We start from the raw sequence: 138,497 nt of genomic DNA on the forward strand, positions 1-138,497 counted from the left end.
AGGTGGCCACCCCTACGGGTCGCCTCTGAGTGCCTTCTATAAGTGCATTTGTTAAGGTCCCTAACGCCGCCAGGCCAACCCAGAGTTTCTCCCTCCATCCTGCAAAAACCCTCAAGAGCCCTAAGTGCCGAAGTTTGTGAACAGGCTCCAGGAAGCGCTCAAGAGGCAGGTAGATAGCCAGGAGGCCCAAACGAAGCTCCCTCATGTTTCTCGCAAAAGAGAACGCTTCCACTGGAGTGCCGCAGGGCTTATCACGGGCTCTGGGCAAAAAAATTCCTGAACTGGCCGACATGCTTAAGCGGCTTGCAAGCAGGGACATCGGGTCCTCCGCCCACCAAGCTAGGCCTCCTCGGCCGCAAGCACTTCTCCACCTGGCGGGAGGCAGCCTCAGGATAACTGCTTTAACTGCGGCAGACCCGACACTTCCAAGGGAGTGGCAGCTCCCGTGGGGGGGCCTATAACCCCGCATGGAGGGAGGGTCCTCCCCCAGGGAGGAGAAGGCCACCAAGACCCGTGCCCACGCTGCTACAGAAAGGCTTCCACTGGAGGAAACGACTGCCCGGCTCGGGAAACTCCCCGCCTCGGGCCTCCCCAGCCCAGGACCAAGTGAGAGGAGAGTACTCAGGAGCAGACCCAAACGCCCAAGGCCCCTCAAGCAAAACCACCCCTTCTCGGGTGGCAATCTCCAGCCTGCATGCACCCAGCCCATCTCCCCTTTAAGTTCCCCCTAACGCAGGTTCTTGTCGCCTCTAACTCCAGGTATGATTCCAGCTTCCTATCCCTACCGACAATTGGGCTAGTGCTGCCAAAGGCTCTCTGCTTCGCTGAAATCAGGGATCTGTTCATCGGCCCCCGAGTGATCGACTCCACGCACTAAGGACCCCATCCATCTCCAGGGTCTGGACAAATTATCTCTACAGGGAGTTTCGCTCGCCGGAGCCAGCTGGGCGCTCAGCTGATTCTCTTCTTGCTCCCCATGCGCTTCGCCCGCTGCTTCGACTCCAATAAAGCGCTACGAGCCCCAGCAGCCGACATGGCGTGGCCTACACCACCGTCGCAGCGGTGGAGGACGCTTCTATCGGGAGCTCCCGCCCATACCTGGGAGCTCAGCCTATAGAAGGATGTAAGTTCAAGGGCTCTGGTGGACACCGGGCGCTGATGTTACCGCCATCAGAGCAGCCGAAAGTGGGCCCACCCAGTGGCTTCGCAACCGCAGGCTTGCCCACATTAATCTGGGGGGTGGTAGACAAACCGCGAGACGGAGCATCCGCTCAGGCCACGGGCCTAACAGCTCCAGGGCTCTCGAAAGGCAGCTCACAGTCCGCCTCCCATCGCTTTAGACATATCCATGTCAATCTCTGGGGAAGGGACTTTCATGCAGTCAGGTTAAAACGACTCTGGTCTGGGATGGGTAAAGCCGTCACAGACCACTGATCCCAATCGTGCCTTCCAAAGACTACTTGCTATTTCCGTAAGAAAACTGTTTCCCTCTCCCCTCCTTTTCTCCTTCTGTTTTTTTCGGGATCTAAAACAGTAGAGGCGGGAGGGCCAATCATTGGACTGACTAGGCTCCCTCCCTGGATTAGGGCAATCTGGGCCCCTCATTCTGGTACCAGCAAGTAGCACTGCGCTGGTGACAGGCCCTAATCTTAAGGGGTTAAGCTGCAAACACAGATCCACTCATGATTTGGTGGGTGGTGGTTTGCCAGAGCGCAGGGCAGCTTGTATGGAATTCAGCTTGCAGGCTCCTGGCGCAAGGCCGGGTCAGCCAGCCCTTTCTTAAGGGAGCGGTCTCGGCGGGACGGCAATTCCCCAAGATAATTCGGTCAAAATTCTAGCACCATCCAGCTTCCTGCGTTAACCACCAAGGTCACGTGTGTAAGTGGCAACTCCCTTGCAAAGAACCCTCTCCCTCCTTTCCTTTGTGTGTGCGAGGAATCTGCCTCTCTAATCGCCTCTTTTTATTGTTTCTCTCATTCCCCGGATGCTTCTATCCCCAAAAGGCGCTCTCTCCCAAAGTCCTCCCCCCTTTGTGTTAGCTGATTAAGCATTTTATACCCACAATCCCCCCCAGGACTCGCCGCCTTCCTCCTCCTCTCTCCTTTGAGGCCTTCGGACTCCTCAGCGACTTGACGCACTTCTGATGACGCTCTGAAGCTTAATTCTACCCAGGGTCAGCCACCTCCTGCCCTCCCTTGTCGGGGCCAACTAAAGAAAGAGGGAGTAGGCGGCTCCCCAGGAGGATTGCATTAAAAGCAACTCTTACAGGCCGCAAAACACGCCTTCTTCCTTCTTATACTAAATTCTACCACTAAACTCTCGATCCCAATCTCCGCCAGCTTCTATCCATTTAAAACTGAGCTCTGGATGGGACTCTCGGCCCCCCCGTGAACTCCTGTGGGGAAAAGGGGGGTGTGTTTCAGTCCCTTCTTCCTACAGGTCCCTGTGGGACTCCTGGGATTCGGCCATGACAGGCCAACCCAGTTTTGGAATGGCGCCAGGAGGGAAACCAACTCCCTATCCCGGAGATGGGAACACATCTCTAGAGGGATCCCGCCTTCTAGCAATCTCACCAGGAACGCCACGCCAGCGCCTAAAGCACCTGAAATGACCTGGGGAGACGCCAAGGCGACCACCAACCAAGCTCCTCCTCCCCTAGGAGCTGCTGCACCAGCAAGCACTCACCCCGAGACACCCGAGAACCTCTGTGCCAGCCTCCTTGCACCACACTTACCGCCAACTCAGCTGTACTCACCATCCTTTGCCTGCTCTCACTGCTCTCCACGTGCCGTATGGCGATCGGCCACCCCCTGACGAAAGCCACCCAGACCAACATCTGGGAGCAGTTTGCCGTCAGCTGCTGCCAACGCCTCAGCCTTCTGCCTGGGCCAGTAATTCTAGGAGTCGGGAGCTGCTAAGCTCCCAAGCCTGCTCCCTCGATCTGCAGTAAGCGCCTCGAGACTTCCTAGCGGGAGTTCTAGCTAAGCCCCTTCAAGTGAATGCCTCTCTATCCATCAGGTGGCACTCTATGAGTTTCGACTGGGGACCTTGTCAGCCCAAACCCTCCCTGCCGGGCGCTTCTCCCCTTGTCACTCAAGACTGTCGCTTAACCATTTATCTAACACCTGGGCGCCTTCGCATCACCTGGGCGCAGCTGCTGGGAACCTACCCGGGCCCATTCATCGGCTCGGCCAATTGGAACTCAGACAGGTAACACACAGAGGACATTCCCCCATGGTTCTGGAAACATCCTACTCCCCCAAGGGCTGGTTCTGGACTCCAAGTGGGAGAGAACGCGAATTATATTCTCGGGCCGGTACTCTCTGGGCAGGAACTCTTTGTTGCCTCAGTCGCCTCACCATCGCCTACCCCAGGCTCCACCCAGGGGAGCTCCGGAAGCCACCGGCGCCGCCTCTGCCTTTCGGGACCCTCTCCTGTCGGAGATTTAATCGCGGTCGCCCTCTCCTGCTGTGGAGTTCGCCTCCCTCGACTTCCCTGCAGTGGGAGTCCCCGGACTCCGGGCTTCTTACAATGCTAAATGGGGCAGACTCATTGGGTCCGGGCTGGCTCTGTGCCCCTCATGGGTCCATCAACTCCACCTCCACCGCCTGGACGCCTGGCCTCCCGAAAGCAGCATGGAGAACCCCGCTTCGGGCTAAGCTGCACCTCTAGACAATCGTGCCGGGCTGCCATTGATTAGCTTGTTGCTGCTTAGCAATCCACTCAAGGTTGCCACACATGTACATAATATGCTGTTTTAATCTTTCTGATAATTCCCAGCTGATTCACATGGAAAGTGGAGCTGCAAGCAGCTTGTATCTAATCTGAAGTATGATGTTTTGCCCCATTGGTGGTCAGCCCTCTGGAGCTGGCTGCCGGGAGGATGGCTTTTCTGAGTGCTATTGTACAGCTCTTGCAAATTGGTTTGGAATTGTGTGCCTCATTATCGGATCTTGTATTCGCTCAATGCCTGTCTAATATTGGCCTGTAACGTGTAAGAAGCCCCTCCCTGAATTTCCTTTACCCCGCAGCCAAGTTCTAATGTTACACAAGCTAGCTTGGCTGGGCCTTGGACTCAGGAAGTGGGCGGAGGGAGAGACAAGCGCCCCTTTAAATCGCCCCTTAGCGCTTCGGCCCCCCTTTTTCTAAAATGTAAAAGGAGGAGATGTAGTAAATGCACTGGCTGGACCCAGCAGGCACCGTGGTAGAACGTTGGGACGCCAACGGGACTCTTAATGGGCCTTGCTGGTCGTGACCAAGCACTCCCCACTACTCATCCCCCCCCATGAGTCACGGGTCAAGTGAACTGCTCTGGCTTCCTAATCACCGGGCGCAGGGACAATGGTCTTGCCCCCAGGTGATGGGATTAGGCTCTAGACGCTTACGCCCTCTCCTCAAGACGTAGCTAGGATGAGAGATCATGCATCACATGATGATCTCCTGACCTCCCGCTCTCCCGGAACTCCCCCCGGTCCTCCCTCCTACACGCCCCCAATAGAATAACAATAAAAGGTGCCAGGAACCGGCAGACGGGAGACTCGCTAGGAACACGGACCTCCGGTCTCCCGCTGCTGGCGATCTCCACCAGATGTTATCTCCGCGTCTCGTCTCGTTCTTACGCTGACCGCGTGGGTCGACTACAAGGCGCTTCTTCTTCTCCCCCCCCCCGTCAGGGTAGGATGGGGCCAGGAGCGAGAAAAGCCCTTCCTGCTGCTTCTTGCAGAGAGACAACGGGCAACCTCTGACAAGTGTAAACAAATATACTGTGTCTAAGTAGGCGGGGATGGAACGGCCCAATCATGCCCGACACAGAAACCCGTGGTGGCGAACCTATGGCACTCCAGAAATTAATGGACTACAATTCCCATCAGCCCCTGCCAGCATGGCCAATTGGCCAATTGGCCAATTGGCCATCCTGGCAGGGGCTGATGGGAATTATAGTTCATGAACATCTGGAGTGACATAGGTCCATGAACATCTGGAGTGACATAGGTTCGCCGCCATGGGTTCGCCACCACAGTGCAGGGGCTGATGGGAATTGTAGTCCATGAACATCTGGAGTGCCATAGGTACATGAACATCTGGAGTGCCATAGGTTCGCCACCACGGGTTCCCCACCACAGCGCAGGGGCTGATGGGAATTGTAGTCCATGAACATCTGGAGTGCCGTAGGTTTGCCACCACTATGGGTTCCCCATAGGTTCCCCACCACGGCGCAATCATCCTCCACACAAACAGCTTCCTACTCCGAGTGACCTTCAGCGGGTTCTTTCAAGTTATTTCTGAAGACGTGCAATTTGGGAATTATGCCTGCAACAGCTTTTCCGCTCTCCCGTTTCCTGGCTGTTGTGGATGTCTAGGGCTGTGTGGCCACAGTCCGCTAGTTTTTCCCCCTAACGCCTGCTAGAATCAACTGCGATTCTACGGGTGCATAACGGCTGCCATTAGGGGAGTAAGTGCTACGGTCAGACTGACGGCCACACAGCCCTGGAAACCCCCAACTTGCAGCTGATTGGTGGGCTGATGAAAACCTTGGACTGGACAGATGCACTGCCTTCGTTGCTGTCCTGTCTTAATATAGGCCAGCCGTGCCGAACTCATTTATTATGAAGGGCGGATATGATGTGAGTGTGACTTGGTTAGGCCAGGCCTGGGGGGAGGGGGACTGCCTTGGTGGACCCCAGAAAGGCACTGGGGGACGGGAGGGCCCAGACCGGCAAACCCGCAGCAGGGTGTGTGGCTGTCGAGAGGGCTTATCAGGCTCGGGAGTCCTCTGAGTTAACCCCTCCCCCTTGCTCCCGTTGTTGATATCCTTATATCCAGATCAGAAGCAAGGGGTGGGGGGAGAGCTGGCTTACAAGCCTGATAAGCCCCCACCCCCCACGGTCTGGATCTGGCCCGTGGGCCACGTGTTTCCCACCCCCGATGAAGACTGCCCGCTTGGTGTAGGAGGTTAAGAGCTCGTGTATCTAATCTGGAGGAACCGGTTTTGATTCCCAGCTCTGCCGCCTGAGCTGTGGAGGCTTATCTGGGGAATTCAGATTAGCCTGTGCACTCCCACACATGCCAGTTGGGTGACCTTGGGCTAGTCACAGCTTCTCGGAGCTCTCTCAGCCCCACCCACCTCACAGGGTGTTTGTTGTGAGGGGGGAAGGGCAAGGAGATTGTCAGCCCCTTTGAGTCTCCTGCAGGTGAGAAAGGGGGGATATAAATCCAGCCGTACGTATTGGTTATCCCATTGGTCCCTATTAGGGAACCAGTGTGGTGTAGTGGTTAAGAGCAGGTGCACTCTAATCTGGAGATCCGGGTTTGATTCTTCGCTCTGCCACTTGAGCTGTGGAGGCTTAGCTGGGGAACTAGATTAGCCTGTACACTCCAGCACATGTCAGCTGGGTTTGTAAACCCCGTTGAGTCTCCTTACAGGAGAGAAAGGCGGTATAAATCCAACTTCTCCTCCTCCTCCTCCTCTTTTTCTTTTTCTCTTTTTCTCTTTCTCTTTCTTCTTCTTCTTCTTCTTCTTCTTCTTCTTCTCCTTCTTCTTCTTCTTCTTCTTCTTCTTCTTCTTCTTCTTCTTGGACGCGAGCTGCTTGCCTCTTGTTTAGTTGATGCAACTCCTTGGCACGGCCCTTGGCCCCGCACAGAAGCAATTCTGCACCTCCAACGGGCTTCGTTCCCAAAGCTGGGGCACCTCTGCAGCGGCGGCAGGAGACAACCCCAAAGCCACGTCGGCATTGGCAAGATGGTATCCTCCGTGGCTATGCTGGTGCCGCTTCTGGCTTTGGAATCCCTGCTGGGTCAGGGGGGGCTCTTGTCAAACCCGCTCGGGCTGGAGCAGCGGAGCTGAGAGTTCAGGAGGCGAGGTTGGGTCATCTGGTTTCTGTTTGTTTGAATTCCCATCTCCTCCAGAGGGGAGGGGGGACGCTGGCAGAATGGAGTGTCCTTTGAACAGAGGCCAAGAGGAACAGGTGGCCCGAGCGGCAGGACGTAACGGGCTCATAACTCCCTGCAACCTGGGGGTAAAAGATACTCCTCTCTCCCCGTGCTTAATCCAGCTCCGTTACACCGAGTATAGAAGGGGGGGACGGTTCTGTCCCACTTTTAATGCAGTGCTGACAGCCCACAGCAGCAGTGAAGGTAAGTAAACGGCTCACGTCCTTTTCTAGGAGGCCTGGTCTCTTTGGCGGTGACTTGGGCCCGGCAGGGTTCCCGGCACCTGGCCCCGCAGCTCTTCTCGGAACCTCTCTGAGGATTGGCCCAACGGGAAAATCTCTGCGCCAAGGACTACCTGCCCAGGTGAACTCCACTTCTGGCACAGGTAACCCCAGGCAGACAGCGGGCGGAGGAGGCCGCCGTCAGGAGACAGTGAGCAGTTTGGGAGATGCTCTCGTGTGGCTTTGCGAGGCTCGTGCAAGGGAACGTCCCTGTGGATCATGCCCCGCACCTTGGTTCCCAGAGGGGGTGGGGAAGGGAGGCCGATTGAATTTTCCAGGTTGCCCAACACCCAGCCCTTTGCGAAGGTGCAGCCTTTGGGAACCCTTCCGGTCTGAGTCAGCTCCACAGATGGGGAACCGTCTGCTGCTAATGGGGGCAGGTGTTGCGTCAAGGTCTTTCTGCCAGGGGCTATTTTTGATCTCTTTCTGGGGGCAGGAGCTTAGCTTGCCTTTTGCTGACTGCAGGGCTTTCTTCGTGGCGGCCCCCAGGAGCGACGCCTCTACAGCAGGGATGGCGAACCTTTTCGAGCCCGAGTGCCCAAATTGCAACCCAAAACCCACTTATTTATTGCAAAGTGCCAACACGGCAATTTTAACCTGATTACTGAGGTTTTACTTTATTATTATTATTATTATTATTATTATTATTATTATTATTATTATTATTATTATTATTATTATTATTATTATTATTATTATTATTTATTTATTTATTTATTTATTATTATTACTATACACACAAAATTTTAATAGAAAAACGGTTGGCTCCGAGGCGTGCGTTACTCAGGAGTAAGCTTGGTGGTAGCCGGAGACTTTGCTTTGAAGCAACCGTGCAACTCTTCCCACGGGTGAATCACGACCCTAGGAGGGTTTGCTCAGAAGCAAGACTCATTGCCAGCAACCGAGCTTACTCCCAGGTAAAGGATTGCACTTTAGTTCTTCGCATGAAAATAAGCGGGGTTTAACAGCACTTAACAGGGTTACCTGCACTGCTTCCCCAAAACTAGGTCTTAGGTTTAATGCTAATAATCGAGCCCAGCGGCCCAGGCCAGCCTAGATGTGGGGTGGGGGGGTGTGGGCAACTCTGTGCGTGCCCACAGAGAGGGCTCTAAGTGCCACCTCTGGCACCTGTGCCATAGGTTCGCCACCACTGCTCTACAGGCTCCTTTCTGCTGTCTGTTGACTTTCCAACCCAGGGGCGTATATGGGGGTGGGTTGGAGGCCCAAACGGTTCTCTCCTTAGCAATCTCCGGTGGCTCTTTGGTTCTAGGACGGCCCCCTGCCTCGTGCAGAAGGAACTTTTCTTACCTGTCTGGCTCACTACTGAAGCCCTAAATGGTAAAAGAACTTAAATGGTAAAAGGAGCAGCAGTGGCGTAGGAGGCTAAGAGCTCATGTATCTAATCTGGAGGAACCGGGTTTGATTCCCAGCTCTGCCGCCTGAGCTGTGGAGGCTTATCTGGGGGATTCAGATCAGCCTGTACACTCCCACACACGCCAAGTCAGCTAAGTGGACTCTGCCTTGGGCTAGTCACAGCTTCTCGGAGCTCTCTCAGCCCCACCTACCTCCCAGGGTGTTTGTTGTGAGGGGGAAAGGGCAAGGAGATTGTCAGCCCCTTTGAGTCTCCTGCAGGAGAGAAAGGGGGGAACTCTTCTTCTTCAACTTCTTATGAGCAACCTCTCAACGAGAGTGTAGGGAGAGCAAAGCATCTTGCAAAAAGTGACGGGAAGCAAGAATTCACAGAGACCTGTGAGCTTCTGGAGAGCTTGGTGCTGGTGGGAGAAAAGAACGTCTCTTTCTTGCAGGGTGGCCAGCTACCGGTTTGCAAAAACCTGGAGATTTGGGGGTAGAGCTTGGAAGGACGACGTTTAGGAAGGGGAGGACCTCAGCAGGATATAATACCACGGAGTCCACCCCCCCCAAACCAGTCATTTTCTCCAGAAGCCAATCAATGTTTTGAATAAATAAATAAGAAATGTGTGTAGCCTGCAGATCAGTTGTCATCAGTGGTGGGATCCCGCCAGTTCGCACCGGTTCGGTAGAACCGGTACCTCATTTTTTGTTGAGTTTGGAGAACCGGTTGTTAAATTGTTAGAATCCCACCGCTGGTTGGGTCATTGGCTCCTAGGGACAGTGGTGTATAACTCCATGAAAATTCCTAGGATGTTCCTCATGGACTCATACTTTATCAGCTCCCCGCCAGCCTGGCCATTTGGGCTGTTGGTAATGGTTGGAATTAGGTCTGATGCTATAGGTTTGCCACCATCATTCTAGGGACAGTGGTGCTGTAAATCCCAGGAAAGACTCCAGATGTTCATGGACTGGGTTCTGTCAGTCTCCTGCCAGCCTGGCCAGGCTCAAGCTGGTTGGCTGGAATTGTAGCTCATGGATCTGAGTGCCATAGGCTCATGCCACCATGGTTCTAGGGACAGTGGCTATGCAACCTTGGCACTCCAGGATGTGTTAGTGGACTACAATTCCTTTTTTTAATTTTTTTTATTGTGTATAGAATATTATTAAGTATTTAGTTACATCTAATATGTTTGTCTCCTAACTATACATTTTTTCCTTTGCACCCCTTTCCATTGATTGTTCTCAAGCCAAGCAGCAGAAGGTTCATTCCTTCTTGTATCTCCTCTTGTTCCATAGTTCTTCAAGTTAAATCTGGCTTCTTCCATCCATTTTCTCTCATACAATGTCCATAGCTCTCCATAATATCTTCTAGTTTCTCTCTGCCATGGTGTATTTTTTTTGCCAGTCTCTCAACAATCTCTAACTGGAATTTGTCTCCAAATATATTCCAACCATTTTGAGACTGTCCATTCTCTTTGTTATCTTTCCAGCCTAACGCCAACACTCAAGCAAGGTGCTGCCTCTAATAACCGCTTATTTTATAAGCATTGGTTCCAAAATTTCTGTCTCACTCTTATATCATCTATTATCCCCACAATTAATAAATCTGGGTTTGTTTAGCACTCAATTTTACTTTTACTTCAACTGTTCTAAGTATATATTACAAAAATATTCTCCCCAAAAAAAACTTTTTTTACCCACTTTTACATTCTATCCACATATATATGAGTATACAGTAATTATAAGCCTCCTATGGATTCATATCTCCTTATCAGCTCCCTCGCCAGCCTGGCCATTTGGCCAAACTGGCAGGGGCTGATGGGAATTGTAGTCCACGAACATCTGGAGTGCCATAGGTTCGCCACCACGGTTCTAGAAGATCTCTAGCATGTACTTGAAAGCTGGCTACTCTGCGAGCGGGTGCCACATGAATGTGGTTGAAATCACAATCCATGCACTCCTCAGAACGCGCACGGTTGCACAGGCCAACCGAGGAGAAAAGGAAGAGCCAGGCTGACTGAAACTGTTGGGGGCCTTAATTAAAACTGCAGATCCTTAACTGACGGGGACCAGTTTTAATTAGTGGGGTGGCAAGATAAGGGACGGATTTGTCAACTGTTTGAAGCTGTTTTGCTTCCGGTGGGATGCAGTAGGGAGAAACGGCGGGGGAAGTTAAGGGTGCCATTTCCTGTCTATACCCGAAAGCTTTTGTTGATGGCGTCGCCTAAAAACACCCCGATCGGTTGGATTTGCTTGCTTCATCAGTTGATTTCATTTAGTTGTGGGTTCAGGGGAAGTGTTGCCAAAGAGGAAGCCCCCATTAGCTTGTTACAGCACAAAGCGGGATGAGCATAGCCAGATTTTGAGCTAGATTAAGGGTTATGGGTGCATTTGTTTGTGAGGTGCCCAAAGACTTCTGCTTGTTTGTGATATTTTTATTTATTTATTAAACTTGTATACCGCCCTCCCCCGAAGGGCTCAGGGCGGTTCACAACATAACTATATAAATACAATTAAATATTGTTGCATTTGCTTGATTGGAGTCCAGTGGCGCCTTTGAGAATAACAAGATTTTCGCCGTGTGAGCTTCCAAGAGTCAAAGCAAATCAGAATAGAGATCTATGAATCCTTATGAGCAGCAGTGGCGTAGGAGGTTAAGAGCTCGGGTATCTAATCGGGAGGAACCGGGTTTGATTCCTGGCTCTGCCGCCTGAGCTGTGGAGGCTTATCTGGGGAATTCAGGTTAGCCTGTGCACTCCCACACCCGCCAGCTGGGTGACCTTGGGCTAGTCACAGCTTCTCGGAGCTCTCTCAGCCCCACCTACCTCACAGGGTGTTTGTTGTGAGGGGGGAAGGGCAAGGAGATTGTAAGCCCCTTTGAGTCTCCTGCAGGAGAGAGAGGGGGGATATAAATCCAAACTCCTCCTCCTCTCTCTCTTCTCTCTTCTCCTCCTCCTCCTCCTCCCTCCCTCCCTCCCTCCTCTCTTCTTCTTCTTCTTCTTCTTCTTCTTCTTCTTCTTCTTCTTCTTCTTCTTCTTCTTCTTCTTCTTCTTCTTCTTCTTCTTCTTCTTCTATGTCCCAGTCAGAAGGTGGGAAGGGTGCAGAATCATAGAATCATAGAGTTGGAAGAGACCATCAAGGGCCATCCAGTCCAACCCCCAGGAACACATAGTTAAAACACTCCTGACAGACAGCCAGATGGCCTCTGTTTAAAAACTTCCAAAGAAGGAGACTCCAAAGAAGGAGACAGCTCTTGCTCTCAGGAAGTTTGGACGGAATCTCTTTTCCGGCATGTTGAATCCATTACTCCTGGTCCCGGTCTCCGGAGCCGCAGAAAACAAGCTTGCTCCCTCTTCAACATGACATCCCTTCCAAAATTGAAATATGGCTATCATGTCCCCCCTTAACCTTCGCTTCTCCAGACTAAACATCCCCAGCTCCCTAAGTCTCTCCTCGAAGGACATGGATTTCAGACCTTTCACCATTTTGGTGTTGAAAGAAGGGAGTCAGGTCAGAAATATAATGCAAAATGTAGTTAGCTTTATAAGAGCCGGGGAAAACGCGCAGGGCACAAAATTGACTTCTTCACATTCTGTGTGCCTTGGGGGGTCAAAATGGGAAGCTGGAGAAAGAGGAAGGTGGGATGGTCTAATTCAGGAGTCTGCAAGAAGAAGAAGAAGAGTTTGGATTTATATCCCCCCTTTCTCTCCTGAAGGAGACTCAAAGGGGCTGACAATCTCCTTGCCCTCCCCCCTCACAACAAACACCCTGTGAGGTGGGTGGGGCTGAGAGAGCTCCGAGAAGCTGTGACTAGCCCAAGGTCACCCAGCTGGCGTGTGTGGGAGCGCACAGGCTAATCTGAATCCCCCAGATAAACCTCCACAGCTCAAGCGGCAGAGCTGGGAATCAAACCCGGTTCCTCCAGATCAGAGTGCACCTGCTCTTAGCCACTACGCCACTGCTGCCCACTGCAACCTGCGGCTCTCCAGATGTTCATGGACTACTATTCCCATCAGCCCCTGCCAGCATGGACAATTGGTCATCTGGTCTAGTTTGATTGGTTGGAGCCAGCAGCCAGATGCTATGTTTCTCATACGATCGGTGTTCACAGGTAGCTTGCAGAGTTCGCAGACTGATCTCTGTCCCCAAGTATGTAGGAGTTTAAATACTACAACAGAGAATTCAATAAGAAGAAGACATCACAACTGGGACCCCCCCCCCCCGCCCCCCCGCAAGATGCCGCCCAAAGCAGCTCCCCATAAAATCAAACGCATTGCTCGTTTTTAAACGTTATTGGTTGTATTTTTATTTTATGGGGGTTTGCTTGTTTTATGGCGCAGCAGGTATCAGGGGCGAGAAATGCAAAAGGCTGCGTAGCAGAAAAAGAAGACCCAATAAAACAACTCAGAATCAGAGCTGTTTAATAAAATTTGATGGATGATCATCCAGTAAATGCAAAGAAAACAGCACGGGCAAATGAAAATGTTTTCACCTGGTGCAAAAAAAGAGAAAGAATTCAAACCAGGAACTGGGCAGTGCTCAGACTGGCAGCTCCGAGTTAGGGAATTCCTGGAGATTTGACAGTGCGACCTAGTGAGGAGAGGGTGTGGGGAGGGGAGGGGAGGGGAGGGGAAGGACCCTCAGGGAGTATCAGGCCACAGACTTTCCTCCAAGGCAGGGGTCTGCAACCTGCGGCTCTCCAGATGTTCATAGACTACAATTGGCCATGCTGGCAGGGGCTGGTGGGATTTGTAGTCCATGAACATCTGGAGAGCCGCAGGTTGCAGACCCCTGCCGTAGAGGAAGAGCCATGCTGGCAGGGGCTGATGGGATTTGTAGTCCATGAACATCTGGAGAGCCGCAGGTTGCAGACCCCTGCCATAGAGGAAGAGCCATGCTGGCAGGGGCTGATGGGATTTGTAGTCCATGAACATCTGGAGAGCCGCAGGTTGCAGACCCCTGCCGTAGAGGAAGAGCCATGCTGGCAGGGGCTGATGGGATTTGTAGTCCATGAACATCTGGAGAGCCGCAGGTTGCAGACCCCTGCCGTAGAGGAAGAGCCATGCTGGCAGGGGCTGATGGGATTTGTAGTCCATGAACATCTGGAGAGCCGCAGGTTGCAGACCCCTGCCGTAGAGGAAGAGCCATGCTGGCAGGGGCTGATGGGATTTGTAGTCCATGAACATCTGGAGAGCCGCAGGTTGCAGACCCCTGCCGTAGAGGAAGAGCCATGCTGGCAGGGGCTGATGGGATTTGTAGTCCATGAACATCTGGAGAGCCGCAGGTTGCAGACCCCTGCTCCAAGGGAACAGTGAGGTAATAGGCCATTTCCTTCCGGGGACCGATCCCAGTCGTCTGGACATCAGTGGTAATTTCCTGAGATCTCCAGGCACCACCTGGAGGTTGGCCACCTTAGGTCAGACCTCGGCAGGGAGGGCATTCTACAATTGAGGAGCCATCACTGGAAAAGCCCCGTTTCTGGAAGGCATTTTCCTCCTATCGGAAGGCGGGGGGCGGGTCGGTCGGTTGGTCTGCGGAGCTAAGTTTGAGAAGCTGATCTCAATTAGCGGGCAAATCAATTTGGAGAGGCAGCTGCTACATTGGCAGACAAGAATTATGGGATGTAATTAATCAAGAGGCATGTCTGGCTCGGTCCAAATAAGGGACATCCGTGCCCATTAGGCGGCCTCGAACATCTCCTGCTTGGCCTCCTGCCAAAAGGGCCAGGGAAACCCAACCGGCCCATCTGCCCGGTGACAGCCCTCGCCTGCCCTTGAGAAGGAGAGTTGTCTTCCTGGGTCTTTTCGACACAAGGGCCAAGTTTTTCTCGCCCAGGCAGTGCCTAAGTGGTCCCTGCATGGGCCGCAAGTTGGCGTGAGTCTTCCTTGGTACCAGCATTTGTTGCTGTGATTATTTCATATCAAAGAGGAATAGGAGCAGTGTATTTTCAAAGGATTTCGTGGCCAGAATCAAGTGGCTATTGTGGGGTTTTCTAAGCTGTTCGGCCGTGGTCTGGTAGGTTTTGCTCCTAACGTTTCGCCTGCATCAATGGCAGGCATTTCCAGAGATACTTTTATCTGCCATAGTTTGTGCACTTTTTGCATTCAATTTGCACGTTCAGCCATTTACGTAGCCTTGATAGAGTGTTGTTTCTATTTTTGTTGATTCTATGCAATATCCCTCGTCTCTCCCTGCTCCCCCTGAAAATTCAACTCTCGAGCACCAGTCAGCCTGCACCAGGGAGCGCCTCTTCACGAACTAAAACCGAGTCCGTGCTGTGCAACACGATCCCGAGCTCACAGCAGCACATTCAGATGTTGTGCAGGGATGCTTTACAACACAAATAGAGCACATAAATATACCTGGTCTTGTGCCCACGCCATGGATTCCCATGGTATCGTTGCACTAACCTGGAGAGCTTTAAAAGGGGCTTGGACAGATTGATGGAGGAGAAGTCGATCTATGGCTACCAATCTTGACCCTCCTTGATCTGAGATTGCAAATGCCTTAGCAGACCAGGTGATCGGGAAAACAGGAAAACGGCAAAACAGCACTTTCACCTCCTGCAGGTGAGCTCCCAAAGGCACCTGGTGGGCCACTGCGAGTAGCAGAATGCTGGACTAGATGGACTCTGGTCTGATCCAGCAGGCTAGTTCTTATGTTCTTATGAATGGCCCCCTGTATCCTGGGGGGGGGGGATCATGAGTAGGGTCCTCAGATTTGGCAATGAAGAGATGACCGATTTTGATAAGAGCAGTTTCAGTGGCGCATGGAAGGCTGAATTTGTATTGCAATGAGCTCAGATTGGATCCAGAGGACGAGAAGTCTGTAGATGTCAGTAGAACACTCCAGGGCATTTGGAGGCAAGAGGTCAAAAGATCAAACAGTGGGTGGGAAAGGATGGGTCAGGGGGGAGCTTTCTGCAAGGTGGGGGAGGGGGGCTGGCATGTCTGAGTGGGAGAACCTTGATCTGAGATTGCAAATGCCTTAGCAGACCAGGTGCTCAGGAGCAGCAGCAGCAGAAGGCCATTGCTTTCACCTCCTGCAGGTGAGCTCCCAAAGGCACCTGGTGGGCCACTGCGAGTAGCAGAGTGCTGGACTAGATGGGCTCTGGTCTGATCCAGCAGGCTAGTTCTTATGTTCTTAAGGCCCTTGCTTTCACCTCCTGCAGGTGAGCTCCCAAAGGCACCTGGTGGGCCACACAGGCATCCATTCTCATCTCCGTTACACAACGCAAAAGTCCCCAGTTTCTCTCCCCTAAAACTGAAGGCAATAAATCAAAGAGGAGTGGTTCATCTCACATTCATAGAAACGCTGCTGTGATCTGGGCTTAGCGTTCCCAACCTCCAGGGAGCAGCTGGAGATCTCCCGCTATCACAACTGATCTCCAGGCGATGAGAAAATGGAGAAAGTGGTCGCGTTGGAAGGTGGAAGTCTATGGCATTATACCCCAAGCCCCACCCTCCTCTAGCTCCGCCCCCAAATAATTTCTCACCTGGAGCAGGCAATCCTGTCTGTTCTTCACAAAGCGGGCCTTTCCGTAGTTGAGCTGATCATGAAAGGGGAAGCGATGGGCTAATTGCTAGAGCGAGGAACCTTTTGTTGCAAGTTTCTGTTGTTCGAGTCTCCAGCTAGGCTTGGAGCTGAAATCAGTTTTGCTGGGCTGGCTGGGTCACTAAACTAGTTAAAGATTTGAAAGTGATCTGATTTGGCAAGTGCCAGTCACACAATCCAGTAATGAAGGAGTTAATTGTTGCATGCTAATTGGTTAGTGAGGTCAGAAGTCAGCGACCAGGTAAGACGTATTGGTTGGGTGGGCTACATGCAGATCTGCACGTAGGCTTTAGATATATCAGTGGTGGTGAACCTATGGCATGGGTGCCAGAGGTGGCACTCAGAGCCCTCTCTGTGGGCACGCACAAACAGAGTCGTTCCCCCACCACACACACATCTAGGCTGGCCTGAGCCACTGGGCTTGATTATTAGCATTAAACCTAAGACCTAGTTTTGGGGAAGTAGTGTAGGTAACCCTGTTAAGCGCTGTTAAGCTCCACTGATTTTCATGCAAAGAACCAAAGCACGATCCTTTACCTGGGAGTAAGCTCAGTTGCTGGCAATGGGGCTTGCATCTGAGTAAACCCTCCTAGGGTCGTGATTCACCTGTTGGAAGAGTTGCACGGTTGCTTCAAAGCAAAGCCACCGACTACCACCAAGCTTACTCCCGAGTAACGCACACCTCGGAGTCAACCGTTTTTTCTAAACTAAAACCTCAGTATTCAGGTTAAATGGCCGTGTTGGCACTGTGCGATAAATCAGTGGGTTTTGGGTTGCAGTTTGGGCACTCGGTCTCGAAAAGGTTCGCCATCACTGAGATATATGTTCTTTGTGTTGCACTCTGCACGTGTTCAGTTCAGTCTCTCCCTAGCTTAGTAGCCATGTAATAGTCTAAGCAGCAAGCTGGCGGTTGGTGCTAGCTAGTAAGAAAGATGCTTATTGTTTCTCTTCCAAGTTTCCCTTCCCTGTAGTAAGTAAACTTTATTTCAGTAAAGCAACTGGTCTCTGCCTCATTATTGCATTAACTCTGCTAATTAAGTATTTGTCCACACGACAGAAAGTTTATCAGAAGAGACACCATGAGCCATAGAAAACCACATTCCCCAAACTACCTTTTTATCACCGTTTTTTCCCTGTTGTTTGTGATGCAGAGGGAGGCCCTGTAGAACTGGCTGGACTGAAGCGTGGCTGTGTGAGCCACAAGCTGTGTTGAAGGCCGGGAGGAGCATTTGGATTTAGACCACAGCTATTGGGGCCAGGGGGCTCTCACAGGACGGCACAAGATGGAGAAGGACGGAGGGTCTTGCAGCGCTCATGATACGGGAGGGGGAGGAGAAGGCCCCGCGGAACGGAAAGAAGAGGCTCAAACTGGTCCTGAACTGGGACACATAGATGCAAAAGGAGTGAAAGAGAGCCCAGGCTACGCTGAAGAGCCAAGCCACGCTGGCGAAGGAAGCTCAGTTGACCCCAAAACAGTGGAGAAGGGCCAAGACCGCACTGAAGAGCCAAGCCACGTTGCGGCAGGAGGAGAGGGCTCAGGCGACGCAGTGGGAGCCGAAGAGAATCAAGGTCCTCTTGATGGCACCCAGAAGAAGCAATCCCAACTTCTCCCAAGCTTGAGCTGCCCAGCAGCCCTACAAAGGTAATTCTCCTGCCCTTTGCAACTCTGTGCTTGGGATGACTTCTGGTTGTTGTGGTAGGTTCACACCCCCATGTTCACATAATCACCACGGAGACCTTCTATTGGGTCTTTTAGCTTTAAAAGGGGCTTGGACAGATTGATGGAGAAGTCGATTTATGGCTCCCAATCTTGATCCTCTTTGATCTGAGATTGCAAATGCCTTAGCAGACCAGGTGCTCGGGAGCAACAGCCACAGAAGGCCCTTGCTTTCACCTCCTGCAGGTGAGCTCCCCAAGGCACCTGGTGGGCCACTGCGAGTAGCAGAGAGCTGGACTAGATGGACTCTGGTCTGATCCAGCTGGCTTGTTCTTATGTTCTTATGGTCTGAGTTATGGGTACAACCCCAGCAGCTGCAAAGTCAGTGGGCAGTCCTAGCTTAGGGATGCTTTACAGATGACCACACACACACAGTTCAGTGTAGCAATCTGGTTGGAGCTTGCTTGAGGATCGAGAGGCGTATCTAGGGTGGGGCAGCCAAAGCATGTGCCCCGGGTTTGCCCTCCTTGCCACAAACCCCGACTCCGTATGTAACCTAAGAAAAACAGCACCTAGGGCAAGCACTGAACACCCCACTTCCTCCCCTATGGCCTAGCTGGGTCCAGCATTAAACTGTGTGTGCTGCCCTCGAAGTTCCTCTGCTAGAATTGCAGGCCCAGCTTGATCCTGCCGGCTCCGCCTCCGAAGTACACCTGACTTTGAGGGTGGAGCTTTGGGAGCAGCGCTAGCACTTTAAAACTGGACCTTGACCCTTCTCTGACCTGGATAGCTCAGGCAAGCCAGGTGTCCTAAAATCTTGGAAACTAAGAAGGGTCAGCCCTAGATGTGAGTTCAAGAAGAAAGTCCAAGGTTGCTATTCAGAGGAAGGCAATGGCAAACCACCTCTGTTTGTCTCCGCCCTGACCTGAAGGGCCCAGGCTAGGCTGATCTCATCTGATCTCAGAAGCTAAGCAAAGTCAGCCCTGGTTAGCACTTGGATGGGAGACCACCAAAGGAGCCCAGGGTTGTTGCTTAGAGGCAGGCAATGACAAACCACCTCTGCTTGTAGGCCCTGACATGCATGGTCCAGGATAGCCTAGTCTCATCAGGTTTTGGAAGCAAAGCCAGATTGGCCCTGGTTAGCCCTTGGAGAGGAAACTACCAGGGAAGTCCAAGGTCGCTACACAGAGGCAGGCAATGGCAAACCACCTCTAAACATCTCTTGCATTCACCTGGATGTCTCAGGCTAGCCCAGTTATGTCAGATCTTGTAAGCTAAGCATGGTGAGCCCAGGTTTGTATTTGGATGGGAGACCACAAGGAATCCCAGGGTTATTAAACAGAGGCAGGCAACGGCAAACCACCTCAGTTTATCTCTTGCCTTGAAAACCCTGCAGGGTTACTGGAAATCAACCTGACAAGACTTTCCAACACTCCCGCCGTCACCCTGACCCCACTTCTCTGAGCACTGAGAATTTCCAGGGGCAATATTCACCTGCAGAGTTCCCTTTTGAGGGAGAGATATGTGGCATTTTGTAATCTTTCAGATATAGAACAAAGGCAGAAACAAAAAAAAAAGCTTCTACAGTAAGGTGACCAGACGTCCCGCTTTTGGCGGGACAGTCCTGCCTTAAACCAATCTGTCCCCTGTCCCGCAGGGTTTTTAATTGTCCCGATTTTGCCTTCTGGAGCGCTCCCCTTTTCCCATCGTGTCACAGGGCGGGAAACAGGGGAGCGCCCCAGAAGGCAGTGCGGTAGCCTCCCGCGCACGCGGCCGCAGGGGAGCGCCCCAAAAGGCAGTGCGCTCCTGCGGCTGCACGCATGTGCGCGTCCCCCCGTCCCGGTTTTAAAAGGTGGCAATCTGGTCACCTTATTCTACAGGGTAGCAGATCTGCAATCCCTCTTCGGATATCCCGAGAGAAATAGATTCTGCATCTCCCGAGATACTTCTGCAAACGCAGAGTAGCCTACATTCCATTTTTGTTAGCAAAATCCAAAGCAGAATTCCACTTTACAGCCCAGAAACCCCACAACACTCCAGAATTCCAATTTCCTAACCCCTTTGACTCCGCTGGTTTTAGATCCCTTCCGCACATGCAGAATAATGCACTTTGAATCCACTTTCACAATTGTTTGCAAGTGGATTTGGCTATTTTGCACAGTAAAATCTAGCTGCAAAGTGCACTGAAAGTGGATTGAAAGGAGCAGCAGTGGCGTAGGAGGTTAAGAGCTCATGTATCTAATCTGGAGGAACCGGGTTTGATTCCCAGCTCTGCCGCCTGAGCTTTGGAGGCTTCTCTGGGGAATTCAGATTAGCCTGTGCACTCCCACACACGGCAGCTGGGTGACCTTGGGCTAGCCACAGCTTCTCGGAGCTCTCTCAGCCCCACCTACCTCACAGGAGATTGTCAGCCCCTTTGAGTCTCCTGCAGGAGAGAAAGGGGGGTTTATAAATCCAAAACCACTCTTCTTCTTCTTCTTCTTCTTCTTCTTCTTCTTCTTCTTCTTCTTCTTCTTCTTCTTCTTCTTCTTCTTCTTCTTCTTCTTCTTCTTCTTCTTCTTCTTCTTCTTCATTCCTCGTGTGCGGAAGGGGCTTTAGAAGGCCATTACTCTGTTTAGGATTGTGCTGTATGTCTCTTCCAGGATCTAAAACTGCTGTTAGTGTGAAGAAACACACTCATCCTTCTCTTTAGCTGTGTGTGTGTGGGGGGGGTGTCACCTCCTCCTTGCCCTGATGGGCGCTTGGATGGAGTAATTTCCTAGTATCTTAATAGTACAGAGGTAAGTCAAACAATCATGAAGGATTACCATTCTTTTTTGCCATGGGCTCAGCCTGAAAGTTGTGATAGCCTTTGGAGCTGAAATGAAATTTCACACAAACTTATGGCCTCAACGGCAGAATTTGATGGCAAAGATTTTTGCATCTGAGATTCCATCTTTTTGAAGGTTGGCTCGAAAGAGGGAGCTCAGGGAAAGCAGAGAAGTGAGGGAGAATTCTTAAAGCGATCGCACAGGCAAATGGAAGCCATTTTGAAAACGTTTCAACTAAAGAAGCATGTCAAAAGAGCATACACTTAAAATGCTTTGAGGCTGCAATCGAAACGTTTTGGGAAACAAAGAGGGTAAAAAAAATGCAGAACTCAATGGAGGAAACATTTGATTTCCTGCCTCAAAATGTTTTAAAAGGTTTGTGCGGAAAGGACCACACACAATTCTCTCCCGCCAAAATAAATCAACAAATAAGCGCCACAGATAACACCTGCTAGGACCGGGTGGCCAAATTCACTTACTGCAAGAGCCGCATGGAATAAACCCCAGATGTTTGAGAGCTGCAAGAACAAATATCACACACCCATTTTGTTACCAACCTTTTAATATAAATATTTCTCATACGTAAAAATTAGTCACGTACCTAAAGCAGATATCGCAGATATTGCTAATGATAATTCTTTGGCTAAGACCAGAGGTGGGATCCAGCAGGTTCTCACAGGTTCCCGAGAGTAGGTTACTAATTATTTGTGCGTGCCGAGAGGGGGTTACTAATGGGTGATTTTGCCACGTGATTTTTGCCTGAGTGACGCCCCTCCTCTCAGCAGTAGCGCGCAGAAGTTGAAGCAGTCTAGCAGGAGGTGCACCGGCGGGCGTGGCAGCCTGCGCCTGCGTGCATTCGTTTCCTGCCCAAGGACCGGCGCAGCAGCTGCGTCCTTGCCACAGCCCCGCCCAGGAATGCCCCGCCCCCGGAATGGCCGGCCACGCCCCCATCGTGCCCCGCCCAGCCCCATTGGCGCTACGCCACAGTTTGAATCCCACCACCATGGGAACCTGTTACTAAAATTTTTGGATCCCACCACTGGCTAAGACTCTATATATCTGGAGAAATATATGTAAATTAGAGGTAGTTACTGGCTGTTACTGCTAGTAGAAATACTGTTGTTATTGTTGTTATTATTGTTGTTACTATTTTGATTTATTCCTTGTTCCTTACAATAGTCTCAGATGTTGCGAGTCTCCGTCTTTGCAGTGAGCATGGCTTCCAATTGACTATTGGAGATTTAATCATCTATGTCAGTGGTGGTGAACCTTTGGCCCTCCAGATGTTATGGACTACAATTCCCATCAGCCCCTGCCAGCAATTGGCCATGCTGGCAGGGGCTGATGGGAATTGTAGTCCATAACATCTGGAGTGCCAAAGGTTCACCACCACGGATCTATGTGGATTTTTTATGCTCTGCTTTCACGCATCCTTTTGGTGGTCCTGGCCAGAGGTGGGATCCAGCAGGTTCTCACAGGTTCCCGAGAGTAGGTTACTCATTATTTGTGTGTGCCAAGAGGGGGTTACTAATGGGTGATTCTGCCACGTGACTTTTGCCTTAGTGACGCCCCTCCTCTCCGCAGTAGCGCGCAGAACTTGAAGCAGTCTAGCAGGAGGTGCACCGGCGTGCGTGGCAGCCTGCGCCTGCGTGCATTCGTTTCCTGCCCAAGGACTGGTGCAGCCCCGCCCAGGAATGCCCCGCCCCGTCGTGGCCCGCCCAGCCCCATTGGCGCTACGCCACAGTTTGAATCCCGCCACCATGGGAACCTGTTACTAAAATTTTTGGATCCCGCCACTGAGAGGTGGCCTTATTTTTCTATGTAATTTTGCTCTGTTGGTCAATGAGACCGGGGGCCTCTTGCCCCCACTGGGGGCGGGGCAGCCCTGAGCCCCGCCCACTTTCTATAAACACTTAACAGGCATTAGGAAAGGTGTCAGCAGGCACTGAGGAACCTGTGGACACCACATTGGGGACCCCTGTTTTAAACACGCAGGGTGTTTTTGTATGTCTTGCAACAGCCCTGCAAGGTAGCCTAGTATTATACCCATATTGCAGCAGGGAAACTGAGGCTATGAGGGAAAGGAATCTGTCCAAATTTGCCTAATATACTAATGTTAACCCTGGGATTTGAAGTGTGTGTGTGTGTGGGGGGGGTGCTTAGCAGCTCATAGGAACCAGTCTTAAAAGCCAGGACAGGGCAGAGGACAGCTGAATCAAGGTAGGGGGTACTTGAGGTCATGAGGAAGTGCCCTTTCCCTCGGGGGCTTCTTTGACTCTGTTGGGCCGGCGTGTCTTTGAGAGGTCTCAGTTCTGTGTCCACCTTTCAGGCCCGAAGACGTTCCTGAGGAAGCTCCGTCCCTTCTTGGACCTGCTGACCTTCCCGAGGCAGCGGTTCCTCCTGCCGCGGAGGGCCATGCTCCGGGAGAACCCGAGCCAGCAAGAGTCCCAAACTTGACGGAGGGACCAGCGGAAGAGCAGCCAAAGCAAGCCGATAAGGAGGCAGGCAGGACTTTGGCTCCAGAGGACTCCAGCGCGGAGGCCCAGACTCCCACCTCCTCCGAGGAGCCCAGTCCGGCCACTCAGCCGTTGTGCAAAACAAGCGAGGAGGACACGGCGGCCCCAGTCGAAGCCGGGTCTCCTGTGGCGGCGGCCCCCACCAGCCCCTACCTCATGCCGGACTTTGCCAAAGAAGACCCGTCCCTTGTCCTGGGTAAGCCACGAAGCCACCGGCCTCTGTAGGCAGCGGCCAGATCGGGCAGCCAGCCGAGTTCGAGCGGGGCCACGAGGAGGAAGGGAAGGCTGATTCTGGGCACGGGTCCTGATCTCTGTGGAAGCCCTGCTTTTGGGAATTACCTGGAGATTTGGGGGGCAGAGCCTGAACAGGGGAGGGAATTCTGTGGGTTATTATGCCATAGAGTCAGGGGTGAAGGTAGGAATACCTTTGTGTTTATTGAGCATTATTTAAGGAAATGGTATTTGTTCACAGTATTTGTGCCTCAAAGTTACAGAATGTTCTTTTTGATAACCACTTAGAGCTGTGGTGGTGAACCTTTGGCACCCCAGATGTTATGGACTACAATTCCCATCAGCCCCTGCCAGGACGGCCAATTTGCCATGCTGGCAGGGGATGATGGGAACTGTAGTCCACAACATCTGGAGGGCCGTGAGTTTGACACCTATGCTCTAAGTCAGTGGTTGTCATTCTAGGACAGTGGTGGCGAACCTATGGCACTCCAGATGTTCATGGACTACAATTCCCATCAGCCCCTGCCAGCATGGCCAATTGGCCATGCTGGCAGGGACTGATGGGAAATGCAGTCCGTGAACATCTGGAGTGGCCAATTGGCCATGCTGGCAGGGACTGATGGGAAATGTACTCCATGAACATCTGGAGTGGCCAATTGGCCATGCTGGCAGGGACTGATGGGAATTGTAATCCTTGAACATCTGGAGTGGCCAATTGGCCATGCTGACAGGGGCTGATGGGAATTGTAGTCCATGAACATTTGGAGTGCCATAAGTTTGCCACCACTGAGTCTAGGTGATTGCTGGAGATCTCCCACTATCACAACTGATCTCTGAGTGACAGAGACCAGCTCACCTGGGGAAAATGGCCGCTTTGGAAAAGTGCATTCTCTGGCACTGTACCCGGTTGAAAGCTCTTCCCTTCCCTGCCCCAAACCCTCCCCTCCTGAGTCTACCTCCAGATTCTCCAGGTATTTTCCAACCCGGACCTTGGCAACTGTTGGGAAGGGGTTTACTGGCATCTCCTGGATGGAAAGATTCCCAGTTGGTGTATCTGCCTGAGGGACAGGGGGGGTTCAATTGACCCAGGGTGCTCCCCACTGGATCACATGGGGGCCGTCCCTTGACCCGGCCCGCGGCAGGGCCCCTGGTAAGTGGGGCACGCGCGGTGTGTGTGTGAGTACCTGGAGCAAGTGTTGCCCCCGGCGCCACTTTCCTCCCATACACCTCTGGACTCTATTCCACCGGTGCAGGGGCTCCGGACCGATTCCCTGAAATAACTTCCTTATAGTCTCTTTCTCTGTCTAATATATATTGTAAGCACATCTAATTTGCACCATAAAGAAGATAAAGAATAAAAAAAACCAACAGAAAAACACTAATACGGTATCTTAAAAAAGAGAAAAAAACATAATAAATATCCACACTTCATCCTAAAACTTAAACCCAGCTGAGGGTAAATCTGAGCCATGTTCTTTCATGAATTCTAACCAGGGAGACCGTATTCTCTCACATTTTTCTAACAGGCTTTCTTTCAACATTTTTGTTTATCGGATTTCGCATACTCTCATATTTTATGCAGCCATTCCCAGGGGCGTAATGCCCATTGGGCAAGGTGGGCAGCTGCCCAGGGCATCACCTTGTGGGGGGGCATCAAAACGCAGGGTTCGTTTTGGGGTATTTTTAGTGGTTTTCCATTTTTGGCCTGCAGGGGGCGCACTTTTTAGGCTAGCGGCACCAAAACGTCAGCGTATCATCAGGAGACTGTCCTTATGCTACACCCCCCCCCCCAAGTTTGGTGAGGTTTGGTTCAGGAAGTCAAAAGTTATGGACTCCCAAAGGGGGTGCCCCCACCCCCCATTGTTTCCAATGGGAGCTAATAGGAGATGGGGGCTACAGTTTTGAGGGTCCATAACTTTGGCCCCCCTGAACCAAACTGCACCAAACCTGGGGGGGTATCATTAGGGCAGTCCCCTGATGAGACCATGAAAGCTTTGAGACTGTGCCTTCAGAAATGTGCCCCCCCCCCCCAGCCTGCAACCCCCATTGACAGCAATGCAGAAAACTCAAGGCAGAACAAAGATTCTTGGGCAAATTTCTGGGATGTTCCTGCAGGGGGTGCATTTTTGGACGTACCGGCACCAAAATTTCAGGGTATCATCTGGAGACTGTCGTGATGGCACCGGGGGCGGGGGGGGGGGGGCATCCAACTCAGGTTTTGCCCAGGGCTACAGTTTGCCTCGTTACACCCCTCCTCTGTCGAAGTCTTCAACGTTTTCCAGCTTTTCGCGAAAGTAATTTTTGCTACTGCGATCATATGAAGGCAAGCAAGATTGCAGGAGCCCCCCCCCCCCCACCCCCACAACACCAGACAACCCACTGAGCAGCTGGTGCCTTCAGCCTGGGTTTTGCTAGTCCAGGGCTGAGAGATTTGACAGCAAGGGGCTTTCTGTGGTAGGGAGGGTCAGGGTGGTGGTGTTGGGGTTTCCGTCCACCCTGCATTTGACTTTCCTTTGCTGTTCCAGCCACCAGAGCGACATTCTTTTCCATGTGCGAGCTCGCAAGTACGGCCAGGCGCCAGGCCACCAGGCATCAAGTTTGCTCTGATCTTTCTACCAGCTGTGCTTGTTGGAACAGATTGTCTTGTCACCGGGTGACCTTGTGTTGCTTGGGGGCGGGGGGGGGGGGGGGGAATGCTGACTATGCTGAAGTGCAGGGAACGCAGGAAAGGAAGACGGGTTGTATGTGCGTTTGTGTGTGTGTATGTATGGGGTGTGTGCGTGTAACCTCTTTCTGTGGGTTCTGTGGGGCAGTACTTGGAAGGAGTTGCAAAGAACTAAGTTTAAACAAAAACAGTTTACTTTTTTAACACATAACACATAACATCAACATTTAACATCACACTTCAAGGTCCTGTTCAGGTTGCATTTTCAAGTCCTTCTAGTTACAGTCTACTGATACTGCCAAGTCCAATTCTTCTTTGCACGTGGGTTGGCTCCTGAAGACTCCAAGGGCTTGGTGAACAGGATTCAACATGATGAAGGTTTCCAGGAGAACACCCACCCATTACAACCACAAAAGAAACCCTGAAACAATAAACTCCAACATTTACAACATAGCAAAAACAAACAACTACCTTCCCAGTAGTTCTCAACAACATTGCAGTTACCTTAACAAGGTGTTAAAGGCTTATACAAATCGAGGTCCGAGTCTGGTAGCCTCGTCCCCTCCAAACTACATGAGCTCTGCTGCAGCCTCTTGCTGCTTTGAGTCTCCACCCCTTACTGGGTCAACCCATTCTGAACATGGGGGTTACATGCGCATTCACTTGGTGTAGTTCTTTGTGATAAGCCCGTGCAATTTCCTGGCCCGGAGATGGTATCTTCCCTAATCCAAGATTTTAAGATTTTCTAGATTTCAGCTTCTTTTTTTCCCCGTTTCCAGTTTTTCTTTTTAACAGATACAAACAAAACAGAATGAGAGAGAAGGAAAGAAAGAAACGTATTTTTTAAAGTTTAGTTGCATTCCAAGGCAAAGAAAAAAGGAATATGAACATATCGCATATTAAACAGTGATATAATAAGCAGTGGACTATAAACGAAGACAGCTGTAAATGAACAGTAAATGGTAATATAATAATGGACGCACTATCAGCTTTTTAATAGCTGAACTGTCATATTCTTTGTGGAAAGAGAACAGCTTTGAGGGCGTCTAGGGGAGTCTCTGAGGAAACTGGAGGGGCTTGGAGAATATGGCATCATAATGTGCCTTAATAAAATGGACACAAACGACAGTGTGGCAGAGTAGCAGTTTTCTACTTCCAGAATTTATTGTAGTGCGCCAGCTGCTCCAGAGGATGTGGAAGGGATGGGCTAGACAGGCAGGATGGGAAAGGGGGGAAATGGTTCAGTGTTTGGGGTATTGTGGGGTTTCTGGGCTGTATGGCCGTGTTCCAGTAGCATTTTCTCCTGACGTTTCACCAGCATCTGTGGCTGGCATCAGCCACAGATGCAGGCAAAACATCAGGAGAAATTGCTACTGGAACATGGCCATACAGCCCAGAAACCCCACAATACCCCAGTGATTCCAGCCGTGAAAGCCTTCGACAATACAGTGAACACTTTTACGGGGAAAAATTGGTTCAGAGTTTGTTTGTTTATTATTTGATTTATATGCTTCTCTTCTCCGTGATGAGCTCAGGGAGGCTTACAGGAAAATCCAATTTAAATCCCCAAATATAGCTTATCAGCTTCTCAGTAGCATCCTGAAATCAGTTCCAAATAAGGGGAATGAAGGAAAATAGGAAGAGAAAGGAAATAAGGGAAAGGGGAGAAGGAAGGAAAGGAACAGGGGCAGAAACGGGTGGCCAGTTACGTCGGAAAATGCCGTCGTTGTCCTCAACCATAGACCTGGCAGAATAGTTCCATTTTCCAGGCCCCGTGGATCTGAGATAAGAAGAGAAGAAGAAGAAGAAGAAGAGTTTGGATTTATATCCCCCCCTTTCTCTCCTGCAGGAGACTCAAAGGGGCTGACAATCTCCTTGCCCTTCCCCCCTCACAACAAACACCCTGTGAGGTAGGAGGGGCTGAGAGAGCTCCGAGAAGCTGTGACTAGCCCAAGGTCACCCAGCTGGCGTGTGTGGGAGTGCCCAGGCTAATCTGAATTCCCCAGAGAAGCCTCCACAGCTCAGGCGGCAGAGCGGGGAATCAAACCCGGTTCTTCCAGATTAGATACACGAGCTCTTAACCTCCTAGGCCACTGCTGCTCTCCTGTAGGGCCTGTAGGTCCTACTTGACAGAGTCCTGTAGGGCCCAGTCCTACTTGACAGAGTATTCCATTAGGCAGGGGCCACAACAAAGAAGGCTTACCACAAGCGTGACGGAGACAGAGGGGACCCCACCAAGAAATATTATGAGGTGGTTGCCTCAGGTAATAATTAGGGTCGCCAACCTCTGGGCAAGGCCTGGAGGTTTCCCAGAATTATAACTGGTCTCCAGAGATTAGTTTGCCTGGAGAAAAATGGCAGTTTAGGAGGTCACACTCTATGGTATACCATAGACTCTAGGTGAAATCCCTCCCCACACTTCTCCTTTGGCAGGTGCTCCCCCCCCCCCCCAAACGTCCAGGAATTTCCCAGGCCAGCATTGGCAACCCGGTCTGATCCCCAGGCCAAATTCGGCCCGAGGTTCTTTTGCACCAGGCCTTGTGTGGATTCATTTCAGTGAGGTTCTTGGATTTTCTAACGCATTATGCCCAATGATAATTATTGCGCATTCAGTGAGTGTTTGTATGTGTATGTGTGCAGGGGTTACATCAGTGGTGGGATCCAAACATTTTAGTAACAGGTTCCCATGGGGGTGGGATTCAAACTGTGGTGTAGCGCCAATGGGGCTGGGCGGGGCACAACGGGGCGTGGCCGGGCATTCCGGGGGTGGGGCATTCCTGGGCAGGGCTGTGGCAAGGACGCAGCTGCTGCGCCGGTTTTTGGGTGGGAAACGAATGCACGCAGGCGCAGGCTGCCACGCACGCCGGTGCCCCTCCTGCTAGACTGCTTCCAGTTCTGCGCGCTACTGCGGAGAGGAGGGGTGTAACTAAGGCAAAAATCACGTGGCAAAATCACCCATTAGTAACCCCCTCTCGGCACACACAAATAATGAGTAACCTACTCTCGGGAACCTGTGAGAACCTGCTGGATCCCACCTCTAGGTGACATGTGGATTTTATTTCTTAGACACTGAAATGTCTCTGGCTGAACTCGGAGGGAGCACAGCGTTGCACAAAATATCCCAGAATATATCCCCCCAAAAAGGCCCGTTGCGTTTTGATCCCACTGGATTTTTTTTTCAGAGATCAGTAAACAGTTCGTGCACGCATAGAACTAATCTCCGCACATAAAATCGTATTTACAGCCCAGTATGTTAAATGTAAGTCCAAAAAAAAAAAAAAACCACCAAAGAAAAAAAAGCAAAATGTTAAAAACAATAAATTTAAAGAAACCTTTCAATTTGATATGTTAAAAATAACAAAAATAATAGTACTAGTTCCTTACAATAGTTTAACGGTGTTCACATAAATAGTACAGATTTTGTACTGCGAATTCTGCAAAGTTCACGTTCACCAAGTACACCTCTGGGTTGTATCCGAGGCCTCGGCTTGTCCAACTCAGTTACTTGGAGCCAAATTAGTTTATTTCCTTTTATGTGGATTGTTGAATTGATGGATTTTGTTTGTCGGGGAAATTGCTTTATGCCACTTTGGGTCCCTTCGGCAAGAGCAGCAGCATAGAAATGACCAAATGAAATGGGGGGGAAAATCTAATAACCAATAACTGAAAAAGAAATAAACTGGGGCTATAGCAGGAGGCCATCTTCACTGGCGATCCAGAAAACGGGCCACTCGCAAAAGGGACTCGTGATCATTCGGTGGGTGACGAAGGAGGCCGTAGCGTTGCCAACCGCAAGCTAGGAAATTCCTGGAGAATCTGGCGAGCAGAAGGACGTCTGTGAGCTACAAGGCCATGAAGGCCACTCTCGGAAGAAGCCGTTTTGCCCCCAGTGAACTGAGCTCTGGATGCTGGAGATCAATTGTAATTTCAGGAGCTCTCCAGCCCACACCTGGAGGTTGGCAACTCTAGGAGGTTGTCTGGCTAGCCTGCTTCAGCAGTGAGCAGCAGTGGCGTAGGAGGTTAAGAGCTCGTGTATCTAATCTGAAGGAACCGGGTTTGATTCCCAGCTCTGCCGCTTGAACTGTGGAGGCTTATCTGGGGAATTCAGATTAGCCTGTGCACTCCCACACACGCCAGCTGGGTGACCTTGGGCTAGTCACAGCTTCTTGGAGCTCTCTCAGCCCCACCTACCTCACAGGTGTTTGTTGTGAGGGGGGAAGGGCAAGGAGATTGTCAGCCCCTTTGAGTCTCCTGCAGGAGAGAAAGGGGGGATATCAATCAAAACTCCTCCTCCTCCTCTTCCTCTTCCTCTTCCTCTTCTTCTTCTTCTTCTTCTGGCCTGGAGTCTTCTCAGTCTCCCAGGCTTCCTGCCCTCTTTCCCCACCTCCAGTACTAACTTTGGCCCCAGTTTGCGGCCTGTTGTGAACAGGGGCCAGAATGACCGGACAGCAGAAATCCAAAGCTAAACATGGTTCAATTGCCAGCATGGTGTAGTGGTTAAAAGCAGAGGGATTCTAATCTGGAGAACCGGGTTTGATTCCCCGCTCCTCCACCTGAGTGGCAGAGGCTTATCTGGTGAACCAGATGTGTTTTCCCACTTCTACATTCCTGCAGGGTGACCTTGGGACAGTCACAGTTCTCTCTGGACTCTCTCAGCCCCACCTACCTCACGAGGTGTTTGTTGTGGGGAAAGGAAAGGAACGGAGCTTGCAAGCCACCTGGAGTCTCCTTACCGGAGAGAAAGGTGGGGTAGAAATCCAAACTCTTCTTCTTGTCTTCTTCAACCACAGCCTCACAATTCTGAGTCTTGAACTGACGGCTGTGGTGTGATTTCTTTATTTCTTTAACTCTATTTGCAGGCCGCTCTTCCCCTTCCAGACCCTCGGTGGCTTCCAGCCCACAATGAATACAATAAAATTGGATATGCGAAAAGCAACAAACTACGTTAACTGTAGGATAGGCCACAATGGGGACCGAAAAACTCTCATACATTAAAATACAATAAATTGCTATTGTGGTGTGCAGAAAAATATAGGGGGGCGGGGAGAGTGGGAGCCGTAAATCTAGAGTCCCGCAGGGCCTAGATGTCATCTGACAGAGCGTTCCACAAAGCTGGAGCCGGGGCCAAAAACGCCCTGGCCCCAGTTGAGGCCAACGGGACATCTTTCCGGCCAGTCACTCTCTGGTAAAGCCAGTGTGCATTGATGAAGTTGCACAACTGCATAGCTCAGCTTGCCCGCTGTCGGATCATGGCCTCAGCAGTGGCGTTAGGAGGTTAAGAGCTCGTGTATCTAATCTGGAGGGACCAGGTTTGATTCCCAGCTCTGCCGCCTGAGTTGTGGAGGCTTATCTGGGGAATTCAGATTAGCCCGTGCACTCCCACACACGCCAGCTGACCTTGGGCTAGTCACAGTTTCTCGGAGCTCCCTCAGCCCCACCTACCTCACAGGGTGTTTGTTGTGAGGGGGGAAGGGCAAGGAGATTGTCAGCCCCTTTGAGTCTCCTGCAGGAGAGAAAGGGGGGATATGAATCCAAACTCCTCCTCCTCCTCTTCTTCTTCTTCTTCTTCTTCTTCTTCTTCTTCTTCTTCTTCTTCTTCTTCTTCTTCTTCTTCTTCTTCTTCTTCTTCAAGTGTTGAGGCCTCCAACCGATGCTTGGGTCACTTCAGTCATTAAGCTGACCATGGTCTGGATTTTGGCCAAGGCAGGACCCAGAGAGCTAACAAGCACAGTGCTGTTGCCATGCACTTCACCATGTTGCCAGTAGGTGGCAGCCTCTGAACGTGCCTTGGAGATGCCCGGCTTCTTGGCGCTCCGCCATCTCCTGGGATGCCCGCTGTAGCCGGAACAGCATCCTTCAACGTGTGTAATATTTCTGACACTGTCACAGGCCTTTCTTACCCATGTGGACATAATGAACTGGAGAGCCAGTGTGGTGAAGTGGTTAAGAGCAGGTGAATTCTAATCTGGAGAACCGGGTCTGATTCCCCACTCCTCCACCCGAGTGGCAGAGGCTTATCTGGTGAACCAGATGCGTTTCCGCACTCCTACGCATGAAGCCTGCTGGGTGACTTTGGGCCAGTCACAGTTCTCTCAGAACTCTCTCAGCCCCACCTGCCTCACAAGGTGTCTGTTGTGGGGAGAGGAAGGGAAAGGAGCTTGTCAGCCACCTTGAGTCTAATGTATTGTCGAAGGCTTTCACGGCCGGAATCGCTTGGGTGCTGTGTGGTTTCCGGGCGGTATGGCCGTGTTCAGGAGAGAATGCTGCTAGAACACGGCCATACAGCCCGGAAACCACACAGCACCCACCTTGAGTCTCCTTACAGGAGAGAAAGGGGGGACATAAATCAAACTCCTCCTCCTCCTCCTCCTCCTCCTCCTCTAAACAACCCTTCAGTGATTTTTCTTACACTCCATTTCAGAATAATACTGTCTTAAGCTGAAAACTCAACATTGGCGTTGATTTCGGTATTGATTTTGGCCTTCTAGGACAGTGGTGGCGAACCTTTGGCACTCCAGAAGTTATGGACTACAATTCCCATCAGCCCCTGCCAGCATGGCCAATTGGCTCTAGGTTCTAGGACTTCACTGAAATTCACTCACTCCAGGACTTCGCTCAACTTCACCTATTCTTTCCTTCCAGGACTTTGTGACTCCCATGTTGTGGACTCCCCTCTTCCTCGAGCTGTGAGGGTGGGGGGTTGGGAGGGGCCTCACCAGTGGAATAGCCCAGGGCCCTTCTTCATCTAGATCCTGAACAGCCCCAAACTTATTCTACCCTCCCCCCCGTTCCCTTCCAGACGACACGCCTCCCCCACCTGCGCCGTTCACCCACCGCATCGTCACCCTGAGGACGGCAGACATCAAGGAGAACTACACCATCAACACTAAAGAGACCCTTGGAGGGTAAGAGCGGGGAGGGAGCTGGAATCTTCCAGCTGGGGGTCAACTCACTGCCCTTGATGAACAAGGAACCCAGTGAACATGTGCACTCCCACACACGCCAGCTGGGTGACCTTGGGCTAGTCACAGCTTCTCGGAGCTCTCTCAGCCCCACCCACCTCACAGGGTGTTTGTTGTGAGGGAGCAAGGGCAAGGAGATTGTGAGCCCCTTTGAGTCTCCTGCAGGAGAGAAAGGGGGGATATAAATCCAAATTCTTCTTCTTCTTCTAAACTGAGGACCTCAGATTCTCCCTTTAAATCCATGCCCAAGGGGGTGGATTTAAAAGGAGAATCTGGGGAAATTTGGCGGGTGCCTGCTGTCAGGGGTGCAATTGTTAAGCTAGCAGCACCAAGCTTTTAGGGTATCTTTAGGAGACTCTCCTAATGATACCACCCAGGTTTGGTGAACTTGGGTTCAGGGGGTCCAAAGTTATGGACCCTCAAAGGTGTAACCCCATCTCCTATTAGCTCCCATTGTAAACAATGGGGGATGGGGCACCCCCTTTGGAAGTCCACAGCTTTGGACCCCCTGGACCAAACTTCACAAAAACCGGGTGGTATCAGTAAGAGACTCTCTTGATGATACCTGCCAGGTTTGGTGAAGTTTGGTTTAGGAGGTCCAACGTTATGGACCCTCAAAGGTGTAGCCCCCATCTTCTATTAGCTCCCATTGGAAACAATGGAGGATAGGGGCACCCCCTTTGGGGCACCCCCTTTGGGAGTCCATAACTTTGGACCCCCTGAACCAACCCTCACCATGGCCAACGTCCACTGATAGTCCTCTGCTCCATGAATCTGTCTCAAGCCCCTTTAAAAGTCATCTATGCCTGTGGCTATCACTACATCCTTGGGCAGCAAATGCCAAATGCGAATCACTCACGGGAGAGCCAGCGTGGTGTAGTGGTTACGAGCAGGTGCAGTCCAATCTGGAGAACTGGGCTTGATTCCCAGCTTTGCTACTTGAGCTGTGGAGGCTTATCTGGGGAACCAGATTAGTTTGTACACTCCAACACACTCCAGCTGGGTGACCTTGGGCTAGTCACAGTTCTTCAGAGTTCTCTCAGCCCCACCTACCTCACAGGGTGTTTGTTGTGAGGGGGGGAAGGGCAAGGAGATTGTCAGCCCCTTTCAGTATTCTTATAGGAGAGAAAGAGGGGGTATAAATCCAAACTCTTCTTCTTCTTCTTCTTCTAGATATGAGAGGCTGAGGCTTGTATTAAATGAGGTTACAGGTGCTTCAAGCTTTTCACAGCTAAGAATATCAATCCAAATCCAAATCCCTCTGGAAAGGGCAGGTTGGAAGAGAACTTCGGAACTGTTCTTCACCGCTCTCTTTTCTCCCTTTCTCGCTGCAGGGGAAAGTTTGGGGAAGTCCGTATGTGCTCAGTGAAGGAGACAGGACTCAAGCTTGCCGTGAAAAGTATCAAGAAGCAGGGGCCGAAGGACAGGGTACGTTCCCAGGCTGGTTCCGGGAGTGTGGGGCTCTGGGCGGATGTGGCGCCAAGTGCCGGGGCACACCCAGTGGTGGGATCCAAAAATTTTAGTAACAGGTTCCCTCGCCAGCCCCCCCTCAGCAAAGGGGGAAGAGGCGTACTTAGGCAAACCTGAGCCCTGGGCAAAACCTGGGCCACCCCACCATGACCCCCCAATTTTTTTTTTGCACCAGGTCATTTCTAAATCATCATCACATTATAGAAAAGGCCCCAAACCTGAACACAGCCATGGTGAAACACACAGGTTCTTTGATAGAGACTGGTGAGATAAAAGGTCCGAAAGGCTGAGAATCCATGAATTGCAGTACCTGAAAGGGATTCACCCAGTTCAGGGAGTGACATTATTAGTCGCAATTGCTATATGGGACCTTCCCGTTCAAAGGCAGGATGCCTCTCGGGGAGGCGAGGGCGTGGAGACGGAAAAGCGGACCCAATGAGTAACCCCCTCTCGGCACACACAAATAATTAGTCACCCACTCTCGGGAACTGGTGAGAACCGGCTGGATCCCACCTCTGGGCACACCTCTGGCGCTGGGCCACACATTCCGCTGTGTCTTTCTTGCCGAAGTCTTGTTTGGCTGTTGAAATAGGATGTGTGTAGATCGAGGGATGTGATAGCACCACTCTCTTCTACGTTGGTCCAACCCCACCTGGAATCCTGTGTTCTGAGCACCACAATTCAGGAAGGATATTGACAAGCTGGAACGGGTCCAGAGGAGGGTGGCCAAAATGGGGAAAGCTCTGGAATCCTTGCCCTACGACAGTGGTGGCGAACCTTTTGCACTCCAGATGTTTTGGACTACAATTCCCATCAGCCCCTGCCAGCATGGCCAATTGGCCATGCTGGCAGGGGCTCATGGGAATTGTAGTCCAAAACATCTGGAGTGCAAAAGGTTCGCCACCACGGCCCTACGAGGAACGACTAAGAGAGTTGAATATGTTTAGTCTAAGGAAGAGAAGATGAAGGGGTGACACGATAGCTGTGTTTAAATATCTGAAGGGATGTCGTGTTGGTGAGGGAGCAAGCTTGTTTTCTGCGGCTCCAGAGACTCAGACCAGGAGTCGCGGGTTCAAGGTGCAGGAAAAGAAATTCCACCTGAACATCAGGAAGAACTTCCTGACAGTCAGGGCTGTTCGATAGTGGAATGCACTACCTCGGAGTGTGGCGGAGTCTCCTCCTTTGGAGGTTTTTAAAGAGAGGCTGGATCGTCATCTGACAGGAGTGCTTTGATGTTGTGTTCCTGCATGGCAGGGGGTTGGACTGGATGGCCCTTGGGGGTCTCTTCCAACTCTATGATTCTGTGACCTCCCAATTTATGCTGGGTCAGGATGGGAGAGGGAGGGTTTTTTTAAACCCCTTCTAGCTCTGTTGGTGCTGCTGGGCCTTACGAGGGTTGTGAAAAAGTCATGCTCTGTTCCCTCCTTAAAAAGGCACCCTTTGTGGCCACGGGCACAAAGAGGGCACAGTATTGATGGGGAGGCCACTGAAGGGCATCTTATTCAGCCCCCCCAAAAAAACCCTGGAACTGACTGTGATGCTCTATTCCCTGTCCTGAGAGGTACAGAATGGATAAGAAAGGAGAGCAGGGAAGACTTGGGGGGCCGGCAAAATATGCCCCACTTTTCATCAGGGCTAACCCCCAACCAAGTGGATTCCTCAGGAGCCCCATAGAATGTGACACTGACTTTGCCCCAGTGGTGGGATCCAAAAACTTTAGTAACAGGTTCCCATGGTGGTGGGATTCAAACAGTGGCGTAGCGCCCATGGGGCTGGGCGGGGCACGACGGGGGCGTGGCCGGGCATTCCGGGGGCGGGGCATTAATAATTTCTCTGTTACTGTAAAAAAACTCTTACTGTAAAAAAAAGTTCCTAATTTCCAGCTGGTATCTTTCTGTCCATAATTCAAACTCGTTCTAGCAAGTCCTATGGTCTGCTGCCAACAGAAACAACGACTTCTCCTCTAATTGACTGCCTGTCAAATACTTAATACTTTCAAATACTTAATTTTGTTTCTAGAAATCAAAAGAAGGACACTTTCCTTAAACAAGGAACTTGACCATATTTCTAAAACATGTTTTTAAAACAGCCCAGCAGGGAGAATGATCCCGTTTTCTACCTTTGCTAACCAGCCACAAAGGAAACAACAGGACTTGATGATTTTTGGACCTAATGGAATTTCTAACGGAAAAGCAGACCCAATTAGTAACCCCCTCTCGGCACACACAAATAATTAGTAACCCGCTCTCGGGAACTGGTGAGAACCTGCTGGATCCAACCTCTGCTTTGCCCCACAGGAGATGGCGGAAGTGGAAATCGACGTGATGAATCAGTTGAATCACAGGAATTTGATCCAGCTGTACGACGCCATTGAGACGCCCAGAGATATCATGCTCTTCATGGAGTTGTGAGTTGCGAGGGTGGGCACCCAATTAACCATCTGCCCCTGATCTTTCCTGCTGTCTGTGAACGGGGGGAGGGGGGGTCGGTGAACTGGGAGGGACTCACCAGAGGCATAGCGAGGGAAAATGGTGCCTGAGGCAACACCTGCTCCGTGACCCCAACGGCGTCCACCCGGGGCACCTGTCCCCAACCCGCCCATGGTAGCTATGTCACTGTGTCGCACTTAGTTCAGGAAGTGGATAATGGGAGAGGAAGAATAAAAGTTGCCAAATACCAGAGGCAATTAAAAAAATCTACGAAAGGGAAGAGACATGAAGAGACTAGAAGACAGGAGAATGAATGATGAAAAAGATAAGCAAAAATTATTTCCAGGGACCTCCAGTGTGGCACCTGCCAAATGTTTTAGAAAGTGGGCGGAGCCAGATGGGGCTTTGCCCAGCGTTGCTTCCAATTGGCCACTTGAAACTTGATTGGCAGTGCACTGTGTGTCTGAAGGTTAGCCGTGGCGCCCCTTGTGTTACTGGCTGTGGTTCCTGTGGCCACTATCTCGTGGCCACACTGTGTCAGAATTCCAAAAATGCCCACAGGCGACGCATTTTACGACAATTTATTTAGGGGAAGGGAGTCAAAATGCAATAAAAAGAGCCCGGCCCGGTTAAGCTGACACCCCCTGTGATGTCGTAGCGTAGGAGGTTAAGAGCTCGTGTATCTAATCTGGAGGAACCGGGTTTGATTCCCAGCTCTGCCACCTAGGCTGCGGAGGCTTATCTGGGGAATTCAAATTAGCCTGTGCACTCCCACACACGCCAGCTGGGTGACCTTGGGCTAGTCACAGCTTCTCGGAGCTCTCTCAGCCCCACCTACCTCCCAGGGTGTTTGTTGTGAGGGGGGAAGGGCAAGGAGATTGTCAGCCCCTTTGAGTCTCCTGCAGGAGAGAAAGGGGGGATATAAACCCAAACTCTTCTTCTTCTCTCTTCTCTGCCCAGCGTGGAAGGCGGGGAGCTCTTTGAGCGAATCATCGACGAGGATTACCAGCTGACCGAAGTGGACTGCATGGTCTTCGTGCGGCAGATCTGCGATGGGATCCTCTTCATGCACCAAATGGGGGTGCTGCATTTGGACCTCAAGGTATGGAAGCCTTGGCGGGGGAGGCACCTGCTCACGGGCAGCGGGGATGTAAGTTGTCCTGGGCTGCCGGTTTGATACTCCTGCTCTATGGCGTCATGTCCTGCTGTTTATCCCTGCCTTTGACCTGGGTGACCAAGGCGAGCCCCATCTCCTCAGATCTCACCATAAGCATAAGCATTTTATTGTCATTGTGCAGGCACAACGAAATTCACAGCAGCATTCCTCAATGCACACAATTTCAGACTCATACCCCATCCTCACTTTCCCCTTCCTCCACCCATCCCTACACAGCCCCAAACACATCAACACGAAGCCGCGGAGTTCAGCATCGCCACAGCTCTAGAGCAGAAGCTGTCTCTAAGCCTCTTGGTTCTAGTTTTGATAGACCTGTATCATCTGGCGGATGGTCACAGTTCAAAAAGAGAGTGTGCCGGATGAGGCGGGCCTCTCAGAATATTTTGGGCTTTCTTTAGGCTTTGGGAATCATAGAGTTCTTCCGAGGAGGGGAGAGGGCAGCCGATAATCCTCTGTGCAGTAGTGATCCCCCTTTGGAGCGCCTTCCTATCTGCCACTGTGCAACTGGAGAACCATACACAGATGCAGTAGGTTAAGACACTCTCTATAGCACAGCGGTAAAAGGACACCAGGAGTTTTCCGTTCAGTTGTTGTTTCCTTAACAGTCTCAGATAGTACAGTCTTTGCTGGGCCTTCTTAACCACCGTGCCAGTCTGTACGCCCCAGGTCAAGTCCTCTTTAATTGTAATGCCCAGAAGCAAGGGCAACCCTGACTGGTGTCGAGATGGGAGAACATCCAGGAAATCCAGGGTTGCAATACAGAGGCAGGCGATGGCAAACCACCTCTGTTCATCTCTTGCCATGAGTTGGCTGCTGTTTTGGGATCTGCAAGTCTTAGCAGACCACAAACTGAACATGAGTCAGCAGTGTGATGCGGCGGCCAAGAAAGCCAATGTGATTCTGGCCTGTATTAATAGGAGTGCAGCGTCAAGATCGAGGGATGTAATAGTATCTCTCTATTCTGCATTGGTTAGACCTCACCTGGAATATTGTGTGCAGTTCTGGGCACTGCAATTCAAGAAGGATATTAAGCTGGAACGGGTCCAGAGGAGGGCAACCAAAATGGTCAAAAGAATCCATACCCTACGATATAGGTGTCAAACTCGCGGCCCTCCAGATGTTATGGACTACAGTTCCCATCACCCCCTGCCAGCATCATGCTGGCAGGGGATGATGGGAACTGTAGTCCATAACATCTGGAGGGCCGCGAGTTTGACACCTGTGCCCTACGAGGAGAGACTTAGGGAGCTGGGGATGTTTGGTCTGGAGAAGAGAAGGTTAAGAGATGACTTGATAGCCCTGTTTAGATATTTGAAGGGATGTCATGTTGGTGAGGGAGCAAGCTTGTTTTCTGCTGCTCCAGAGACTAAGACCAGGAGTCATGGGTTCAAGGTGAAGGAAGACAGAGTTCATTTAAACATCAGGAAAAACTTCCTGAGAGTCAGGGCTGTTCAACAGTGCACTACCTTGGAGTGTGGTGGAGTCTCCTTCCTTGGAGGTTTTTAAGTAGAGACTGGATGTTCATCTGTCAGGAGTGCTTTGATTGTGTGTTCCTGCATGGCAGGTGGATTGGACTTGATGGCCCTTGGGGTCTCTTCCCACTTTACGGTTGCATGATTCAATGAAGGCGCTGTTTCTCTCCCTCTGCAGCCGGAAAACATCCTTTGTGTGACAGCCACTGGTCACATGGTGAAGATCATCGATTTTGGACTCGCCCGAAGGTAACGCCCTGCGCCTCGCCCTCCTGGACCAGCCTCTGCCCGTTGCCCTCTGCTCCTTTTCTGCCTCTGTTCAATGCCGGGCCTCGCTCCTCCCAGGCGAAAGAGAAGGGTTAGAAAGTGGTTTGCAGCCTGGACGTTTTCAAGGGGGATCAGCAAGAAGGTCTAAGCTTGCGCTCCTCTGCCCGACGGCTCTGCAAATTCAATCCTCACCTTCAGATTCATTGGTGGTCACAGTTTTGGGGAAAGCACTTATGATATATGCTTGATGCGTGTTTGTTCTCTGAACACCCTGTGTAGGGTGGGAGAACCTCAGCCTTTGCATAGAGCACATCCCAGGTTTGAGGAGAGAAAAAGGGGATATAAATCCAAACTCCTCCTCCTGCTCCTCCTCCTCTTCCTCCTCCTCCTCCTCCTCCACCACCACCTCCTCCTCCTCCTCCTCCTCCTCCTCCACCTCCTCCTCCTCTTCCTCCTCCTCCTCCTCCTCCACCACCACCACCACCACCTCCTCCTCCTCCTCCTCTTCCTCCTCCTCCTCCACCACCACCTCCTCCTCCTCCTCCTCCTCCTCCTCCTCCTCTTCCACCTCCTCCTCTTCCTCTTCCTCTTCCTCTTCCTCCTCCTCTTCCTCCTCCTCCTGCTCCTCCTCTTCCTCTTCCTCTTCCTCTTCCTCTTCTTCCTCCTCCTCCTCCTCCTCCTCCTCCTCTTCTTCTTCTTCTTCTTCTTCTTCTTCTTCTTCTTCTTCTTCTTCTTCTTCTTCTTCTTCTTCTTCTTCTTCTTCTTCTTCTTCTTCTTCTGTGGCGTAGGAGGTTAAGAGCTCCTGTATCTAATCTGGAGGAACCGGGTTTGATTCCCAGCTCTGCCACCTGAGCTGTGGAGGCTTATCTGGGGAATTCAGATTAGCCTGTACACTCCCACACACACCAGCTGGGGGACCTTGGGCTAGGCACAGCTTCTCGGAGCTCTCTCAGCCCCACCTACCTCACAGGGTGTTTGTTGTGAGGGGGGAAGGGCAAGGAGATTGTCAGCCCCTTTGAGTCTCCTGCAGAAGAGAAAGGGGGGATATAAATCCAAACTCCTCCTCCTCCTCCTCCTCCTCCTCCTCCTCTTCTTCTTCTATCAAAAAAAGAACTAAGATTAGTCTGGCATGAGTTGACTCTGAGAATCCCATGTTGACTTTTAGCGATCACGGCATTCCCTTATAAGTGCTCACAGACTGTCTGTTTAGTGATCTGCTCTGTCTACTCTCCCCAGGTTCGATCCCGATGAGAAACTGAAGGTGAACTTTGGCACCCCGGAATTCCTGTCGCCCGAAGTGGTCAGCTACGAGCAGGTCTCCTATACCACTGACATGTGGAGCATGGGGGTGATCGCATACATGCTGTGAGTGACCCTCCCACCTCGGAACATTTTCAGTTCGGGTCTCACGCGGTGGTGGGATTCCAATAATTTAACAACTGGTTGTTTACAAGCACCATTTTAACAACCGGTTCTGCCGAAGTGGTGCGAACCGGCTGAATCCCACCACTAGTCTCACTTCTTGTGGGTTATGACATGGGAAAGACTTCCAAGAAGGAGAGCTCTACCAGTGGCTAATGGCTGGGGGAGGGGGGACTGTTGGGAACCTCCATAATCGGAGCCAAAGAATCATAAGCCCCTTCCGCACATGCAAAATAATGCGTTTTCAAACCACTTTCACAACTGTTTGCAAGTGGATTTTGCCATTCCGCACAGCTTCAAAGAGCACTGAAAGCAGTTTGAAAGTGCATTATTCTGCATGTGCGGAATGAGCCATAGAGTTGGAAGAGACCCCAAGGGCCATCAAGTCCAACGCAAGAAGACATAATCAAAGCACTCCTAACAGATGGCCATCCAGTCTGTCTTTAAAAACCTCCACAGAAGGAGACTCCACCACACACACACGGAGGCAGTGCATTCCACTGTCGAACAGCCCTGACGGTCAGGAAGTTCTTCCTGATGTTTAGGTGGACTCTCTTTTCCTTCACCTCGAACCCGTGACTCCTGGTCCTAGTCTCTGCAGCAGCAGAAAACAAGCTTGCTCCCTCACCAACATGACATCCCTTCAAATATCATGTCACCTCTTAACCTTCTTAAAATGGCTATCATCAGTGGTGGGATCCAAAAATTTTAGTAACCGTTTCCCATGGTGGTGGGATTCAAACTGTGGCGTAGCACCAATGGGGATGGGCGGGGCACGACGGGGGCGTGGCCGGGCATTCCGGGGGCGGGGCATTCCTGAGCGGGGCTGTGGCAAGGATGCAGCCGCTACACCGGTCGTTGGGCGGGAAACGAATGCACGCAGGCGCAGGCTGCCACGCACGCCGGTGCACCTCCTGCTAGACTGCTTAAAGTTCTGCGTGCTACTGCTGAGAGGAAAAATGAGGCAAAACTGAGGCAAAAATCACATGGCAAAATCACCCATTAGTAACCCCCTCTCGGCACACACAAATAATTAGTAACCTACTCTCGGGAACCTGTGAGAACCTGCTGGATCCCACCTCTGGCTATCATGTCACCTCTTAACCTTCTCTTCTCCAGACTAAACATCCCCAGCTCCCTAAGTCAGCCTTTGAATCCCAGTGCCAGGAGGCAAGGGGAAGGCCTTGGCCTCTGTGCCCTGTTGTTGGCCCACTGGAGTAACTGGTTAGCCACTGTGTGAGGCAGGATGCTGGACTCGATGGGCCACTGCGCAAGGATTTTGAGGCCTAGATGCCGTGATTCACTGGGGTTTTTCAGTGGTGACTCGTGTCGTCAGGGTGCTGGTTCTGAAGAAACTGGGTTTTGCACGTGAAATGGGGCTGCGGTGACTAACTGGCTTTCCTTCATGTTCCCACCCTCTCCCCCTCCTTTTCCACCCGTCTTCTCTCTCAGGCTGAGTGGGCTGTCCCCTTTCTTGGGTGACAACGACACAGAAACTCTGAACAACGTCCTCGCGGCCAACTGGTATTTCGACGAGGAAGCCTTCGAGGGCATCTCGGAGGAAGCCAAGGACTTTGTCTCCAACTTGATCATCAAGGACAAAAGGTTTGGGCCGAGCCAAGGAACGTGAGCTCAGATAGTGGCAGACCCGGGGACCAGAAGGTCGCCAGCCTCCAGGAAGTGCCTGGAGATCTCCCAGACTTACAACTGATCTTCAGGCACCAGAAACCAGTTGTGCATGCCTCCGTAGACATGCAAGGTTGGGAAGTAATTTTTTCAAAAATAAGACACGTGTCTGTGCGAAGGCATGACAACAACCCGGATTGTTTCCAGGGGCTCCAATCGCTGCCTGCATGGATGCATGCGAACACAAAAACAGGAAAACTGGTTTTTTTATCCTGACTGCCACCCCCGGAAACTTATTATTATTATTATTATTATTATTATTATTATTATTATTATTATTATTATTATTATTATTATTATTATTATTATTATTATTATTATTATTAAGGCATTTGCAATCTCAATCTTGATCCTCGTTGATCTGAAATTGCAAATGCCTTAACAGTCCAGGTGCTCAGGAGCAACAGCCGCAGAAGGCCCTTGCTTTCACCTCCTGCAGGTGAGCTCCCAAAGGCACCTGGTGGGCCACTGCGAGTAGCAGAGTGCTGGACTAGATGGACTCTGGTCTGATCCAGCTGGCTTCTTCTTATGTTCTTGTTCTTGTTCTTGTTCTTCTTTTTATCTATCTATCTATCTATCTATCTATCTATCTATCTATCTATCTATCTATCTATCTATCTATCTATCTATCTATCTATCTATCTATCTATCTATCTATCTATCTATCTATCTATCGTAATCTCAAATATAAATACGGCTCTATAACATTAAAAGAACTAAACCCATTTAAAATACAGCATACAATATACAGCGTCCAACAGTTTAAAAACCCCATTCTCTGTGTGGAAGGGGCCTGTAGTTCCCTCCCCTGCTGCAGTTTGTAGAAATATGGAGGGGGGGGGGGGTTGGGTTACACAAAGAACCTGTTTGTTTCCTGCCTCCTTTTTTTAACCTGGAATTTTAGGCTGAAGGGAAGTGTTTATTTGGTTTTCGGTATCAGGACGAGTTGAAATTCGGCGCCGTCTTACTCAGACGTAAGGCCTGCGGAGCACAAACCAAACAGTAAGATGCAGCCAAGGTTAAGCCCAGGTTAAGACTTTAATGGGAGAGGTCAGGAAGTTTAGATTAGCAGGCCAACAACTGCTTAGCTGGACTAGGTCATGCACGTTTGTTTGCAGAGAAGCCGCTGAGGAACTTTCTCTGAACTTTCTCTGAACTTTCTCTTAAAATTTTATCTTTTCATTCATTCATTCATTCATTCATTCATTCATTCATTCATTCATTCATTCATTCATTCATTCATTCATTCATTCATTCATTCATTCATTGTATTTATACCCTGCCTTTCTATAGTCATAGTCAAGGTAGCTAACGAAAAGTGCTGAGAGAAATGTAGGGAAAGTCAGGGGAGCGGCAAAGGGAGCTCCTCGTCACATCCTGACATCCAAGGAACCAAATACACGCAAAACCCTCCCTTCACACCTTTGTTTTATTGTAGGAGCAGCAGTGGCGCAGGAGGTTAAGAGCTCGTGTATCTAATCTGGAGGAACCAGGTTTGATTCCCCGCTCTGCCGCCTGAGCTGTGGAGGCTTATCTGGGGAATTCAGATTGGCCTGTGCACTCCCACACATGCCAGCTGTAGTTCTTCTTCTTCTTCTTCTTCTTCTTCTTCTTCTTCTTCTTCTTCTTCTTCTTCTTCTTCTTCTTCTTCTTCTTCTTCTTCTTCTTCTTCTTCTTCTTCTTCTTCTTCTTCTTCTTCTTCTTCTTCTTCTTCTTCTTCTTCTTCTTCTTCTTCTTCTTCTTCTTCTTCTTCTTCTTCTTCTCAGCCCCACCTACCTCCCAGGGTGTTTGTTGTGAGGGGGGAAGGGCAAGGAGATTGTCAGCCCCTTTGAGTCTCCTGCAGGAGAGAAAGGGGGATATAAATCCAAACTCTTCTTCTTCTTCTAGTTTGTGATCCTTATAACAACCCTGCAGGGTGGGACAATATTGTTATGCTTCTGATAGGAAGCTGAGGGCATGAGATGAGCATGTGAGCTCAGGGCAGAGGTGCAACTGAAGAAGAAGAAGACTTTATTTACAGTCAATGACCAGATATATTACAAATCTCCAAAATATCTACAACCATACAAGAATGCAGATCTCTCTCCCGTATTCCAGCACTATCCATCTATATATCATTATACTTTGTAATCACACCAAACAGCATAAAAATACTAAACAAAACAAAAATATCTAAGGGGGATGCCATATTCAGATCATTTTTTCTTTTTCATAATGAATAGACAGAATTTTGCTACCCATTTAGTAATATTCTCCTTCTTATCTTGTAATAGTTTTTCACAACAAACTTTATCAGAACAATATGTCGTTTTGTGTAGTAGATGTGACAGGGCAGAGGTGAGATTCAAATCAGGGGCATTCAAGTTTGCAGCGAAGCCTTTGGGTCAACAGCATCGCAGCGAAGAGCTAAGTCAGGAGTCGGGCAAAACAAAGTGCAGAGGATGCTGGGAGGGAAGGGCTCAAGGCCAGGTGATGTGTCAAGGTGTATCAGCTGGGGGTTCAGGAGCACAGCATCTGCCAGGCGTGGCTCCCTCATAATTTCTCTTTCGCCCTCCCCGTAGCCGTCGCTTGAATGCCGGAGAGTGCCTTCAGCACCCCTGGCTCAATAACCTGGCGGACAAGGCCAAACGGGTCAACCGGCGCTTAAAATCCCAGATCCTGCTCCGGAAGTACGTCATGCGGAGGCGCTGGAAGGTAACAGAAGGGATCTGCTGGTTCTGAGATTGGGGGGAAGATGGGGGTTTATTGATTGATTGATTGATTGATTGATTGATTGATTGATTGATTGATTGATTGATTGATTGATTGATTTCGTATACCGCCCTATCCCCAAAGGGCTCAGGGCGGTGAACAATATAAAAGCATATATAAACATAAATATATAAAAGTTTAAAATTTTCATTCTAAAACAGTATCCCACGAACCCATATGCAACCCTCCCAAGAAGAGTGATGGGTCCCGATGATGTTAGGGACCCTATACAGCAGGGGGGAGGATGAAAGCAGGGCACCCTCAGCGGCTGGTCTCTCCAAAGGCCCGGTGGAACAATTCGGTCTTGCAGGCCCTATGGAACTCTCCAAGGTCCCGCAGGGCCCGGACAGCTGGTGGCAGAGTGTTCCACCAGGCAGGGGCCAGAGCCGTGAAGGCCCTGGCCCGAGTGGAGGCCAGCCGCGTCATTGAGGGGCCAGGGATCTCCAGTAAATTGGCCTCTGCTGAGCGCAGAGGTCGACTCGGGACATATGGGGTAATGCGGTCCCGAAGGTACGAGGGTCCCAGGCTGCGTAAGGCCTTGAAGGTCAACACCAACACCTTGAAGATGATTCGGAACTCCACTGGGAGCCAATGTCTTGGTTGGCATCTGGGGCCTCCCGTGTGTCCCGGTTCCCGTGAGCGAGTCGTGCAAAGCTCCCGGCTCTGCTGCCTGCTTTCTGAAGCTGTGCTTGCTTTCTCTCTGGGGCCGCCCTCTCCAGGGGAGGTGAGTGGGGAAAGGGGGCTTGACGGGCGCAACGAGCAGCCAGTCGGAATCAGTTCTCTGTGGCCCCTTCCGAGGCGACTCAGGTTCGACTCGTGTTGGCGGAATCGTTACCTGAGCTCGAGTCCTCCCGTTTCTCCGCACAGAAGCCGACTCGTGTCTCCGGAGCCGAGCTCAGAGGGCGGGACCACCTCCCCGCGTTGCGTTCTGATTGGGATGAGTCTCCCTTTCTGCGCATGCCCAAAGCTTCTCACCGCCGCCACGAGTCTCCTGTTCTGCACATGGGCAAAATACTGAGCTGTGATTGGCTGGCTGGCAGAGTCGAGGCGACGGAGATTCCGCACTCGGCCGGCTTCGGCTCGAGCGCAACCCGAGTTCGCCAGTCGACTTGACTCCCCAGTCGAGCTCGGAAATTCAACGGCGAGAGGGGGGTGAGTCGAGTCAGACACGAGTCCGACGCTACGTCTGTGCGGAGGACTCGGATCAGACCCAAGTCGATCTAAGGTCGACTCCTACAATGCGGAAGGGGCCTGCGTCGCCTTCTGCCACGGGCATTCTCAGAGCTCAGTGTTGTAAAATAATGCTTCGGTGTGGTGAGGACTCCAGATCAATCTCCACTGTAATATCTATGCTGAGCCATAGTTTTTGGATTCCAGCGTGGCATAGTGGTTAAGAGCAGGTGGATTCTAATCTGGAGAACCGGGTTTGATTCCCCACTCCTCCACCTGAGTGGCGGAGGCTTATCTGGTGAACCAGATGTGTTTCCGCACTCCTGCATGCCTGCTGGGTGACCTTGGGCTAGTTACAGTTTTCTCTGAACTCTCTCAGCCCCACCCGCCTCACAAGGTGTCTGTTGTGGGGAGAGGAAGGGAAAGGAGCTTGTAAGGAGCAGCAGTGGCGTAGGAGGTTAAGAGCTCGTGTATCTAATCTGGAGGAACCGGGTTTGATTCCCAGCTCTGCCACCTGAGCTGTGGAGGCTTATCTGGGGAATTCAGATTAGCCTGTGCACTCCCACACACGCCAGCTGGGTGACCTTGGGCTAGTCACAGCTTCTCGGAGCTCTCTCAGCCCCACCCACCTCACAGGGTGTTTGTTGTGAGGGGGGAAGGGCAAGGAGATTGTCAGCCCCTTTGAGTCTCCTGCAGGAGAGAAAGGGGAGATATAAATTCAACTCTTCTTCTTCTTCTTCTTCTTCTTCTTCTTCTTCTTCTTCTTCTTCTTCTTCTTCTTCTTCTTCTTCTTCTTCTTCTTCTTCTTCTTCTTCTTCTTCTTCTTCTTCTTCTTCTTCTTTGCCACCTTGGGTCTCCTTATAGGAGAGAAAGGTAGGGATGTAAATCCAAACTAAATCCAAACTCCCCTCCTCCTTGTCTTCTCCTCCTCCTCCTCCTCCTCCTCCTCCTCCTCCTCCTCTTGGTGGGGGGGCATAATGGGAGAGATGGTCCCGCAAATTGGCAGAACTGACCCATTTTGCCGAATTCCACTTTTCCTTCATGCAGAACGTTCGGGGTTTCTAAAGGAAATGCCGAATGCTCCCAGGCTCACTTATGAGCATTCCGTATTGACACCTCATTCCATTTTGGGTAACTTTCTAAAAAAAAACACACAACTGTTTCCCCTGCAGAAAAACTTCATTGGCGTCTGTGCTGCTAACCGTTTCAAGAAAATCACCAGCTCGGGGGCCCTGACCGCCCTGGGAGTCTGAGCACAGGAGTGCCGGGAACTGAGCGGAAATTGAGCCACGCGCAAACGGAGGGGAGGCGACCCGAGAGGTGAAGCTCGAACTGTGTACAACGCCCCACATCGTGGGAAGTTCCTCTCCGAGAGGAATGGAGTGCATCGTGGATGTCGGCCTGGTTTCTGTGGCTTCCCAGAGAACTGGGGTGGGGGCAGGGGAGGGGGGAGGGAGGGAGGGAGCTGGTGGACGTCAGCTTAGGATTGTCCCAGGCCGGTTGCAACTATTATCGACTGCTTGTTACCTCTCTGCTGATATGAGCCTTCTTTTGCCGACTGAACCGCGTTTGGGACACTCACTGCTGATCGAGTCCGCCTTCGGGACTTTTCTCTCTGCACGAGCCAGCCGCCGAGAGCGGTTCCCACATTACTTTGGCATACCTCACTGAGCGGCGGCTGGGGAGGGGTTTTCCTGCCGGAACCCCATCTGGACTGGCTTCGTCTCCATTTCGTCTCTGGCCCCGGGTTCGAAAGCACCCCCGGGGACTTCCTCGCTCTGCATTTCCCCCTGTGACCAGTCCGTCCCATTAGATCTCCAGCTGACGCCAACTGGGACTTGTCCTGCATTGCTGTCTTCCTCCAAACTGTCAACTCGGTTCTGCTGGGGAGATTGGACTCGAGCCCGGGGGGGGGTGTTTGCTTCTCTCTGATTGAATAAGTTGTTGCCAAAAGTTGTCCAGATTTTATCCTCGGTATTTGACTACTAGAGATTTTATCCTCAGTATTTGACTACTAGAGCAGGGGTCTGCAACCTGTGGCTCTCCAGATGTTCATAGACTACAATTCCCATCAGCCCCTGCCAGCATGACAATACTAGAACCAGGGGGCATTCATTGAAAATGCTGGGGGGAAGAATTAGGACTAATAAAAGGAAACGCTTCTTCACGCAACGTGTGATTGGTGTTTGGAATAGGCTGCCACAGGAGGTAGTGATGGCCACTCACCTGGATAGCTTTAAAAAGGGCTTGGACAGATTGATGGAGGAGAAGTCCATCTATGGCTACCAATCTTGATCCTCCTTGATCTGAGGTTGCAAATGCCTGAGCAGACCAGGTGCTCGGGAGCAGCAGCAGCAGAAGGCCATTGCTTTCACCTCCTGCATGGGAGCTCCCAAAGGCACCTGGTGGGCCACTGCGAGTAGCAGAGTGCTGGACTAGATGGACTCTGGTCTGATCCAGCAGGCTAGTTCTGATGTTCTTATGACCAATTGGCCATGCTGGCAGGGGCTGATGGGAATTATAGTCCACGAACATCTGGAGAGCCGCAAGTTGCAGATTCCTGGACTAGAGAATCCCCTGCCCCCTCTTTCCTCTGTGGGGCAGCTTCTTTGCTTAACCTGTGGTTTGAAATGGGCCTTTGGGAAACTGGGGCGGGGTGGGGGGAGCATTTAACCCTGTGGCAGAACCCGCAGTGTTTACTTAACAAAGACCCCCAGGCTTGCTGCTGACTTCAAACGACGTTGCTTTCCACAACAGGGAGGACAGGTATCCTTCGGCCCAGCCTTCCAGCAAGCACAAACTTCAATCGAACCATTGCTGTCAGACCCTCTTTTAGTGTAAAGCATTATCCCCGCCCCCTCGCCGTCCGAAGCAGCCTCCGAAACTGGAGGCTTGACCTGGTGGATGGCCATGCAGAACTGAGGAGATAGAAAAGTACAGAGAAGGATGATTGAGGGACTGGAGCACCTTCCTTATGAGGAGAGGCTGCAGCGTTTGGGACTCTTCAGATTGGAGAGGAGATGGCTGAGGGGGGATAGGATTGAAGTCTATAAAATTATGCCTGGGGTAGGAAATATTGACAGAGAGACATTTTCCTCTCTTTCTCACAATACTAGAACCAGGGGGCATCCATTGAAAATGCTGGGGGGAAGAATTAGGACTAATAAAAGGAAACACTTCTTCACGCCACGTGTGATGGGTGTTTGGAATATGCTGCCACAGGAGGTGGTGATGGCCACTCACCTGGATAGCTTTAAAAGGGGCTTGGACAGATTTATGGAGGAGAAGTCGATCTGTGGCTCCCAATCTTGATCCTCTTTGATCTGAGATCGCAAATGCCTTAACAGACCAGGTGCTCGGGAGCAACAGCTGCAGAAGGCCCTTGCTTTCACCTCCTGCAGGTGAGCTCCCAAAGGCACCTGGTGGGCCACTGCGAGTAGCAGAGAGCTGGACTAGATGGACTCTGGTCTGACCCAGCTGGCTTCTTCTTATGTTCTTCTTCTTATGTTCTTAACTGGACCGTGGCAGGAAGCCGATCTTCGGGCTCTCTTCCTGCCTGAGCAAAAGCTCTGCTCCAAAGTTCCTCTCAGCTCTGGGTGGGCTCGGGCGGACAGGAAGCAAACGCCCCTCATCCCGGGAGCATCCCCAGATGGGCAGGCCGTGTGGAAAGAACACGGCATTGTGTAAACCTCTTTGGGCTAACCTCCGTGCCCTTCTGAGCCGCCGAAGGGAGAGTCTGGAAGAGAAAGGGCCGAGGAGGGGGCGGCTGTTCACACACCCCGGCCCGGCTTAATGGAGACCAGCTGGGCTCTCTGCTCCCCCCGGCGCAGCTGAAAGGGTCACTTCAGAGCCGACCACCAACAGGCAGGAACTGCCGAGAGCCCGCAAAGGTTCACGTCTTGCTGGGTCATCCCCTGTTGGGAAAAGAGCCCGGGAAACCGGCTTCAAAGCTGAGCAGAGTAGCGCGGTGCCATTGAACAGAGGTCTTCTTCTTCTTGGGCCGTTTTCCCCTTGAGGGGGTTAGCGCTGACATTTTCTTCTCCAAATAGCTCAATTTGGGGCATTTTCGAGGGGTACGGTTAACAGCACACATGTCTTCAGTAATGGTGTCCATCCACCCAGTGGTGGGATCCAAACATTTTAGTAACAGGTTCCCATGGTGGTGGGATTCAAACTGTGGCGTAACGCCAATGGGGCTGGGCGGGGCACGACGGGGGCATGGCCGGGCATTCCGGGGGCGGGGCATTCCTGAGCGGGGCTGTGGCAAGGACGCAGCCACTGCGCCGGTCCTTGGGCGGGAAACGAATGCACGCAGGCGCAGGCTGCCACGCACGCCGGTGCTCCTCCTGCTAGACTGCTTCAAGTTCTGCGCGCTGCTGCTGAGAGGAGGGGTGCAACTAAGGCAAAAATCACGTGGCAAAATCACCAATCACCTCTCGGCACACACAAATAATTAGTAACCTAATCTCGGGAACCTGTGAGAACCTGCTGGATCCCACCTCTGCATCCACCGTTTCTTTGGCCTTCCACGTGGGCGGCGGCCTCCAGGGTCAAAGTTCAGGGCCGTTTTCGCAACAGGTCTCCTCCAGGTGCATAACGTGCCCGGACCACCGGAGTCGTGTTTCCCTCATTTTCTTCGTAATTGGTGTGATTCCAAGTCGACTTCGTTTTTAATACAATCAGAAACAGTCAGGCCACGCGTCCACGGGAGCCTCTTCATTTCCATCCCATGAAGAGTCTGTTCATGTTTCCAAGCTGTCGGCTAACATTCTGTTCCATATAGGGCAGGGGTGTGCCACCTGCGGCTCTCCAGATGTTCATGAACTACGATTCCCATCAGCCCCTGCCAGCATGGGAATTGTAGTTCATGAACATCTGGAGAGCCGCAGGTTGCAGAAGAAGAAGAACAAGAGTTTCGATTTATGTACCCCCTTTCTCTCCTGCAGGAGACTCAAAGGGGCTGACAATCTCCTTGCCCTCCCCCTCACAACAAGCACCCTGTGAGGTGGGTGGGGCTGAGAGAGCTCCGAGAAGCTGTGACTAGCCCAAGGTCACCCAGCTGACGCATGTGGGAGTGCACAGGCTAATCTGAATTCCCCAGATAAGCCTCCACAGCTCAAGTGGCAGAGCGGGGAATCAAACCCGGTTCCTCCAGATAAGAGTGCGCCTGCTCTTAGCCACTACGCCACTGCTGCTCCTGATATAGGGCCACAGCGTGAATAACTGTGGTGCACACTTTTGCCCGCAGATGTTCAGGTATACCTGTGTCACAAAGAACTCCTGTGGTTTGCCACCACTTCATCCATGCTGCATTAACTCTAGATCGAGCATCTAGTAGGGTATCCCCTTCTGGTGAGACCAGGGATCCGAGATATTCAAATTGAGCGGTCTTCTTCAAGTCTTGGCCGTCAATTTGGGTCGTTCCATCTGTTTGAGGGCCACATTCGAGGTATTCTGTTTTTCGTAAATTAGCCGTAATCCATAACCAGCTAACCCAGTGGTGGCGAACCTATGGCACGGGTGCCAGAGGTGGCACTCAGAGCCCACTCTGTGGGCACGCACAAATAGAGTCCCCCCCCCCCCACATCTAGGCTGGCCTGGGCTGCTGGGCTCAATTATTAGCATTAAACCTAAGACCTAGTTTTGGGGACGCAGTGTAGGTAACCCTGTTAAGTGCTGTGAAACCCCACTGATTTTCATGTGAAGAACTAAAATGTGATCCTTTACCTGGGAGTAAGCTCAGTTGCTGGCAATGGGGCTTGCTTCTGAGTAAACCCTCCTTGGGTCGTGATTCACCCGTTGGAAGAGTTGCACAGTTGCTTCAAAGCCAAGCCACCGACTACCACCAAGCTTACTCCCGAGTAACGCACGCCTCGGAGCCAACCGTTTTTTCTAAACTAAAACCTCCGTATTCAGGTTAAATTGCCGTGTTGGCACTTGGCGATAAATAAGTGGGTTTTGGGTCGCAGTTTGGGCACTCGGTCTCAAAAAGGTTCGCCATCGCTGAGCTAACCTGTTGTTCCACTCATGCGATTGTTGTTGAAGAGCTGCGCGTGATTGGTTAGCAAGAGGTGAACACCGGATTCGCGGTCGAGGGGGCCAGTTCATTATTGCATGACCCCCTCCATATAAAATGCGTTGGGGTTCCTTCTCTTGTACGTTGTTTCACAGCTCTGGATTTTTTCGGGTGGAGAACTGGGCTGCCCAAATGCCCCCGGAAGGGAAGACTTTGTGTCTTTTCTTCTGCCCTCTCTCAGTTACACACTGTGTCCAACTGTGACATTGTAATAGACTTAGGCGTCTTAGTTGATAGTTCCATGGGAATGTCAACTCAATGCATGGCAGCTGTAAAAAAGGCAAACTCTATGCTGGGGATCATTAGGAAAGGAGTTGATAATAAAACTGCAAGGATTGTCATGTCCTTACATAAAGCAGTGGTGCGACCGCACTTGGAGTCCTGTGTCCAGTTCTGGTCGCCACATCTCAAAAAGGATATTGAGGAGATAGAAAAAGTGCAGAGAAGGGCAACAAGGATGATTGAGGGACTGGAGCACCTTCCCTATGAGGGAGAGGGGCTGCAGCGTTTGGGACCTCCTTTTTTTAGTTTGGAGAGGAGACGGCTGAGGGGGGATATGATTGAAGTCTACAAAATTATGCATGGGGTAGAAAATGTGGACAGAGAGACATTTTTCTCTCTTTCTCACAATACTAGAACCAGGGGGCATACATTGAAAATGCTGGAGGGAAGAATTAGAACTAATAAAAGGAAACACTTCTTCACGCAACGTGTGATTGGTGTTTGGAATATGCTGCCACAGGAGGTGGTGATGGCCACTCACCTGGATAGCTTTAAAAGGGGCTTGGACAGATTTATGGAGGAGAAGTCGATTTATGGCTACCAATCTTGATCCTCCTTGATCTGAGATTGCAAATGCCTTAACAGACCAGGTGATCGGGAGCAACAGCTGCAGAAGGCCATTGTGTTCACATCCTACATGTGAGCTCCCAAAGGCACCTGGTGGGCCACTGCGAGTAGCAGAGAGCTGGACTAGATGGACTTTGGTCTGATCCAGCTGGCTTGTTCTTATGTTCTTATGTTCTTATGACTTCTCTCTGTGATACACCTCTGAAGATGCCAGCCACAGATGCAGGCAAAACGTTAGGAACGAGATCTACCAGACCACAGCCACACAGCCCGGAAAACCCACAACAACCAATTGAATCCGGCTGTGAAACCCTTCGACAATCCAGAAAACTTGTTCCTTCATAATGAGTTCAACCCGTTATACATTTGCTGCGTGAAATTGACCCATATTGGATATAGGGAACTTTCACGCTTCCAGCATTCCCTATCAAACAAGGACTTAGAGCACAGGTTGTATTCTTGGGTAGATCTTTGCTGATGATTGATAATGAGGATTTGAAGGCTCACGAGAATCAGATTCCACTCTGTTAATCCTAAATCAATTATCTTTGCTATTAATAATCTCCGGGTGCTGCTTCTATCAAGCATGGTCAGGATTCCCAAAATATTCTGCTAGCTCTTTATCTTAGACTGCGAGGCCGCTAATCCCCATCGTGTATGTTCCCCTCAGTCTGTGGAAATAAGGCTGGGAATTCAAGCTGCGATACGTGCGAGATGATCACTATCAGATTGTGTAGCAATCTCAAACGATTCAATAAATCAAGAAAGATTTCCTGACGCCATCCTGTCATCTTCTAGGCTCTCTATTTTCCTTGCTCCCAAAGTCAATTCTGTTGGATCGCTACTTGGATACGAACCATGTAAAATACGCAAACTGAGGCGATTGGATATCTGTGGCAAATAAAACCAAGCAAGACTAGAGTTGACTTTACAGAAAAGAATATGACTTTCATTATCAAGCGGGCAGCTCTTACACTTGAAATATAACGTATTATCCTCTGGACTGAGCTTAGCATTAAAATCTCTGCCTACAATGACATCAGCGGAAGGAAAGGCTGTTGTTAATTCGTTAATGTTAATTCCCATTCATAACTTTCCAGTCCAGACCACATCACCGTTATCTGCAATTTGTGCCTACCAGTGTTAGGTCTCGATCCCTTGAATCAATAAACAGACTGAGGCTCACCTCCTCCCTGATGAAATCAATAATCTAGACTGGACTCTGTAGGCTAATGGCTACTCCACAACAGAAATCAGAAGAAGAAGAGTTTGGATTTATATCCCCCCCTTTCTCTCCTGCAGGAGACTCAAAGGGGCTTACAATCTCCTTGCCCTTCCCCCCTCACAACAAACACCCTGTGAGGTAGGTGGGGCTGAGAGAGCTCCGAGAAGCTGTGACTAGCCCAAGGTCACCCAGCTGGCGTGTGTGGGAGTGCACAGGCTAATCTGAATTCCCCAGATAAGCCTCCACAGCTCAGGCGGCAGAGCTGGGAATCAAACCCGGTTCCTCCAGATTAGATACACGAGCTCTTAACCTCCTACGCCACTGCTGCTTTAGAGAAGAGCTTTAAGACCAAGAGAAACCCGGAGGACTGAGGAGAAACAGCCCACAACAGGAAAAATATTTTGACCGTACATCAAGGGAATCACTGATCAAATGGGAACGTTGATGAAGAAACATAACCTACAACCCATCTTCAAACCTACCAGGAAAATACAGCAGATGCTATGCTCAAAAAAGGACAAGAGAGACCCCCTCACTTCTGCAGGAGTCTATCGTACATGCAGCTGTGGAAAGGTCCACATAGGAACCACAAAACGCAGCATTCAGACTCGTATTAAGGAGCACGAAAGACACTGTCGGCTTAACCATCCTGAAACATCTGCAATTGCAGAACACGTCTTAGACAAAACTGGACATAACATTTTATTTGAAAACACTGAAATTCTGGACAATTCAGAAGGTTACTTTGTCAGACTGCACAGGGAGACCATTGAAGTTCACAAACACCAAGACAACCTCAACAGGAAAGAAGAGACTCTGAGAATTAGCAAGGCTTGGCTACCAGTACTTCAAAACACCAAAAGCAAACCCCAAGGGCATGCTAAGATCATGAACAATGGACTCTACCCAAACACAGGATTTGCATTCACCAATACTGCTACTGCTGCAGGGCATGAAAAGGTGAATCACTCACTGGACTGATCAGCCCCACCCCCGATACAATACTATCGACCACATCTTTGCATAACAAGTTCCACTCAAACACTTACTGGGCCGTTCCCCACTTACCTTCTCTACAAGTGCTGCTACGCTTTTACTTCGGGCCAAGTATGGGCAATCCCACAGCATCTCCCCTACTTACAGGGGCGGCATAATTGTGGAAGCCAATTCCCTCGGACGCTTCGGCTGTCGCTGGTTTCCCCTCAGTGCGCGTCATTCCTGGCGCTGGAGAAAACAGAAGCCTGGTGCGCGCCAGAAATGACGCACACAGTGAGTAGCGCACAGCGACGGTGGTAGAGGGAAAAGTGGGGAAAGGCCCACTGATTTGTTGGACATGGACAATATATACCCCACTAAACATTCCCTTCTCACTGTCACAGTGTGTAACAGACTTCCCTCTGTGATACACCTCTGAAGATGCCAGCCACAGATGCAGGCGGAACGTGAGGAACAAGATCCACCAGACCACGGCCACGCAGCCTGGAAAACCCACCACAACCAATGGAAACATCCCACTTCCCATGGGAGTAGGATGTGTCAGAGACAAGCCTAGTTATCTACCAAGCGCGAGAAATCAGGAAAGGAAGATCAAGGAAAGATGGAACATTCCCCCAATTGTCAGAGATGGCGCCTAGTTGATTGGGGTGCTTTCCTCACTTGAGACTGTATGATGGCGAACCTTTTCGAGACCAAGTGCCCAAACTGCAACCCAAAACCCACTTATTTATTGCAAAGTGCCAATGCGGCAATTTAACCAGAATACTGAGGTTTTAGTTTAGAAAAAACAACTCATATATTACCATCTTTTGTCTTAAAAGAAAAACACAACAACAGAGCATTCAATTATACAGATAACTTTCTATTGAAAGGTTTCATCTTTTTCAAGCCATTCCATCTCACACACACACTGGGAAGGAGTTCTCCATTATCACATTGTGCGAATAGGACTGGGCCAAAGACGCACGTGCCCACAGAGAGGGCTCTGAGTGCCACCTCTGGCACCCGTGCCATAGGTTCACCACCATGGGTATAGACCAGTGGTGGTGAACCTTTGGCACTCCAGATGTTATGGACTACAATTCCCATCAGCCCCAATTGGCCATGCTGGCAGGGGCTGATGGGAATTGTAGTCCATAACATCTGGAGTGCCAAAGGTTCGCCCCCACTGGTATAGACTATAGATCAGTGATGGCGAACCTTTTTGAGACCGAGTGCCCAAATTGCAACCCAAAACCCACTCATTTATCGCAAAGTGCCAACACGGCAATTTCACCTCAATACTGAGGTTTTAGTTTAGAAAAAACGGTTGGCTCTGAGGCACACGTTACTCGGGAGTAAGCTCGGTGAAGCAACCGTGCAATGCTTCAAATGGGTGAATCACGACCCTAGGAGGGTTTACTCAGAAGCAAGCCCCATTGCCAGCAACCGAGCTTACTCCCAGGTAAAGGATCGTGCCCAGGCTAGCCTAGATGTGTGTGTGTGGGGTGGGTGGGTGATGAGCTCGTGTGCCCACAGAAAGGGCTCTGAGTGCCACCTCTGGCACCCGTGCCATAGGTTCGCCACCGCTGCTATAGATGGTGATTGTATCTAGGTGATTGAGATACAACCCTGTCAATGTACTTTAGATGTATGTACTCTGCCTGTTCAATGTAACTATTGTGTTCCATTAACCACTGCCATAGTCTCAATCAACGAGGTGCCCTCCCTGACAACCGGGAGGGTTGATAAACACCAATAATTAGCCAGGTAATTTGCTAATAAATAGGCAACTCCCTCCCTCGCATTGTTAAATTCTGACCTGTGAGCCAGTGGGCTTGTCTTAAAGGAACCGGGGGAGTTTATGAACAATAAGGGAATTCAATGCAGGTCTCCTGGGGTCATGACCGAGCTCTTAGCCCACGGTAAACAAAGAAGGAGATTTCCGATCTAGTTTCACTCTCTGTGTCCGGAGGCCCTTGCTCAGGACCATGGAGCAGAAAGAATATTTGTTAGCAGCAGTGGCGTAGGAGGTTAAGAGCTGGTGTATCTAATCAGGAGGAACCGGGTTTGATTCCCCGCTCTGCCGCCTGAGCTGCGGAGGCTTCTCTGGGAATTCAGATTAGCCTGGGCACTCCCACACACGCCAGCTGGGTGACCTTGGGCTAGTCACAGCTTCTCGGAGCTCTCTCAACCCCACCTACCTCACAGGGTGTTTGTTGTGAGGGGGGAAGGGCAAGGAGATTGTCAGCCCCTTTGAGTCTCCTGCAGGAGAGAAAGGGGGGATATAAATCCAAACTCTTCTTCTTCTTAGTGGCAAAGGATTACGTGGGTGTGTTTTGCTAGAACTGGGCTCATTGGAGTTTGGCAGGAGGGCTGGAAATAGGCGTGGACAAGTGCTGGATTAAAGACACGCTGAGGCTCTAAGCCAGGCGTCTTCAAACCATGGCCCTCCAGATTGTCATGGACTACAATTCCCATCAGCCCCTGCCAGCATGGCCAAGTGGCAGGGCTGATGGGAATTGTAGTTCATGAACATCTGGGTGGCCATAGTTTGAAGACCCCTGCTCTAAGCTATCGGAAAGTCTCCCAAACACAACCAGAAACAGTAACTTTCTGTATTTACAGACCCCTCATAATCCGAGGCCTTTTGATGTAGCTTTCTTAGCTCATGCAGAAATCCAGCCCTGGTCTTTGGGATGTCCTTTGGCACCAACAGCTGCTCCGCACAGTAGCGTAGTCAACTTTTTTTTAATTTTTAAGCCTATGTTCTTCCACGTATCCCAAGGGCAGCACCATCCCAACATTGCGTGGCCGTGGGCTAGTCGAACACCCTCAGCGTGGTGCAGTGGTTAAGACCAGCAGACTCTAATCTGGAGAACCGGGTTTGATTCCCCGCCCCCCCGCATTTGAGCAGGGGAGTCTTATCTGGTGAACTGGATTTGTTTTCCCGCTCCTGCACATGAAGCCTGCCAGGTGACCTTATTACGCACACTGCGCATAATTGATAAACATTTCAGTGATCAGCCTTCCCAGACAGGTGCATAATTTTTTTTGGTTAATGTCAATGTTCATTTTAAAAGCGCAGCTCAAACACACTCCTAGAGGCTGGTACCTTAGGACAGAAAGAGAATGCGTAACTCCTGCCTAGCTCCGGGGCTGCGGCATCTCTTAAGGGGACGGCTGTTTGGAGTTTGCTATGGCCTCTCACCATTCAGAAGCAGCAGTGGTGTAGGAGGTTAAGAGCTTGTGTATCTAATCTGGAGGAACCGGGTTTGATTCCCAGCTCTGCCGCCTGAGCTGTGGAGGCTTCTCTGGGGAATTCAGATTAGCCTGGGCACTCCCACACACGCCAGCTGGAGGACCTTGGGCTAGTCACAGCTTCTCGGAGCTCTCTCAGCCCCACCTACCTCACAGGGTGTTTGTTGTGAGGGGGGAAGGGCAAGGAGACTGTCAGCCCCTTTGAGTCTCCTGCAGGAGAGAAAGGGGGGATATAAATAAATAAAAACGCACTGAGCAGACTTGGCATTTGCGAACGGGCTGATTTCTCTCCCGGGCTGCATCTTGCGGCAAGATTTCCTTCCTGCCACCGCACAGAAGTGCATTCTTCTCTACCCAATTGGTTTTCGGCAGAGTTCCTTACTGCTCCTTCCCTTCCCTCGGAGTTAAACTAACCCCCGTCATCTTCCGGATGCCTCTGCAGACTGATCCTTAATTCCTGATAGCTGACACGGGGGGACTGACCTTTGGCTTTACCACACACAGATATGCGCACATATGGAAGGCCTTTTCGGGTTTTAGAGTACGTCCACAAGGGTAACCGCAGCAGCGGCAAAGCTGGGATAAAGTGCTCATTTCCGACTTGTTGTTTCCCAAGAGTCCTCTAATATGGCTCTCCCTCCGCAGTTCGTGAGCTCGTTCTTCCAGAAATGACTGGAGACTTCTTTTTCCTTTCCGCCTCCAATCCTTCTGGTTATTGCTGCTCCTCCTTCTCTGCTGTGGTTTTGGTAGAGACCCAGAGAAGAGTTTGAGGAAGAGTTTGGATTTATATCTCCCCTTTCTGTCCTGTGAGGAGACTCAAAGGGGCTGACAATCTCCTTTCCTTCCCCCCTCACAACAAACACCCTTGCGAGGTGGGTGGAGCTGAGAAGAAGAAGAAGAAGAAGAAGAAGAAGAAGAAGAAGAAGAAGAAGAAGAAGAAGAAGAAGAAGAAGAAGAAGAAGAAGAAGAAGAAGAAGAAGAAGAAGAAGAAGAAGAAGAAGAAGAAGAGGAGGAGGAGGAGTTGATTTATATCCCCCCCCTGCAGGAGACCTCCGGCTTTACAATTTCCTTGCCCTTCCCCTCTCACGACAAACACCCTGTGAGGTAGGTGGGGCTGAGAGAACTCCGAGAAGCTGTGACTAGTCCAAGGTCACCCAGCTGGCGTGTGTGGGAGTGCACAGGCTAATCTGAATTCCCCAGATAAGCCTCCACAGCTAATAAGAACATAAGGACTAGCCTGCTGGATCAGAGCAGAGTCCATCTAGTCCAGCTCTCTGCTACTCGCAGTGGCCCACCAGGTGCCTTTGGGAGCTCACATGCAGGAGGTGAAAGCAATGGCCTTCTGCGGCTGTTGCTCCCGAGCACCTGGACTGTTAAGGCATTGCACCTCAGATCAAAGAGGACTTAAGATTGGTAGCCATAAATTCCGACTTCTCCTCCATAAATCTCTCTCTCCTCATGCGGCAGAGCTTTGGGAATCAAACCCGGTTCCTCTAGATTAGATACATGAGCTCTTAACCTCCTACGCCACTGCTGAGAGAGCTCCAAAGAGCAGCTGTGGACTAGCCCCAGGTCACTCAGCTGGCGCATGCTGAGTGTACAGGCTAATCTGGTTCCACCTCAGGATAAGCCCCCACTGCTCAAGTGGCAGAGCGGGGATTCAAACCTGATTCTCCAGATTAGGGTGCACCTGCTCTTAAGCACTACGCCACTGCAACAAAGCTTTCGCTGTTACCACCGTCTATTGGAGTCATGTCTTTTCAGTCCAAGGTTATAGTGATGCTCCCCCACCCCTCTCGCATTGGACGGTTTGAAACAGGGATCTGGGGCAACAGATTCATGGAGGAGAGGGATTTTCAGTGTGGTCATAGTAGTTAAGGGGAAACTCCACCCTTCAGAGGCAGCCAACCTTTCAAATGCCAGGGCCAGGACGCAGAGGGTGGGATCCAGCAGGTTCTCACCAGGTTCCCAGAGTAGGTTACCCATGGCTATTTGTGTGTGCCGAGAGGGGTTGGCCTAATGGGTGATTTTGCTAATGCGATTTTGCCTGCTGAGTTACGCCTACCTCTCAGCAGTAGCAGAACTGGAAGCAGTCTAGCAGGAGGTGCACTGGCGCAGCGTGGCAGTGCTCCGTTTCGCCTGCTGCATGCGGTATCTATTTCCCGGCCTAAGGGACTTACGCAGCGGCTGCCCTTGCCACAAAGCCCCAGGCCTAGCCCCACTTCGAAATTGCCACGCCTCGCTCTGCCCCTCCGGCCCAGCCCCAGCATTGGCGCTATCAGCCACAGTTTGAATCCCACCACCATGGGAACCTGTTGTTACTAAAATTTTTGGATCCCACCCACTGGCTGTGGGAGCATCAGGAAAGTCTTTGCATTGTTTGTTGGCCCATCAGCACAACCGGTTGACCACTATAAAAGACAAGATGCTGGACTAGATGGGCCACTGGCCTGATCCAGCAGGGCTTTTTGGATGTTCTTATGGTGGCCAAGGCCTCCGTGCCCTGTTTATTTGACCCTCCAGAGGGGCTGGTTGGTCACTCTGCGAGAAGGGATGCTGGACTACATGGACCAGTTGTCTGATCCAGTAAGGCTTATCTTATGTTCTTATGAAGGCCGTGAACCTCTAGGCCCTATTGTTGGCCCTCCAGAGGAACTGGTTGGCCACTGTGTGAGGCAGGATGCTGGACTGGATGAACCACTGGTCTGCAGGGCTCTTCTGATGCTCTACTGAAGGCATCGGCCTCTATGCCCTGCTATTGAACCCCCGGAAGAAACGTTTGGCCACTGTCTGACAGGATGCTGGACTAGATGGACCACTGGTCTGATCCAGTAGGCCTCCTCTTATGGTCTAATGAAGGCCTTGGCCTCTGTGCCCTGTTGGTGGCTCTCCAAAGGAACTAGCTGGCCACTGTGTGAGACCACTGGCCTGATCCAGCAGGGCTCTTCTGATGTTCTTATGGAGAGCTCATTTTCTATGCCATGTTGGTGGCCTTCCAGAGGAACTGGTTGGCCACCATGTGAGACAGCATGCTAGACTAGATGGACCACTGGTCTGATCCAGCAGAGCTCTTCTGATGTTCTTATGAAGGCCCCTGTTGTTAGATCTCCAGAGGAACTGGTTGGCCACCATGTGAGACAGCATGCTAGACGAGATGGACCACTGGTCTGATCCAGCAGAGCTCTTCTGATGTTCTTATGAAGGCCCCTGTTGTTAGATCTCCAGAGGAACTGGTTGGCCACCATGTGAGACAGCATGCTAGACGAGATGGACCACTGGTCTGATCCAGCAGAGCTCTTCTGATGTTCTTATGAAGGCCCCTGTTGTTAGATCTCCAGAGGAACTGGTTGGCCACCATGTGAGACAGCATGCTAGACTAGATGGACCACTGGTCTGATCCAGCAGAGCTCTTCTGGATGCCTTATGCCAGCCCCTGGTTGTTAGATCTCCAGCGGAACTGGTTGGCCACCATGTGAGACAGCATGCTAGACTGCAGATGGACCACTGGTCTGATCCAGCAGAGCCTCTCTCTGATGTTCTTAAGTGAAGGCCCCCCTACAGCAGATCTCCAGATGGAACTGGTTGGCCACCATGTGGAGACAGCATGCTAGACGCAGATGGGACCACTGGTCTGGATCCAGCAGAGCTCTTCTGATGTTCTTATGAAGGCCCCCCCCTTGTTGTTAGGATCTCCAGAGGAACTGGTTGGCCACCATGTGAGACACAGCATGCTAGGACTAGATGGGACTTCACTGGTCTGATCCAGCAGACTTCTTCTGATGTTCTTATGAAGGCCGTGAACCTCTATGCCCTGTTGTTGGCCCTCCAGAGGAACTGGCTGGCCACTGTGTGAGGCAGGATACTGGACTGGATGGATCACTGGTCTGATCCAGTAGGCCTCTTCTTATGGCCTCACATGAAGATCTTTCACCTCCCCTATGTTCTCTACAGGTGGCTCCTCCAGAGGAACTGGTTGGCCACCACGTGAGGCAGGATGCTTGAACAGATGGACCCTCACTGGTCTGATCCAGCAGAGCTCTTCCGATGTCCCAATGAACGCCTCGGCCTGCACATGCTGTTTCTCTGACCCTTCAGGAGAACGGCTTGGCCTGCGTCCTGATGTAAGGCAGATCCAGGGCACCAGCCAAGGTCCCGGAGAAGAGGCCAAAGAGTTGCAACACCCTCCTCTGCAAGGATCACATCACTTCCCACTCCAGGGTTATCTTGGTGTACGGCCCAGTAGTGTCCTGGGAGGCTTGGGACTTTGCCTTGGTGTGGGTGTCAGGGATCTCGGCTAAGTGAAAGGTCTTTCTAGTCTCCCAATCTCTCCCCTTTCTCCCCTTTCCAACCCTTGTGACTCAAATGTCTTTCTAGAGAAGCTAGGAGGAAAAAATTTTAAAAAAGCCCTCCGAAGTTCCTCTTCCCCTTTCTAGACAAAGGCCACATATTGAATCTCTGAAAGGGTTGGGACGCTGTAGTCAGCTAGACTCGGAGGTCTGCTAGACTCAAGCCACTTTCCTGGCACATCTCTGTGACTCCTCTCAGTGATGATGCATGGTGGGCTTAGGGAGGGAGGAGGAGGAAGAGCGACTCTTGACCCCGTTCCAGCCAGAGGAGGAGAGTGAGTCAGAGACCAACCTGGCTTCTTTCCCGAGGAGGAGGGAGCGTCCCAGAATGAGAGCCAGCCCGGCACCCCAAGAGGCCTGCTGGCTCCACACGCTGGGAAGAGTTGCTCATGCCAGAACCCCCCCCCCCTCCGGGAGCTGCGGTGGTACAGAAGGGGCTTTGAGAAAGCTCTGGCTGGAGGCTGGCTGGACGCGGAGAGCTACATAGCAGCCTGGAGCACACTTTCACGTCGGCCTTTTTTTAGTAAGACGTGGAAAAACCCAAAAATTCAAGCTATTCCTCATACTGTTCTGAACCCAGTCAGGATAGACATCTCGATAGGTGCGCTAATCGAGGACCAGTTTCCAAACGTCTTTGGCTCTTCCGCAGATGCAGGATAATGCCCTTTCAATCCACTTTCATAAGAACGTAAGGACTAGCCTGCTGGATCAGACCAGAGTCCATCTAGTCCAGCACTCTGCTTACTCAAAGCGTATGAGTGGCTCCTACCAGGTGCCTTTGGGAGCTCACGGGCAGGGAGGTGAAAGCAATGGCCTGCTGCTGCTGCTGCTCCCGAGCACCTGGTCTGCTAAGAAGAAGAAGAGTTTGGATTTATATCCCCCCTTTCTCTCCTGTAGGAGACTCAAAGGGGCTGACAATCTCCTTGCCCTTCCCCCCTCACAACAAACACCCTGTGAGGTAGGTGGGGGCTGAGAGAGCTCCAAGAAGCTGTGACTAGCTAAGGGTCACCCTAGCCATGCAGGTGGGAGTGTACAGGCTAACCTGAATTCTCTAGATAAGCTCTCCACAGCTCAGGCGGCAGAGAGCTGGGAATCAAACCCGTTCCTCCAGATTAGGATACACGAGTTCTTAGAACCTCCCACGCCACGGCTGCATTTGCCATCTCAGATCAAGGAGGATCAAGATTGCAGCTATAGATCGGCGCAGAGTCCCCCCCCCCATCTAGGGCTGGCCTGGGCCGCTGGGCCTCGACATTATTAGCACAAACCCAAGACCTAGTTTTGGGGAAGCAGTGTAGTGTAACCCCACAGCGCTGTTAAACCCCACTGATTTTCATGCTAAGAATTAAAGCTTGATGTTTTACCTGGGAGTAAGCTTGGTTAAGCTGGCAATGGGGCTTACTTCTGTGTCGTGATTCACCCGTTGGAAGAGAGTTGCACGGGCTGCTTCAGCAAAGCCACCCGACTACCACTCCTGAGCTTTACTCCCCGAGTAACGCATGCCCCAGAGCCAACTGTTTTTTCTAAAACTAAAGTCCTCAGTATTCAGGTTAAATTGCCGTGTTGGCACTTTGCGATAAATAAGTGGGTTTTGGGTTGCAATTTGGGCGCTCGGTCTCGAAAAGGTTCGCCCTCACTGGCCGAGATGGCCCTTTGACAGCAACGCTGATTCCAGGAGCTTAGGCAGGAAGGGGTGAGTCACTGCTTGGCTCTTGCAGTCCTTTCGTACATGCCCAGGGACAGGAAGCAGCTTGTGCCTATCTCAGAATAGATTTGTTTGGATTCGCTGCGGAGCCCCCGTCTGCAAAAGGATGCCCTTCCACTTGCGTCTGGGGAGGGGGAGGTGCGAAGAAACGGCTTTTGCCACTTGAGGTGTGAAGGGAACTGTAAACAATTGATTTTTTTTTCTGGACAGGAGGAAAGGAGGGAGTTTTTTCAGCCTCACCTCTGACACCTTTTAAAAGAAATGCTAAGAGATGTCGTGAGAGGTCACGGGATAGGGCCACTTCCCCCCTTCCCCTTCCAAGCAGGGATTTGGAGGTTCCAAACAAGGTACAAACTCCTGGAGTTTGGAGGAGGAGGAGGAGGAGGAGGAGGAGGAGGCGGCGGAGGAGGAGGAAGAGTTTGGATTTATACCCCCCACCTTTCTTTCTCTCCTGTAAGTGAGACTCTGTGGCTTACAAGCTCCCTTTCCTCTCCCCTCACCCCCACAACAGGGTTCTGATTCCCAGCTCTGTCAGCTTCTGAGATGTGGGAGGTTTATCTGGGGGAATTCAGATTGGGGCCTGTGCACTCCCACACACACCCAGCTGGGACCTTGGCTAAGGTCACAGCTGGAGTTTCTCTCAGTCTCTACCCACCTCAGTTAGGTGTGCTTGTGAGGGAAGGGTAAGGAGATTGTCAGTCTCCCTTTGGAATTTCCCTGCAGGAGAGAAATGGCGGATATGAATCCAAACTCGTCCTCTTCTTCTATGGGGTGGGAAACTCCAAGAATTTGGGGTGGAGCCTGGGATGCCAGAGAGGTCGTTTCAAGCCACAGGGAGCACCTTATATCTAGATACAGGATTATGGACTACACCAGCCCCCTGCCAGGCCATGCTGGCAGGGGCTGATGGGAATTGTAGTCCATAACATCTGGGGTGCCAAAGGTTCGCCACCACGGCTCTAAAGCAATTGGCCACGCTGGCAAGGACTGATGGGAATCATAGTCCATGAACATCTGGGGCGCCAGAGTTGGACACCCCTGCTCTAAAGCATCAATTTTCCCCAGGGGAACGGATCCCTGTAGTCGGGAGACAAATTGTAATCTGGGGGGGATCCCCAAGTTCCCCTTCCCACCTGGAGGGTGGCTTCCCTACCTCCAGCCCTCCCTTTCCTCACTCAGCTGCCTCCAGACTTTTTTTTTTGTGGCAGCTTTGAGCAGGTGCACTCTAATCTGGGGAACTGGGTTTGATTCCCCGCTCTGCCACTTGAGTTGTGGAGGCTTATCTGGTGAACCAGATTAGCGTGTTCAGTCCAACACATGCCAGCTGGGTGACCTCAGTCTTTTTTAAAAAAAAATTAATTGGTTTTCAGCCAATATAAAAACATTCATTCTTACATAGTATACATATTATGGTATATGGAGGAGAAGTTATACAGAAGAATATCATAAAAAAAAAGAAAAATACAAAGGTTCCTCTCTTTTTCTTAAGGGGAGGTGTACAGTATATTAGGACGAAAACATTGTTATACAGTATCATTAACTACGATAACACCCCATTTTTAAATCCTCTATTTCCCACTAAACTGTCCCCTCTCCTGTAAAATTGTTGTCGAGGAACAAAGTACAAAACAAAACATAATTTTAGAATACTTTCTATAGATCCTTTCTGTGGGTGTACAACATACCTCCTTCTACCCTCCTTTTCATCTAGAAGAAGAAGAAGAGGAGTTTGATGCATATCCCCTCTCTCTCCTGTGGAGGACTCAAAGGCACATTAGTCTCTGCCCTTCAAGGCAAACACCCCAAAGAGGTGGGAGGGCCTGAGAGAGCCTGAGAAGCTGTGACTAGCCCAAGGTCACCCAGCTGGAGCGCGGTAGGTGGGAGTGGCAACAGGCTAATCTGAATTCCCAGAGAGAAGCCTCCCACAGGTCAGGGCGGCAGAGCAGGGAATCAAACCCGGGTTTCTTCCAGATTTCAGAGTGTGCCATGGGAAAGTGCAAGAAGAAGAAGAAGAGGAGGAGGGAGGAGGAGGGAGGGAGGAGGAGGAGGAGGAGGAGGAGGAATTTGGATTTATATCCTTCTGTATGGAGACCCAAAGGGCTTACAATCTCTCCTCCTACCTAATCCAAAGAATCCATGACTAGCCTGAGGTCACCCAGCTGGCATGTGTTGGACTGGAACACGCTAATCTGTCTCCCCAGATAAGCCTCCCTACAACTCAGTGGGTAGAGCTGGGAATCAAACCCAGTTCCCCAGATTAGAGTGCACCTGTTTCCAATCCACCACATAACACACTGGCTCTTTAATCGAACAAGGGTCACGTAAGTGGAGGGGGAGGTATTAAGAATTGCCTGCTTTGTGGGGTCTCTTCCAGCCTCTCACATCTCTATGCGTTTCCAAACCAACTTGCTGCGTAACGGCTAACAAGGAACTGTCATTCGATCCAAATACAAATACACACTCCTTTAATGGCATATAAAAAAGTGGTAAAATGCAAATTATGTTAAAACCAATTGGACTAAAAAATTTACACAAAGTTGTTTCACCCTTGATCCAAGTGCCTTTGTTAAAAAACCTGGCAAACTGATTCAGTAGTGTTGGGATGATGGTCACTAAGCAAGTATGAAACTATTTCCTTGTCTGATCTCACCTGAAAATTTCTTCAAGATGGCCTCTGAGAAAAAAGCAACCGATAGACTGCTGCAAATCTACAAATGAAGGAGCACGTGGTTCAGTTGTTTCAGGCCTCGCTTAAGCAGGGAACAAGTCCTGTTCTCCTGTGGGATGCCGCGACATTCGCCTCTTGTTTGGGCAGTCGGTAGCACATTAAGCCGAGCAAGCATAAAATATCTACCGGAGATGTGGGATTGACGCTAAATTACCTAGATATTGTTTAGCCATAAAACCCGGCAATGGTGGTGAAATGCCATAAAATGTGGGAGAACAAGGTCCTGCAGGCCTCTACTATAACATCCCATTTTTAAAATCATCTATTTCCCCACTAACCTGTCCCCTCTCCTGTAAAATTGTTTGTCGAGGAACAAAGTACAAACAAAACAAATTTTAAAATACTTTATAGATCTTTCTGCAGGGTGTACAAATACTTCCCTCCTTTCTGCCCCTTCATCTACCCCCCTGCACCTGACCCCTCCCTCCCTCGCGGACTTCCCAACAGCTGATCACCTTTAAAAAAAAAGAAATTGTGTGCATAAAAATTCCAAACTCTTTATTATGTCAGAGTTCATTAAATCCTTAACGCCATGTTTACGCCAGCATTTAAAAATCAAGCTGTCAATGTTCTCTTTGGATTGTAGCTACATCATCTCTGCAAGTTGATTCTACGAAAGCAGTTGGTGCCCTGGCAGGGACACTTCGGGCCCTCTCTGCTCAAAAGCGCAGTTCCCCTGGTGTAAGTGGGAAGGAAGGCTCAGCTGGGCTCCCCATTCGAGGCCCGTCAACCGGGCCATTTTTTAGCCTGGAGCCAGCCTGCTAGCTAGGACTCACCGCACGAGACATGAATCATTAGCTCCAAAGCCATTTGAGATGGTTGGAACTCTCCGGGGAAGCGACTCTGGGAGGGAGGCTGAAGCAAAGCAAACTCGCACGGCAGGGCAGGCTGCCAACGTCGCCATTTATCTGCCGGGCCACCCTCCGGCCAGGTAATGCCAGTTGCTCAAAATCCTCCCTGTCCCCAAACCCCAAACTCCAGCCTCTCCTTTCCCCACCCTGTCATCTCCGTCCGCTCCCCAAGGTGGGCTTTACACAGCATGCTCGGCAGAGAGCCAGACAGGAAAGAGAGACGTCAGCCAGCTTTGGCAGCTTAACTGGAACCAGATGAGGCTGCTGCTCTCTCACTTTCTGTTAGCTCACAGGGTGGTCACCGGCAGGAACTGGTCAAGGGGCCGTCAGCAGGAAACGGTCTAGGAGGAAACCGAGACGGGAACAAGTTTGCTGGCAGACTGGAGCTGCTGTTGCTCCCTCTCCCCGGCCTCACCTCGGCAATTTCAGGCTAATTCGGCTTCTGCTCTGTCTCGGCACACCTGGCTAGACAAACTGAGGTGTTGCTTCTCGTGAGCCGTAGGCTGGTAAAGATTTCTGAGCAGTGAAGTCACATTTGCTCCTGCTACCTGGATGGCCAACGCTAGCCTGGTCTCATCGGCTCTTTGGAAACTTCTTCTTCAAGCAGGACTGCTAATACCTGCACAGGCATTGCAGTGGGTAGAAAGCGTATAACAACAGCTAAACAAGAATCCAACAGGTAACAAACAGCTATTAATTATTAGGTAAACACAAGGCTTCATATCTAGATGTTAGAGGTGACCATAGCATCCCCTGCCAGCATGATGTCGGCAGGGGATTATGGAACTCGTAGTCCATAACATCTGGAGGGGCAATGCATCTCCCACACCTATACTACAGTGTTGCTTACAGTGTAACAACAGCAGCAGAATCCAGCAGAAGTAGGGCTGAAAAACAACAGCTGCCAAGAATCCAACAGGTGGGGGGGCGAACCAACACTCACGCTGCTCTCTGCTTCTTTGCATCGTGGCCCCAGAACCCAGGGAGCTGGTTTCGATCTGAGCGCCTCACCCCCCCCCGGCCTGCTGCCTGACTGGGGATATTCTCCCTTGCCCCAGTTCTGCCTTACCCGCTTCAGCACTGTGCGCACAACCAGCCTCATGGACAGTGGGGATTCGCGACTCTGACAGTTCCTTGCTGGTGGGAATGGAAAAGGGTTAATTCCTTATAATTAAAAAAAACAAGACAGTGCACCATATAACGCATGTGCATTGAAAAGGGAAAGAGGGGATTCCATCGACCACCCCCCAAAAGTGCTATGCTGGGGATCATTGGACCTGCATGGACATCTGTGTGGGTTATGTGATGTGATGAGAAGGGTAATTACCACAGCAACGCTAAAGTATCGGGTCAACCGGCATAATGTTATAAACCCTCTTCCCAGGGTTTGATATGGAGTCCCCGATCCATCAATTAACGTCCCTACCAAAAGCAGACATTCTTATAGTGATGGGTAAATGACCAACTTGTCTAATTACATTCTCGAAGGTTTTCCCAGCCAGAAGCAACTGTTTAATCCCTTCATTCTGGGTTGACGCCAAGATGGCCTCCCAAGAGGTTCTGGACTTTAAAAAACCTGGTAGGCTCCAGGGAGCGAGAGGTCAGCGATCCTCCCCGGGTGGAACGAAGCCTGCGTTTTAGGAACAACGGCTCCTGCCGGCCGCCTGAAGCTCTGGGGGGCATGAAGAAATGCATCCGGGCTGAGGACCAGTACCCCAGTCGGGCCGGGATTTTTGGTCAGCCAGAGCGCCCCGGCTGGTCTGGGCAATGCCCCTTCCTGGGGAGGTTTCCGGCTGAAATCTACTCCCCTGCTGAGTCCAGGGCTGCGCCTGTCGCTGGCTCACGCTGCGAGCTTCCCTTCCCTGGGACCGGCGAGAGGCAGGCAGCTGTGTTCTCCAGAGGGCTGCCCCAGCCCCAGTTCGCTCGGGCGACTGAGGCCCAGCCTGGGTCTGTGGGAACCAGACAGCTGCGCGGCCAGTTCAACCGCTGGCTTCCTTCCGTGCCCCAGAGACTGCGGGGAAGGAGGGAGACTCAGGCCAAACTTTCCGAGCAGACGGACGATTTCAGACCTTGCAGCATGATGGTCCCAAAATATTGCTTTTCACTGAAGGGTCCAAAGGGGAGGGGAATGTGGAAGGAGGGTTCGAAGGGACTGATAGCAGCATTTGGATGCAAGCGCTTTGTAAGGTTAACTCTAACTGTTCCTGGGAGAACTAGGAATGAAAACCTGGGGATAAAGAGGAGAAGAGATGTTTCTTTATACCCTGCTTCTGTAAGGAGTCTCGAGGTGGCTACAAACTCAGCCATCTCCCATAACAGACGCCAGGGAGGTAGGTGGGGCTGAGAGAGTTCTCCAGGAAAGAACTGTGACCAGCCCAAATGAAGTTGAAGAGGGAAACAAATCCAGTCACTAGATAAGAGTCCGCTGCCTCATGTGGGAAAGCACTCCAAACCTAGTTCTCCACATTACAGTCTGCTGCTCTGCAAAGCTTATGTTCCAAGGGTGCTTGGACTCAAATCTAACTGTTCTACTGCATTCCAACATGAAGAAGAAGCTGGACGCTGACGCTTCTACACCAACGCCTAATTTTAGGAGGAGGAGGAGGGGAAGGATGAGGGGGAGGAGGAGGAGAAGAAAGAGGAGGAGGAGTGTGGGAGAGAGAGGAGAAGGAGAAGGGAGGAGAAGAAGTGGAGAGGAGAAGAAGAAGGAGAAGAAGGAGAAGGAGAAGAAGAAGGAGGAGGAGAAGAAGAAGGAGACGAAGGAGGAGGAGGAGAAGAAGAAGAAGAAGGAGGAGGAGGAGGAGGAGGAGGAGGAAGAGGAGGAGAAGGAGAAGAAGGAGAAGAAATATAATAGCCGTGATAAAGGCCAAGAAAGGAGCAGGCGTGGAGAATGATGCAGCTAGCTGAGGAGGAGGAGGAGGGCCGACATGGGAGAAGAAGGAGGAGGAGAAGAAAGAGAAGAAGAGGAGGAGGAGACGGAGAGGAGGAGGAGGAGTTTGGATTTATACCCCACCTTCCTCTCCTGTAAGGAGACCAAGGTGGCTTACAAGCTCCTTTCCCTTCCTCTCCCACAACAGTGCCGAGCAGGGCTACTAATGGGGTCTGCTTTTTCCGCGAAAACTCCATTAGGTCCAAAATCAACAAGTCCTGTTGTTTCCTACTGGCTGATTAGCTTAAGGTAGAAAACGATCATTCTCCTCTGTTGGGTTGTTTTAAAACGTTTTAGTATTATGGTCGTTCCTTGTTTAAGGAAAAGCTCTTCTTGATTTCTAGAAAACAAAATTAAGTATTTGAAAGTATTAAGCATTTGACAGGCAGTCAATTAGAGGAGAAGTCGCTTGTTTCTGTTGGCAGGAGACGTAGGACTTTGCTATAATGAGTCTAAATTATGGACAGAAAGATACCAGCTGAAATTAGGAACTTTTTTTTTTTACAGTAAGTTTTTTCTCCCAGTAACAGAGAAATGATAATGCCCCCCCGCTCGAATGCCTGGCCAACTCGTCAGGCTCCACCCATTCCATTACGCTTACCACTGTTTGAATCCCCACCACCATGGGAACTCTGTTACTAAATTTTGATCCCACCACTGGGTACAATGTGCTGATCAGGAAGATGCAATGGCTGAGGGGATCGAACAAATCCCTTCCTTGGGCCTTTCATACCGCCTCAACCTAACCTACATCAAGGGTCGCCGTATAAAGTGCTGTCCCCTCTCCTGTAAAATTGTTGTCGAGGAACAAAGTACAAAACAAAACATAATTTTAGAATACTTATAGATCTTTCTGCAGGGTGTACAAATACTTCCCTCCTTCTACCCTCATCTAGAAGAAGAAGAAGAGGAGTTTGGATGTATATCCCCCCTTTCTCTCCTGCAGGAGACTCAAAGGGGCTGACAATCTCCTTGCCCTTCCCCCCTCACAGCAAACACCCTGTGAGGTGGGTGGGGCTGAGAGAGCTCCGAGAAGCTGTGACTAGCCCAAGGTCACCCAGCTGGCGTGTGTGGGAGTGCACAAGCTAATCTGAATTCCCCAGAGAAGCCTCCACAGGTCAGGCGGCAGAGCAGGGAATCAAACCCGGTTTCTCCAGATTAGAGTGTGCCAGGGAAAAAGAAGAAGAAGAGGAGGAGGAGGAGGAGGAGGAGGAGGAGGAGGAGGAATTTGGATTTATATCCCCCCCTTTCTCTTCTGTAAGGAGACTCAAAGGGGCTTACAATCTCCTCCTCCGCCCCATCCAAAGAACTGTGACTAGCCTGAGGTCACCCAGCTGGCATGTGTTGGACTGAACACGCTAATCTGGTTCCCCAGATAAGCCTCCACAACTCAAGTGGCAGAGCGGGGAATCAAACCCAGTTCCCCAGATTAGAGTGCACCTGCTCTTAACCACCACAACACACTGGCTCTTAACGAACAAGGGTCATTGTGTGGGTGGAGGGGGAGGTATTAAGAATTGCCTGCTTTGTGGGGTCTCTTCCAGCTCTACATCTCTATGCTTCCAACCAACTTGCTGCAACGTCAACAAGGAACTGTCATTCGATCCAAATACAAATACAATACCTTTAATGGCATATAAAAAGTGGTAAAATGCAAATTATGTTAAAACCAATTGACTAAAATTTACACAAAGGTTTCACCCTTGATCCAAGTGCCTTTGTTAAAAACCTGGCAACTGATTCAGTAGTGTTGGGATGATGGTCACTAAGCAAGTATGAAACTATTTCCTTGTCTGATCTCACTGAAAATTTCTTCAAGATGGCCTCGAGAAAAAGCAACCGATAGACTGCCAAATCTTTACAATGAAGGAGCACGTGTTCAGTTGTTTCGGGTAGGCCCGCTGCGCAGGAACAAGTCCTGTTCTCCTGTGGGATGCCATGATATCTGCCTCTTGTTTGGGCAGTCGGTAGCACATTAAGCCGAGCAAGCATAAAATATCTACGGAGATGTGGATTGATTAAATTACTCAGATATTTAGCCATAAAACCCGGCAATGGTGGTGAAATGCCATAAAATGTGGGAGAACAAGTTCTGCAGGCTCTACTATAACATCCCATTTTTAAATCATCTATTTCCCACTAAACTGTCCCCTCTCCTGTAAAATTGTTGTCGAGGAACAAAGTACAAAACAAAACAAATTTTAAAATACTTATAGATCTTTCTGCAGGGTGTACAAATACTTCCCTCCTTCTGCCCTCATCTACCCCCTGCACCTGACCCCTCCCTCCCTCGTGACTTCCCCAACAGCTGATCACCTTTTTTAAAAAAAGAAATTGTGTGTATAAAAATTCCAAACTTTATTATGTCGAGTTCATTAAATCCTTAACGCTATGTTTACGTCGTATTTAAAATCAAGCGGTCAATGTTCTCTTTCTTTGGATTGTAGCTACATCATCTCTGCAAGTTGATTCTACGAGCAGTTAAGTCTTGGCAGGACACTCGGCCCTCTCTGCTCAAAGCGAGTTCCCCTGGGTGGGTGGGAAGGAAGGCTCAGCCGCGGGGCCTCATTCGAGGCCTGTCCGGGGCCATTTTTAGCCTGGAGCCAGCCTGCTAGCTAGACTCACCGCACGAGACATGAATCAATAGCCCAAAGCCATTTGAGATGGCTGGGAAACTCCCCCGGGGAAGCGACTCGGGAGGGAGGCGAAGCAAAGCAAACTGCACGGCAGGGCAGGCTGCCAACGTCGCCATTTATCTGCCGGGCCACCCTCCGCTGTGGGCCAGTTGCTCAAATCCTCCCTGTCCCCAAACCCCAAACCCAGCCTCCTTTCCCACCCTTGTCTCCCGTCCGGCTCCCAAGGTGGGCGACAGCGTTTCGGGCAGAGCCAGACAGGAAAGAGACGTCAGCCGCGCTTGGCGTAACTGGAACCAGATGAGGCTGCGCTGCTCTCATTTTCTTGCTAGGGCCACAGGGTGGTCACCGGCAGGAACTGGTCAAGGGGCCGTCAGCAGGAAACGGTCTAGGAGGAAACCGAGATGGAACAAGTTTGCTGGCAGACTGGAGCGCGTTGCTCCCTCCCCGGCCACCGGCAATTAGGCCAATTCCCGCTTCTTGTTTGTCTCGGCACAATCTGGCCAGACAACCGAGGTGCCGCTTCTCGTGAGCCGCAGGCTGGTGAAGATTTCTGAGCAGTGAAGTCACATTTGCCCTTACCTGGATGGCCAACGCTAGCCTGGTCTCATCGGCTCTTGGAAACTAAGCAGGATCGGGTTAATACCTGCACAGGTATTGCAGTGGTAGGGTACAGTATAACAACAGCTACCAAGAATCCAACAGGTAACAACAGCTTACAACACAGGTGTCAAATTCGCGCCCCTCCAGATGTTATGCACTACAGTTCCCATAATCCCCTGCCAGCATGATGCTGGCAGGGGATTATGGGAACTGTAGTCCATAACATCTGGAGGGGCACGAATTTGACACCTATGGCTTACAGTGTTACAGTGTAACAACAGCAAGAATCCAGCAGGTAGGGTACAGTGTAACAACAGCTGCCAAGAATCCAACAGGTGGGGGGGCGAACCAACACTACTGCCTCTGCTTCTTTTGCACGTGGCCCTTTAAGAACCCAGGGAGCCGGCCTCGATCTGAGCGCCTCACCCCCCCGCCTCTGCTGCCTGACTGGGATAGCCTCCTTGCCCCAGTTCTGCCTTACCCAAGCCAGCACTGTGCGTGTCAACCAGCCTCATGGACAGTGGGATTCGCACTCTGGACAGTTCCGTTGTGGAATGGAAAGGGTTACCTTATACTAAAAAAACAAGACAGCACCATATAACGATGTGCATTGAAAAGGGAAAGAGGGATTCCATTTGACCACCCCAAAAGGCTATGCTGGGGATCATTGGACCTGCATGGACATCTGTGTGGGTTGCGGATGTGATGAGAAGGGCAATTGCCACAGCAACGCGTGGCCGGGCCCGCTAGCAATGTTATAAACCTCTTCCCAGGGTTTGATATGGAAACCCCTGATCCATCACTAACGTCCTACAAAAAGGCATTTTAGAGTGATGGGTAAATGACCAACTTGTCTAATTACATTCTCGAAGGCTTTCCCAGCCAGAAGCAACTGTTTAATCCTTCATTCTCTGGGTTGACGCTCAAGATGGCCTCCCAAGAGGTTCTGGACTTTAAAACCCTGGCAGGCCTGTGAGCGCAGAGGTCAGCGATCCTCCCGTGGAACGAAGCCTGTTTTAGGAACAACGGCCCCAAGCCGGCCGCTCGAAGCTCTGGGGGCATGAAGAAATGCATCCGGGCTGAGGACCAGTACCCCAGTCGGCCGGGATTTTTGGTCAGCCAGAGCGTCCCGCTGGTCTCAAGCAATGCCCCCTTCCTGGGGAGGTTTCCCTGCCAGCTGAAATCTACTCCCCAAGGAGTCCAGGGGCTGCGCTCTGTCGCTGGCTCACGCTGCGAGCTTCCCTTCCCTGGGACCGGCGAGGCAGGCAGCTGTGTTCCAGAGGGTCAGTTCCCAGCCCCAGTTCGGGCTCGGGCGACTGAGGCCCAGCCTGGGTCTGTGGGAACCAGACAGCCGCGGGCACAGTTCATCCGGGCTGGCTTCCTTCCGTGCCCCCAGAGACTGCGGGGAAGAGGGAGACTGTGGCCAAACTTTCCCTGAGCAGACGGACGCATTTCAGACTCCAGCATGATGTATGTCCCAAAATATTGTTTTTCACTGAAGGGTCCAGTGGGGGGGGGGGGGGGGGGGGAATGTGGAAGGAGGGTTCGAAGGGACTGATAGCAGCAGCATTTGGATGCAAGTGCTCGCTTTGGTGGTTGCCAACTCTGGACCAGGAAATTCCTGGAGAACTAGGAATGAAACCTGGGGATGAAGAGGAGAAGAGATGTTTTTTATACCCTGCTTCTGTAAGGAGTCTCGAGGTGGCTTACAAACTCTTTAGCGTCATCTCCCCATAACAGACGCTGTGTGAGGTAGGTGGGGCTGAGAGAGTTCAGAAAGAACTGTGACCAGCCCAAATGAAGGAAGAGGGAAACAAATCCAGCTCACCAGATAAGAGTCCGCTGCCTCATGTGGAAAAGCGGGGAATCAAACCCAGTTCTCCACATTACAGTCTGCTGCTCTGCAAAGCTTATGTTCCAAGGGTGCTTCTGGACTCAAATCTAACTGTTCTACTGCATTCCAACATGAAGAAGAAGAAGCTGACGCCGACGCCGACACCAACGCCGACGAGGAGGAGGAGGAGGAGGAGGAGGAGGAGGAGGAGGAGGAGAATAAAGAGGAGGAGGAGGAGAAGGAGAAGGAGGAGAAGAAGGAGGAGGAGAAGAAGAAGGAGGAGGAGGAGAAGGAGAAGAAGGAGGAGAAGAAGAAGGAGGAGGAGAAGAAGAAGGAGAAGAAGGAGGAGGAGGAGGAGAAGGAGAAGAAGAAGAAGAAGGAGGAGGAGGAGGAGGAGGAGGAAGAGGAGGAGAAGGAGAAGAAGAAGGAGAAGAAGGAGAAGAAGAAGAAGGAGAAGGAGAAGGAGAAGAAGGAGGAGGAGGAGAAGGAGAAGGAGAAGAAGGAGGAGGAGAAGAAAGAGAAGAAGGAGGAGGAGGAGAAGGAGAAGGAGAAGGAGGAGGAGGAGAAGGAGTAGGAGTAGGAGGAGTTTGGATTTATACCCCACCTCTCTCTCCTGTAAGGAGACTCAAGGTGGCTTACAAGCTCCTTTCCCTTCCTCTCCCCACAACAGTGCCGAGCAGGGGTTACTAATGGGGTCTGCTTTTCCGTTAGAAATTCCATTAGGTCCAAAAATCATCAAGTCCTGTTGTTTCCTACGTGGCTGATTAGCGAAGGTAGAAAACGGGATCATTCTCCCTGTTGGGTTGTTTTAAAAACGTGTTTTAGTAATATGGTCAAGTTCCTTGTTTAAGGAAAGTCTCCTTCTCTTGATTTCTAGAAACAAAATTAAGTATTTGAAAGTATTAAGTATTTGACAGGCAGTCAATTAGAGGAGAAGTCGTTGTTTCTGTTGGCAGGAGACGGTAGGACTTGCTATAATGAGTCTAAATTATGGACAGAAAGATACCAGCTGGAAATTAGGAACTTTTTTTTACAGTAAGTTTTTTTCCCCAGTAACAGAGAAATTATTAATGCCCCGCCCCCGGAATGCCTGGCCACACCCCCGTCGTGCCCCACCCAGCCCCATTGGCGCTACGCCACTGTTTGAATCCCACCACCATGGGAACCTGTTACTAAAATTTTTGGATCCCACCACTGGGTACAATGTGCTGATCAGGAAGATGCAATGGAAGGAGGGGAGCTCGGAACAAATCCCTTCCTTGGGCCTTTCATACCGTCTCAACCTAACCTACATCGAAGGGTCGTCGTGTTAAAAAGTGGAGGAACGGAAAACCGTATCGCCAGCAAGGTTTGTCAGACTAGGATCTGGGAGACCCGTGTTGGAATCCCGACTCCACCATGGAAGTGAGCTGGGTGACCTCGAGCCAGCTGCATACTCTCAGCCAAGCCCACCTCACAAGGGTTCAATTCCCCTCTCCTCCACATGAAGCCTGCTGGGTGACCTTGGGCCTGTTACAGTGAGAACTCTCTCAGCCCCACCTCCCTGACAAGATGTCTGTTGTGGGGAGAGGGAAGGAGGGAAAGGGGTTTCTAATCCACTTTGGTCGAATCCCCACTTGAAGTTTGCACGCAGATCCAAACCTGTTCGTGGTGAAACCGTGTCCTCTTCATCGGAGTTTCTCCCTCCCCACCGCAGCGAGCACACAGCAGACACACCCGGTGGCAGAACTCTTAGCAATCCCCACTACCAGGCGAGCTCGCTTCGCCGGTCTCCCCTGATTGGCTGGCGTGCCTTGATGGGGCGGGACCTTTTCCCACTGCGGGGAAGCACGTGCATTGTAGCCAGGTGTGATCAAAGCCAGTGTGTAAAGGATTTTAACGTTGAACTACATTCAACTGTGCAAACAGTTGAAATAGATTACCTGTGTAAGAAGCCGTGAGAGCGATTCAAAATTCTGCAGCGTTTGACTGTTTAATGTTTGCATCCCCTTCTGCTGGCCGATTGCAGACGCGGAAATGAAACCAAGGAAAGGCTGCGTGCGCATCGCAGCGCTGATTGGTTGCCCAAATTCCGCGTCACACTCCAGGGCGGGAAACGAGTCAGGAGTTTCAACCCTCATCCCTCCCCTGGGATCAGCCCTGAACCGTGTTAATGGGAGTCTATTACCACTTGCAACCAGGTCCTGCCGGAACGCGGATTAATGGGGAGAACGAGCGCCAGAAACGGAATCTGCCACGCAAGCCATGGGGAGGTCGTCCCTCAAACCTGGTTAGTTTGTGTTCTGAAACCTGGCTAAGACGGCAGTGGGGATTCGACCAGTGAGAACTCTCTCAGCCCCACCTACCTGACAAGCTGTCTGTTGTGGGGAGAGGGAGGGAAAGGAGTTTCTAATCCACTTTGAGACTCCTTAAAGGTAGGGAAAAGTGGCGTTCAAAAACGAAATTCTCCTCCTCCTTCCTCCACTGGGGTGATGGGTGGAATATAAATAAATGCAAATGCTTGCATTCCCCCCCGAGCCCCTTGCAAGTTGGGCGGCATAAAAAAGTGAACAAAACCAAACCAATAAATGAAACATGTAAAGTGTGCGTGTGCGAGTGCGCGCACACGTGTGTGTGCGCGTGTGAAGGCTGCATGCCTGCATTTGGGAACGCCAGTTTTCAAAATCCCCAATGGGAGTACGAGAGCCTTTGGCAGACCCTCGTGGCTGATCGGACAGAAGGAAGCGGTCGTTCTGGTGGTCTCGCCTGCCCTCTCAACCCTCTGACAGCAGCAGCGTTTGGACGCAAGTGCTCACAGTGGCGTAGTGGCTAAGAGCAGTGGCTAAGAGCAGGTGCACTCTGATCTGGAGGAACCGGGTTTGATTCCCAGCTCTGCCGCTTGAGTTGTGGAGGCTTATCTGGAGAAATCAGATTAGCCTGGGCACTCCCACACACGCCAGCTGGGTGACCTTGGGCTAGTCACAGCTTCTCGGAGCTCTCTCAGCCCCACCTACCTCACAGGGTGTTTGTTGTGAGGGGGGAAGGGCAAGGAGATTGTCAGCCCCTTTGAGTCTCCTGCAGGAGAGAAAGGGAGGATATAAATCCAAACTCCTCCTCCTCCTCCTCCTCCTCCTCCTCTTCCTCTTCCTCTTCCTCTTCCTCTTCTTCTTCACCTCCTACACCACTGCTGCGTAGAAGGGAGCCCTGGGCCATCTGGTCTAAGCCTCTGCACCCTGCAAAATGGATCCCACCACGGAGCTGAAACTACCAGACCACGGCCATGTACCCTGGAAAACTGACAACAGCCAGTTGATTCTGGCTGAGAAAGCCTTTAGCAGTTCGCAGAAGAAATGTGTGGGGGCAGACAATTAGCATCTGTAGAGGAAGAAGAAGAGGAGTTTGGATTTATAACTCACCTTCCTCTCCTGTAAGGAGACTCAATGTGGCTTACGAGCTCCTTTCCCTTCTCACAACAGACACAACAGATTAGAATTTACCTGCTCATAACCACTACACCACCCTGTCATGTGATAAGGATCCTCTATCCTTAGCCCCAGTGGCTCCATTGTCCTGAATTCACAAATTCAGGCTCAGATGCAGCAGTTCTATTACTGACCAACACAGCTAGCTTCTGCAACGACCTTCAAGGTGCCTCCATGTTTGGAAGCAGTGTACCTTTCAATGCTAATGCTAAGGCAAGGGGAAGGCGACATTCCCTGTAAGAAGGCCTTCCCTTCCAAGGCATCCCATTAGCCTCGGTGCAAATCAGGGGCTGGAAGAAGGGGGTTATTGGTCCGATCCCGAGTAACTGATCCTGTGTGAGATCAATTAATTGAAACAGGAACGGTTGGCCAAAGTCACCCAGTGAAGAAGAAGAAGAAGAAGAAGAAGAAGAAGGAGGAGGAGGAGGAGGAGGAGGAGGAGGAGGAGGAGTTTTGATTTATACCCCACCTTCCTCTCCTGTAGGAAGACTCAAGGTGGTTTGCAAGCTCCTTTCCCTTCCTCTCCCCACAACTGACACCTTGTGAGGAAGGTGGGGCTGAGAGAGTTCCAAGACAACTGCGACTAGCCCATGGTCACCCAGCAGGAATGTCGGAGTGCGGAAACGCCATCTGGTTCACCAGATAAGCCTCCAACACTCAGGTGGAGGAGTGGGGGGATCGAACCTGGTTCTCCAGATTAGAATTAACTTGCTGTTAACCACTACGCCGCACTGTAGTCTGTCGCTGAGTAGGGGTTGCTGCCCCATCCCTTCAATCGACGTCTGGCACGCACATTTATACCCCACTGTTGAGGCCTCCTCTTGCTTCCACTCGCAACAATATCCATGTGAGGTAGACCAAGATGAGAGTTTGGGCCAGGCCCGAGGTGACCCAGTGAGTTTCCACACTGGAATGCAGATTCGAGTCCACGTGGCCCTAACCCGTGGTGGCGAACCTTTGGCACTCCAGATGTTATGGACTACAATTCCCATCAGCCCCTGCCAGCATGGCCAATTGGCCCTTCGGGGATCGGGCGGTATATAAATTTAAGAAATAAATAAAATAAATAAATGCTGACAGGGGCTGATGGGAATTGTAGTCCATAACATCTGGAGTGCCAAAGGTTCGCCACCACTGCAAGCCCACTGCTCTACGTACGGCAACATGCCGCCAGAGTCCTGCTGGGAGTTTTGTGTCCTCCGCTGCAGGCGGGTGGGCTCTTGCAATGCAAAAGGTTGCAGACCCCCCGACCTCCCGTGAGTGAAGCCCGAGGGCTGGCTTACACAATAGCTTCCTTTCACCCACCCACAAGAGCCTACCTCTGAGCAGGCCGTCAAAAGCCGGTACCGTTGAGCAAACGGGACAAGGAAATGGAGAGTGGGGGAGGGAACTTCCTGCCGCTTGCTCCCGGCAGCTGGCAGTCCAGATGTTGAGCGGCATCGAGGGCCAGGCCCGGCATCTCCCAGTTGTCTCAGCCATCTTCAGCCTTGCTGTGCCTGACCTCAGGACCGTCACCATCATTTGACCGTCAGAATCAAAGCATTAAAAGAAGAAGAAGAAGAGTTTGGATTTATATCCCCCCTTTCTCTCCTGCAGGAGACTCAAAGGGGCTGACAATCTCCTTGCCCTTCCCCCCTCACAACAAACACCCTGTGAGGTGGGTGGGGCTGAGAGAGCTCCGAGAAGCTGTGACTAGCCCGAGGTCACCCAGCTGGCGTGTGTGGGAGTGCCCAGGCTAATCTGAATTCCCCAGATGAGCCTCCGCAGCTCAGGCGGCAGAGCTGGGAATCAAACCCGGTTCCTCCAGATTAGATACACGAGCTCTTAACGTCCTACCCCACTCAACAGCCGGACTGCCTTTTCTGCAGTAAGACCGGGGTCATTTTGCACGGTTTGGTAATAATCTCTCTGCATCGTTTGAGGCTTTCGTGGCTGGAATCAACTGGCTGTTGTGGGTTTTCTGGGCCATGGGGCCGTTGTCTAAAAGGTTTTGCTTCCAGAATTTTACCCGCATTTACGGCTGGCATCTTCAGAGGCATGTCACAGTAAGATGCGTTTCTCTGTGTGGCTCTGAAGATGGCAGCCATAGATGCCGGAAAATATCAGGAGCAAAAACCAACCTGGCCGTGGCGACACAGTCTGGAAAATCCAAGACAGTCAATAATCTCTCTCCCTTTGGTCACCAAGTCCACTCACTGGAGAGCCAGTGTAGTGTATGGTAGGATCTGGAAGCCCCGGGTTCAAATCTCTGCTCTGCCCCAGATGGTCACTGGGGCAGTCACCCTCCCTCAGCTTAAACTACCTCACAGGGCTGTTGCAAAGATAAAATGGAAGACTGGGTGAGATAAGCTACTGGGGAGAAAGGCGGGGTTTCACTTAAACCAGGAAGTAAAATAAAGAAGCAGAAGAGTTTGGATTTATATTCCCCCTTTCTCTCCTGTAAGGAGACTCAAAGGGGCTTACAAACTCCTTTCCCTTCCCCCACCCCCAACGAACACCCTGTGAGGTAGGTGGGGCTGAGAGAGCGCCAAAGAACTGTGACTAGCCCAAGGTCACCCAGCTGGCGTGTGTTGGAGTGCACAAGCTAATCTAGTTCCCCAGGTAAGCCTCCACAGCTCAAGTGGCAGAACAGGGAATCAAACCCGGTTCCCCAGATTAGAGTGCACCTGCTCTTAACCACTATGCCGTGCTGGCTCTCAGATGGGTGTGAGCTATAGGGGAAAACAATGGCTATGACTGGGGGCGTGAACTTTTGCTTTTAAAAGTTCTGACCCTGTGAGCTAAATGCATCTGAACACAGGAAGTGTTTTTCCCCTCTAAGGACTGCTTTAATCAAGGACATAAATGGTATTTCAAAAAGCAAACTAAGGAAGTGTTTAAAAAAGCAAGTTATGGATGACATGTTACTATCTTTCCCCACTGACCAAAAGCCGCTTTTAAAATACATTGATGTAAAACTGGCATGTTTCTGAGCATACACAAAGCGCCTCCTTCTTAAGCCAGAGGAAGAAGAATTGGTTGCTATGATTGTCTCTACCTTTGAGGAGTTTCAAAGGGGCTTACAAACTCTTTTTCCCTTCCTCCCCCAACATCCTGTGAGGCAGGTGGGGCTGAGAGAGTTCTGAGAGAACTGTGACTGGCCCAAGGTCACCCAGCAGGCTTCATGTGGAGAAGCGGGGAATTGAACCCAGCTCTCCAGATGGAGTCTGCAGCTCTTAACCACTCCACCGCCGTAACCTTGAATAAAGTAGAGGGAATACTGAAACCAGTGAGGACACCGCTCCAGTTAGCAGAGCAGCAGTGGCGTAGGAGGTTAAGAGCTCGTGTATCTAATCTGGAGGAACCGGGTTTGATTCCCAGCTCTGCCGCCTGAGCTGTGGAGGCTTCTCTGGGGAATTCAGATTAGCCTGTGCATTGTGCACTCCCGCACATGCCAGCTGGGTGACCTTGGGCTAGTCACAGCTTCTCGGAGCTCTCTCAGCTCCACCCACCTCACAGGGTGTTTGTTGTGAGGGGGGAAGGGAGTTTGTCAGCCCCTTTGAGTCTCCTGCTGGAGAGAAAGGGGGGATATAAATCCAAAACTCTTCTTCTTCTTCTAACCAGAAGGACCTTCTGACTAGCCTGGTAGAAAGCTGACAGCTCCCCCCCACACACACACACACACTGGCCCGCCCCACAAGGAAGCGGGGCAAAGGGGCTTGCCCCCAAACCTCATTGAGACCTTGGCTCACCCCATCTTCAAGGGAACCTCCGACAAAACAGGCCGCCCACGGTGAAGCGTGACCTCTCAAGACGAAACGCAGGCCGATCAGGCCCAGGACGACTAACCCAGCGGCAGTCTGACAGACCCCTCCCCAAGTGGAATCTCTGGCTATGTCCCCCCATAAGAACATAAGAACTAGCCTGCTGGATCAGACCAGAGTCCATCTAGTCCCGTGGTGGCGAACCTTTGGCACTCCAGATGTTATGGACTACAATTCCCATCAGCCCCTGCCAGCATGGTCCATTGGCCATGCTGGCAGGGAAAACAGTGGAAGTGTATCCATAACATCTAGGTAAAGTCCCTCCCTGCGATCAACACTCTGCTACTCGCAGTGGCCCACCAGGTGCCTTTGGGAGCTCACGTGCAGGAGGTGAAAGCAATGGCTGCCTGCTGCTGCTGCTCCCGAGCACCTGGTCTGCTAAGGCATTTGCAATCTCAGATCAAGGAGGATCAAGATTGGGAGCCAGAGATCGACTTCTCCTCCATCAATCTGCCCAAGCCCCTTTGAAAGCTATCCAGGTGAGTGGCCCTCACCACCTCCTGTGGCAGCATATTCCAAACACCAATCACACGTTGCGTGAAGAAGTGTTTCCTTTTATTAGTCCTCATTCTTCCCCCCAGCATTTTCAATGGATGCCCCCACCCATTCACACGCACCCCCCCAGGCGCTCTGCTCAGCGCCCCCAGGTAGAAAAACAGGGTCTGTAATGAGGAATGAAACATACATTTATTCCGCTGGCTAAGAACCAAAAAGTGAAGGAGTTCCATCCCTCGGGTGGGAGGTTTTTGCTCGGGTGCAAACAGGGTCCTCGGTCTTCTTGTAGTCCTTCTCAGCTCTGCTGGGCAGGAGTCAATAACTTACATGGGACGTGGGCGGGGGGGGGTCCTCAGGGGTCCATCCTACGGGGGCTGCCGGTGAAGCAGGATCGGAGCATGGATCCCCCCTCCCGTCACTCAAAAAAGAGCATTCCGGGTGTCCTGTAGAGACAGTGTGGGAGTCCCAGCTGGTAGCCATTTCCTCCTTGGCAGGAGAAAGGGGTCCCCCCCCAGGGCTCCTGCTCCCCTTGAAGCTGCACAAAGGGGGTGGGCGGAAGGGGGGCCGTGGAGGCGGGTGCCACGGGGCTCGCCAAGAGGTGCTCCAGCGCCGTGCTGCACCCGTGGTCGTTGACGCAGAAGTTCAAGGCCTGCAGGCGGCACTGGTAGTTCCCGCTCAGAGAATCGGGGCCGGAGTACCCCAAGGAACCGAACACCGGCAGCACCGGCGGCTTGGCGTAGCTCTCACCGTCGAAGGCGGGGAGGCGGCTGAAGGGAGGCTGCCCGCCGCACCCCTGAGCGGCCTTGGCGGGCCCCAGCAGGGTCGCAAAAGATGGGGTCGGCTGGCACAAGGCCTGGGACGCCTCCTTGCCGTCTCGAGCCGCCTTGGGGGTCAGTTTCGGGGCGCTGGGGAAGCTCTCCTTGAGGTGCGGTTGGCTCGGCCGCGGGGTGGCCCTCTCGCCAAGGTCGGCACCCGGTCCCAGGTGCGGAGTCTGCATATCACCGGCGACGGCTGCTTTTGCCTGAGAGCTCTCCGTCAAGGGAGAAAAGCGCAGCTCTTTTCCAAAGAGGTGAGGCTGGGCCCCCGGCAGATCCTTTGGGTGCAGGCAAGGCTGCTGAGATCTTGGCATGCCCAGCTTGGCACAGGCCAAGTTTCCAGGGCTAGGCTGCTCTTGGCAAGAGAGGCCCGCCATGGGCACCTCCAAGGGGGAAGGTCTGTCCGGCTCTGGCATCTCTGGGCAGGAGCTGTGGCTAGCAGGAACCGGGGAAGACCGACCCCCTTCTACCTTGATCATCGTGGCCGGGAGAGCCTGGCCAGGTGGGCATTTGGGCAGAGCTTTCCCGGCCTGGCTGCCCCCCGCGGGCCGGGCCGGGCCCCTTTTGCGGGTGAAGCGCCTCCTGCGCCGCAGGAAGCTGCCGTTCTCGAACATGTTGTGGCACTCCGGGTCCAGTGTCCAGAAGTTCCCCTTGCCTGGCTTCTGGTCGTCGCGGGGCACCTTGACGAAACACTCGTTGAGGGACAGGTTGTGGCGGATGCTGTTCTGCCACCCTTGCTTGTTGTCCCGGTAGTAGGCGAAGCGGCCCGCGATGTACCGGTAGATGCCGCTCAAGGTGATCCTCTGCTCCGGGGTGCTCTGGATGGCCATGGTGATCAGGGCGATGTAGCTGTACGGTGGCTTGGTGCCGTCGCTGGCGTGGACCCGCGGGCCCTGGAAGGCCTCCAGGCTGGAGTAGAGGCTCATCCCGGGCGGCTGGGGCAGGCCAGCCCGGGAAGACGTTGCCGGGGGATATCCCAGCTGCATCCTCTTCTCAGCGGCACGGCAATCCGGCGTGAACTGTGTCCCACCACTTGGTTTGAACTGCGGCGGCCCAGCCTCCTGTCTCTGGAAAAGGCAACCGAAGGGGCTGACCCCTCTCCACCTCCTGGCCGCTGGAGCCCAGAGGAGGGGCCTGCAGCTCTCAGCTTCTTTTCCCAGGCTCACAGGGCAGAGGAAACACCTCCGCACCACCAGGACGGAGCTGCTCCCAGATGGGGGGGGGGGGGAGGTGAGCGGCGGACAGAGAATCCACAACAGGGAATCTTGTGCGCTTCAGGGAAACATCTGGGAACCAGGCCGGGCGAGCGACTGGCGCTTCTGGGTCGCTCCAAAGGCCTTTCCGGGAGGCTGGCTCAGGTTCATGAAGTCTTCCTTGGAAGCCTTCCCTAGAGTAAGGCGCCAGTTGGGGGAAACTCCTTCCTCGCTGCTCAAGAGCTCAGCCATAGAGGAGGAGGAGGAGGAGGAGGAGGAGGAGGAGGAGGAGGAGGAGGGGGGGGGTGGGGGGGGGGGGGGTGGGGGGGGGGGGGGGGGGGGGGGGGGGGGGGGGGGGGGGGGGGGGGGGGGGGGGTGGGGGGGGTGGGGGTGGTGGTGGGGGGGGGGGGGGGGGTGGGGGGGGGGGGGGGGGGGGGGGGGGGGGGGGGGGGGGGGGGGGGGGTGGGGGGGGGGGGGGTTTTGGGGGGAGGGGGATGTTGGGTTTTTGTTGGGGGGGGGGGGGGGGGGGTGCAGGGGGAGGGTGGGGGGGGGGGGGGGTGGGGGGGGGGGGGGGTGGGGGGGGGGGGGGGTGGGGGGGGGGGGGGGTGGGGGGGGGGGGGGGTGGGGGGGGGGGGGGGTGGGGGGGGGGGGGGGTGGGGGGGGGGGGGGGTGGGGGGGGGGGGGGGTGGGGGGGGGGGGGGGTGGGGGGGGGGGGGGGTGGGGGGGGGGGGGGGTGGGGGGGGGGGGGGGTGGGGGGGGGGGGGGGTGGGGGGGGGGGGGGGTGGGGGGGGGGGGGGGTGGGGGGGGGGGGGGGTGGGGGGGGGGGGGGGTGGGGGGGGGGGGGGGTGGGGGGGGGGGGGGGTGGGGGGGGGGGGGGGTGGGGGGGGGGGGGGGTGGGGGGGGGGGGGGGTGGGGGGGGGGGGGGGTGGGGGGGGGGGGGGGTGGGGGGGGGGGGGGGTGGGGGGGGGGGGGGGTGGGGGGGGGGGGGGGTGGGGGGGGGGGGGGGTGGGGGGGGGGGGGGGTGGGGGGGGGGGGGGGTGGGGGGGGGGGGGGGTGGGGGGGGGGGGGGGTGGGGGGGGGGGGGGGTGGGGGGGGGGGGGGGTGGGGGGGGGGGGGGGTGGGGGGGGGGGGGGGTGGGGGGGGGGGGGGGTGGGGGGGGGGGGGGGTGGGGGGGGGGGGGGGTGGGGGGGGGGGGGGGTGGGGGGGGGGGGGGGTGGGGGGGGGGGGGGGTGGGGGGGGGGGGGGGTGGGGGGGGGGGGGGGTGGGGGGGGGGGGGGGTGGGGGGGGGGGGGGGTGGGGGGGGGGGGGGGTGGGGGGGGGGGGGGGTGGGGGGGGGGGGGGGTGGGGGGGGGGGGGGGTGGGGGGGGGGGGGGGTGGGGGGGGGGGGGGGTGGGGGGGGGGGGGGGTGGGGGGGGGGGGGGGTGGGGGGGGGGGGGGGTGGGGGGGGGGGGGGGTGGGGGGGGGGGGGGGTGGGGGGGGGGGGGGGTGGGGGGGGGGGGGGGTGGGGGGGGGGGGGGGTGGGGGGGGGGGGGGGTGGGGGGGGGGGGGGGTGGGGGGGGGGGGGGGTGGGGGGGGGGGGGGGTGGGGGGGGGGGGGGGTGGGGGGGGGGGGGGGTGGGGGGGGGGGGGGGTGGGGGGGGGGGGGGGTGGGGGGGGGGGGGGGTGGGGGGGGGGGGGGGTGGGGGGGGGGGGGGGTGGGGGGGGGGGGGGGTGGGGGGGGGGGGGGGTGGGGGGGGGGGGGGGTGGGGGGGGGGGGGGGTGGGGGGGGGGGGGGGTGGGGGGGGGGGGGGGTGGGGGGGGGGGGGGGTGGGGGGGGGGGGGGGTGGGGGGGGGGGGGGGTGGGGGGGGGGGGGGGTGGGGGGGGGGGGGGGTGGGGGGGGGGGGGGGTGGGGGGGGGGGGGGGTGGGGGGGGGGGGGGGTGGGGGGGGGGGGGGGTGGGGGGGGGGGGGGGTGGGGGGGGGGGGGGGTGGGGGGGGGGGGGGGTGGGGGGGGGGGGGGGTGGGGGGGGGGGGGGGTGGGGGGGGGGGGGGGTGGGGGGGGGGGGGGGTGGGGGGGGGGGGGGGTGGGGGGGGGGGGGGGTGGGGGGGGGGGGGGGTGGGGGGGGGGGGGGGTGGGGGGGGGGGGGGGTGGGGGGGGGGGGGGGTGGGGGGGGGGGGGGGTGGGGGGGGGGGGGGGTGGGGGGGGGGGGGGGTGGGGGGGGGGGGGGGTGGGGGGGGGGGGGGGTGGGGGGGGGGGGGGGTGGGGGGGGGGGGGGGTGGGGGGGGGGGGGGGTGGGGGGGGGGGGGGGTGGGGGGGGGGGGGGGTGGGGGGGGGGGGGGGTGGGGGGGGGGGGGGGTGGGGGGGGGGGGGGGTGGGGGGGGGGGGGGGTGGGGGGGGGGGGGGGTGGGGGGGGGGGGGGGTGGGGGGGGGGGGGGGTGGGGGGGGGGGGGGGTGGGGGGGGGGGGGGGTGGGGGGGGGGGGGGGTGGGGGGGGGGGGGGGTGGGGGGGGGGGGGGGTGGGGGGGGGGGGGGGTGGGGGGGGGGGGGGGTGGGGGGGGGGGGGGGTGGGGGGGGGGGGGGGTGGGGGGGGGGGGGGGTGGGGGGGGGGGGGGGTGGGGGGGGGGGGGGGTGGGGGGGGGGGGGGGTGGGGGGGGGGGGGGGTGGGGGGGGGGGGGGGTGGGGGGGGGGGGGGGTGGGGGGGGGGGGGGGTGGGGGGGGGGGGGGGTGGGGGGGGGGGGGGGTGGGGGGGGGGGGGGGTGGGGGGGGGGGGGGGTGGGGGGGGGGGGGGGTGGGGGGGGGGGGGGGTGGGGGGGGGGGGGGGTGGGGGGGGGGGGGGGTGGGGGGGGGGGGGGGTGGGGGGGGGGGGGGGTGGGGGGGGGGGGGGGTGGGGGGGGGGGGGGGTGGGGGGGGGGGGGGGTGGGGGGGGGGGGGGGTGGGGGGGGGGGGGGGTGGGGGGGGGGGGGGGTGGGGGGGGGGGGGGGTGGGGGGGGGGGGGGGTGGGGGGGGGGGGGGGTGGGGGGGGGGGGGGGTGGGGGGGGGGGGGGGTGGGGGGGGGGGGGGGTGGGGGGGGGGGGGGGTGGGGGGGGGGGGGGGTGGGGGGGGGGGGGGGTGGGGGGGGGGGGGGGTGGGGGGGGGGGGGGGTGGGGGGGGGGGGGGGTGGGGGGGGGGGGGGGTGGGGGGGGGGGGGGGTGGGGGGGGGGGGGGGTGGGGGGGGGGGGGGGTGGGGGGGGGGGGGGGTGGGGGGGGGGGGGGGTGGGGGGGGGGGGGGGTGGGGGGGGGGGGGGGTGGGGGGGGGGGGGGGTGGGGGGGGGGGGGGGTGGGGGGGGGGGGGGGTGGGGGGGGGGGGGGGTGGGGGGGGGGGGGGGTGGGGGGGGGGGGGGGTGGGGGGGGGGGGGGGTGGGGGGGGGGGGGGGTGGGGGGGGGGGGGGGTGGGGGGGGGGGGGGGTGGGGGGGGGGGGGGGTGGGGGGGGGGGGGGGTGGGGGGGGGGGGGGGTGGGGGGGGGGGGGGGTGGGGGGGGGGGGGGGTGGGGGGGGGGGGGGGTGGGGGGGGGGGGGGGTGGGGGGGGGGGGGGGTGGGGGGGGGGGGGGGTGGGGGGGGGGGGGGGTGGGGGGGGGGGGGGGTGGGGGGGGGGGGGGGTGGGGGGGGGGGGGGGTGGGGGGGGGGGGGGGTGGGGGGGGGGGGGGGTGGGGGGGGGGGGGGGTGGGGGGGGGGGGGGGTGGGGGGGGGGGGGGGTGGGGGGGGGGGGGGGTGGGGGGGGGGGGGGGTGGGGGGGGGGGGGGGTGGGGGGGGGGGGGGGTGGGGGGGGGGGGGGGTGGGGGGGGGGGGGGGTGGGGGGGGGGGGGGGTGGGGGGGGGGGGGGGTGGGGGGGGGGGGGGGTGGGGGGGGGGGGGGGTGGGGGGGGGGGGGGGTGGGGGGGGGGGGGGGTGGGGGGGGGGGGGGGTGGGGGGGGGGGGGGGTGGGGGGGGGGGGGGGTGGGGGGGGGGGGGGGTGGGGGGGGGGGGGGGTGGGGGGGGGGGGGGGTGGGGGGGGGGGGGGGTGGGGGGGGGGGGGGGTGGGGGGGGGGGGGGGTGGGGGGGGGGGGGGGTGGGGGGGGGGGGGGGTGGGGGGGGGGGGGGGTGGGGGGGGGGGGGGGTGGGGGGGGGGGGGGGTGGGGGGGGGGGGGGGTGGGGGGGGGGGGGGGTGGGGGGGGGGGGGGGTGGGGGGGGGGGGGGGTGGGGGGGGGGGGGGGTGGGGGGGGGGGGGGGTGGGGGGGGGGGGGGGTGGGGGGGGGGGGGGGTGGGGGGGGGGGGGGGTGGGGGGGGGGGGGGGTGGGGGGGGGGGGGGGTGGGGGGGGGGGGGGGTGGGGGGGGGGGGGGGTGGGGGGGGGGGGGGGTGGGGGGGGGGGGGGGTGGGGGGGGGGGGGGGTGGGGGGGGGGGGGGGTGGGGGGGGGGGGGGGTGGGGGGGGGGGGGGGTGGGGGGGGGGGGGGGTGGGGGGGGGGGGGGGTGGGGGGGGGGGGGGGTGGGGGGGGGGGGGGGTGGGGGGGGGGGGGGGTGGGGGGGGGGGGGGGTGGGGGGGGGGGGGGGTGGGGGGGGGGGGGGGTGGGGGGGGGGGGGGGTGGGGGGGGGGGGGGGTGGGGGGGGGGGGGGGTGGGGGGGGGGGGGGGTGGGGGGGGGGGGGGGTGGGGGGGGGGGGGGGTGGGGGGGGGGGGGGGTGGGGGGGGGGGGGGGTGGGGGGGGGGGGGGGTGGGGGGGGGGGGGGGTGGGGGGGGGGGGGGGTGGGGGGGGGGGGGGGTGGGGGGGGGGGGGGGTGGGGGGGGGGGGGGGTGGGGGGGGGGGGGGGTGGGGGGGGGGGGGGGTGGGGGGGGGGGGGGGTGGGGGGGGGGGGGGGTGGGGGGGGGGGGGGGTGGGGGGGGGGGGGGGTGGGGGGGGGGGGGGGTGGGGGGGGGGGGGGGTGGGGGGGGGGGGGGGTGGGGGGGGGGGGGGGTGGGGGGGGGGGGGGGTGGGGGGGGGGGGGGGTGGGGGGGGGGGGGGGTGGGGGGGGGGGGGGGTGGGGGGGGGGGGGGGTGGGGGGGGGGGGGGGTGGGGGGGGGGGGGGGTGGGGGGGGGGGGGGGTGGGGGGGGGGGGGGGTGGGGGGGGGGGGGGGTGGGGGGGGGGGGGGGTGGGGGGGGGGGGGGGTGGGGGGGGGGGGGGGTGGGGGGGGGGGGGGGTGGGGGGGGGGGGGGGTGGGGGGGGGGGGGGGTGGGGGGGGGGGGGGGTGGGGGGGGGGGGGGGTGGGGGGGGGGGGGGGTGGGGGGGGGGGGGGGTGGGGGGGGGGGGGGGTGGGGGGGGGGGGGGGTGGGGGGGGGGGGGGGTGGGGGGGGGGGGGGGTGGGGGGGGGGGGGGGTGGGGGGGGGGGGGGGTGGGGGGGGGGGGGGGTGGGGGGGGGGGGGGGTGGGGGGGGGGGGGGGTGGGGGGGGGGGGGGGTGGGGGGGGGGGGGGGTGGGGGGGGGGGGGGGTGGGGGGGGGGGGGGGTGGGGGGGGGGGGGGGTGGGGGGGGGGGGGGGTGGGGGGGGGGGGGGGTGGGGGGGGGGGGGGGTGGGGGGGGGGGGGGGTGGGGGGGGGGGGGGGTGGGGGGGGGGGGGGGTGGGGGGGGGGGGGGGTGGGGGGGGGGGGGGGTGGGGGGGGGGGGGGGTGGGGGGGGGGGGGGGTGGGGGGGGGGGGGGGTGGGGGGGGGGGGGGGTGGGGGGGGGGGGGGGTGGGGGGGGGGGGGGGTGGGGGGGGGGGGGGGTGGGGGGGGGGGGGGGTGGGGGGGGGGGGGGGTGGGGGGGGGGGGGGGTGGGGGGGGGGGGGGGTGGGGGGGGGGGGGGGTGGGGGGGGGGGGGGGTGGGGGGGGGGGGGGGTGGGGGGGGGGGGGGGTGGGGGGGGGGGGGGGTGGGGGGGGGGGGGGGTGGGGGGGGGGGGGGGTGGGGGGGGGGGGGGGTGGGGGGGGGGGGGGGTGGGGGGGGGGGGGGGTGGGGGGGGGGGGGGGTGGGGGGGGGGGGGGGTGGGGGGGGGGGGGGGTGGGGGGGGGGGGGGGTGGGGGGGGGGGGGGGTGGGGGGGGGGGGGGGTGGGGGGGGGGGGGGGTGGGGGGGGGGGGGGGTGGGGGGGGGGGGGGGTGGGGGGGGGGGGGGGTGGGGGGGGGGGGGGGTGGGGGGGGGGGGGGGTGGGGGGGGGGGGGGGTGGGGGGGGGGGGGGGTGGGGGGGGGGGGGGGTGGGGGGGGGGGGGGGTGGGGGGGGGGGGGGGTGGGGGGGGGGGGGGGTGGGGGGGGGGGGGGGTGGGGGGGGGGGGGGGTGGGGGGGGGGGGGGGTGGGGGGGGGGGGGGGTGGGGGGGGGGGGGGGTGGGGGGGGGGGGGGGTGGGGGGGGGGGGGGGTGGGGGGGGGGGGGGGTGGGGGGGGGGGGGGGTGGGGGGGGGGGGGGGTGGGGGGGGGGGGGGGTGGGGGGGGGGGGGGGTGGGGGGGGGGGGGGGTGGGGGGGGGGGGGGGTGGGGGGGGGGGGGGGTGGGGGGGGGGGGGGGTGGGGGGGGGGGGGGGTGGGGGGGGGGGGGGGTGGGGGGGGGGGGGGGTGGGGGGGGGGGGGGGTGGGGGGGGGGGGGGGTGGGGGGGGGGGGGGGTGGGGGGGGGGGGGGGTGGGGGGGGGGGGGGGTGGGGGGGGGGGGGGGTGGGGGGGGGGGGGGGTGGGGGGGGGGGGGGGTGGGGGGGGGGGGGGGTGGGGGGGGGGGGGGGTGGGGGGGGGGGGGGGTGGGGGGGGGGGGGGGTGGGGGGGGGGGGGGGTGGGGGGGGGGGGGGGTGGGGGGGGGGGGGGGTGGGGGGGGGGGGGGGTGGGGGGGGGGGGGGGTGGGGGGGGGGGGGGGTGGGGGGGGGGGGGGGTGGGGGGGGGGGGGGGTGGGGGGGGGGGGGGGTGGGGGGGGGGGGGGGTGGGGGGGGGGGGGGGTGGGGGGGGGGGGGGGTGGGGGGGGGGGGGGGTGGGGGGGGGGGGGGGTGGGGGGGGGGGGGGGTGGGGGGGGGGGGGGGTGGGGGGGGGGGGGGGTGGGGGGGGGGGGGGGTGGGGGGGGGGGGGGGTGGGGGGGGGGGGGGGTGGGGGGGGGGGGGGGTGGGGGGGGGGGGGGGTGGGGGGGGGGGGGGGTGGGGGGGGGGGGGGGTGGGGGGGGGGGGGGGTGGGGGGGGGGGGGGGTGGGGGGGGGGGGGGGTGGGGGGGGGGGGGGGTGGGGGGGGGGGGGGGTGGGGGGGGGGGGGGGTGGGGGGGGGGGGGGGTGGGGGGGGGGGGGGGTGGGGGGGGGGGGGGGTGGGGGGGGGGGGGGGTGGGGGGGGGGGGGGGTGGGGGGGGGGGGGGGTGGGGGGGGGGGGGGGTGGGGGGGGGGGGGGGTGGGGGGGGGGGGGGGTGGGGGGGGGGGGGGGTGGGGGGGGGGGGGGGTGGGGGGGGGGGGGGGTGGGGGGGGGGGGGGGTGGGGGGGGGGGGGGGTGGGGGGGGGGGGGGGTGGGGGGGGGGGGGGGTGGGGGGGGGGGGGGGTGGGGGGGGGGGGGGGTGGGGGGGGGGGGGGGTGGGGGGGGGGGGGGGTGGGGGGGGGGGGGGGTGGGGGGGGGGGGGGGTGGGGGGGGGGGGGGGTGGGGGGGGGGGGGGGTGGGGGGGGGGGGGGGTGGGGGGGGGGGGGGGTGGGGGGGGGGGGGGGTGGGGGGGGGGGGGGGTGGGGGGGGGGGGGGGTGGGGGGGGGGGGGGGTGGGGGGGGGGGGGGGTGGGGGGGGGGGGGGGTGGGGGGGGGGGGGGGTGGGGGGGGGGGGGGGTGGGGGGGGGGGGGGGTGGGGGGGGGGGGGGGTGGGGGGGGGGGGGGGTGGGGGGGGGGGGGGGTGGGGGGGGGGGGGGGTGGGGGGGGGGGGGGGTGGGGGGGGGGGGGGGTGGGGGGGGGGGGGGGTGGGGGGGGGGGGGGGTGGGGGGGGGGGGGGGTGGGGGGGGGGGGGGGTGGGGGGGGGGGGGGGTGGGGGGGGGGGGGGGTGGGGGGGGGGGGGGGTGGGGGGGGGGGGGGGTGGGGGGGGGGGGGGGTGGGGGGGGGGGGGGGTGGGGGGGGGGGGGGGTGGGGGGGGGGGGGGGTGGGGGGGGGGGGGGGTGGGGGGGGGGGGGGGTGGGGGGGGGGGGGGGTGGGGGGGGGGGGGGGTGGGGGGGGGGGGGGGTGGGGGGGGGGGGGGGTGGGGGGGGGGGGGGGTGGGGGGGGGGGGGGGTGGGGGGGGGGGGGGGTGGGGGGGGGGGGGGGTGGGGGGGGGGGGGGGTGGGGGGGGGGGGGGGTGGGGGGGGGGGGGGGTGGGGGGGGGGGGGGGTGGGGGGGGGGGGGGGTGGGGGGGGGGGGGGGTGGGGGGGGGGGGGGGTGGGGGGGGGGGGGGGTGGGGGGGGGGGGGGGTGGGGGGGGGGGGGGGTGGGGGGGGGGGGGGGTGGGGGGGGGGGGGGGTGGGGGGGGGGGGGGGTGGGGGGGGGGGGGGGTGGGGGGGGGGGGGGGTGGGGGGGGGGGGGGGTGGGGGGGGGGGGGGGTGGGGGGGGGGGGGGGTGGGGGGGGGGGGGGGTGGGGGGGGGGGGGGGTGGGGGGGGGGGGGGGTGGGGGGGGGGGGGGGTGGGGGGGGGGGGGGGTGGGGGGGGGGGGGGGTGGGGGGGGGGGGGGGTGGGGGGGGGGGGGGGTGGGGGGGGGGGGGGGTGGGGGGGGGGGGGGGTGGGGGGGGGGGGGGGTGGGGGGGGGGGGGGGTGGGGGGGGGGGGGGGTGGGGGGGGGGGGGGGTGGGGGGGGGGGGGGGTGGGGGGGGGGGGGGGTGGGGGGGGGGGGGGGTGGGGGGGGGGGGGGGTGGGGGGGGGGGGGGGTGGGGGGGGGGGGGGGTGGGGGGGGGGGGGGGTGGGGGGGGGGGGGGGTGGGGGGGGGGGGGGGTGGGGGGGGGGGGGGGTGGGGGGGGGGGGGGGTGGGGGGGGGGGGGGGTGGGGGGGGGGGGGGGTGGGGGGGGGGGGGGGTGGGGGGGGGGGGGGGTGGGGGGGGGGGGGGGTGGGGGGGGGGGGGGGTGGGGGGGGGGGGGGGTGGGGGGGGGGGGGGGTGGGGGGGGGGGGGGGTGGGGGGGGGGGGGGGTGGGGGGGGGGGGGGGTGGGGGGGGGGGGGGGTGGGGGGGGGGGGGGGTGGGGGGGGGGGGGGGTGGGGGGGGGGGGGGGTGGGGGGGGGGGGGGGTGGGGGGGGGGGGGGGTGGGGGGGGGGGGGGGTGGGGGGGGGGGGGGGTGGGGGGGGGGGGGGGTGGGGGGGGGGGGGGGTGGGGGGGGGGGGGGGTGGGGGGGGGGGGGGGTGGGGGGGGGGGGGGGTGGGGGGGGGGGGGGGTGGGGGGGGGGGGGGGTGGGGGGGGGGGGGGGTGGGGGGGGGGGGGGGTGGGGGGGGGGGGGGGTGGGGGGGGGGGGGGGTGGGGGGGGGGGGGGGTGGGGGGGGGGGGGGGTGGGGGGGGGGGGGGGTGGGGGGGGGGGGGGGTGGGGGGGGGGGGGGGTGGGGGGGGGGGGGGGTGGGGGGGGGGGGGGGTGGGGGGGGGGGGGGGTGGGGGGGGGGGGGGGTGGGGGGGGGGGGGGGTGGGGGGGGGGGGGGGTGGGGGGGGGGGGGGGTGGGGGGGGGGGGGGGTGGGGGGGGGGGGGGGTGGGGGGGGGGGGGGGTGGGGGGGGGGGGGGGTGGGGGGGGGGGGGGGTGGGGGGGGGGGGGGGTGGGGGGGGGGGGGGGTGGGGGGGGGGGGGGGTGGGGGGGGGGGGGGGTGGGGGGGGGGGGGGGTGGGGGGGGGGGGGGGTGGGGGGGGGGGGGGGTGGGGGGGGGGGGGGGTGGGGGGGGGGGGGGGTGGGGGGGGGGGGGGGTGGGGGGGGGGGGGGGTGGGGGGGGGGGGGGGTGGGGGGGGGGGGGGGTGGGGGGGGGGGGGGGTGGGGGGGGGGGGGGGTGGGGGGGGGGGGGGGTGGGGGGGGGGGGGGGTGGGGGGGGGGGGGGGTGGGGGGGGGGGGGGGTGGGGGGGGGGGGGGGTGGGGGGGGGGGGGGGTGGGGGGGGGGGGGGGTGGGGGGGGGGGGGGGTGGGGGGGGGGGGGGGTGGGGGGGGGGGGGGGTGGGGGGGGGGGGGGGTGGGGGGGGGGGGGGGTGGGGGGGGGGGGGGGTGGGGGGGGGGGGGGGTGGGGGGGGGGGGGGGTGGGGGGGGGGGGGGGTGGGGGGGGGGGGGGGTGGGGGGGGGGGGGGGTGGGGGGGGGGGGGGGTGGGGGGGGGGGGGGGTGGGGGGGGGGGGGGGTGGGGGGGGGGGGGGGTGGGGGGGGGGGGGGGTGGGGGGGGGGGGGGGTGGGGGGGGGGGGGGGTGGGGGGGGGGGGGGGTGGGGGGGGGGGGGGGTGGGGGGGGGGGGGGGTGGGGGGGGGGGGGGGTGGGGGGGGGGGGGGGTGGGGGGGGGGGGGGGTGGGGGGGGGGGGGGGTGGGGGGGGGGGGGGGTGGGGGGGGGGGGGGGTGGGGGGGGGGGGGGGTGGGGGGGGGGGGGGGTGGGGGGGGGGGGGGGTGGGGGGGGGGGGGGGTGGGGGGGGGGGGGGGTGGGGGGGGGGGGGGGTGGGGGGGGGGGGGGGTGGGGGGGGGGGGGGGTGGGGGGGGGGGGGGGTGGGGGGGGGGGGGGGTGGGGGGGGGGGGGGGTGGGGGGGGGGGGGGGTGGGGGGGGGGGGGGGTGGGGGGGGGGGGGGGTGGGGGGGGGGGGGGGTGGGGGGGGGGGGGGGTGGGGGGGGGGGGGGGTGGGGGGGGGGGGGGGTGGGGGGGGGGGGGGGTGGGGGGGGGGGGGGGTGGGGGGGGGGGGGGGTGGGGGGGGGGGGGGGTGGGGGGGGGGGGGGGTGGGGGGGGGGGGGGGTGGGGGGGGGGGGGGGTGGGGGGGGGGGGGGGTGGGGGGGGGGGGGGGTGGGGGGGGGGGGGGGTGGGGGGGGGGGGGGGTGGGGGGGGGGGGGGGTGGGGGGGGGGGGGGGTGGGGGGGGGGGGGGGTGGGGGGGGGGGGGGGTGGGGGGGGGGGGGGGTGGGGGGGGGGGGGGGTGGGGGGGGGGGGGGGTGGGGGGGGGGGGGGGTGGGGGGGGGGGGGGGTGGGGGGGGGGGGGGGTGGGGGGGGGGGGGGGTGGGGGGGGGGGGGGGTGGGGGGGGGGGGGGGTGGGGGGGGGGGGGGGTGGGGGGGGGGGGGGGTGGGGGGGGGGGGGGGTGGGGGGGGGGGGGGGTGGGGGGGGGGGGGGGTGGGGGGGGGGGGGGGTGGGGGGGGGGGGGGGTGGGGGGGGGGGGGGGTGGGGGGGGGGGGGGGTGGGGGGGGGGGGGGGTGGGGGGGGGGGGGGGTGGGGGGGGGGGGGGGTGGGGGGGGGGGGGGGTGGGGGGGGGGGGGGGTGGGGGGGGGGGGGGGTGGGGGGGGGGGGGGGTGGGGGGGGGGGGGGGTGGGGGGGGGGGGGGGTGGGGGGGGGGGGGGGTGGGGGGGGGGGGGGGTGGGGGGGGGGGGGGGTGGGGGGGGGGGGGGGTGGGGGGGGGGGGGGGTGGGGGGGGGGGGGGGTGGGGGGGGGGGGGGGTGGGGGGGGGGGGGGGTGGGGGGGGGGGGGGGTGGGGGGGGGGGGGGGTGGGGGGGGGGGGGGGTGGGGGGGGGGGGGGGTGGGGGGGGGGGGGGGTGGGGGGGGGGGGGGGTGGGGGGGGGGGGGGGTGGGGGGGGGGGGGGGTGGGGGGGGGGGGGGGTGGGGGGGGGGGGGGGTGGGGGGGGGGGGGGGTGGGGGGGGGGGGGGGTGGGGGGGGGGGGGGGTGGGGGGGGGGGGGGGTGGGGGGGGGGGGGGGTGGGGGGGGGGGGGGGTGGGGGGGGGGGGGGGTGGGGGGGGGGGGGGGTGGGGGGGGGGGGGGGTGGGGGGGGGGGGGGGTGGGGGGGGGGGGGGGTGGGGGGGGGGGGGGGTGGGGGGGGGGGGGGGTGGGGGGGGGGGGGGGTGGGGGGGGGGGGGGGTGGGGGGGGGGGGGGGTGGGGGGGGGGGGGGGTGGGGGGGGGGGGGGGTGGGGGGGGGGGGGGGTGGGGGGGGGGGGGGGTGGGGGGGGGGGGGGGTGGGGGGGGGGGGGGGTGGGGGGGGGGGGGGGTGGGGGGGGGGGGGGGTGGGGGGGGGGGGGGGTGGGGGGGGGGGGGGGTGGGGGGGGGGGGGGGTGGGGGGGGGGGGGGGTGGGGGGGGGGGGGGGTGGGGGGGGGGGGGGGTGGGGGGGGGGGGGGGTGGGGGGGGGGGGGGGTGGGGGGGGGGGGGGGTGGGGGGGGGGGGGGGTGGGGGGGGGGGGGGGTGGGGGGGGGGGGGGGTGGGGGGGGGGGGGGGTGGGGGGGGGGGGGGGTGGGGGGGGGGGGGGGTGGGGGGGGGGGGGGGTGGGGGGGGGGGGGGGTGGGGGGGGGGGGGGGTGGGGGGGGGGGGGGGTGGGGGGGGGGGGGGGTGGGGGGGGGGGGGGGTGGGGGGGGGGGGGGGTGGGGGGGGGGGGGGGTGGGGGGGGGGGGGGGTGGGGGGGGGGGGGGGTGGGGGGGGGGGGGGGTGGGGGGGGGGGGGGGTGGGGGGGGGGGGGGGTGGGGGGGGGGGGGGGTGGGGGGGGGGGGGGGTGGGGGGGGGGGGGGGTGGGGGGGGGGGGGGGTGGGGGGGGGGGGGGGTGGGGGGGGGGGGGGGTGGGGGGGGGGGGGGGTGGGGGGGGGGGGGGGTGGGGGGGGGGGGGGGTGGGGGGGGGGGGGGGTGGGGGGGGGGGGGGGTGGGGGGGGGGGGGGGTGGGGGGGGGGGGGGGTGGGGGGGGGGGGGGGTGGGGGGGGGGGGGGGTGGGGGGGGGGGGGGGTGGGGGGGGGGGGGGGTGGGGGGGGGGGGGGGTGGGGGGGGGGGGGGGTGGGGGGGGGGGGGGGTGGGGGGGGGGGGGGGTGGGGGGGGGGGGGGGTGGGGGGGGGGGGGGGTGGGGGGGGGGGGGGGTGGGGGGGGGGGGGGGTGGGGGGGGGGGGGGGTGGGGGGGGGGGGGGGTGGGGGGGGGGGGGGGTGGGGGGGGGGGGGGGTGGGGGGGGGGGGGGGTGGGGGGGGGGGGGGGTGGGGGGGGGGGGGGGTGGGGGGGGGGGGGGGTGGGGGGGGGGGGGGGTGGGGGGGGGGGGGGGTGGGGGGGGGGGGGGGTGGGGGGGGGGGGGGGTGGGGGGGGGGGGGGGTGGGGGGGGGGGGGGGTGGGGGGGGGGGGGGGTGGGGGGGGGGGGGGGTGGGGGGGGGGGGGGGTGGGGGGGGGGGGGGGTGGGGGGGGGGGGGGGTGGGGGGGGGGGGGGGTGGGGGGGGGGGGGGGTGGGGGGGGGGGGGGGTGGGGGGGGGGGGGGGTGGGGGGGGGGGGGGGTGGGGGGGGGGGGGGGTGGGGGGGGGGGGGGGTGGGGGGGGGGGGGGGTGGGGGGGGGGGGGGGTGGGGGGGGGGGGGGGTGGGGGGGGGGGGGGGTGGGGGGGGGGGGGGGTGGGGGGGGGGGGGGGTGGGGGGGGGGGGGGGTGGGGGGGGGGGGGGGTGGGGGGGGGGGGGGGTGGGGGGGGGGGGGGGTGGGGGGGGGGGGGGGTGGGGGGGGGGGGGGGTGGGGGGGGGGGGGGGTGGGGGGGGGGGGGGGTGGGGGGGGGGGGGGGTGGGGGGGGGGGGGGGTGGGGGGGGGGGGGGGTGGGGGGGGGGGGGGGTGGGGGGGGGGGGGGGTGGGGGGGGGGGGGGGTGGGGGGGGGGGGGGGTGGGGGGGGGGGGGGGTGGGGGGGGGGGGGGGTGGGGGGGGGGGGGGGTGGGGGGGGGGGGGGGTGGGGGGGGGGGGGGGTGGGGGGGGGGGGGGGTGGGGGGGGGGGGGGGTGGGGGGGGGGGGGGGTGGGGGGGGGGGGGGGTGGGGGGGGGGGGGGGTGGGGGGGGGGGGGGGTGGGGGGGGGGGGGGGTGGGGGGGGGGGGGGGTGGGGGGGGGGGGGGGTGGGGGGGGGGGGGGGTGGGGGGGGGGGGGGGTGGGGGGGGGGGGGGGTGGGGGGGGGGGGGGGTGGGGGGGGGGGGGGGTGGGGGGGGGGGGGGGTGGGGGGGGGGGGGGGTGGGGGGGGGGGGGGGTGGGGGGGGGGGGGGGTGGGGGGGGGGGGGGGTGGGGGGGGGGGGGGGTGGGGGGGGGGGGGGGTGGGGGGGGGGGGGGGTGGGGGGGGGGGGGGGTGGGGGGGGGGGGGGGTGGGGGGGGGGGGGGGTGGGGGGGGGGGGGGGTGGGGGGGGGGGGGGGTGGGGGGGGGGGGGGGTGGGGGGGGGGGGGGGTGGGGGGGGGGGGGGGTGGGGGGGGGGGGGGGTGGGGGGGGGGGGGGGTGGGGGGGGGGGGGGGTGGGGGGGGGGGGGGGTGGGGGGGGGGGGGGGTGGGGGGGGGGGGGGGTGGGGGGGGGGGGGGGTGGGGGGGGGGGGGGGTGGGGGGGGGGGGGGGTGGGGGGGGGGGGGGGTGGGGGGGGGGGGGGGTGGGGGGGGGGGGGGGTGGGGGGGGGGGGGGGTGGGGGGGGGGGGGGGTGGGGGGGGGGGGGGGTGGGGGGGGGGGGGGGTGGGGGGGGGGGGGGGTGGGGGGGGGGGGGGGTGGGGGGGGGGGGGGGTGGGGGGGGGGGGGGGTGGGGGGGGGGGGGGGTGGGGGGGGGGGGGGGTGGGGGGGGGGGGGGGTGGGGGGGGGGGGGGGTGGGGGGGGGGGGGGGTGGGGGGGGGGGGGGGTGGGGGGGGGGGGGGGTGGGGGGGGGGGGGGGTGGGGGGGGGGGGGGGTGGGGGGGGGGGGGGGTGGGGGGGGGGGGGGGTGGGGGGGGGGGGGGGTGGGGGGGGGGGGGGGTGGGGGGGGGGGGGGGTGGGGGGGGGGGGGGGTGGGGGGGGGGGGGGGTGGGGGGGGGGGGGGGTGGGGGGGGGGGGGGGTGGGGGGGGGGGGGGGTGGGGGGGGGGGGGGGTGGGGGGGGGGGGGGGTGGGGGGGGGGGGGGGTGGGGGGGGGGGGGGGTGGGGGGGGGGGGGGGTGGGGGGGGGGGGGGGTGGGGGGGGGGGGGGGTGGGGGGGGGGGGGGGTGGGGGGGGGGGGGGGTGGGGGGGGGGGGGGGTGGGGGGGGGGGGGGGTGGGGGGGGGGGGGGGTGGGGGGGGGGGGGGGTGGGGGGGGGGGGGGGTGGGGGGGGGGGGGGGTGGGGGGGGGGGGGGGTGGGGGGGGGGGGGGGTGGGGGGGGGGGGGGGTGGGGGGGGGGGGGGGTGGGGGGGGGGGGGGGTGGGGGGGGGGGGGGGTGGGGGGGGGGGGGGGTGGGGGGGGGGGGGGGTGGGGGGGGGGGGGGGTGGGGGGGGGGGGGGGTGGGGGGGGGGGGGGGTGGGGGGGGGGGGGGGTGGGGGGGGGGGGGGGTGGGGGGGGGGGGGGGTGGGGGGGGGGGGGGGTGGGGGGGGGGGGGGGTGGGGGGGGGGGGGGGTGGGGGGGGGGGGGGGTGGGGGGGGGGGGGGGTGGGGGGGGGGGGGGGTGGGGGGGGGGGGGGGTGGGGGGGGGGGGGGGTGGGGGGGGGGGGGGGTGGGGGGGGGGGGGGGTGGGGGGGGGGGGGGGTGGGGGGGGGGGGGGGTGGGGGGGGGGGGGGGTGGGGGGGGGGGGGGGTGGGGGGGGGGGGGGGTGGGGGGGGGGGGGGGTGGGGGGGGGGGGGGGTGGGGGGGGGGGGGGGTGGGGGGGGGGGGGGGTGGGGGGGGGGGGGGGTGGGGGGGGGGGGGGGTGGGGGGGGGGGGGGGTGGGGGGGGGGGGGGGTGGGGGGGGGGGGGGGTGGGGGGGGGGGGGGGTGGGGGGGGGGGGGGGTGGGGGGGGGGGGGGGTGGGGGGGGGGGGGGGTGGGGGGGGGGGGGGGTGGGGGGGGGGGGGGGTGGGGGGGGGGGGGGGTGGGGGGGGGGGGGGGTGGGGGGGGGGGGGGGTGGGGGGGGGGGGGGGTGGGGGGGGGGGGGGGTGGGGGGGGGGGGGGGTGGGGGGGGGGGGGGGTGGGGGGGGGGGGGGGTGGGGGGGGGGGGGGGTGGGGGGGGGGGGGGGTGGGGGGGGGGGGGGGTGGGGGGGGGGGGGGGTGGGGGGGGGGGGGGGTGGGGGGGGGGGGGGGTGGGGGGGGGGGGGGGTGGGGGGGGGGGGGGGTGGGGGGGGGGGGGGGTGGGGGGGGGGGGGGGTGGGGGGGGGGGGGGGTGGGGGGGGGGGGGGGTGGGGGGGGGGGGGGGTGGGGGGGGGGGGGGGTGGGGGGGGGGGGGGGTGGGGGGGGGGGGGGGTGGGGGGGGGGGGGGGTGGGGGGGGGGGGGGGTGGGGGGGGGGGGGGGTGGGGGGGGGGGGGGGTGGGGGGGGGGGGGGGTGGGGGGGGGGGGGGGTGGGGGGGGGGGGGGGTGGGGGGGGGGGGGGGTGGGGGGGGGGGGGGGTGGGGGGGGGGGGGGGTGGGGGGGGGGGGGGGTGGGGGGGGGGGGGGGTGGGGGGGGGGGGGGGTGGGGGGGGGGGGGGGTGGGGGGGGGGGGGGGTGGGGGGGGGGGGGGGTGGGGGGGGGGGGGGGTGGGGGGGGGGGGGGGTGGGGGGGGGGGGGGGTGGGGGGGGGGGGGGGTGGGGGGGGGGGGGGGTGGGGGGGGGGGGGGGTGGGGGGGGGGGGGGGTGGGGGGGGGGGGGGGTGGGGGGGGGGGGGGGTGGGGGGGGGGGGGGGTGGGGGGGGGGGGGGGTGGGGGGGGGGGGGGGTGGGGGGGGGGGGGGGTGGGGGGGGGGGGGGGTGGGGGGGGGGGGGGGTGGGGGGGGGGGGGGGTGGGGGGGGGGGGGGGTGGGGGGGGGGGGGGGTGGGGGGGGGGGGGGGTGGGGGGGGGGGGGGGTGGGGGGGGGGGGGGGTGGGGGGGGGGGGGGGTGGGGGGGGGGGGGGGTGGGGGGGGGGGGGGGTGGGGGGGGGGGGGGGTGGGGGGGGGGGGGGGTGGGGGGGGGGGGGGGTGGGGGGGGGGGGGGGTGGGGGGGGGGGGGGGTGGGGGGGGGGGGGGGTGGGGGGGGGGGGGGGTGGGGGGGGGGGGGGGTGGGGGGGGGGGGGGGTGGGGGGGGGGGGGGGTGGGGGGGGGGGGGGGTGGGGGGGGGGGGGGGTGGGGGGGGGGGGGGGTGGGGGGGGGGGGGGGTGGGGGGGGGGGGGGGTGGGGGGGGGGGGGGGTGGGGGGGGGGGGGGGTGGGGGGGGGGGGGGGTGGGGGGGGGGGGGGGTGGGGGGGGGGGGGGGTGGGGGGGGGGGGGGGTGGGGGGGGGGGGGGGTGGGGGGGGGGGGGGGTGGGGGGGGGGGGGGGTGGGGGGGGGGGGGGGTGGGGGGGGGGGGGGGTGGGGGGGGGGGGGGGTGGGGGGGGGGGGGGGTGGGGGGGGGGGGGGGTGGGGGGGGGGGGGGGTGGGGGGGGGGGGGGGTGGGGGGGGGGGGGGGTGGGGGGGGGGGGGGGTGGGGGGGGGGGGGGGTGGGGGGGGGGGGGGGTGGGGGGGGGGGGGGGTGGGGGGGGGGGGGGGTGGGGGGGGGGGGGGGTGGGGGGGGGGGGGGGTGGGGGGGGGGGGGGGTGGGGGGGGGGGGGGGTGGGGGGGGGGGGGGGTGGGGGGGGGGGGGGGTGGGGGGGGGGGGGGGTGGGGGGGGGGGGGGGTGGGGGGGGGGGGGGGTGGGGGGGGGGGGGGGTGGGGGGGGGGGGGGGTGGGGGGGGGGGGGGGTGGGGGGGGGGGGGGGTGGGGGGGGGGGGGGGTGGGGGGGGGGGGGGGTGGGGGGGGGGGGGGGTGGGGGGGGGGGGGGGTGGGGGGGGGGGGGGGTGGGGGGGGGGGGGGGTGGGGGGGGGGGGGGGTGGGGGGGGGGGGGGGTGGGGGGGGGGGGGGGTGGGGGGGGGGGGGGGTGGGGGGGGGGGGGGGTGGGGGGGGGGGGGGGTGGGGGGGGGGGGGGGTGGGGGGGGGGGGGGGTGGGGGGGGGGGGGGGTGGGGGGGGGGGGGGGTGGGGGGGGGGGGGGGTGGGGGGGGGGGGGGGTGGGGGGGGGGGGGGGTGGGGGGGGGGGGGGGTGGGGGGGGGGGGGGGTGGGGGGGGGGGGGGGTGGGGGGGGGGGGGGGTGGGGGGGGGGGGGGGTGGGGGGGGGGGGGGGTGGGGGGGGGGGGGGGTGGGGGGGGGGGGGGGTGGGGGGGGGGGGGGGTGGGGGGGGGGGGGGGTGGGGGGGGGGGGGGGTGGGGGGGGGGGGGGGTGGGGGGGGGGGGGGGTGGGGGGGGGGGGGGGTGGGGGGGGGGGGGGGTGGGGGGGGGGGGGGGTGGGGGGGGGGGGGGGTGGGGGGGGGGGGGGGTGGGGGGGGGGGGGGGTGGGGGGGGGGGGGGGTGGGGGGGGGGGGGGGTGGGGGGGGGGGGGGGTGGGGGGGGGGGGGGGTGGGGGGGGGGGGGGGTGGGGGGGGGGGGGGGTGGGGGGGGGGGGGGGTGGGGGGGGGGGGGGGTGGGGGGGGGGGGGGGTGGGGGGGGGGGGGGGTGGGGGGGGGGGGGGGTGGGGGGGGGGGGGGGTGGGGGGGGGGGGGGGTGGGGGGGGGGGGGGGTGGGGGGGGGGGGGGGTGGGGGGGGGGGGGGGTGGGGGGGGGGGGGGGTGGGGGGGGGGGGGGGTGGGGGGGGGGGGGGGTGGGGGGGGGGGGGGGTGGGGGGGGGGGGGGGTGGGGGGGGGGGGGGGTGGGGGGGGGGGGGGGTGGGGGGGGGGGGGGGTGGGGGGGGGGGGGGGTGGGGGGGGGGGGGGGTGGGGGGGGGGGGGGGTGGGGGGGGGGGGGGGTGGGGGGGGGGGGGGGTGGGGGGGGGGGGGGGTGGGGGGGGGGGGGGGTGGGGGGGGGGGGGGGTGGGGGGGGGGGGGGGTGGGGGGGGGGGGGGGTGGGGGGGGGGGGGGGTGGGGGGGGGGGGGGGTGGGGGGGGGGGGGGGTGGGGGGGGGGGGGGGTGGGGGGGGGGGGGGGTGGGGGGGGGGGGGGGTGGGGGGGGGGGGGGGTGGGGGGGGGGGGGGGTGGGGGGGGGGGGGGGTGGGGGGGGGGGGGGGTGGGGGGGGGGGGGGGTGGGGGGGGGGGGGGGTGGGGGGGGGGGGGGGTGGGGGGGGGGGGGGGTGGGGGGGGGGGGGGGTGGGGGGGGGGGGGGGTGGGGGGGGGGGGGGGTGGGGGGGGGGGGGGGTGGGGGGGGGGGGGGGTGGGGGGGGGGGGGGGTGGGGGGGGGGGGGGGTGGGGGGGGGGGGGGGTGGGGGGGGGGGGGGGTGGGGGGGGGGGGGGGTGGGGGGGGGGGGGGGTGGGGGGGGGGGGGGGTGGGGGGGGGGGGGGGTGGGGGGGGGGGGGGGTGGGGGGGGGGGGGGGTGGGGGGGGGGGGGGGTGGGGGGGGGGGGGGGTGGGGGGGGGGGGGGGTGGGGGGGGGGGGGGGTGGGGGGGGGGGGGGGTGGGGGGGGGGGGGGGTGGGGGGGGGGGGGGGTGGGGGGGGGGGGGGGTGGGGGGGGGGGGGGGTGGGGGGGGGGGGGGGTGGGGGGGGGGGGGGGTGGGGGGGGGGGGGGGTGGGGGGGGGGGGGGGTGGGGGGGGGGGGGGGTGGGGGGGGGGGGGGGTGGGGGGGGGGGGGGGTGGGGGGGGGGGGGGGTGGGGGGGGGGGGGGGTGGGGGGGGGGGGGGGTGGGGGGGGGGGGGGGTGGGGGGGGGGGGGGGTGGGGGGGGGGGGGGGTGGGGGGGGGGGGGGGTGGGGGGGGGGGGGGGTGGGGGGGGGGGGGGGTGGGGGGGGGGGGGGGTGGGGGGGGGGGGGGGTGGGGGGGGGGGGGGGTGGGGGGGGGGGGGGGTGGGGGGGGGGGGGGGTGGGGGGGGGGGGGGGTGGGGGGGGGGGGGGGTGGGGGGGGGGGGGGGTGGGGGGGGGGGGGGGTGGGGGGGGGGGGGGGTGGGGGGGGGGGGGGGTGGGGGGGGGGGGGGGTGGGGGGGGGGGGGGGTGGGGGGGGGGGGGGGTGGGGGGGGGGGGGGGTGGGGGGGGGGGGGGGTGGGGGGGGGGGGGGGTGGGGGGGGGGGGGGGTGGGGGGGGGGGGGGGTGGGGGGGGGGGGGGGGGGGGGGGGGGGGGGGTGGAGGGGGGGAGAGGGGGTGGGGGGGGGGGGGGGTTTGGGGGGGGGGGGTGGGTGGGGGGGGGGGGGGGGGGGGGGGGGGGGGTGGGGGGGGGGGGTGGGGGGGGGGGGGGGTGGGGGGGGGGGGGGGTGGGGGGAGGGGGGGGTGGGGTGGGGGGGGGGGGGGGGGGGGGGGGGGGGGGGGGGGGGGTGGGCGGGGGGGGGGGTGGGGGGGGGAGGGGGGGGGGGGGGGGGGGGGGGGGGGGGGGGGGGGGGGAGGGGGGGGGGGGGGGGGGAGGGGGGGGGGGGGGGGGGGGGGGGGGGTGGGGGGGGGGGGGGGGGGGAGGGGGGAGATGAGGAGGGATGAGGAGGAGGAGGAGGGGTGGGTGGGTGAGGAGGAGGGTGATGAGGAGGGGGGAGGGGGTGATGAGGAGGGGGGTGATGAGGAGTCCGGCTTCTGGGCGTCCCCTTGTGCCCCGGCTCCCCCTCCCTCCCTGCCCGCCCACCCACCCACCCACCTTGAAGAGCGCGGCGTCGCGGGGCGGCCGGTAGTCCTGCTTGGCGGCGTGCTTCCAGGGGATGCGGAAGAGGCGCTGCGGGCGGCTCTCCCAGCGCAGGCCCCGGTAGCGGCCGCTCTCCACCTGCGCCACCAGCCACTCCTTCAGCCGCAGCGGCGCCTCCGCCTCCGCCGCCCTCCCGGGATCCGCGCGCGGGGGGTCCGGGGCCCCGTCGAGGGGCGCGGGGGCGGGCATCGCCCCCCTCCCAGCAGCGCCTTCTCTTGCCCCCCCCCCACCACTCCACCCCCGGGAGGTGCGGTGCCCCCAGCCGGGCCCCCTCGGGGACGTCTCCCTCGTGCGCCAAAGCGAAAGAGCCGCCGGCCGTTTCGGTTTCGGTTTCGCTCCGCCGCCGCCGCCGCCCTTTTCCTCTCGGCGGCGCCGGAGAGCCGAGGACCAGCCCCGCGCGCCGCGCTGCGAACCGGGGCCGAAACGAAGCCGCCCCCCCGACGGGGCCAGGGCTGGCGGCCGGGGGGGAACTGGAGCGCGGAGGGAAGGAAACGGCCCGGGGAATCGCCGCCTCCTGGGCAGGCGCCATCAGCGCCGTTGCCAGCTCCCGCCCGGGAGGAGGGGGACTGGGGAGATAACCAGGGGTGGGGGCAGGGGGGGGATCTTGCTGCACGCTCGACCAAAAGGCTGCCCCCCCCCCCCAAGAAAGTCAGCGAAGGCTGGATGATGGACGGCAGATTATGAATAGTGATACTGTCGAGACGGCAAAGAGGATCTCAGATCAAGGCAGAGGGGCTGGGGTGGGGTGGGTGGGTGGGTGGGAAGGGTCGTCCAGCCAGTCACAGCCGGCTTACGGAGACCCCCGCAGGGTTTTCAAGGCAGGGGATGGGATGGATGGAAGTGGTTGGCCAATGCCTGCCAATGCTGAACGAGTTCGGAGAAAACAGTGGCTGGTCAGTCACCCCAGCAGGCTTCATGTGCAAGAGCGGGGAATCAAACCTGCTGCTCATATGGAGGAGGAGGGAGTCGAACTCGGTTCTCCAGTTTAGAGTCTGTCACTCCTGTGGAGGAGTGGGGAGTCAGTATGGTATAGCGCCGTGGTGGCGAACCTTTGGCACTCCAGATGTTATGGACTACAATTCCCATCAGCCCCTGCCAGCATGGAGTGCCAAAGGTTTGCCACCACTGCATAGCGGGTAGACGAATCGGGAGAGCTCTGTTCAATTCCGTCTTATCTGGTTAATCAGGTCTGTTTCCCTACTCCTACATTCCTGCTCGGTGAGTTTGGGCTACTCACAGCTCGCTCTGAACTCTCTCAGCCTCACCTGCTTCACAAGGTGTCTGTTGGTGGGAGAGGAAGGGAAAAGGAGTTTGTAAACTGCCTTGAGACTCCTCACAGGTGAGAAAAAATGGGGTATAAATCCAAACTTCTCTTCCAGATTAGCTTGCTTCTCACGTGGAAGAGCGTGGAGCCAGCGTGGCGTAGCGATTTAGAGCAGGTGGACTCGAATCCAGAGGTCCTGGTTTGATTCCCCGCTCCTCTCCAAGACCGGTGGAGTCATATCTGATGAACTGGATTTGTTTCCCGCTCCACCACATGAAGCCTGCTGGGTGACCTTGGGCCGGTCACAGTTCTCTCAGGACTCTCTCAGCCCCACCTGCCTCACAAGGTGTCCGTTGTAGGGAGAGGAAGGGAAAAGGAGTTTATATGCCCCTTTGAATGTCCTTACAGGAGAGAAAGGCAGGGGATAAATCCAGACTCTTCTTCCAGATTCGTGGCGTAGGAGGTTAAGAGCTCGTGTATCTAATCTGGAGGAACCGGGTTTGATTCCCCGCTCTGCCGCCTGAGCTATGGAGGCTTCTCTGGGGAATTCAGATTAGCCTGGGCACTCCCACACACGCCAGCTGGTGACCTTGGGCTAGTCACAGCTTCTCGGAGCTCTCTCAGCCCCACCTACCTCACAGGGTGTTTGTTGTGAGGGGGGAAGGGCAAGGAGATTGTCAGCCCCTTTGAGTCTCCTGCAGGAGAGAAAGGGGGGATATCAATCCAAACTCCTCCTCCTCCTCCTCCTCCTCCTCCTCCTCTTCTTCTTCTTCTTCTTCTTCTTGTGGAAGAGTGGAGGATCGAACCCAATTCTCTCCCCCCTCCCCAAAGAGCGAATGAGCAGCCCCAGGTGGCTGATTTGAAAATCCAGGAAGGATTACCTGGGGAGGGCACATTTTCACGTTTTTCTCCTCAATTTAAATAATGTACCACAAAGCTGCAGTTTGCACCACGGGGGAAAAACAGTCCGCCGACATCCCATTTACTCCTTTATTGGACAAATCGCACAAAATAACCCGTCTGGCAGTCGCCAAGACAGTGAAACATTTTCCTGTTATCTGGAGACCAACCAGCCAAAGAAAGTGAAAGCAATTTGCCCGGCTTCTTTCTACAGTGGGGCAGGAAATAAAATCATTACGCTTTTGGCGCAATGATTTGTTCTCCTTCGGGAGCCTTTCACGCATCGTGCCGCCACTAATGTGAGGGTTTTTTTCCATCCACGTATCTGAAACTGTTAATTCATGCCTGAACACACTGAAAATCCTTTCTGCAATTGATACACCGGCTCCCTCAACATCTTTGATTTTCTTTTGTGCCAAAGAGTTTAACTTTCACAGATTCAGGCTGTTTGGATAGCTTCTCCGTACCCAGAACCAGAGGTGGGATCCAGCAGGTTCTCACAGGTTCCCGAGAGTAGGTTACTAATAATTTGTGTGTACCGAGAAGGGGTTACTAATTCGTGATTTTGCCACATGATTTTTGCCTTAGTTACGCCCCTCCTCTCAGCAGCAGCTCGCAGAACTTGAAGCAGTCTAGCAGGAGGTGCACTGGCGTGCGTGGCAGCCTGCGCCTGTGTGCATTCGTTTCCCACCCAAGGACCGGCGCAGTGGCTGAGTCCTTGCCACAGCCCCGCCCAGGAATGCCCCGCCCCCGGAATGCCTGGCCACGCCCCCGTCTTGCCCTGCCCAGCCCCATTGGCGCTACGCCACAGTTTGAATCCCACCACCATGGGAACCTGTTACTAAAATGTTTGGATCCCACCACTGCCCAGAACTTTATAATAGCCTGAGCGCACATCTGAGCCCTGCAGGGGGTTGGGCAGGATATAAATCCAAATAAAATCTGTAACAGGAGCTAAACCAGACTGATTTGGGGCATGGTTGATTCTTGTTTGCGCACTAAGGAAAACAGCAGGTACTTTTTGGAATTAATAACAAAAGTGAAAGAAATGAAACCAGTTCCCGCACAGAATTGGTTTCATTTCTTTCACTTTTGTTATTCATTCCAAAAAGTACCGCTCTGTGATTCGTTCATTCATTCAGCATTGTTTTATTTTCTTAATTTTATTTTGTTATTATTTCCGACTGGTTTGAATGGGAGACTCACGCCCCCTTTCTCGGGTTGTACCTTCTTTGGACAACGCTGGGGATTGTAGCTGACCCCTAGCGTACCTGTAACCTCAGCTTGTGGGTTCTGTGGGGCAGAACTTGGAATGAGTTTGCAACAACAAATTTTAAAAACAAAATGACTTTCTTAACATATAACATCAACATTTAACATCACATTTCAAAGTCCTGTTCAGTTGCATTTTCAAGTCCTTATATTTACAGTCTACTGATACTGCCAAGTCCCATTCTTCTTTGCAAGGGGGTTGGCTCCTGAAGACCCCAAGGGCTTGGTGAACAGGATTCAACGTGATAAAGGTTTCCAGGAGAACTGGAAACCCTGAAACAATAAACTCCAACATTTACAACATAGCAAAAATAAACAGCTACCTTCCCAGTAGTTCCCAACAACATTGCAGTTACCTTAACAAGGTGTTAAGGGCTTATACAAATCAAGGTCCGAGTCTGGTAGCCTTGTCTCCTCTTGCTGCTTTGAGTCTCCACCCCTTTCTGGGTCAACCCATTCTGGGCATGGGGGTTACATACCCACATTGTCCTATTTCAAACAGATAAACCCCCCCCCCCCGCTTTTAAGGAAATGAGAGGCACCTGTCCTTTCCAGACTTGATCCCCAAATCTGCAGGAATTTCTGCAGCGCTGGAAACCGTTCAGAGGAGGTAAGGCAGGATACACGCTCCTCTTGATCCAGCCCGAAATTGTATTGGCTTTCTTAGCTGCCACATCACACTGCTGGCTCCTGTTCAGTTAACGGTTTACTAAAACTCCCAGATTCCTTTCACGTGTGCTGTTGTCAAGGCAGCTCACCCTGTATCTGGGCATTTCGCTATTCCTGCCTTGATCCATCAAAAATCAATACTGCCTATTCAGACTAGGAGCTGCTCTACGGGGACTCGGGCGAAGGTCTTTCGCATCACCCACTGCCCGGTCCTTTCCATTGGAGATGCTGGGGATCGAACCTGCCATCTTCTGTGTGCCAGGCGGAGTCTCTACTGCTTCTGAACCCCAGGCCCAGGCAGAACCAGTGACCTTCTTGGAAGTGGGCAGAGGCCCAGAGGCAGACTTCTGGCTGACAGATTTTGTGAAGGTATGGGGAAGGGGTCTGCAACCTGTGGCTCTCCAGATGTTCATGGACTACAATTCCCACCATCCCCGTGCTGGCAGGGACTGATGGGATTTGTAGTCCATGGACATCTGGAGAGCCGCAGGTTGCAGACCCCTGGATGGGGTAAATCCCCGGGTAGCAGAGTTGCACAACACGCTGGAACGCAGTAGGAAGTCAGACGCACGCAGCAGCTCGGCTTCACAGAAGCGGTCCTACGTTTATTCGTTCCCAAATGTAGCTCACACAGACAAAGTGCTCCGCCAGGCAGTGCGAAGACAAGTGTCTCACACAGAGGTGGGATCCAGCAGGTTCTCACAGGTTCCCGAGAGTAGGTTGCGAATTATTTGTGTTATTGTATGCGAGAGGGGGTTGGGCTACCATTGAAGGTGATTTTGCCACGATGATTTTTTGCCTTAGTGACTTACCCTCCTCTCCAGCAGTAGCGCGCAGAACTTGAAGCAGTCTAGCAGGAGGCGCACCAGCGTGCATGGCAGCCTGCGCCTGCGTGCATTCGTTTCCCGCCCAAGGACCGGCGCAGCGGCTGCATCCTTGCTGTAGCCCCTCCCAGGAATGCCCCGCCCCCGGAATGCCCAGCCACGCCCCCTTCGTGCCCCGCCCAGCCCCATTGGCGCTACGCCACAGTTTGAATCCCACCATCATGGGAACCTGTTACTAAATTTTTTGGATCCCACCACTGGTCTCACAGACCTAAGTACGCTGCAGCCTTATATCTGGTTTACTGGCCAATCACAGTTCTTTACCAATTAAACCCAGAACGAGGCTGCGTCATGTGATATCTGTCAGTTAGATTTTGATGATCAGACACCAGTTACAACAGGGCCCTGACAGATTTGCCCACCCCACGGTCTAAAAGCACCGCCCGGCCCTCCAAAGCTGGCATGCTTCATTTGCATGAATGTCAGAAACTCCGCAGCTGCACGACGGAAGCGCGTTCGAGAAGGGGCGAGCAGCGCTGATGGGGGAAATCAAACGGGTGACCTCATCTCCAACTCTCCGGCTGATGAGGCGATTAACGCTCGTTGCAGGCTCCGCGTGGCAATTAGCGGGCATGAATAATTGAACTCTCTTCACGGGATGACTCCTGCATGCGAATGCCTGCGGCTGCCCTGCCGGATCACGGGGACGGCACGAGAGGCGGGGAGAGTTTGGCATCCCTCGCATAGTAAGAACCTAAGAACAAGCCAGCTGGATCAGACCAGAGTCCATCTAGTCCAGCTCTCTGCTACTCACAGTGGCCCACCAGGTGCCTTTGGGAGCCCACATGCAGGATGTGAAAGCAATGGCCTTCTGCGGTTGTTGCTCCCGAGCACCTGGACTGTTAAGGCATTTGCAATCTCAGATCAAAGAGGATCAAGATTGGGAGCCATAGATCAACTTCTCCTCCATAAATCTGTCCAAGCCCCTTTTAAAGCTATCCAGGTGAGTGGCCATCACCACCTCCTGTGGCAGCATGTTCCAAACACCAGTCACACGTTGCGTGAAGAAGTGTTTCCTTTTATTAGTCCTAATCCCCGCCCCGCCCAGCATTTTCAATGAATGCCCTCTGGTTCTAGTATTGTGAGAAAGAGAGAAAAATTTCTCTCTGTCAACATTTTCTTTCTACCCCATGCATAATTTTATAGACTTCAATTGCTAAGCTCTTTTGCAACGGAGGGCGGTTCGGCCCACGGCAGGGTGATCGGGTCTGGCGGTGGGACTCCGGCCTTCCTCCCAAACACGGGCAGCGTTTAATCCAAAACGGCCCCCGGGGGTGGGAAGACGTGTGATTCGAACGAGGCCGGGCGTCGAGCCAAGCCGGCAATCAAAACTCAAATATTATCTAATAATAGTCGAGCCGTGGAAAGCTGAATAATTTACGAGAACGGTAATGGAGAACCGAGAGAGGGTTTCGGCCACCGGTGGCAGCTACAGTCTCCGAGGAGATGGCCAGGTTGAAGGGAGCTCTGTGGCCCCGTAGAATCTCTAGTGGCCAAACTATAACAGCCCCTGGATATTTCCTAGTAACACGTGCGTTGTTGTTTATGGCTGCCACCTGAGTCTGGCAATTTTGTTCCTCTTCAGAGATGCTCTTACAACATGACTAACAGAAGAAGCTCAGCTTCACACGGAACGTAAGAAGAGCCACACTGGATCAGACCAAAGGCCTATCAAGCCCAGCGTCCTGTCGACACCGTGGCCAACCAGCTGTCTCTAGAAAGCCCACAGGCAGAATGGTGACAGCGCCATCCTTCTGCCCATACTTCGCAGCCACTAAAGGCCCCCTGCCTCTTGTGCCGAAGTGAGTGGATATCTGTCGTGGCTACAGGCCATTGATAGCCCTGTCCTCCATTAATTTGTCCGCTCCCCTGTTAAAACCTTCAAAGTCAGTGGCCGTCACCACGTCCCGTGGCAGCATGTTGCAGAGTTGAACTATATACTGTGTGACAAAGTACTTCCGTGCAGGGGCGTAATGCCCATTGGGCAAGGTGGGCAGCTGCCCAGGGCACCACCTTGTGGGGTGGGGGATCAAAATGCAGGGTTCGTTTTGGGGTATTTTAGTGGTTTTCCATTTTTGGCCTGCAGGGGGCGCATTTTTAGGCTAGCAGCACCAAAATTTCAGCGTATCATTGGGAGACTGTCCTTATGCTACCCCCCAGGTTTGGTGAGGTTTGGTTCAGGGAGTCCAAAGTTATGGACTCCCAAAGGGGGTGCCCCCATCCCCCATTGTTTCCAATGGGAGCTAATAGGAGATGGGGGCTACAGTTTTGAGGGCCCATAACTTTGCCCCCCCCGAACCAAACTGCACCAAACTTGGGGGGTATCATTAGGGCAGTCTCCTGATGAGACCATGAAAGTTTTGAGACTGTGCCTTCAGAAATGTGCCCCCCCCCCCCTTAGCCTGCAACCCCCATTGACAGCAATGCAGAAAACTCAAGGCAGAACAAAGATTCTTGGGCAAATTTCTGGGATGTTCCTGCAGGGGATGCATTTTTGGACGTATCAGCACCAAAATTTCAGGGTATCATCTGGGGACTGTCCTGATGGCACCCCCCCCCCCAAGTTTGGTGCAGTTTTGTTCAGGGGGGCCGAAGCCGAATAGGGTGAAAGAACCCATAATGTCCGCCTTCATAAGGAAATCGCAGAAGGAAGAGTTCTGAGATTTATTTCCCCGTCCTGAGATATTCCAGGAAAGAAAGGAGAACTTTGCCCGATCCTGGCGTCACTTGAGAAGTTAAAGAACCGCTGAATCACTTGTATCACAGGAATGCATTTCAGGAAATTTGCAGGATCTCCCAGCAGAGGGCTCTCAAGTCATTGGTGGCTTCGTCTACCGTGTTCCTTGCCAAAATGTAACCTGAGCGATCTTCAGGCAAAGAAGAACCGAAGGAGAGGAGAAAGGAAACTATGACTGTGAGAATGAAAGAGGTGGAGCAGGATTGGCCTGGGAGATGACCGTTTCCAGGACGTGCAAAAGGGTTCCCAACTCCATATTCAGAAATAACTGGCGATTTGGAGCCTGGGAGAGTGGAGTTTATGGCGGTTGAAGGACTTCGGCAGGGCATAATGACAGCGGACGATTCAGCTTCGTGGAGATAATTTACTCCAGGCAGTAGCTAGACCAGTGGTGCCGAACCTATGGCACGGGTGCCAGAGGTGGCACTCAGAGCCCTCTCTGTGGGCACGCGCAAACAAAGTCACCCCCCCCCACACACACACATCTAGGCTGGCCTGGGCTGCTGGGCTCGATTATTAGCTTTAAGCCTAAGACCTAGTTTTGGGAAAGCAGTGTAGGTAACCCTGTTAAGTGCTGTTAAACCCCACTGATTTTCATGCAAAGAACTAAAGCGTGATCCTTTACCTGGGAGTAAGCTCGGTTGCTGGCAGTGGGGCTTGCTTCTGAGTAAGGGTTGTGATTCACCCGTTGGAAGAGTTCCACAGTTGCTTCAAAGCAAAGCCACCGACTACCACCAAGCTTACTCCCAAGTAATGCACTCCTCGGAGCCAACTGTTTTTTCTAAACTAAAACCTCAGTATTCAGGTTAAATTGCTGTTGGCACTTTGCGATAAATAAGTGGGTTTTGGGTTGCAATTTGGGCACTCGGTCTCGAAAAGGTTCGCCATCACTGAGCTAGACAGTCACTGTAAAAAAATAAAAGAAAAAGTAAAGGAGTCTCTCTTTCAGTTAAAAGCTTCGGAGTAGGCTGAGTAAGCCTTTTTGGGGAAAATAGAGCAAAAAGTCAGTATGCGACTTCTTCGTGGACGCTCCGATTGCTTGCACGGCTTTCGAGGAAATCATTCTGTGTTTGCTCTGAAGGACATTGTGCGTTTGCAGTCTAGTGTGATAGTGTACACAGCCTGAAGAGCCAAATAACGTGTCCCGGAATAATGCGTCTTTTTGTATTGCTGGATACGGTTGTATTGTCACTCGCGAGTAGGCTTTTGTATAATTGTACCTTTTGTATTTTTATATAATGTTGTCTGCAAATTGCGTTTGGATATTCCCACTTAATATAGAGCCCGGCAATTCCATTGCATTGTAACTTGGGGCTGCTGTTTGTTGTTTGTTGTTTGTCGGTTTCTATAACCCCATCCACCTTGGTAGTAAGTAACGGGGTACGATGCTGCGCAGTTTACCTTCCCAGCCGCCTTTTTCTCCAGCAGAAGCAGAATAAATGTTGTAGATAAATAATAGCAAAAAGCCCAGAAGCCACACAGCACCCCAGTGATTCCGGACGTGAAAGCCTTCGACAATACAATAGCAAAAAGGCTTTCGTGGCTGGTATCGCTTGGCTGTTGTGGGTTTTCCGGGCTGCGCGGCCATTGTCGGGGAGCTGCTTCTAGATGCAGGTGAAACATCGGGCACAAATACTTACAGACCACGGCCACTCGGCCTGGAAAATCTACAACATTCAGCTAGCTCCCAAAAGTTTGAGTTTGGTGGCACCTTTAAGACCAACTAAGTTTTATTCTTGATATAAGCCAGAGGTGGGATCCAGCAGGTTCTCACCAGTTCCCGAGAGTGGGTGACTAATTATTTGTGTGTGCCAAGAGGGGGTTACTAGTTGGGTCTGCTTTTCCGTTAGAAATTCCATTAGGTCCAAAAATCATCAAGTCCTGTTGTTTCCTATGTGGCTGGTTAGCAAAGGTAGAAAATGGGATCATTCTCCTTGTTGGGCTGTTTTAAAAACATGTTTTAGAAATATGGTAAAGTTCCTTGTTCAAGGAAAGTCTCCTTCTTTTGATTTCTAGAAACAAAATTAAGTATTTGAAAGTATTAAGTATTTGACAGGCAGTCAATTAGAGGAGAAGTGGTTGTTTCTGTTGGCAGCAGATGATAGGACTGGCTATGAGTTTAAATGATGGACAGAAAGATACCAGCTGGAAATTAGGAACTTTTTTTTACAGTCAGAGTTTTTTACAGTAACAGAGAAATTATTAATGCCCTGCCCCCGCAATGCCTGGCCACGCCCCCGTTGTGCCCCGCCCAGCCCCATTGGCGCTATGCCACTGTTTGAATCCCACCACCATGGGAACCTGTTACTAAAAATTTTGGATCCCACCACTGATACAAGCGTTTGTGCGTCTGAATGCTTCTTCAGATACACAGGAACTGAAATCATCAACCAGTACCTATAAGTGGAAGGGAGGGGAATGGGGGGCGGGTTGTGGCTAGTGGCTGCCGCTGCTGCTGACCTTCTGAGATCCCATGAGATCAGGCTGGGGGCATCCAGTTAAGGGCAAGAGATGTCCAGAGGTGGTTTGCCGCTGCCTCCCTCTGCGTAGTGACCCTGAACTTCCTTGGTGGTCTCTCATCTAAGTACCAATCAGAGCCGAGCTTGCTTAGGTTCCAAGATCTGAGAGGGGTGGCCAATTGGCCATGCTGGTAAGGGCTGATGGGAATTGTAATCCATGAACACCTCGAGAGCCACAGGTTGCAGATCCATGTTGATGTGCATTCACTGTTGTTTTCCTTAAGAGCCTCGTGTGGGGTTGGGGAATCATCTTCTCAGTGATGGGAAACAGGTGTTTGATCACCTGGTTTGGCTGGAGATTTCCATCCGGCTCCCAGCTTTGTGACGCAAGGCCTGAAACCTAACTCTGACCTGGGGTCAGCGGCAGCTCCGCTCTCTGCCAGCTTCTTGGAAAGGAGAGGCAGGCATAAGAAGAAGCTGACTTAGGCATGTAATCCCTAGCGGAGGGGGCTTTCGGATCGCTTGCCACAGGCCAGGCGATAGCTGCGCGCAGCCGAGCCGCCTCGTATTTCACCCGGATCGTTAGCGCAGCACGTTCGTTATGATCTCTCCCTGGAGGAGAGCAATTTGGGCTGCTGGGAAGACGCTTGGGAAGAGAATCAGCAAATCCATCATTTTTGTTTCGCTGGGAGAGAGAGACCGGTCTCGCTCATTTGCATTCCGAAAAACCGCAGGATCCTAAGGAGGCGTTTCGAAAGCCCGTCTTCCCACTGTCTATTTCGATCAGTTCTGCGAGGGAAAAAGCAGGGTGGCTTTTACTTCGCTGTACTGGGGAGATGAGCCACGCTCCGACTTTCCACTCCGGTCTGGAATCTCTTGTCTGGTCGAAGAATGCCCCGCTGAAGAACAGCGGCCAGGTTCGTGGCCGACCCCAGAAGCGGATCAGTGGAAGATGCGTGCTTATTGATTTAAGAACATAAGAACAAGCCTGCTGGATCAGACCAGAGTCCATCTAGTCCAGCTCTCTGCTACTCGCAGTGGCCCACCAGGTGCCTTTGGGAGCTCACGTGCAGGAGGTGAAAGCAGTGGTTATCAAAAAGGCGACATTTGGCGATCTTAAAAGAGTTGGACTGAAAACAGAATTTGGGGAACTTGGAGCTTCTCTCTCAACTTTGACCCAAATATTAAAGGCCTTGCGGCGCCCTCCCATTCTGAGTCTGGAAACCCCTCCTAATTTGCTCCTGACCTGGTTCGGCTATTGGCAACATGTGTGCATGTGTCTAAAGCGCTGTCAAGTTACAGCCAACGTATAGCTGCCCCATTTAATTTTCTAGAGGTAGTTTGCCATTGCCTGCCTCTGCATAGCAGCCCCAGACTACCCTGTTAATCTCAGTGGTGGGATCCAAAAATTTTAATAACAGGTTCCCATGGTGGTGGGATTCAAACTGTGGCGTAGCGCCAATGGGGCTGGGCGGGGCACGACGGGGCTTGGCCTGGCATTCCAGGGGCGGGGCATTCCTGGGCAGGGTTGTGGTAAGGATGCAGCCGCTGCGCCAGCCCTTGGACGGGAAACGAACGCACGTAGGCGCAGGCTGCCACGCGCGCCGGTGCACCTCCTTTTAGACTGCCTCAAGTTCTGTGCGCTACTGCTGAGAGGAGGGGCATAACTAAGGCAAAAATCCCGTGGCCAAATCACCAATTAGTAACCCCCTCTCGGCACACACAAATAATTAGTAACCTACTCTCGGGAACCTGTGAGAACCTGCTGGATCCCACCTCTGCATGCCCCTCCAGTCCCTATTGGGAAGAGAAGTTGCTTTAGTAACCACTTCTAGAGAAGTGGTGAGAACTGGTTGGATCCCACCTCTGGTTAGTCTCCCATCCAAATACTAACCAAGAGTAGTTTGCCATTGCCTGACTCTGGGCAGGCACCCTCAACTTCCTTGGTAGTTTTCCATTCAACTGCTAAACCAGGGGCAACCTTACTGAGCTGTGGGGAGCTGATGAGCTAGCCCAGTGGTGGCGAACCTATGGCACGGGTGCCAGAGGTGGCACTCAGAGTCTTCTCTGTGGGCACGCGCAAACAGAGTGCCCCCCCCCACTCATCTAGGCTAGCCTGGGTTGCTGGGCTTGATTATTAGCATTAAAGAACTAGTTTTGGGGAAGCAGTATAGGTAACCCTGTTAGGTGCTGTTAAACCCCACTAATTTTCATGCGAAGAACTAAAGTGCCATCCTTCACCTGGGAGTAAGCTCGGTTGCTGGCAATGGGGCTTGCTTCTGAGTAATCCCTCCTAGGGTCATGATTCACCAGTTGGAAGAGTTGCATGGTTGCTTCAAAGCAAAGCCACCGACTTCCACCAAGCTTACTCCTGATCAACGCACGCCTCGGAGCCAACCGTTTTATCTAAACTAAAACCTCAGTATTCAGGTTAAATTGCCGTGTTGGTTGGCACTTTGCGAGAAATCAGTGGGTTTTGGGTTGCAATTTGGGCACTCGGTCTCGAAAAGGTTCGCCATTACTGAGCTAGCCTGGGCCATTTAGGTCAAAGCAAGAGATGAACAGAAGTGGTTTGTGTATTGCCTGCCTCTACATAGCAACCCTCCATTAGCTTCCAAGAGCTGACAACGTTGGGCTCACCTGGACCATCCAGGTGAGGGCATTTTTACAACACGGGTTTGGATCTCACAACCACACATCCACACGTGAGGACCCTTTGGATAGAAAAGCCATTTATTGTGCAAGAACCATCTCCATTCCAGGGCGTTTTTCCTGTTCCTTACATTTCTCTTTCCCGCCCTCACCTGAACTGTGTGCAGCGCTAACGGGAGAATTCTTGTTTTCCTGCCGAGGAATCTGGGCTAGGAAGTCTTTTGACCAGCAGATGACTCCCTGTCTCAGGGGGTGAAGAATTTGGCAAGCCGGGGCACGAAGAATCTCGCTTTGCTGGCGAGAGGGTCTTTAAAACGGGCCAAGAATTTCCTGAGCGCCTCATCTGTAAAAATGGTCTCCATTCCACAGGTAAAAGAAGCCAATCCCGAACAGTTCCTGTTTCTCACCAGCTCAGTGTTTGTTGCCACTTAGTTTTTTTTCTGTCGTGGCGCCAGTGTTGAGCACATTCCTTGCCAGGTTCGGGCCTCGGCCAGTTCATGGCGGCGCGCAGCCTCTGCGATATCCCAGCATGCCAGAGGGAGGCTCATTTCAGACACCCAGGAAGGCAGGAAAACGTCTCCTTCACCCGCATCAGAAAGGGGCTTGGGGGCTTGGCGCCCCGGCTCTTTGGCGCCACAGTCCTCTGAGGGGTGACGACGGCGTCCGGTCTTTTGCCAGCCGGCAGCCGGGCTCGTATCTCCTCCTCGTCGTTGAAAGGGGACGCGCCGTACTTGCGCTCCAGCTGCCGTTGGATCTGCCGAGGGCGTAAATGGGATAGGAAAAAAATAACATAACTGGGAGCAATACAGTTCGCGGTTTGTTATTGTTTGTGGAGGGCGTAAAAGGAGCGGCTGCAGAGGTGGGATCCAGCAGGCTCTCACAGGTTCCCGAGAGTAGGTTACTCATTATTTGTGTGTGCCCAGAGGTGGGTTACTAATGGGTGATTTTGCCACGTGATTTTTGCCTTAGTTACGCCCCTCCTCTCAGCAGTAGCGCGCAGAACTTGAAGCAGTCTAGCAGGAGGGGCACCGGCGTGTGTTCGTTTCCCGCCCAAGGACCGGCACAGCGGCTGCATCCTTGCCACAGCCCCGCCCAGGAATGCCCCGCCCAGGAATGCCCCGCCCCCAGAATGCCTGGCCACGCCCCCATCATGCCCCGCCCAGCCCCATTGGCGCTACGCCACAGTTTGAATCCCACCACCATGGGAACCTGTTACTAAAATTTTTGGATCCCACCACTGAGCGGCTGCTGACCGTCCGCTGAGATACAAGCACCCACCACGCAGCTGTGTGTGTCTGCAGGTGCACGGGGCAAGTCCACCAAGGGGCGTTCCCCACTGACAGAGTTGAACTGGTTTCTACCGAGGTTCGCCTCAGTGAATCCCCACTGCCACCGAGCACAAAATTGTTTTGTCTCAGTTACCCCACTCCTCAGAACTGCGACATCCTTGTCGCAGTTATGAACTACACTTTTCTGCCGGAACAAGGTCGTTACCGCTTCGAAGCTTCGAAGTGGGGAAGCATCGAAACGACACCTCATCCGTTCAACCAATCACAAGCCCGGCTTTGTGGCATAAGCGCGCGAGGGAAACAGAGGAGACTTCCGTTGAGGCGGGCAGAAAGCGCATGTAACTGCAAACTATAAACTGTAAAAACTTTTTAAAAAGAACGCTCCCATTTCCCGCCGTGACACAAGCGCCAATCACGATCGAGGAGTGAAACAGGCACCAAGATGATACCGCCCACTTAGCTCGGTTCCAGGGGGCCAACTCAGTTGCTGTGGGGACAGCCTGGAATCGCCCTCCACTGAAGGGAACTGAGTCAACCTTAGCTCCCTTCTGCAGTGGCCTTAAATCTGCTGGCTGTCTTGGCCTGACTCTTTTGCCTTTGCTTTGGGCCAAATGTTTCTGGGAACCCCTGTGTTTGAAACCTGAACTGGCTTACCCGCAATTCCCAAAGGGGGCACCTGTCATAGAAACAGAGTAGACCATGATGGAGCAATTGGTTTCTCTCTGATTCCCCCAACACAGGCTGGAACACACACACACCCCAATCACTTCTTGCTCTCACCTTCTTCACAGACTTGCTTTTCCCGTATTCCTCCAGCTGCTGACGGAATCCGGGGTTCGGGTTGGTGACCGGCCGCACCGCTTTGACCGCCTCCAGCGCCTCGTACCAGTTCAGCTGCGTCACCGTCATGATGTAAACCAGGACGATGGTGCTACTGCGGGAGATCCCGGCAAGGCTACGGCCAGAACAGGAAAGGGTCAGAGACTTCTGCTTTCTCTGGTCTTCTCGCCAGGTCCTTTACACTGCGGGTGGCAGCCAATGATATTGAGCACCACCGAACATGCAGAAAGGACTGAACTCAGGCCAGGCCTGCCTGGAAATTGCAGTCTGAAAAACAGCCTCTGCCTAGTCCCATGGTGGCGAACCTTTGGCACTCCAGATGTTATGGACTACAATTCCCATCAGCCCCTGCCAGCATGGCCAAGTCTAGTCCAACATGGGGGGAGGGTCGTGGCTCTAGTCTAGTCCAACATGGGGGGTCTAGTCCAACATGGGGGGAGGGTCTAGTCCAGGGGTCTTCAAACTATGACCCTCCAGATGTTCATAGACTACAATTCCCATGAGCCCTACCACTTGGCCATGCTGGAAGGGGCTGATGGGAATTGTACTCCATGAACATCTGGAGGGCCATAGTTTGAAGACTCCTGGTCTAGTCCAACATGGGGGGAGGGTCTAGTCCAGGGGTCTTCAAACTATGGCCCTCCAGGTGTTCATGGACTACAATTCCCATGAGCCCTACCACTTGGCCATGCTGGAAGGGGCTGATGGGAATTGTACTCCATGAACATCTGGAGGGCCATAGTTTGAAGACTCCTGGTCTAGTCCAACATGGGGGGAGGGTCTAGTCCAGGGGTCTTCAAACTATGGCCCTCCAGGTGTTCATGGACTACAATTTATGAGCCCCACCACTCTGCCCATGCTGGAAGGGGCTGATGGGAATTGTACTCCATGAACATCTGGAGAAACCATGGTTGAAGACTCCTGGTCTAGTCCAACATGGGGGGAGGGTCTAGTCCAGGGGTCTTCAAACTATGGCCCTCCAGGTGTTCATGGACTACAATTCCCATGAGCCCTACCACTTGGCCATGCTGGAAGGGGCTGATGGGAATTGTACTCCATGAACATCTGGAGGGCCATAGTTTGAAGACCCCTGGTCTAGTCCAACATGGGGGGAGGGTCGTGGCTCCGAGATTTTCTTTGTTCCTTTTCCTTTTCCTCCAAAGAGGTGTGTTTTGAATGAAAGCATTCGTCACGGCCGGAATCACTGTGGGTGTTGTGGGGTTTTCCGGGCTGTGTGGCCGTGTTCTAGTAGCGTTTTCTCCTGACGTTTCGCCTGCATCTGTGGCTGGCATCTTCAGAGGATCAGATCTTTAGAGCCACAGATGCAGGTGAAACGTCAGGAGAAAACGCTACTAACCACGCCATCAGAACACTCCGCCATGTCTTGAAACCCAGCACAACACTTCCCAGAAAGCCTGCCCTTTCACGATGCAGCTGGAATTCCATCCATCCATCCATCCATCCATCCATCCATCCATCCATCCATCCATCCATCCATCCATCCATCCATCCATCCATCCATCCATCCATCCATCCATCCATCCATCCATCCATCCATCAGTCCATCCATCAGTCCATCCATCCATCCGTCCGTCCATCCATCCATCCATCCATCCATCCATCCATCCATCCATCCATCCATCCATCCATCCATCCATCCATCCATCCATCCATCCATCCATCCATCCATCCATCCATCATCTCTCTCTCTCTCTCTCTCTCTCCATCATTCATCTATCCATCTATCCATCTATCCATCTATCTGATTTGATAAACCGGGCCTCTCACCCCGGAGGGCTCTAAAGGGGTCCCTAGTACAACAGCAAATAACAGTGCAATGAAACAACAAACAAAATCGAATAGCCCCAGGACAATGGAATCAGATAACTGAATTAAAACAATACAATGTCCTTAAAACTACGGTGTTAAAGACATAGTAGCAGCAGTAAACCTAAGCAAAAAAAATGAATGATAATAAAAGGCGTCTGGGATCAAACCCCAGTGGACAAACCCTGGGCGGGAGGGGGTAGGCAGATGGTCAGATATATAGCCAGTGCGCGGGCAACAAAAGAGGAGCGGGCTCAGCGGCCGCCCCCCACCCCCCCAAATGGAATTGTGTTCCTCTGCCGGGTTCATGTAACCATTTCTCGCCACAATATATCCTCGCACCACCATCGTGTGGCACAGATCAGTGGGACTCCTGGTTTTGGGAATGGGGCTACGCTGGCTTGACTCCTGGGCCTTCCCCTTGCCTTCCGGGCCTTCCCCTTGCCTTCACAACCCCGATAAGTGAACGCACCAGTGCACGAGGCAGTTTCCTCCACGCAGGCGGCAGGAGTGGATGAAGTGGATGCATTCTTTAAAGTGCTTCTTGCTGCAAGGGGGGGGGGGGGGGAAGCAAAGCAGAACGTTATGCACGAAGCGCTTCCCGCACAACTCCTGCAACCACTTCCGGGTCACTCCCCTGCCCCAGCCAAGAATGAATATTGCCGTTTCTGGTTGTTGTTTTTTTTCATTGCTGTGGGTGGGGTGTTTTTTTTTGAAAAATTGTTTTTATTTTGAGTTCCAAGTACAATTTTAAAAACAAACAATTAAACTGTACATAATTCAATAATTCTTACAGAACATATTTCATTCAGTAAATTAGTTGACTTAAAAAAAAAGATATTACCTTCTATACTATTTGAAATAAGAACTAAACGTAATTTTCTCCTTCCATGTTTTTGTATTTCTCTCCAACTATACATATGTATAGTATAGCCGTTTCTGGTTTTTTTACCCCTTTAAATCTAATGTTGATATTCCCATATTGATATTGTGCAGGCTGTGACAAGAAGAGGGGGTGGAGGTAAAATGGAGGAGGAGGAGTTTGGATTTATATCCTCCTTTTCTCTCCTGTAAGGAGACTTAAAGGGGCTGACAATCTCCTTTCCCTCCCCCCTCCCCTTACAACAAACACCCTGTGAGGTGGGTGGGGCTGAGAGAGCTCCAAGAACTGTGACTAGCCCAAGGTCACTCAGCTGGCAGGAGTTGGGAGTGCACAAGCTAATCTGGTTCCCCAGACAAGCCTCCACAGCTTCAAGTGTCAGAGCAGGGAATCAAACCCGGTTCTCCAGATTAGAGTGCACCTGCTCTTAACCACCACACCATGCTGGCTCTCCCAGAGGGGAGATGATGCAAGCCACATTGGGCCCCCAATAGTGGAGAGAGAAACAAATTAAATAAAATGGGGCCCCAGCTGCTTGCAAAATGCCCAGGTTCCGCCTAGATGGGAAACCGGAGTTCAGCTGAGGTTCCCCGTTCATCGGCCAGCGAATCGAACTTGTTTTTGCACGCCAGAGCTGAGGCTCAGGTAAAGAACGGCGCTGCGAAACTCGAGCCAAACGATACTGGCTGGATGTTGCTCCCGGCAACTGGATTATACAAGCTAACTTGTTTACTGAGACTCTCTGCATGCCGCCGAGCAGATTTCCGCCAGCAGCCGGGCTCGCCTGGAAGCTAACCCACTTCTTGCATTGTTCGTTGGCCTCTTTTCTGAGTGGTGAAATACAAAGGAGGGAACTTTGGGCAGGTGCGGTTTCTCCTGCTGGGCTGAAATTCTGCCGCCGGAACTGCTTTGAATTCCAGCACAGAGGAAAGGGGGGGGGGGGGGAGAGAGATTACGTTCTCTTGGATATCTGATCCCTCTTCTACCTGACAGCTCTGAGAAAGGGCTGCCAGATGAAATGCTAAGAAAGAACATAAGAACATAAGAAAGAGCCTGCTGGATCAGACCAGAGTCCATCTAGTCCAGCACTCTGCTACTCGCAGTGGCCCACCAGGTGCCTTTGGGAGCTCACATGCAGGAGGTGAAAGCAAGGGCCCTCTGCTGCTGCTGCTCCTGAGCACCTGGTCTGCTAAGGCATTTGCAACCTCAGGTCAAGGAAGAAGAAGAAGAGTTTGGATTTCTATCCCCCCTTTCTCTCCTGCAGGAGACTCAAAGGGGCTTACAATCTCCTTGCCCTTCCCCCCTCACAACAAACACCCTGTGAGGTGGGTGGGGCTGAGAGAGCTCCAAGAAGCTGTGACTAGCCCAAGGTCACCCAGCTGGCGGGTGTGGGAGTGTACAGGCTAATCTGAATTCCCCAGATAAGCCTCCACAGCTCAGGCGGCAGAGCTGGGAATCAAACCTGGTTCCTCCAGATTAGATACATGAGCTCTTAACCTCCTACGCCACTGCTGCTCCAAGGAGGTAGCCATAGATCGACTTCTCCATCAATCTGTCCAAGCCCCTTTTAAAGCTATCCAGGTTAGTGGCCATCACCACCTCCCGTGGCAGCATATTCCAAACAATATCGTTGCCTAAAGTAAAAGGTCAATTCCCGAGAGTTCCTTTTTTTCAGAACATTGGTGCTTTAGTAAAAGCGTTTCTACATGGCAGGGGGTTGGACTTGATGGCCCTTGGGGTCTCTTCCCTCGACGATTCTAAGTATCTTGACTCACTTGGTCCCTGAATGCCTTTAATTTAGTGAAGACGGGCAGAAATGGTTTTAACCCCACTGTTAGAGAAGGATTTGTTTATGAGCAAGCACCAATCTCTCCCCTTTCTTCTGCTGGATAAGGATTCAAATACTGCTCAGTCCTTGGCCTCTTTTAGTAATTCAGCATAAAATACAGTTTTAAAAACTTTGATAATTAGGGTGGGTATAGAAGGGGAAAAGGAGATGTAATTGAATGGGATTAGGCTTAAGGTTATGGCCATTAAAGCTATATTGAAGAAGAAGAAGAAGAAGGAGGAGGAGGAGGCGGCGGCGGCGGCGGCGGCGGTTGGATTTATATCCCCCTTTATATCCCCCTTTATCTCCTGTAAGGATTCTTAAGGCAGCTGACAAACTCCTTCCCTTCCTCTCCCCACAACGGACACCTTGTGAGGCAGGTGGGGCTAAGAGAATCCAGAAGAACTGTGACTAGCCCAAGGTCACCCAGCAGGCTTTATGTGGAGAAGTGGGGAAACAAATCCAGTTTATCAGATAAGAGTCCGCCCCTCATGTGGAGGAGCGGGGAATCAAACCTGGTTCTCCAGGTTGGAGCCTGCTGCTCTTAACCAGTTGATAACTCAAGAGGTCCCCAGCCACCACCTGAGGCCTGGCAGCCCTACACAGCATGCTCCCACAACTTTTCTTTCCCATTGATACTTACATGTTAGCCTCAGGTGTGTCTGGCAGAACAATCCGAAGGTATGTGATTCCCTAGAAAGGCACAGGGAGAGAATGGGATGAGTCCTCTTTCTTCAGCCAGAGCCCGGAGACACTGGGGCAGATTTCAAACACGGTCTCTTGTACAAACTCTGTCCCGTTTGAAGCTGCCTCCGCTTCGCAGAGGGCCTTAGAGTAGTACACTTTGCACATATATTGTTTTATTGTATTGCATTTTATTGGGCCTTCTAGGGTGGATTGGGCCTTCTAGGGTCCTCTCTGTCACTAACTCTTATCTGAGGGTACCCAGATTTGAGATGGTCAAGTTGTTTTTTTTTAAATGCTAACAGGTCCCATGGGGAAAGTTTAACCTTTCCACCTACATTATTTATTTCCACAACCCCAGTTGTTATTTGCTTGGGGGAAAACACATAGGGCTGCACACTATCTGTACCCTGACCTGTGTGACCCAGTCTAACCCAATCACAGATCTTGAAAGCTAAGTAGAGTTGGCTCTGGTGAGTACTTGGTTGGGAAACCTCCAAGGAAGTCCAGGGTTGTTATGCAAAGGCAGGTGATGGCAAACCACCTCCGCTCATCTGCCCCGACCTGGATGGCCCAAGCTAGCTCGATCTCATCTGATCTCAGAAGCTAAGCAGGGTCAGCTGTGGTTAGTACTAAAATAGGAGACTGCCCAAAAAGTCCTGGGCCTCTATGCAGAGACAGGCGATGGCAAACCACCTCTGCTCGTCTGCCCCAACCTGGATGGCCCAAGCTAGCTGCAGCTCATCAAGTTTTATAATCTAAGCCGGGTCAGCCCTGGTCAGAACTTAGGTGGGAGACTACCAAGGAAGTCCAGGGTTGCTATGCAGAGGCGGGGAAATGCAAACCACCTTTGCTCTTCTCTTCCCTTGCAAAACCCATAGGGGATCTCCATGAGTTGTTTGCTGTCAGGGATTGCGCCTAGTTGATTGAGATGCATTCCTAGCTCAATGTAATCACTACAAGATATATGTAACCTGCCTGCTATACATTACCACTGCTGAAATGGGACATTCTTCTTTATGGCTTCACACACTTTGTAGATAACTAGGCTTACCCCTGACATTTTCTGCTCCCATGGAAGACAGGGTTGTTTCCGCTGTCCTGTGGGGGGTAGGATACCAGGTGGCTTTATCTCTGTCTATTGCCGACCTTGGGGGTGCCTCAGCTCCAAAGTAACTCTTTCTCACATTCTTTGGGGAATCGGGAGGGGGGATTATTTCTGAATAAAGGGGGTAGCAAAAGCCAGATTCACCAGAACTGGCTTTCATAGGCTGGGTGCTTCGTTGCCTTCCAATAAATGCTGCGGATCAACAATACAGAGTCTGTTCATTGATTCAAGGTCCGAGACCTATCACTTGCTTACTAAAGGCACAGAGCGCTGTTCAAAAAGGATATCGAAGAGATAGAAAAAGTGCAGAGAAGGGCAACAAGGATGATTGAAGGATTGGAGCACCTTCCTTATGAGGAGAGGCTGCAGCGTTTGGGACTCTTTAGTTTGGAGAGGAAACGGCTGAGGGGGGATAGGATTGAAGTCTATAAAATTATGCCTGGGGTAGAAAATGTGAACAGAGAGAAATTTTTCTCTCTCACAATACTGGAACCAGGGGGCATCCATTGAAAATGCTGGGGGGAAGAATTAGGACTAATAAAAGGAAACACTTCTTCACGCAACCTGTGATTGGTGTTTGGAATATGCTGCCACGGGAGGGGGTGATGGCCACTAACCTGGATAGCTTTAAAAAGGGCTTGGACAGATTGATGGAGGAGAAGTCGATCTATGGCTACCAATCTTGATCCTGCTTGATCTGAGGTTGCAAATGCCATAGCAGACCAGGTGCTCAGGAGCAGCAGCAGCAGAAGGCCCTTGCTTTCACACCCTGCACGTGAGCTCCCAAAGGCACCTGGTGGGCCACTGCGAGTAGCAGAGTGCTGGACTAGATGGACTCTGGTCTGATCCAGCAGGCAAGTTCTTATGTTCCCCATGCAGTCGGCCACCCTATCTGAGCACAGTGGTGGCGAACCTATGGCACTCCAGATGTTATGGACTACAATTCCCATCAGCCCCTGCCAGCACGGCCAATTAACCATGCTGGCAGGGCTGATGGGAATTGTAGTCCATAACATCCGGAGTGCCAAAGGTTCGCCACCACAGACCTAAATCCTGAATCGCCCCGTCATGTAACCTCTGGCTCTTTGGCAGCTCCCTCGTGGGGACTTCTGAGAGGACAGCTCCCCCCCTTCCTCCATACCGGAATGAACGGCTGCGGAGATTCGTGGATAGAGAGGATGTGCGTGATGTTGTTCTTGCTCAGCTGGTCCAAATCTTTGGCATCTGGAAGAAAGAAAGGAGGAGGGAGTAGCAGCCACAGAGGGCCATCGGTTGTCTGCAGCCAACTGCGCAGGAGGTGACATGCTCACCGCAGCCCCCTTTGATGACCAATCAGAACATGCCATGTCAGAGAAACATAGAAACAAAGAAGAGAAAAAGAAGAAGAAGAAGAGTTTGGATTTATATCCCCCCTTTCTCTCCTGCAGGAGACTCAAAGGGGCTGACAATCTCCTTGCCCTTCCCCCCTCACAACAAACACCCTGTGAGGTAGGCGGGGCTGAGAGAGCTCCGAGAAGCTGTGACTAGCCCAAGGTCACCCAGCTGGCGTGTGTGGGAGTGCCCAGGCTAATCTGAATTCCCCAGATGAGCCTCCACAGCTCAGGCGGCAGAGCTGGGAATCAAACCCGGTTCCTCCAGATTAGATACACGAGCTCTTAACCTCCTATGCCACTGCTGCTCCTGGAAAGGACCTCAAAGGTCATCTCGTCCTGCATAACACAGGAAATTCACAACTAGTGTGTTGTAGTGGTTAAGAGCAGGTGCACTCTAATCTGGAGAACAGGGTTTGATTCTCCACTGGCAGGGGCTGATGGGAATTGTAGTCCACAACATCTGGAGCGCCAAAGGTTCGCCACCACGGCATGGGTTTTCTTGGGCTGTAACTACTACGCAAGTTACATTTTTTTTTGCCTCCCGGTACAGCAGATAGTTTTATAATGTTCAATAGTGTGTCTCTCTCTCTGAAAATCCGATCATAATACCACTTGTTTTTGATTTGTTTTAAAATAAGTAATTCCTCATCTGATTTGACTTTTACAGAAGAAGAGCCCTTTGGAGTGAAAATTGGGCAGTCGTTAAGAAAATAGGTTTACTCCTAGAGGAGACAGAAAATAACTTTACACGAATTATGTAAGTGTATATGCAATTGGGCTTTTATTTCGAAAACTGTAAAAGCAAGTTGGCTGTATGTATTTGAATATACGGTATGTTGACACTTGGATTTTGTACTTTAAAGAACGGCTTGAAAAAGAATCATCGAAATAAAAACCAAATCTGGAGGTTTTATAGCCAAACAGCCTACATTCTTACCTGTTGGAGTTATATTAATAATATTTTGAGTTGTTAACCGGGAGAACAAAGATAGAAGTGTATTCTAATTTATTATTAGTTGAAATATTACTTGTTTAGTGAGTATAAGTACGTATTGGTTCCATTCAGGCATGACTTAGGGCAGCGGTGGTGAACCTATGGCACGCGTGCCAGAGGGGGCACTCAGAGCCCTCTCTGTGGGCACGCACGGATTTCGTCATGTGGGGGGAGTGAAAAATCGCCCCCCACACACACACATCTAGGCTGGCCTGGCTTCTGAGTAAGCCCTCCTAGGGTCGTGATTCACCCGTTCAAAGCGTTGCATGGTTGCTTCACCAAGCTTACTCCCGAGCAACGCGCGCCTCAGAGCAAACCATTTTTTTCTAAACTAAAACCTCAGTATTCAGGTTAAATTGCCGCGTTGGCACTTTGCGATAAATAAGTGGGTTTTGGGTTGCAATTTGGGCACTCGCAGAGGTGGGATCCAGCAGGTTCTTACAGGTTCCCGAGAGTAGGTTACTCATTATTTGCATGTGCCGAGAGGGGGTTACTAATTGGTGATTTTGCCACATGATTTTTGCCTCAGTCACGCCCCTCCTCTCAGCAGTAGCGCGCAGAACTTGGAGCAGTCTAGCAGGAGGTGCACCGGCGTGCGTGGCAGCCTGCGCCTGCGTGCATTCGTCTCCTGCCCAAGGCTGCATCCTTGCCACAGCCCCCCCAGGAATGCCCCGCCCCCAGAATGCCCCGCCACGCCCCTGTCGTGCCCCGCCCAGCGTCATTGGCGCTATGCCACAGTTTGAATCCCACCACCGTGGGAACCTGTTACTAAAAATTTTGGGCAGGATAAAAATATAGCCGTCCTTGCACTGGGCAGTTCCCTTCTGGATCTTGTGCTAAGGACAGGTCCGCCAGGTACTTCCGGTGGCACCCGAATGGCGCCTCCGGCTGATGGAGCTCCCACTCGCCTCTTTAAGAAGAAGAAGAAAAAGAAGAGGAAGAGGAAGAAGAGGAGGAAGAGGAAGAAGAGGAAGAGGAAGAAGAGGAAGAGGAAGATGAGGAAGAAGAAGAAGAGGAGGAGGAGTAGTTTGGATTTATATCCCCCTTTCTCTCCTGCAGGAGACTCAAAGAGGCTGACAATCTCCTTGCCCTTCCCCCCTCGCAACAAACACCCTGTGAGGTGGGTGGGGTTGAGAGAGCTCCAAGAAGCTGTGACTAGCCCAAGGTCACCCAGCTGGCGTGTGTGGGAGTGCCCAGGCTAATCTGAATTCCCCAGATAAGCCTCCACAGCTCAGGTGGCAGAGCTGGGAATCAAACCCGGTTTCTCCAGATCAGAGTGCCCCTGCTCTTAGCCACTGCGCCACTGCTCTCCAAGGGTGGGCTGGTTCTGGTGCAGGCTGTGAAATAGTGCTCCGGAGGGGGTCCGTGAGAGCATCCGGTGGTCCCGAAGGCCGCAGGTGGCCGAGTGCAAATAAGTGTGGCAGCCTTTATCGGGCAGTGAACCTCAGAGCCATCTGGCGCACAAACAGCCGCATTAAGACACGTTGCGCGCTAATGGGAGGTGCTCAATTTTTAATGAGGCTCTCGCAGAGGTAGCAGCTGCCCGCTGAGCGGTGGTCAGAGGCCCCGTTGCATCTGTCGCGCCTCCTGGGTGGGCAGAGTGCTCTTCCCTGCTGTCAAGTGCTTGAGAAGGTGGCTGACAAGCTCCTTTCCCTTCCTCTCCCCACAACAGACCCCTTGTGAGGAAGGCGGGGCTGAGAGAGTTCAGAGAGAACTGTGACTAGCCCAAGGTCACCCAGCAGGAACGCAAGAGTGCAGAAACACATTTGGTTCACCAGATAAGCCCCAGCTGGCAAGGTGGTCTGCATACCTTGACTTGTAATGGGCTAAGACAGGGGTCTGCAACCTGTGGCTCTCCAGATGTTCTCTCCAATTGGACACGCTGGCAGGGGCTGATGGGATTTGTAGTCCACGAACATCTGGAGAGCCGCAGGTTGCAGACCCCCTAGAAGGCAGCTTCATGAGCCAATTTCGGGAGGGGGCCTGGGGCTTGGTTGGTAGGGCATCTGATTGGCACGCAGAAGGTCCCAAGTTCAGTGCCCAGCATCTGCAGTTAAAAAGGACCAGGTAGTAGGTGGTGTGAAAAGCCAGTCTAGTGGTGTACTGTTTAAGAGCAGGTGGATTCTAATCTGGAGAACTGGTGTTTGATTCCCCACTCCTCCACCTGAGTGGCAGAGGCTTATCTGGTGAACCAGATGTGTTTCCGCACTCCTACGTTCCTGCTGGGTGACCTTGGGCCAGTCACAGTTCTCTCTGAACTCTCTCAGCCCCACCTGCCTCACAAAGTGTCTGTTGTGGGGAGAGGAAGGGAAAGAAGAAGAAGAGTTTGGATTTATATCCCCCCTTTCTCTCCTGCAGGAGACTCAAAGGGGCTGTCAATCTCCTTGCCCTTCCCCCCTCACAACAAACACCCTGTGAGGTGGGTGGGGCTGAGAGAGCTCCGAGAAGCTGTGACTAGCCCAAGGTCACCCAGCTGGCATGTGTGGGAGTGCGCAGGCTAATCTGAATTCCCCAGATAAGCCTCCACAGCTCAGGCGGCAGAGCGGGGAATCAAACCCGGTTCCTCCAGATTAGATACATGAGCTCTTAACCTCCTACGCCACTGCTGCTCCAAAGGAGCTTGTAAGCCACCTGGAGTCTCCTTACAGGAAAGGTGGGGTATAAATCCAAACTCTTCTTCTCTACCTGAGACCCTGGAGACCAGCTGCCAGTCAGAGCAGACAATACCAACCTTGCTAGATCAGGGGTTGATTCCGCTTCGTGGGGGTATACAACGTCACCCCGGGCTTTTCCTGCCCGTCCGGCTGCTAACAGGCATGTGTTTTTGAAACGTGAAGCATGCAATGTAACATTCTTCAGTTGTTCTTAGAGTCTCCGGGGTTTATTTCAGACAGAGTGGAAGCAGGTGGCGGTGACCCAAGGGTGCCCCCCTCCCCACAGGGACACCCACTTGACATTCTTTCCAATGCAAATGCTGAGGGCTGCGGATAAACACATTGCGCGGGAGAGACCGGAGCTGTCCCTCGGAGGGCCGGATTTAGCAACCTGCCGGCCACTAAATAGCTCAGGTCCGCAAATGCCAAAAAAGACGGCAGCGCGTGTCGACTCTCGGTACGCTAACAGTGAAAAAGGCACATTCCGTGCTGTGCGTTATTAGGAAAGGGACTGAGAATAAGACAGCCAATATTATAATACCCCTGAATAGATCTATCGTGTGGCCTCGCTTGGAACGTTTACATACAGTTCTTGTCGCTGTATCTCAAAACGGATAGTGCAGAGATGGAAATATTATTAAAGGGGTTGGTCCTGAAATGTCCGGGACTTTTCACTTTATAAAAAAAGAGGCTCATGTTATATTCTTAGATGTCAATAAGAGATATTAAGGTCTCTAGAATAATGTCGAGGGGTTTATTACTTTGGGCATATTATTAGACAAGGTAGCAGCAGTGGCGTAGGAGGTTAAGAGCTCGTGTATCTAATCTGGAGGAACCGGGTTTGATTCCCAGCTCTGCCGCCTGAGCTGTGGAGGCTTATCTGGGGAATTCAGATTAGCCTGGGCACTCCCACACACGCCAGCTGGGTGACCTTGGGCTAGTCACAGCTTCTCGGAGCTCTCTCAGCCCCACCCACCTCACAGGGTGTTTGTTGTGAGAGGGGAAGGGCAAGGAGACTGTAAGCCCCTTTGAGTCTCCTGCAGAAGAGAAAGGGGGATGTAAATCCAAACTCTTCTTCTTCTTCTAGACAAGACTGACATTCCGCTGATTTGTTTATTTGCATCTTTAAAGACGGACAAAATACTGATCAACGTAATGCATATTTTTATCTATTCTTTTTAAATTATTCCTTTCATCTTTTTTCTATTTGAATCTTTATCTTTTCTTCTTTCCTACTTTTTTCCTTTTCTTATCTTTCCTTCCTTTTCTTCAGTCTACCTTCTCTGTAATTTTTGACTTGTTACTTGAGTTCAATGTATTGTTGAAGGTTTTCACGGCCGGAATCACTGGGGGGCTGTGTGTTTTCCGGGCTGCGTGGCCGTGTTCTAGCAGCATTCTCTCCTGACGTTTCGCCTGCATCTGTGGCTGGCATCTTCTTCAGAGGATCTGATGTTGGGAAAGCAAGTGGAGTATATATACCTGTTGGAGTGTCCAGGGTGGGTGATGAAACATTGTCTGTGAGTAACAAAGACGACAGCCAGGTCAATAGGTGAAGGCATCTGAATAGAAGTACGAGTAACAATGCAGTCTATAGCACGGGAGTAACAATGGAGATAGCAAGGTCAATAGGTGGGAGCATCTCAATAGAAGTATCCTGGCCTTTGTTTCCTTTGTCTATAGTCATCCTATGTTTGTGTGGAGCTGATTAGACACTGTCTTGACTCTAGTCTTTTTCAACACTGGCAGCCAAGTTCTGTTCATTTTCATGGTTTCTTGCTTTCCCAACATCAGAAGATGCCTCCGAAGATGCCAGCCACATATGCAGGTGAAACGTCAGGAGAGAATGCTGCTAGAACACGGCCACACAGCCCGGAAACCACACAGCACCCAAATGTTACTTGAGTTGTTTTCGTCTTCTATGTATTTTTGAAAACCTAATAAAGTTTGGCGCAAAAGAAAAAAAAGAGGCTATCCGAGCCTGTATAGCCCCCGGCCAGCCTGATCGTATTACATCTCAGACGCTGATCAGGATTGGTCCTGGTTAATATCTGCACGAGAGGCCGTTCAAGGAACACCAGGGCTGTCACATGGAGGCAGGCAATGGTAAAAACCACCTCCAAACATTTCTTGCCATGAAAACCAGAAACCAGGATCACTAGAAATAAACGGGAAGATTGGGATGTGGAGTGGTACACTATAATCAAATCTCATAAGCGAAGCAGTTGGAGTGTTGTGGGCAGTGGTAGGATCCTAAAATTTTAGCAACAGGTTCCCATGGTGGTGGGATTCAAACAGTGGCGTAGCGCCAATGGGGCTGGGCGGGGCACGACGGGGCGTGGCCGGGCATTCCGGGGGCGGGGCATTAATAATTTCTCTGCTACTGGAAAAAAAACTCTTACTGTAAAAAAAAGTTCCTAATTTCCAGCTGGTATCTTTCTGTCCATAATTTAAACTCATTATAGCAAGTCCTATCGTCTGCTGCCAACAGAAACAACTACTTCTTCTCTCATTGACTGCCTGTCAAATACTTAATACTTTCAAATACTTAATTTTGTTTCTAGAAATCAAAAGAAGGATACTTTCCTTAAACAAGGAACTTGACCATATTTCTAAAACATGTTTTTAAAACAGCCCAGCAGGGAGAATGATCCCGTTTTCTACCTTCGCTAACCAGCCACATAGGAAACAACAGGACTTTATGATTTTTGGACCTAATGGGATTTCTAACGGAAAAGCAGACCCAATTAGTCACCCCCTCTCGGCACACACAAAGAATTAGTCACCCACTCTCGGGAACTGGTGAGAACCTGCTGGATCCCACCTCTGGTTGTGGGGCTTCTGGGCTGTATGGCCGTGTTCCAGTAGCATTTTCTCCTGACGTTTTGCCTGCATCTGTGGCTGGCATCTTTAGAGGCGAAACGTCAGGAGAAAATGCTACTGGAACACGGCCATACAGCCCGGAAGCCCCACAGCACCCCAGTGATTCTGGCCATGAAAACCTTTGACAATACATTAAGCAGAGTTGGCACTTGGATGAGGGATGATCAAGGAAGGCTTTGCAGAGGCAGACAATGGCAAACCACCTCGGCTTCTTATTTTCCTTGAAAACCCTATGGCAGTGATAGCGAACCTTTTTGAGACCGAGTGCCCAAATTGCAACCCAAAACCCATTTATTTATCGCAAAGTGCCAACACGGCAATTTAACCCGAATACTGAGGTTTTGGTTTAGAAAAAACAGTTGGCTCCAAGGCGTGCGTTACTCAGGAGTAAGCTTGGTGGTAGTCGGTGGCTTTGCTTTGAAGCAACTGTGCAACTCTTCCAACGGGTGAATCACGACCCAAGGAGGGTTTACTCAGAAGCAAGCCCCATTGCCAGCAACCAAGCTTACTCCCAGGTAAAGGATGGCGCTTTAGTTCTTCCCATGAAAATCAGTGGGGTTTAACAGCGCTTAACAGGGTTACCTACACTGCTTCCCCAAAACTAGGTCTTAGGTTTAATGCTAATAATCGAGTCCAGCGGCCCAGGCCAGCCTAGATGTCTGGGGGGGGGGGGGGCAACTCTATTTGCGCATGCCCACATAGAGGGCTCTGAGTGCCAACTCTGGCACCCGTGCCATAGGTTCGCCACCACTGCCCTACGGGGTCGCAATAAGTTGGCTGCAATTTGACTACATATTGTGCATGCGCGCACACACACGTATACACATATACAAGGGGAAGATTTATGAAATCATGTTTGGGTGGAGAGACAATAGATAGAGAGAACTTAGTCATCCTCTCCTGTGATATAAGTGTTGCTCAATGCAGTTGATGGGTGGTAGAGTCAATGTAGATGAAAATGAAACTCAAATTGCGTCCCTGACTGGATGGCCCAGGTTAGCCCGATCTTGTCAAGATCTTGGAAGGGGACCCCCCAAGCAAGCCAAGGGTCTCTAAACAAAGACAGGACACGGCAAACCACCTCTGTCTCTTGCCTTGGAAACCCTATTGGGTCACTGTAAGTCAGTTGTGCCTTGATGGCACTGTCCACACACAAAATTTGAACCCGGGTCTCCCTGACTTCCAAGTTTGACACTCGTAACCACCACATCACAGTGGTTCTCTTGCACGGATGATGGAAATGGCCACAAGTTTTAAAAGGTGACAAGAAGAAGAAGAAGAAGAAGAAGAAGAAGAAGAAGAAGAAGAAGAAGAAGAAGAAGAAGAAGGAGGAGGAGGAGGAGGAGGAGGAGGAGGAGGAGGAGGAGGAGGAGGAGGAGGAGGAGGAGGAGGAGGAGGAGGAGGAGGAGGAGGAGGAGGAGTTTGGATTTATATCCCCCCTTTCTCTCCTGTAAGGGGCTTACAATCTTCTTGCCATTCCCCCCTCACAACAAACACCCTGTGAGGTAGGTGGGGCTGAGAGAGCTCCAAAGAGCTGTGACTAGCCCAAGGTCACCCAGCTGGAGTGCACAGGCTAATCTGAATTCCCCAGATAAGCCTCCACAGCTCAGGCGGCAGAGCAGGGAATCAAACCTGGTTCCTCCAGATTAGATGGATTCATGGATGAATAGGTCTGTGGATAGCTGTAAGCCATGACGAAAGGGAACCTCCATGTACAGGAGTAGTATGTATCTGAAATCTAGCACCTGGACGCAACATCAGGGGAAGGCCTCTGCCTCCATGCCCTGTTGCTTGTCCTCTAGATCAGTGGTTCTCAACCTTCCTAATGCCCCTTTAATACAGTTCCTCATGTTGTGGTGACCCCCCAACCCTGACATTTGTCCATTTTACAGATGGAGAACACTGATGCAGAGAGTCTTAGGCGACCCCTGTGAAAGGGTCGTTCGACCCCCAAAGGGGTCCCAACCCACAGGTTGAGAACCACTGCTCTCAAGGAACTGGCTGACCACTGTGTGGGACAGGATGCTGGACTGGATGGACCACTGGTCTGATCCAGCAGGGCTCTTCTGATGTTCTTATGAAGGCCTCAGCCTCTATGCCCTGTTTTTGGCCCTCCAGAGGAACTGGTTGGCCGCTGTGTGAGACAGGAGGCTAGACTAGATGGACCACTGGTCTGACCCAAGAGGGCTCTTCTG

General features: G+C 57.4%; 4 protein-coding genes across 6 annotated transcripts in view; 1 reads left to right on the top strand and 3 right to left on the bottom strand.

Moving 5' to 3' along the window:
- The first annotated feature begins 7,008 nt into the window (after positions 1-7,008).
- MYLK2 (myosin light chain kinase 2) lies at positions 7,009-48,759 on the top strand. 3 transcript variants are annotated; one of them, XM_048498127.1, is made up of 12 exons: positions 7,009-7,134; positions 17,270-17,760; positions 22,915-23,297; positions 32,797-32,902; positions 34,294-34,387; positions 36,727-36,836; positions 37,819-37,960; positions 39,686-39,756; positions 41,011-41,139; positions 42,649-42,801; positions 45,444-45,576; positions 47,976-48,759. In XM_048498127.1, the coding sequence occupies exons 2-12, from the start codon at positions 17,402-17,404 to the stop codon at positions 48,054-48,056; spliced, it is 1,761 nt and encodes a 586-aa protein (XP_048354084.1). In that variant the 5' UTR covers positions 7,009-7,134; positions 17,270-17,401; the 3' UTR covers positions 48,057-48,759. The 3 variants fall into 3 exon arrangements, with proteins under 3 accessions (XP_048354084.1, XP_048354082.1, XP_048354085.1); XM_048498125.1 differs by lacking the exon at positions 7,009-7,134 and adding an exon at positions 7,161-7,315; XM_048498128.1 differs by lacking the exon at positions 7,009-7,134 and adding an exon at positions 7,161-7,293.
- Positions 48,760-84,750: 35,991 nt separating this feature from the next.
- Positions 84,751-86,809, bottom strand: FOXS1 (forkhead box S1). The gene has a single exon (XM_048498129.1). It carries the CDS (start codon positions 86,376-86,378, stop codon positions 84,993-84,995), a length of 1,386 nt encoding a protein of 461 aa, XP_048354086.1. The 5' UTR covers positions 86,379-86,809; the 3' UTR covers positions 84,751-84,992.
- LOC125433442 (translation initiation factor IF-2-like) lies at positions 86,667-109,556 on the bottom strand. Its single transcript, XM_048497950.1, has 3 exons — positions 109,511-109,556; positions 107,064-107,578; positions 86,667-86,774 (listed from the first exon to the last, which is right to left on the bottom strand). The coding sequence occupies exons 1-3, from the start codon at positions 109,554-109,556 to the stop codon at positions 86,667-86,669; spliced, it is 669 nt and encodes a 222-aa protein (XP_048353907.1).
- A 10,452-nt stretch (positions 109,557-120,008) lies between these two features.
- DUSP15 (dual specificity phosphatase 15) overlaps positions 120,009-138,497 on the bottom strand; it is a 24,113-nt gene continuing 5,624 nt past the window's right edge. The window contains exons 3-7 of the mRNA XM_048495730.1: positions 129,543-129,625; positions 127,253-127,302; positions 124,374-124,448; positions 122,015-122,189; positions 120,009-120,699 (exon numbers count right to left, since the gene is read on the bottom strand). Of these exons, the coding sequence (XP_048351687.1) occupies positions 120,490-120,699; positions 122,015-122,189; positions 124,374-124,448; positions 127,253-127,302; positions 129,543-129,625 (593 nt within the window). The 3' untranslated portion in view covers positions 120,009-120,489. The remainder of the gene's footprint in view (positions 120,700-122,014; positions 122,190-124,373; positions 124,449-127,252; positions 127,303-129,542; positions 129,626-138,497) is intronic.

Source organism: Sphaerodactylus townsendi, linkage group LG05, assembly GCF_021028975.2.
Source record: "Sphaerodactylus townsendi isolate TG3544 linkage group LG05, MPM_Stown_v2.3, whole genome shotgun sequence".
Classification (NCBI taxonomy): Eukaryota; Metazoa; Chordata; class Lepidosauria; order Squamata; family Sphaerodactylidae; genus Sphaerodactylus; species Sphaerodactylus townsendi.

What these genes read in the sequence shown, in the direction of transcription:
- MYLK2 (XM_048498127.1), top strand. Translation starts at nt 17,402, where the DNA reads ATGGAGAAGGACGGAGGGTCTTGCAGCGCTCATGATACGGGAGGGGGA. An exon ending in TTGATCATCAAGGACAAAAG is followed by an intron (nt 42,802 to 45,443) that starts GTTTGGGCCGAG and finishes CCCTCCCCGTAG; the next exon opens with CCGTCGCTTGAATGCCGGAG. An exon ending in TCATGCGGAGGCGCTGGAAG is followed by an intron (nt 45,577 to 47,975) that starts GTAACAGAAGGG and finishes TTTCCCCTGCAG; the next exon opens with AAAAACTTCATTGGCGTCTG.
- FOXS1 (XM_048498129.1), bottom strand. Translation starts at nt 86,378, where the DNA reads ATGCAGCTGGGATATCCCCCGGCAACGTCTTCCCGGGCTGGCCTGCCC.
- LOC125433442 (XM_048497950.1), bottom strand. Translation starts at nt 109,556, where the DNA reads ATGCGTGAAAGGCTCCCGAAGGAGAACAAATCATTGCGCCAAAAGC. An exon ending in CAAATCATTGCGCCAAAAGC is followed by an intron (nt 107,579 to 109,510) that starts GTAATGATTTTA and finishes TCCGCGCTCCAG; the next exon opens with TTCCCCCCCGGCCGCCAGCC. An exon ending in GCGACGCCGCGCTCTTCAAG is followed by an intron (nt 86,775 to 107,063) that starts GTGGGTGGGTGG and finishes ACTCTAGGGAAG; the next exon opens with GCTTCCAAGGAAGACTTCAT.